At 40.2% G+C, this 116,276-nt stretch overlaps 2 protein-coding genes across 3 annotated transcripts; both read right to left on the bottom strand.

Annotated features, from left to right (window-relative positions):
- Positions 1–10,224: 10,224 nt before the first annotated feature.
- On the bottom strand, positions 10,225–63,078 carry PPP1R1C (protein phosphatase 1 regulatory inhibitor subunit 1C). The gene is given in 7 exon segments (XM_009555636.2): positions 10,225–11,158; positions 38,213–38,273; positions 40,186–40,223; positions 59,935–59,995; positions 62,301–62,429; positions 62,431–62,497; positions 62,499–63,078. Coding segments are annotated over 7 exon segments (492 nt in total). The 5' UTR covers positions 62,546–63,078; the 3' UTR covers positions 10,225–11,069.
- A 9,147-nt stretch (positions 63,079–72,225) lies between these two features.
- On the bottom strand, positions 72,226–115,673 carry ITPRID2 (ITPR interacting domain containing 2). 2 transcript variants are annotated; one of them, XM_054069959.1, is made up of 19 exons: positions 115,609–115,673; positions 115,188–115,418; positions 115,053–115,101; positions 109,347–109,396; positions 108,451–108,507; positions 105,734–105,770; positions 104,360–104,458; positions 103,752–103,960; positions 102,127–102,821; positions 98,310–98,382; positions 91,844–91,935; positions 86,688–87,911; positions 84,124–84,204; positions 83,580–83,707; positions 82,383–82,533; positions 81,200–81,265; positions 80,095–80,508; positions 73,864–73,982; positions 72,226–73,475 (listed from the first exon to the last, which is right to left on the bottom strand). In XM_054069959.1, exons 2-18 carry the CDS (start codon positions 115,390–115,392, stop codon positions 73,878–73,880), a joined length of 3,735 nt encoding a protein of 1,244 aa, XP_053925934.1. In that variant the 5' UTR covers positions 115,393–115,418; positions 115,609–115,673; the 3' UTR covers positions 72,226–73,475; positions 73,864–73,877. The 2 variants fall into 2 exon arrangements, with proteins under 2 accessions (XP_053925934.1, XP_053925933.1); XM_054069958.1 differs by having other exon boundaries at positions 115,188–115,665.
- Positions 115,674–116,276: the final 603 nt, after the last annotated feature.

Raw genomic sequence — 116,276 nt, 5'->3', positions numbered from 1 at the left:
AAATACTTTTTTCAGCCAAAGTTGGACCTCGCTTTATTTCATCACTGACATCAGATATTTCCAGTTAACCATGAGACATGTGAAAACACATTTATCATCTGCCCATGAATGCTGTAAAGTATCGCTGCTGCTGGTGTCCAATGGAAATGGAAAGTCAAAATTAGACATTGTTATAGATATTTGTTCACGCAACCAGGAAGCATGCAACATTGAAGTCTTATTTGTTAGCTTCCTTAAAAATATCTGGAAATAAAAATATTTAGACTGTAAAAGGAAGTTGTAGAGTTACGCTGACCAGCCTGCATGGATGAAGATTCTTTCCCCCTGCAGTGACTGCTGTATAAAGAGAATTGGTATTTAACAGATCACTGTTCCAACTATCTCTTTAAAATTAATTAAATAACATCCAGTATTTAAGATTAACACATTCTCAGTCCTATAGCATTTTAGAGGACACCAGTAGTGATGTCAGCCCTACCATGAAGCTGGTGCTTATTGTTTTGTAGGGTGGAAGAAACAGCTACAGGAATACATTAAAGTTGCTTAGATTCAGCAAAGTATTGTTGCCCATCAGACAGAACTGGAAGGTGGCATTGAGGCCTTATGTCATGCTTTATCTCAAACGCTAAGGTGACAACATGGATCTTGCAAAATTCTTCCTAACGTTTGTTTCATTAAAAGAAAACACCAGGCCATCTTTCTCTGAGAGGCAGCAGAAACAGAGCACGCAGACGATTACCTCTGCAAGAAGCCTCAGAATGAGCCCTCCAGCCCAAGCTGTGCCCAGAAGGAGACTCGATTTTCATCTCCACTTCCTTGGAGCCGCAAGTGACCTCTCCTGGCCTGCCTAAGCATCCCGTGCAGCTGCAGCCAACCTCATTTCCCTTTCTCTGCTGGAACATGCCAGGGTAGTTCCATGCTCCTCTTTGCATTATAGGCACTTGGATTGGGTCACTAAACTCTCAGTTCTCCTTGTTGAACCATGTGGTTATTACCTCACTGACCAAAAAGTCTTTACAATCGGTCCACTCTGAAGAGGACTCATGGGGATGGCAGCACTCCCCTCTGTGCAGAGGCTGACAGACGATTGAGATGTACATGCTGTTCATCTGCTGCTTCAGGGATCTAACCAGAGCTCAACGGCATCAGGCTCAACCTCAACGAGGGCATGCTTTCTCCCAATTGAAGAAGGAATTGGAAAACAGCCACCCTAGACTGAGGGACCCTTACATGTCCAGACCTGTTGACTATCTCTTTTCTGACAGCGGAGCAACCAAAATTAAGCAGGGAACAGTGCAAGCTCCGAGCCCTGGGATAAAGGCAGGTCAAAAGGTGGAATTCCTGTCATTGAATATGTAAGCCATACGCAAGCTATGCATAAGTAGTGTGCATAGCTTTAACTTAAGAAATGTTTGTGCATCTAGGATGTAAAAAGTGCATTTAAATTGTTCCATGTATCTGGTCCAGGGCTTGCACTTAGCATGGACAACATTCTGTACAGTGCGGTTAACGAATGAAATGTTAACAAATGAAACTGTATCATATATGTTATAATGCAATTGATATTTTTTGCTAAGAGTTAAGAATTTATATATTCTCTGCTAGTGTTTCAGCGGATCGTTAGTAGCCTGGACCACTCTGTGCACCTTTGCATCCTTTTTGGGAATGTTGACCTCTTTTTTTCCCTTTATATTAAAAAGTAAACCATCTTATGGTTTCTTATTGTCATTATGACAAGAAAAGAAACATAATGGTCATATCAGACTTTTTTTTAATTGTAAATTGCCACATTCTGTGGCAGTGGAATATCTTCTTGTTTAAGATCTGAGAACTTGGGACTTTGTTTCAGATATTTTGAGCATGTGCAGTTCCCATCAAATTTGAAAAGAACAAAAGATGACTGATATCTTTAAAAACTGGGCCAGTTAGGTATTTGTTACAGTGTTCTCCAACGTTGTAATTTATGATTCACTGAGACTGAAAGTTTGAAGCCATCAGAAATCAATGTTTTTATTGTATATTCAATTTCGGACTTTTACCATAGCTGAACTTGACTTTCCCCCCACCTGTGTCTCTGTCCCATCGTGATTTATATACTCTGCAAGAATTTTCTCCTGGAAATACCGGCAGAAATTATAAGAGATTCTGTAGGACACTCAGAACATCCTGTGGGGCTCTCAGCGTCCTCTTGTTATAGCCAGCACTAAGGTGTCCCACTGCAGAAACTATAAGGAGCTCCTGATCTCACAGGAGGCACTCTGCCTGCAGAACTTTTTCATTAATATTGAAATGTGATTTCTGTATAAATAATTCTATTTGCTCATTTGAATTAATTTTTAATCACTGTGGTAGACGTTACTGATATACAAGAAGAGTCTTTAGTTTTTCTTTAAGGCCAGTGGATTCTCTTTCATTTTTCCTTTATTCTTAGCAAGGTTTTACCTGGGTTTGACCCAAAGCTTAGTGTGTTCTTTGGAAGAATTTTCTTTAGTGTCAGAAGACTGATAGCAGTGAACACGTTAGTTAAGGCTTTGACCTTGGGTGAAATTCACGTTGGATGGCAAAATGGCTTCTTGAGAGAGCCTTTCCCTGAACAATAGTTTATCTCTGAAACCTGTAAGGCTGCGCTACCAAAGCACTGCATGGGGCCATAAGAAATGGTGTTTGTATATGCATCTCTCCCACAGCATTATGGGCATGTACCGCTGCATTGAGCACATTGAGGAGCTGTAGCTATAGATTAGCCCTCAAGAGTTTTATTTTGTATTTTTATCTTGAGATATCTGACATACATTATGTAATATTGTTATGGGTTATGATCTAGCCAGTATTTTTTTATTTAATTTTCAACGGGGCAATCTACAACTGTGGTTTTTCGTTCTGCTGTATTTGTCTGTATTTCCTATGATGATAGTCCCAAATAAATTTGACTTGAGGGCAAGGATTGTGAAGCTCCTGAGTGTTAGTTACAAATTTGCTTTACTGAAGCGTGTTTGCTTATTTGCATATGGTTGTCTTTGAAAAGTGACAGAGCATCCATGATTGTTTCCAACCCTTTCACCTCCTTGTGACTCCACACTTTTTCCATAAGTGTGTTGGTTTGCTATACAAATTCACTCACATCCTCACAGCGCTCTTGCAAAACAATTTCTTTAGGGAGTCTTGCCTTTGTAACCTTTACTGGTAAAATAGCCGTCACATGAAGAAACCGTAGCAGATATAACATTTTTTTAAGCCTAAAATCTTCTTACTGTGGGTTGGTATTGATGGAGTCACTGGGACTGTTCATGCTAGCCACAATTCTTCAGCAAGAGTACCATTTTCAGAGGCACCTCCACGGTGTGGTATAAATCTTATCAGCCAGGTTTAGTAGAGCAGAGAGTAAACAGGGCCCCTTCTTAGGCAAATTGGGAACAATTGGAAAGAATTCCATTGACTTAGGAGTGCACCAAATCCTAACAAGCTACATGATGGAAATAAATGGAGACAATTACTTTATATCACATTCTTCACAGTTCCTTTTTCCTAGATGCTATCCCATCTACATGCACAAAGGACCTTCTTCTGTTGTATGTATGCCAGAAGTCAAACGAGCTGCTACTGTGACCAGACAAGCTTCAAATTAACAAATAAATCAAGATCAGCCGTGGTAAGTATCTAAAATGTGACTTTTTAATAGACTATACAGTTATTACATGAGGAAGAGGAATATGCAAGTAAACTAACATTCCACCACAGCAGTTTAAAAAGATATAAATTTGCAGTAGCTTATTAGACAAAGATTTGTCTGAGAGGGAGTGTACCCACTTTTAAATAATTCTTTGAAAAATCACATCCTTGAAAACTAGCGAGGAAAAATGAGTGGATATGGCATTTAATACTATGAGGAAAAGAAAGCTTCCTCTGTCAAACATTCTATGCAAACGTTTAGGCCGCTTCCTTGGGATAGTTTTACTTTAATTATTTAATAGGTCTCCAGAGGCTCCTTTTCCATGTCCTATGACAAACATTCAGAAGTGGGGCAAAACTGTGAATGCCTGGGGAACAAAGAAGCAAAGCACAACCACAAATTTATAAATATGAAAAATCTCTTATCAAAAAATGGGCTTTTACCTGTTTTGGGCTACAGTTTGCTGTGAAATACTTCTCTCATGCTTAGGCATCTCCTTTTCTTACAGCCCTTTTGTGAGGAACTGTAGATAACTTTCCATTAGTTGAGCTTGGACAGATACTATCTTAATCAAATATGCTTTTGTGACAAATTACATAATATATGAACTTTAAAGCTGGTGACTTATTCAACCATTCTATAACATCCTGTATAGATCATTACTACAAAACTGAAGTATTATAAAATTATACATAAATAAGGTAATAAAAATCAAAATACATGTACAATTTGGGCCTTGAGCTAGAACATGGCTAAGCAGAATATTTTTTTCACTTTTGGTTCAACTGTTATAAAGCTACCTTATCATCACGTCGGGACTAATGCTGATGTACTTACAAGCAGCAGTCCTGAACCTGAAAGAAGGACTTTCATTAGAGTAAGACTTTGCAACTTGTATGATAACACCATACATAAACATCAAATAACATGAAAATATTTGCTATTTATTTGTATAAAGCCTAATATGGTTATCTTCACCCAAATTCAATGAGCCAAAGTCACCTAAGATGCAATTCCATGAAAGCCAGGAGAGCCAGTGTCATTATACCAGGAATTAATTTGGTAATTGGATAGTAATAGGTTGTCTCTTGCTTTCTCTATATTCAGCTGGTTTACTGATTGTTTTCTGCAGTAGAGGGTACTCTGAGAGTCTAATGACTCTATACAAATCACTACTTAACTTTAAGCCATCTTAAATTCTTTTATTGAAATTGTGCTTCCTTTTCACTCTCTCCTTTGTGAGAAAACTGTCTTTTTCTTTCCAGTCAGAAATGAACATTCACCTTTCTTGTTTGGCTGTACTACTGTACTCCAGTAGTTCACAACTGGAATAAATGGCAGCATATTTGTGCTTATCATTTTACTATGGTGCACAATGCATCTTTATTTTAACATTCCTGTCTGAGAAAGACTGCTATTCTGTCAGTCACAAAGTGGTTTGGGGTAGGGCAGAACTATGACTGCAGCCAGATTAGTTCTGGGGAACATACGTGTTCTCAGGTAAATAGTAGGTACAGGAACTTGGATACAGAGTTGATATTTCCAGTGAATTAGAGAATAAAAATGACATGAGCAATTTAAATATTATTTATAATTGACCTTCATGTCTGTTTTTAATATTCAGTTTGCTGAGTGTTTAAAAAAGCAATTAAAAGAGCCATATAATGTTAAAACCCTTGATAAATGTAATAAACAAATGACATATTCAAAAGAGAGAATCTATGTCCCATTAGGAGAGAAAAAGAAAGATGAGAGCAACATATGGCAGTATAATTAGCATGATTAGGGAAGCACATCAACAGAATTTATGCTGCAGGGAAAACGTAATAAGAAACCAACACACTTTCCTCACTGCCTTGAAAACTACAAATATCGCTTTCTGAAAAGGAGAAGGTGCAGAAAGGCTCTCTGGCATTTAAAGCTGTAACTTGTGTTCTTCTATCATTATTAAAGATGCACACAGCCATCTGCAAACCATTAATTTTTCGCAGAGTTCACATTGTCCCATTGCTTTGATTAATAAGGAGCAATATTACACCTCAGCTGCTTTTCAGAAAGATGCTATTTTGGAAACCTAATTAATACTCATTTCACAGTTAGCTTGAGGTGTTCGTTAGTGCCAGATACTGAGTTCTTATTTGTTTCTCATTATGTGGAGAGTATTGCTTCTCAATGCCAACGTTTTTGTTTTGCATTTTGGAATAACCTTTCGACAACCCCACTTCCCACAGCCTTTCTTTAGAAGAGCTAATAACACCTGTCATCATTATTTTAACATGCCTATTATGTCTGTTGAAGAGAATCTGGGCTATTTACATAGATAGGCTATCCTGATGCACAGCAAATATTCCTGCCATTTTCTGAACAGTTGGGCCAAAGGGAAAAGCAAAACTAAGAAACCTGGCAGTGCAATTCAAATCTCAACTTACCACTAAGGGTCAGTATATACTAAGCAAATGAATCACCACTAAATCGAAACGGTATGTTTTGTTTAGCAGTAGTACAAAATATTCTTTCTGCCCTAAAAAGCCCAGATTATTTCATAAAAAAAAAACAACAACCAAACCAAACAACAAAAAGACCCTATAGCAGTTATATGGACATGGAACTTATAGAAACTCCATCAGCCAACTTTGCTGTAACTGGAGATTAGTAGTGTTTTACCAAGTGACCTGAGATTTAGTAGAGGGTGCACAAATATCTTGCTTGAGATTTGCCTGAGGTGCTGCTATCTTCATTGGAGGATAAGGGAGAGAATCCACTTTGTTGCTAAGTAGGATGCTCTGCACGGAAAGGTCAAATGTAATTGCACATCAGGAACCAATAGAATGACTGAAACTCTTACTGCAGCTCACCCTTGCACTGAGCTACTAAGATAAAAAAAAAGAAAGAAAAAGAAAAAGAGAACAGCTGTGGCCCTGAGCACAAAACATGGATGCCATAGGAGAGGAAGAAAGGGAAGCCTTATGGACAGCATGTTTTAAATATGCCCCTAAATCGTACCTCCAGGGCTAGAAGACAGATGATGCCTTATGTGCTGCAGGAATAAGATCCCTCATCAAAAACACCGTGTCTCAGTCTGTGAGAGAAGGAAAATGAGGGGGACATCATGTACTGAGCTAAGGACAATTCATTGTATGGTGCCAGCTGCTAGGCTTGTCATAAAGCACCACACAGAGGGCAGGAACCCCACTTGGGTCCCTCCGCAGCCACCCACAGCATGGCAGCCCACCCAGATCAGCTCTGGAGAGAGCTCAGGCAGCCACCCCACAGACTGCCTCATGGAAAAAAAGAAATACATTTTTTGCAAGAGCTAAAACTGCCTCTGACTTGGCTCCTGGTATTGCAATCTGTTAGAGGAAGAAGCGCAGATGGACTTGAAATCTCTTCCTTACTGACTGGTCTGGACCCTGGACACTGTTGGAGTCACTGGCCCAAGCATGGGCAACAAGAACTCTGCCTGCAGCCCCACCTCGGAGTCAAAACAGTAGTGCTGGATGTGATAGTTTAGGTTCAATAACAGCAGTGGTGCAAGAACTAATGGTGATTTTTCAGTTTACATTAGTGGGGAGAAATAATGACATTATGAGAAGACAGTGGGGCAGTCTTTGAAGAATTCAACAGCATTTATAGCAATCTTTAAAAAAAAAGTGAGAAATTTATTAATTAAATCAATAGCAGGATAAGAGAAACTTTCTTGTACACTACACATCATGTTTCCCCAAAGGAAAGTATGCTGTTTGCCAAAACCCATGGCCATTCTTGCACAAAATTCATTTGACTTCAGTGAAAATTATGCTTTAGAAAGGACTTTTAAACCTTGGCACTATCTATTTAAGCATTATCTAGTTTTGCACCTGGAGAATAAGAAACATATACCATCCTGTAAATCATGCTGTGGAATTTTTCCGGATAACTTATTAGCACAATGTCTCAATAAATCTCTCTGAAGGGAAAGACCTGTCATAGAATAACAAGTGTAGCACAGGAAAAAGAAACAAGGCTGTAAAATGCAATAACAAAACGCCTTAGACCACTGTACATTGATGAGTTAAGGGATACTGGGAAAAGACTGAGATCAGTCCAAGGGAACCGCTTCCTTTCAATTCTACAAAGAATATTTCCTGCAATACCTTGAAAGGAAACACAAGAGCAACCATACCACAGCATGGAAAGACAGTGGATTTAGGAACATGGAGGAGAGAAGGGGGAAAAGGCACAAATCAGAGTTTCTCTTTAGGAAAGAACTATGCTCATTACTTGCCTGGATGGGTCTTCTCTGCTTTCTTTTTCCATTGGCCTGTTTATGGAAAATGAACTGCTACAACCCTTCTCTCAAAACTGTGGCCCCACCAGACTGGTAAGTACTCCCCCACAGGAGGATATATTGTGAGAGGAGGTAGCTCAGACAGGGAACACATCATCACAATTTTCCCTTAAGATATTTTCATATTGGCATTTTCTTTGAGACACTTGGTGTTCACTAACTTTTAATCTACTTTCTCAGTCCTCTAGTAGTTCATTTACACAAAAACATAAGATAAAATTAATGTGGTTTTTTTTTGTTGTTTTGTCACCATGTGTTGGCAAAATAAACATGTTGGGCAACGATAATCGACTGCTCACTCCCAACAAAGAGATCTATATTGTTTACATGAATCTATATGGAGCTCACCATGCTGTGCGACAACCAGGGCTTTGAATTACACACCAAAGAATATTTAGGGCTGCTGTTTTTAAATGTCGGGGGCTGCGCCAAAACCCAGAAAAGTCCTAGTTAAGTAAGCAGACTGCTTTTCCTGATCTGCTTTGCTGACTTACCCACATCCAGAAATTTCTGTCATGGGATTCGCTGACAATTCACTGCAGTGTTTCAGCTCTGCTTCGTGACAAGCACTTTTTTTTTTTCTGGGCTCTGTGATTATACTGATTCTTTCCTTATAGCTCCACTTACTGCATGTCTCACAAGAGGAAGATCAGACAAACAGGGTTCCCTTATCTTTTTAAGCTAAAAATATTTGATAGATAAAAAAGTATGTGTCCTGACTTTGTCCTTCAGATGAGGTCTTACCAGCAAATGATGTCAGGGTGGATCTAAAGCAAAATCTCTGCAACCCTGTCCCTTTGTCAGAAAGAAGTCTATTCCTCTACTCAGACATATTGCTTGCATAACCTTGAGTCAAGAAAAAGAGAAAGAAACAGGCTTTTAAAATGATAAAACACAGCTGGAGTTTTTAGAGATGTGGAGATGATAAGACCTGGATTTAGAGACACAGCTAAATACTGGCATAGCTATCTGAGGCTCTTATCAGACCTTGATGTTTCATCCAGATCATGGCTGTAAAACAGAATTGTTATCCTCTTGTTGCTGCAGTAACAATTCTGGAAACTCAGATCCACTTCAAACTAATTTTTTTTTTTTTAATTTATTTACAAAATGTAGTCAACCTCGATTCAGCAGTCATCCTGAAACAGAGTGTTCAGTGATTAATTCTCCAATATTTTGTGCTGCCTTTGAAATGTTGATATTCCAAAGCGCTTGATACCTTGTCTGGGTAAAAACTACTATGATTCATGCACCTTTTTTCGTTTCCCCCTAAGTCCTTAACAGTTCTTATCTGAAGCCCATAGGTATTAATAGCTAACAAAATTACATTAATATCAAAAGCACTTTATTAGCTAGTGACACAGATAGATGGTGCGAAGTTAAACACTGATGACTATTTTACAGCTGGTAGCGCTGTGGCAATGAGCAACTACACAAAAAGCCTCGTGCTGTGTGAAAGCAAAGCTGTGGCAAAGCTGGGACCAGAGCCCAGACCTTCTTGATACTGCTCCAGTCTTAACTTTGGTCCGTTCAAATGTTTTCTGAAGGGTCACTTCCTTCTTCTTGTTGTTTGTGGCATAAAAAGCCCTCAGTCTCATAAGTCCAGTAGCTGCTTCTGTACAACTGAAGGGTTTTCTTTTAGTCCATCTTGCACACCCATGCTGAGCTGGAGTCACAGATCCTGTTTGCAGTGTTTCTACAGAAAAAGGCAACAAAGAGGACAGATACAGAGATACAGATGGAGGGCAAAAGATGGCTCCCAGGTATAAAGAAACACTTGTTGACGGATCCTGTTAACAGCAGGTCTTCATGGACGAACTTGGATTGAAAGTGAAATCACCGTGCAAGGCATAGATAAAAGGTTCTGTGTTTTCGTTGCCTCTCCCCATTTTCTCAGCTCCCCGCCCCCCCCCAGCCCAACCTTTAAAAAAGACTAAAAAGAGTGGAAAGCTAAAATGAGGGTAAAACTTTGTATCAAAGGCAAACAGTTGATACAAAACCAGAGAATTAGTTTAAAAATTGGCGATTGATTAAAACAAGGAAACAAACTTTCAATTGTGACTTTGAAGAAACATGGTTTTCCTTCTCCGTTGTATTTCATTTTATGCCATAGAGTTTATGTGATCTAACAAATGAAAATGTTGGTATGAACTGTGCCAAACGTCAACCAAATACCCTAAGGCTTAGACAGATGTCAATTAACCACAGCTTGATATGCTGCCAAATCAGAGTAGTCTGTCCCTCTCTCTCAGCGAAGCCTGTACCCTCTAACAGCTGTAGATGAAGCAGGTGAATAACAGCATTTCCCAAGGTTCAGCTGATGCGTGGGACCCTGCTCATGGGTCTTGCACACTCCTTTGTTTCATGTAACACATACCGAAACTTTCTGTAATGCCTCCAGACAGCAATGATCTTGTGTAAAGAGAAATTGTTTTGGCTGATGTGGCAAGGCAGCCTCATGTCAACAGCAAGACAAGTATTCTAAGTGTTGCGTATGCAGGGAACATGGGGAAGCTTCTTTGCATCCCTCTTCTCTAGACTAGGAGTCATCCCTGCCTACTTATTTCTATCTACATTACTGCAAGTAACTCTAACAATGCTGGTAAAAGCTGCCCTTAACCAAGATGATAATTCTATACAAACATTTCTCTGCATGCTAGACAAACCCACTGTACAATATACAATCTTATCTAAGTGAGGGTATTATTTATTTTGTAGCTTTTAAATCAGTTATATTTACAACAGCTCTTAGAGTACAGCTCACACACAGTAGTTAAGCTCTGGCAGTACTGATGTCAGGTCACTAACACATTTGCAAATTACATTTCTAAGTCATAGAAAATGAAAGAAAATTTACTTTAAAATAACTGTTTCATCTTTGAGTATAAGGATCACAAAACACATTTGCAGGTGACTGTAAAACCTAGCCAAGGGCGCTCCTCAGGAAGTCCTGGCACCACCGGCACATGGAGCGCTGCAGTGCAGGGACACAAGCAGTGGCAAATGGTCTGACACACGCACGGCTGCACAGTTCAGTTACTCTCCACGAAAAGTCTCGAGGCTCCATGCTTCTTAATGGCCCCACTCCTCTTCCCTTTCACTAACTCCCTCTTCTTCCTCTGGAAATGCTGAATCACTCTGACTCTTCAGATGCTTAATCCCTGCAAATATAGAAACTGTGGTTAAAGTTGTCTTAGCTCATATTGGATGTGTTTTTCCTGAAGGAAGAAATAAACGAAAACTGAAAATAATGACAAGTTTTTTTAAATGCCCATATTGACTCCCCTTTCCTCAAATCTGCTATTTCAAACAATACTGTGCTTTATTTCCAACGGAAATATTCTCTTCCCTGAATATAGGCTCCTAGAAAATTTATCACTTTTTATTGAAAAAAAGATACAGAAAGATGCTTTGTAGAGCTAAATGGTATTTGCTTATCTTTTTTTTTCCTTTATAATCCTTGATGAGACTAGTATTCCCCATCTCAAGCAAAAGTTTTAAAGTCTTAGACAGTAGATGTGGAAATTAATTCTCCCAGAATTTCATTTTGAGCCTCTTTCTGAGTTTGATCATCTGAAAGTCATTACCCACACGGACCCAGTGCCCCATTGTCACAGCTTCCCAAGGACATCAGAGGTCTTGTCCGAAGTGCACCTCTATAGTCTACACATGACCTGCAGAGCTGTCCAGCTGCAAAGAGAATATCACAGTTGTCAGAGGGGGAACTGCTGAAGCCATGACATCATTTCTCACATGGAGAATGTATTTGTTGTTCCTCATTGATTTTCATGTAGCAGGTAACTATTAATGTTATTTAATGATTTTTTCATAATCCGCATCCTGCAGCCTGCCTTCACCTCTGGCAGTCATTTAATACCACATTGTCATTTGGAGGTAAAGACTCACAGGGTTTTCTGCAATGACTGATAAGTGCACAAGACCTGATGTCTTTCTTCGTAAGCATTAAGATGTTCTGACAGCACCAGGTTTTCAGAACTAACTGACCCTATGTGTGGCATTTTAAAATAAGCTGTTTAGCTTCACAATGAAATAGGTTAATGTGAATTGATGTACAGGTAAGGAAATTCCCGTCAGTAGCGTACAAGTGTGCATGACAGAAAAGGGTGGTGACTTTCCTGAAAAGATACATTTCATTCACAGTGGCAGAATTTTACAGTGCAAAAAAGGTCTAGGGTGATAAAAACACGTAGCTAAATGATAGCAATTGTACTGCTTGATTAAAACCATGGCGACACGTAACACTGCAGTAACCCACAGTGGCTGCCATGGGAGGTCAGAAGGCTTTGGAGCTCGGCATGCCCAGGAACGCTCTGGCTCATTCATTCACAGCTCCTGCTGGGCTAGAACAATTCAAGAGAAGAGATCTTTATACTGGTTCTTGAGTGTCGCTTCAGCAGGGCTACTCTAGCTGTGTGCCCTGCCCTTCATCAATGTGAAGCAAATGATAAGTATCGAGGTGGAGCTCTATCCTCAGAGACTTTTTTTTCCTAAGCAAGTTGGATCTATTCATACCCGTCATCTTTGTTGAGCAATATCTAAATTGTTTGCTGAAATGTTACAATCTGGAAGGAGACACTGAGTGAAAACTTATTTCTCAGGTCACCTCAACCATTTTTACAACTGTTACTATGGTAATATTAATTTATCAGAAAGGCTCTTTTCTTCTTTTTTTTTCAGTCTTCATGCACTGGTAACACAGTCCATGCCCTCAGCTTTCTCAAAGGGCAGTAAAGAGGTACCAGAGTGCTGCTGTTTGGCTTTTGTTTCTGTTCATAGTGGAACATGGTAATAAAGGTGAGCAAGTATAGACTAAGATTTTACTTATAGAAAACAAAACAAAACAAAAGTCAGGATATTAGTGGTGATGGAGATATGGAGTATCTTTTAGAAGATACGGTTTGTGCATACAGCAGATCCAAGTTAGAAAAATCAGGTTACTGGTTCCACATAAGCTTCTCAATCTTCATAAGCTGCAAATAAGGAGGACTGCAAACGCTGATTGATAGAATGTGTAACTGAATCTGGGGGCGCCCTCACCCTCCCGAAGCACTGGGCCTGCACCATCCTGGTGCTGTTTCATTTCACTCCTGTCCTGCCCCTCAGCCCGGGTTGCCCTGCCCTGCTCTCCCCTCGCATGTGGCTCCTGGTGGCTTAGCTGTCCTGCTGACCCCGACAGTCTCAGTCCTCTCTGCGTCTGACCTGACCGCTGCTCTGAAAACTCACTCTCTGTCTGGGGCTTTGCTCTTTGCCTGGGACGTCTGACAGCAGAACCCCTCGTCCAGCCTGAAGGCTGCCCCATATTGCCACTCTCTGGAAATGATTTCATAGCCACGATGTGTTCAAACTTACTCTTATTCTGCCTTAAACTGTCTGAACACTGCCTCTTGCCTTTTTCACTTCCACCACCACCCACCCCTCCTTTTATGCCTCTACAGTCAGCAGAAAAAGATTTGTTTTTCCTCAAAGGGCTTATATTTCACTGCAGGTAATTCAATCCGATTAATGCTGATGAAGAAACCTTTAATGCCAAGTCACATTCAGCAGCCATGATTCATACACTTTGAACTGGTAATTCTTTTCAAATGAAGTCACTGCCTCAAAGCGTATTTTTAGATTACTTATAAATTATGAGTGCAAATGGGACAACTTTCTGGCACTTTTGCAGTCACACAACATCTACACAGTTTAATCAGCAGCTGCCTTCTTCTCTCCATACGATTGAAGCATCAGATTAGGAGGCTAAGCAGTGTCACAGGATATGAAATAACCAAGTGCTCCTGAATTAAACATCTCCTGGAAAAAAAAATGATTTGAGTAATTAAGGCAGCTCCCAATCTCAAGTAATTAAGGCAGCTCCCCATCCTATTTAACACTTCTGCCTTCACACACATCACTGCCCAAGGAACAGTGTTGACATTTACCAAACTCAGGATTGAAATCTGTTTGGCAATTTGAATTCCCGAAAGTTTGAAGGGTTATTTAGTTTTATGATTTGGATCTGATCCTCTCACTATCAAAAACACATTTCCGGATTTTCAGAAAACAGTGAAAAGCAAAGCTGAGCCACAGACAAAGCAGACTGATTTTCAGAGTTTCAAAACTCAAGTCACTTTGAAATTATCAAGCAAACAAACCCGAACAAAGACAATAACAGCCAAATAAAAATGTCCACTTTATGCCATTCTTAAATGAAATATGTTCTGGTTCGCTCAGCAAAAATGAGAATATCAAAACAAATATCAAGTACTCTCACCATTAAACAAGAAAAAGAACTTTTCTTTTTTTATGGAACATCTTGTTTTGAATTTAACAGTCAAATATATTTTGATTTCTTTGAAACTCCCTCTTCATCTTTTTTTTTTTTTCCCCAACTGAAATGAATTTTGAATTAAAAAAAAACCACAAGAAAAGACCCATGATAACTCGTGAAAAACAGCATCGATCACAGGTCTCTGGCAAAGTTGGAAGCAGTGATAGAGAGCTGTGAAGGTGACAGATCCCAGAAGATTTGGCAGATCTTCAGCGAGAGTTCCTCCAAGCTCAGGAGTGGCCCATACTAATACAGGAGCACGAAGCAGTTGTATCAGAAGACCACCTTGGCTAAGCATGACTGAGCTCCAATAAGATGATGTGTACAGTGGATTAAAGTCAAGACAAGGTAAAAATTATGAATAAGAAAAAAAAAAAGAGGCCCACAATACACAGATAGTATAAGGCCATTCTCTATCATCTTTCCAGGGTAGTAGAAATAAGAGAAGTCCACAATTATTCACCACGCATTAGGCTGTGACTGCAATACTACATTTGCTCCCTGCCCCCATACAAGATGTTGACAAACTTGTTCAAATCCAGTGGAGGCCACCAAGGTGGTCAGAGGACTGAAGTGCCTGACCTGTGACAAGAGGTTGAGGGATCTGAGCTTCTTCAGCCGGGAGAAAGGTCAACTTTTAGGCACCTAACAGCAGCCTGCTTATGAGGAGGTTACCCAGAAGATGGAGATGTCTGGCCGTGAATTAGAAGAGAGTATAATCTGACTGGATACAAGCAAGAAATTATTTCACCAAGTATATTTAAGCACTGATGTGGTTTCCCAGAGAGTCTGTGAAGTCTCTCTCCTAGGAGGTTTTCAGTACCCGACTAGACATTAATCAATTTGGTTAAATTTGGTGTGGATTCTGCTTTGTGCATCAGGTTGGACTATGTGCTTTCCCAAAGTTCCTTGTAACCAAAGTGACTGTATGATTTTTATGGAAAGTATATTAACATGAACTGTGTGAATGAAGGCTACATTTTGACCCAGGCGGGAGCTTCAAATGCTTCCTTTTCTTATAACAGAGATGAAGGATCTAATTGCACCAGTTACGCTAATATCAAGAACAAGATTTCTTTTCAGTCCTTAAAACCATGGGGCGAGACTGAATCAGCATGTCAGTACTGATCTTGGGTAACGTATGAACTCATTATTAGGTTATGTGGCCCATTGTGATCTATATATGCATACGTGACCTATACATAAATATAAGTGAGCTGTACGTTTGTATTTGTTTCCAAAATATAAGGGATGAAAACAATGGGACTAAGGGGTTGTATTGGGGTTGGATCAGACCAAGTGCTACAGTATTTCCAAAATCAAGGAATATGGGACATCTCTTGCATGTGACAGATATATCTAAAGACAAAAACTCACTTAGAAATCACATCCAAGTCAGGGCCAGTGCACAGAAATGTCAAAGAAAATAATTTAATTTCCTGAGAAGGAGGCATGGGAGCAGCCTGTCCTGCAGAGCAAGGCTGGTGCATCCTGTGCCTGCTGCATCTTTCCACTGGGGCTTCAGGGACAGAACCTTTGTCTCAGTCACTGTCTCCTGGTTCAAGGAATCTGAGGACTGCTGACTGTCATTGTAGTTAAAAGAATATACTTGCTGCCTGCAGATGTACCAGATTTTAAAACCATAGACTGCAGTAGTAAAAACAATGCCTCTGCACTTCTGTTACAAAAGAGATTGCTTTCTTGCTCGGCTAGGCATCTGCACGACAGGAGTAACACAGCTCTTAGCACTTCAGGAGATGTTTTGCCGAACGTTTCCAGAAGCATTGGGTGCTCCACATGAGGAAATATGCTCCCTTCTGCCAGTCAGTGCCAGCAGGAGAGCAGCAAGGCTCCCTCTGCAACAGGCACTGAGGTACCACTCACCTGGGCACCCTGCCCAACACGGGCCACAGCTCCCTGCTCCAGGATGCTCCTCACTGTGGAAAGCAGAAAATGCTTCCTGCTATTGCCACCTCCAGCAGAAGCTGAGGACAGTCAGATCCCACAGGAGCAGGCTGCCTGGCAGAAACCTCCTTCCACAGGAGCTGAGCAGTTTTTGAATACTTCTCTCAGCGACTTTCATCAGTTCAACAGAACACAGCTTAACCAGCCTCCATGCTCTGTGTTTCCTGTTTCACTAAAGTTTACAGGAAGCAGGTTTAGTCACCTTTAAATGCTCATTGTCAGGTCCATGCCAACTACATTACCAAATTTATTTACAAGTGAGAAATGAGTTGTCTTCTCTCTGTCTCATTTGACAAAGGTATCAGAAACATAGCTGTCATTACTGGTCATGGAAAAACTCAAAGTAGGTTTACTCCCTGTATGCATACTAGATACTCACATCCAAAGTATTTTGACCTTCTTGATCAAAAATTCCACTGTTTGGACAGAAAAAAATAATGGCTTCTAAGACGTTTTTGTTTTAAAGAGCTGAAATACAGAAGGGTATATGTTCCATACAAAAGCAGGACAGTAAAACAATAAGGAAAATGCTATAGTTCCCCAAATACCTATTCTAGCTTTCTCTTGTTTTCTCTTTGTATAAGTGACCTGCTATCTACCTCCCTCATCTGTACAATCAGTTCCTGGAGCCAGTTTTACTTAACTGGTTGGTTTAGATAAGCTCTCCTTACAGACGAGTCAGAGTTCAGCACATAAGCTTCTGTTAGTAACCCCTTAGAAAACATTAACCCCATCCTTAACCTACTTGTCTCCCCAGCTACGCAACTCTTCTGCTCTTTCTATGATCCAGCTCACCAAAAATGATGCTCACTGACTTCCCTGCCCCTTCAGCCCCATTCTGCACCCTTTTCTTTGATCAACTTTCCCTTGGACTCAGCCTGAAATCTTCTAGAAAAAGTGCCTAGTGATCTCTAGCTTCATCTTTTCCAACTTACTGATGTCTTTGCCCTTGAAACTTTTGTCCTGGTTCTTCCTCCACTGTTTGCTTTTTCCCCTGCCACCCTCTGAAAGTCCTTTTCCCCTCAGTCCACAAGGATAGGAAAGGATACAAAACCCTGATGAGAAGAGTTTGTTCCTTCTGTCCAAACTAAAACTCTGGAATGCATTTTTAACAGAAGGTTGCAGAAGCCTAAGCCTTTAGCTCAAAGTGATCAGAATCCAGATCTTGATCTCTATCCTTTCCAAAATTATTTGTCCATTTCCCCCCAGACATTTAGGCTTACATATTTCGGATTTCCATTCTTCTCTAGATCACCATATCCGATTTTCATCTAAGTCTTGATATTTTTCTTGTTTAATGTGTCCAATACTATATTTACCAGTCATCCAGTGAAAACAATCATGGAAAAACCTTATCCAGGGATCTTCACTACTACTGCATCTTCTTCTTTAGGCTTTATAAATGTACCTGTGCTCCTGCAGCTGCAATTACCTGAATCATTTCCCTTGTTGCTTCCTATGCCACCAATGAACAACTCACTGCTCCTCTTTAGTTCTTTCCTCCTTTAGTTCCTTCCAAGAATTTTCAGACTAATGGCAGCTATTTATGCTTTCAAGGAAAACTGAGTTTCTTCACATATTACAAGACCTATCTGCTTTCATCTTACACCAGGGAATGGTACAGCACCATTAGCTAGGCTATGAAACGAGCATTTTCATTTCTTTTTTCTCCATTGTACTGAATGCCAGAGAGATCCAGTTGTCATCCACCCCCAGTTCCAAATCCTCCTCAAAACTCTTTGGCTTGGAATTTGAGAAACAGCCTGAGAACCCTTAAGTTGCCAACATGCTGAGACACAGCTGCATTTACCCCTAATGCTCTGTATCTACTCCCGAGTTGGTTGTTCCACCCTAGCTGGGTGTTCACTGGCGCAACAAGCAAATTCTGCTAGATGTTTGAACAAGGTTCAATGTGGCATAATTCTATTCCCTTGTGTGAATTCCTAGGTGCTATGTTAGCATCAATACAATATGACAAGAACTATACAGTGATCCATGGGGTATTATTGCGTGTGAACCAAAAGATAGACCATGACTGATATACGTATGCAAATGTTTTACATACCTTGCCTTGTGTTTCGACATTCCCACCTACTAGAATGGTCTCAGTCTGCCCTCTTGACAGTAATTATTACATCTGCTGATGCTTATGTCCATAAATCCTGTCAGATCATTTGCTTCCAAGCAGACCCATTACAAAAGCAGAGCCCAGGGTGGCTGAGGGTGGCAGCCTTGGCAGTCTTGCTTCTTTGGTTGTCCCAAAGCAGCCACTCTCTGGGTGTCCAAAGAATGTAAAAAAATAATCTGTAAAGTAACAACAATAAAACACATAGACCCTGACCTTGAGAGTTCCAATGAGTGTGAGTGAGCAAACAAAAAAATGTGAGGGAGAGAAGACAAACAAATGTAAATTGATGTGGAAAATTTTGCTTTATAGATGTGGGCAACTGTAAACAAGTTTGTTTGTTGCAGTGTCTACAGGTTTCCTAAAATTTAAGTTGTTCTTTGCTCAGAAAGACTAAAAAATCCTGCTCTGTGGAACTATCTCAAAGGACTCTGAATGGTACTCATGCCTGTAAGCTCTTGTTAACCAAGCTTTTATCGAAAAGTAAAACTAATTGCTTAAAAGTTGTATATGTATGTATAATTGTGCATATATGTATATGTATAATTGTGCCCTTACTCCTGTGGTCAACGAGTCTGAACATAACCAGGTCATTTGTTATTACACAATGCTATGTCTCACTCTTCCAGAAGTTAATGAGTCTTTCCTTCCTGTTTTCTAAGAAAGAAGGGTCAGCTTTTGTAATTGAACTTAATTCCCAGTTAATAAAGAAGAAATAACTTCAAACAGCTCCTGTTTATTTACAATGAATGTATGTAAAATACCTAGTGTAAAAATTAATGTTCTATGTTGCTTTAAAGTTTGAGAAATGGAATAAAAAAAGTGGCACAGAAAATTGGCACAGTGGGTACTCTCAAACTCCTGTTTAGACTATCCAAGGAAAAGCAAAGTTAGCCTGTCACTCTGTCTTTTACAGCTGATGGAATCTTCAAAGGCCAGCAGACATGGTGGGCCTTCAACATTTATAATAATAAGAATCTAAAGCACCAGTATGGCAGTTTAAACTGTCTTGACATCATAGCAAGCCATAAATCAGCAAAAATCCCTTCTGTGCTACACTATTTTACACTTAAGCTTAGCCTAATGGGGAAAAAAACATAATCTCATGTATCTGTTATGACTATGAGACCAAGATATTATTCAGTCATGCAATTTTATCTACTTTTTTTTTCTCCTATTTGCATCTCTTTCAGAAGTGCTGATGGCTAAATCAAAACAAATGATCTGAAGCATTGGCAAATATGATGGGTTTATGTAGGTCACATATCTGATCTGGAGCAGATCGGATAGTTAGCATACCTAACATGTCACCATGGCCTCGTAGATGTTTGTAAATGATCATTCGGAAACCAAGCAACATGGGCTGACAAATTTTCTAAGTGTCTGCTAGTTGTTACTAACTCTTCTCTTAGCTCCAGCTGTACAATTCTGAGTCCTCACGGTGAGCTTGTTAAATGACCTTCTTCCAGTCAAAAGACTCAGTGTTAAACTATCACAATGAAGACTATAAGAGAGCAGCAAAATTCATGTTGCAAATGTCTGGCTGCGTTCCATTTTGTTCTCTCACACAACACTTTCCACTTTATTTTTCCTTCCCAGAAGTGCCTTGAAGCAGCACTGGCTCCATAAGAACAGTGTGCAGGAGCTGCTTCAGCACAGAAAGTCTTTTGTCAGTGCTCCACAGGCTGGCCAGAACATGCACTGGAGACAGAGGTCAGCTTTGCAGTGGCTGAAGGGACTGCATCTCCTACTTAGAGTAGCCAAAAGAGTAAACAGGGAGGCTTTTGTTGCTACAGGCAACTTCTTGTAGTATGTAAACATCTCATTTTACTGGTTCCTTCCTTTCCTCCTTAGCCCTCAGACTGCAGAAGTCTTCTGGATTCAAGGAAAAAGCAGAAGTCTCTACAGTCAGCTAAGTAGATGTTTTAGGCTTTAACAATCTCAGCCTAATGCTAACTACCCTTTGGAAAGCCGGAAAATATTTCTTATCTGACTCTTTGGAGGATGTCTCTTGGTCAAATATCTCAACAACAACTTGAGCAGAAAACTATGCCGAGATGGTTTCCATATTGGTAACGAAATCAGACAGTGCTGCAAGGCTCTTCTCCTGCACAGCTCCACATGCTGGTCTGGCTGGGCAGATGGAGGCTGTAACCAGAAGAGCATTAAAGGTTTTCAGCTGACGTTCTTTTAATCCCAGTTTTTCATAGTTCAGAGGCAGGTTTAGAGCTGTTGATAATTGTGCTTGAATTCAACAAATGAGGGCAGATTTTAAAGTTGCTGTGCTCTGAACAGGTCCTGGGAAGCTCCTTAGATGGTCGGAACAGCCCCTCAGAAAACAGCTGTCTGGAAGCCAAGTTTTACTGGGCAATGTGTTTATTTGCTGTTATTACTAAACCCTCACTTTTAATGAGTACCATTCATAGCCAGGCAGCTGTCTGTCCAACTAGATCAATATCACAGGACTGACAGAATTGTTCCCCTGTGTCAAAGGACTACAGTAATTCCATCAAATATAAGACCACATTTTAAACCTAAATCAGCTGTTCTGTGACAAGAGAAGCCAGTAAAACTGCTACTGTCACAAAATATGGATTAGAACTCATTGGCATTAAAAGTTTACGAGCAGCATTTTCTAAGCATGGCTTTTATAAATTAAAATATCTTACATTTTCCCAGGCAACTTGTGTCGTTCTTATAATTCACCACATGCTGCTGCAGACTAGTTTATGTTTCCAGTTTGATACACTCTGTAGGCTGACTAACTTGAAAAGAACCATGAGGGAAAAATAGCAGGAAGTAGGTTTTACGGATAGTAAATCAGATCGGATAGGACTTGGGAAAGTCGATGCTCAAGACAGTATGAGACTATGCTCAATATTTTGACTGCAGCCTGTAAGTCTCTTTGGAGGTAGGAAAAAGGCAAATATTAGCTACACATTCTGCTATGTACAAAATAAAACAACGTTATCATCCTACGTGCCATAAATACAGGAAGGGAAAGGATAATCAGATACATCTTAATTTTCATAAGAGGTCTTAACTTTTGAATTCTAAAATGCATGCCATCATTGAACATAAATTATAGATCAAGTGTAGAATCAGGTTGAAGGGTGTGCTTTATGGTGGACATTCACTTATATAAAATAATGGTTCTTTCCTGGCCTTTAGATCAGTGAGCATTAAAAGGATCTTCCTCTTCCTGCTGGGAGCAAATGCTTTGTTCACAGGTACTATTCCTTTTTCTAAGGATAAAAAAAAGAGTTCTGCTTCTTATATGCTATTATATTAAATGGTGATTTGTAAGTGAGAAAGGGAATTGAGTCTCATACCAGTTTGGTTTCCTCTAATCTGTTCCTGCCAATAGTGGCAACCAAGAACATTTTCCCCTTTTTCAATTTTTCCTTCCCCATTTCTTAATGGGAAATCTCTGACCTGCTCTTCCAGCCACTTTTCTCACTGCAGCACAGTTATTTGAGACTTTATTGTTTCTAATAAAACTCAGAAATGCATTCTTATCAAAACCGCAGCTGAGGCTGCACAAACTGGTCTTCAAAGCAAATGCATAAGCATTTCTAAGAGATTTTACTTCAGCAACTAATTCTTGGGCAAAACACTGTATTAGAGAACTTGAAGGAGTCTGAGCTATTTGGATGTTAGGTGGGCTGAGGCTTGCATCCAATTGGAATGTGTGGTAGTCATGGTTGCCACCATATGGAAAAGTACACTGTGACAGAGAAGTAGCATGGCTTTTTTTTTTTTTTTTTTTTTTTTTTTTTGTAGCATATGTTTTAACTTCAAACTAAATTGCTTTCATTGAAATGGCAAATTCCACTAAGGTTTAAAAAAATCTATTGACTATCGGAGAACTGTATATGGTGGGAAGAGATGAAGCCATATGCCTCTGTCGAAAAATCTGCAGTGAAGGCAACGCGTGGCACTGGTGGTGCCTCAGATGGGCAGGGCAGCGTCAGCCAGCCCGGAGCAGGGCAAAACCACTGCACACGGCTGTCCTGGCAGCACACGTGACAGAAGCAAAGTGAAAAAGGAAATGCTTTTTAACTGTGATCTTCTGAGCAGGAAGAACAAAGCGTAGCATTTTTACCTATGCTTCACTTACAGTACTATGCTCCCAAATAAAAAGAAATATGTGATGTAAGTTTCAATAAGTAATCAGGGAAATGTAATGTTACTCAGCAAAATAACCTCTCAGTGTATGGCAGAACCAGGATAACAATAACAACCACATTTTCACTCTCCAGCCCAGCCCTTCTCAGAGAAGATTATTTTTTAGATTCCCTTTTTTTTTTTAAAAAAAAAAGGAACATTGAAAAAAATACATGTACATAAGTAAAAGATAATAGCTTCATTCCCTTTGGAATACAAATACTTGTCTCACCATATGTTTGTGTTTGGTTGTGTCTCTGGATGGCAAGGAAGGGTTTTTTTAATCCCAGGGATGTTTACAGATGTAAACTTTAATCATGTGAATAGGATTCTCATCCTGATCAGCTGTTTGTGCCGCTCAGGCAAGACTTTGCACTGCAATACAGCAATAATTCATACCCCTTTAAGCAGATAAGGTTTACTTGGAAAGTTTCTCTGCAAAAGTAACTAACCTGTGTGGGAAGAAAAATTTTTAAGTATAGAATCCTTATAACTATAAAAGGCAAGGTTAAAAAGTAGTATATAAGGAATGAGGGGACATAGGCACATCTGCAATGCTGAATACCATGGCAGACGTGAGGAAATATGAGACATATAAGACCTCATCCAGATTTAACGCTCCAGGTACCCAACAGCCATAACTGAGTTATCATACAAGGACCAGCAGCCAAACGTAGGTCCAGTCACAGGTTAGACGTAAACAGAGTCTGGGATCAGATTTCACCATGATTTTAGTTATGTCCCCTTTGGCTAGAGTTGGAAATGCTGATCCTTAGTTACACAGGGCCAGAGATATCACAGTCTCAGTAATTTTGGCCATGCAGCATAGCACAGCAAAAGGGTTTGCCTGGTGCAGAATTCTTTGTTAAACATTGATGAGGTTTCATTTTGGTTTTAAGCGCAAAAATATGAGATTCTCCTCCATGTTGTAATAATGATAAATCTTATAAAAAGACAATGTGATCAAAACTATCCTTGGTTTACCTCCCACTTCCTAGGTCTTTATTTCCATTGCCTTCTACTCACTGCTGTGACTATAAAGAAACTGTCCCTGTTGGGTGTCCAAGGCTCAGCATGGATTTGTAGCTGAGCACAGATGTCCACTTACCTTTAGATACCTAAATAATGAAGGCAGTTGCCAGTGGTTCCTTATACAATCAGCAGCAAGAGACAGATTTCCAGAATTCGGTTCTTCACTTGTCAGCCTGCAACAAGCCCAGGATAACTCCATGCCTGATTTAGTTTAAGCAGGATGGATTCAGGCCAGAGCATTTATAAAAATGACAGTAGCAGTCTTCAACAGCTGAATATTTGCACTTGCTTGGAGCCTTAAAATTGTAACTTGTTTGTGACTAGAAAAAAACCCTGAAATTTCACAATTTCCTTTATCAGTAAAAAAAGGAAAAATCTTCGCACCAAAACATTTGATATTTGCATTAGTTTTGCCTAGTTTGTTAAATGCAAAAATCTAGACATGCTACGGTAAAATTAATTTATTCAAAACACAATGGAAATTAAGTTTTTTGCATTCAAAATCTTACTGAAAATGCTTTATGAAACATTTTTGTCTCCACCACTTCACGAGCCATTTCTGAGAAGCTGAATTTCAGATTTCTTTAGGCATTTTTATCTGACTGCAGTGTTAACAGACAGTATTATCCAGCTGCTCTCTTTTTCCTGGACAATTGCACTGTGGCTCTACTTATTGTATTTTGGCTGACATAGGGATTTTTCTGAGGTCAGGAAATCTAAACAGAGGAGAAAAAACTTACTGCCTCATCCTGTGGGGAGAGAATCCTTGACAGAGGAAGGGAGGCTATAATACTCGGAGGCCTGAGTACATGATGGGGTGAATAAAATCCTGCATGTAACATCTGGGCAGCTTTTGCTGTTTCACAGCAGATTCTGTTTCCCCCCCATGCCTAGCATGTCACCCTAAGCATCGTCTTTTTTTATATTCTGGATCCATATTTTCTATTTTTGTTATTCTTTTTGTGGCTATTATTTCTTTCCGTGGTCTGGGGCAGATATAGAGTAAGATTTGTCCATGGCAGATTTAAATCTCTTGCTCAATACTCTGTGCAGCCTGAGTGTTTTAGGGTATGGATAGAAAGCTCTCCAGTGAGCTGTGCTTTTAAAAATGAAGACAGGAGCAAAATCTTTGCTGGTCAGCCAAAAATCCAAAGCAGCATTTTTCTGTTATACTTCCACGTACTGTGTGGCTTTCACTTGTAATTAATACAGTCTGTTTGGTTTCTGTCAGAAGTCTTTGAGCTTCTCTGTTAATTTGCTGATGAGTTCCCTACTGATTTATAATCTCCATTGTGATCCTTCTTCAGGTGACAAAGTAGATAGGCTTTTGGCATCAGCGTAACCTGACACCAACAATATTGGAAATGCCAGAACGAGTTCTTCTTTTAAGTATTTTATAAACTCCTTCAAAGTTACAGAAACATCATCATGATTAAATGAGTGATTGATGTCAGTGTTTATTTTAAATGATCACAGTTGCTTGACGAATGGTATATGAATAGCAGTTACCATTTTCTTTATATTACAGGTACAGCAGCTATAGTTCTTACATCGAGCAGGAATCTGTCAGGAAGAATGAGCCTTTTCAGTTTTCACCCCCTCAGGCGTGTGAGCTGCTGAGAACATCCCAAGCAGATGAGATCCATTTCAAAGGCTGAAGCTGAAGATGGCTTGAATCTCTCCTCTCTCCCTCCGCAGCACGCATTTTGTTCTAACCAAAGCAAAGTTTACAATATGAGTTATGAATTGAGGCAGCTTAACCACCTAGGAACACCGGAGTATTTCTGGAAGATCAGACCCAGTCCTTCTTCTGGTGTTACTGACAGCCCCTGGTGCTGAAGAGGTTTTTCTCGTGTTAAGATCTTACTTACTTGAGGCTTGCGATCTTAGTTTTGGATTCTGAGATATTTTCACTTAAGACACAGTATCACCCAAACAAACTGACATTTAAAGAGCTCACTTACAGAAGCAGGGAATGTACTACCGTAAAATAAGATGTCATCCATTAGACTGAAAGGTGAAATTCTTGTATGGGCAGGTGCAGGATGAAGTGTTTACTGTGCTTGCCATTACCATAATATGAAAGGTTTACATTTCACAAATGTTAAAGAAAAAAGCTGTTGAATCACAACGTTGCTGAGGCTGGAAAGTGCCTCCAGAGACTGCCCAGGCCAAAACCCTGCTCAACAAAATATCAGCTGAGACAGGTTGTCCAAGACTGTGTGCAGTGAGATTATTATCTCCAAGGATGGAGACATCACAAGTGTTCTAGGCAGGCTGCTCCACTGTTTGACCACCCTGACAACAAAATAAAAATAGCTTTTTCTTTTATATAATTTGAATTTTCCGTATTTCAATTTGTGCCCATTGACACTTGTCCTCTCATTACATAGAAGCCTCTCATTTTCCACAATGAAATTGAGTAAGCTCTAGTAATATTCCTGCTTGTGCTTTCCAGAAAAAAAACCCAGACGAATACTTGTTTTCTGGATCTGACAGTCAATCTGAATGACAGATTGCATAGCCCAGGTAACCATGCCTATCATTACTGTTTCATAAGACATAATGTATTTAATCATGAAAATGCTTCTCTAGTCTGGAAAGTAACTGCATAGAAGAGGCAGTGTGGATGACGGATGGATTTCTGTAATTTTCAATACTGTTTCCAGTGTTTGACATAGGTTTTTCCAAGTAATCTGTGCATCTAACTCCTAAATTTTTGCTGCCTCCTGAGAACCCAAGTCTTGTAGGCTGCAGCTAAAAACGACACTAAACAGCACCAAGAGGCAGTTCTGGGCACTGACCTGTGCTGGCTGCACTGACCAGCCTTTAGCCAGGACCTCAGTTTTGTCTGTCCCAAACACCTATTGCCTAGAAAATTCCCAGCCTTGTTCAGTGAGTGATATAGGCGAGAGATCATATCCACTGGGAATTCTGGATGAGCTCCATGGTTTGGGACCATAAAAAGATCTGCAGCATGGATGTGAGCTGTGTGGAGCCAACTGGCCTGGAAAGATACAAGCCCTCATGCAGGTGTAGCTGTGGAACCTTACATTCCCGAGCATTTTGCAGCTTGACTGTCTTACCTGGTACTCCTACCAAATGCACTCAGGATAAAAGAAGCTTTTCTACTTTCTTTTTCTCATGTAACAGGTTTTTAGGTTTTAAATGTGTTCAGAAGTGTTGGTGTCGACCTTGTGCCCAGCCACGGCTGTTCAGACTAACTGATACAACCCATAAGATCTCTCAACATTTCCACCCGAGAACTATAGTCTGAGACTACACAAATATTTTTCTGCGAATCTTGGCCCCGCGGAGCTGGGCTACCTCAGCAGCAAACCAGCAAGGAATCAGTATTGAATCAGCGGTGCCAGAAAGCCCACTAGCCAGGGCTTCTGCTGGGAAGTCCACCCAGATGCAGGACAATGCCTTTGACAACTAAGAGATGGCTGGCAAGTGTTAAGTCTCACCGCTGCAGCCGTCAGGAAGGGGACAAAGCTGCTACTTCGGTTAATCTTAACCAAGGGCTGAACTGTGCTCACTCACACTTGCTGGTCAGTTGGCAAGTGAGAAGGGGGACATCTGCCCCCCGGCATCCGGGAAAACAAAGTGATCCTTTCCCAGACAACACCAAATAAGAAACACCTGGTGGAAAACGGTTCTCCATAACTGCTTCAACAAGAGACACGTGACAGCATCACTTTGCAAAGACCAGTTTTCACAGAGTAAGGGTACAAATCCCTTGAATCAAGGGAGACAAAGAAAACATGGTGATTTGTGATGTTTTTGCAAAATAATACAGGTGGGTTTTCCCACCCCTAAAAGAAATATAGAACAATTTAGTATGAAATGCTTATGCAGAACCAGGGTGTTTCTCTGGAAATGAGTAAATGCAGGAAAGTCCTAACTTAGATATCAGAAGGGGTCTGGGACCTGAGATCAGGGGTCTACACTGATCTTTTGGGAAAGAGAAGATGAAAACAGTGAAAAGTTTATTTTGACAATGTTAGTAATATTTTGAATTTGAATTTTTTTTCATTTTAACTAAGTAAATTTATTGACAGCTGAAAACCTATGACATTCTTATGCTTTTTGTTTGCTGGCAAATTAAAACTCGGTATTAAGAAATCAGTTATTCAACATAAAATAGAGTCACTGCAAACTGTTTGAATTACAGTAAATACAACTGGTCCAACTTTGCAGCTGCCATGGGCAGCAAAACATCAGGGGCAAAATCTTTAGTGGCTCTTTATTGTGTGAGTGACTTGAGCTTGTGAGAAACCTACCTCTTCTGGTTTGCCTGAGGCACCAGAATACCCCAGAGCCAGCATCGAGTACAAACAGAATGTAATTACACAGTGGAAGCACACTATCTGGCACTCAGATTAACAGTCAGAGAATCAAAACAAATATTGCTCTCAATTTTTCTGGAAAGTACAAGCAAGAATACTACTATAGTTTACTCAATTTCATTGTGGAAAATATAGACAAAGTACAGAAAAGGTAGACTTTTCTACAAAGGCTTAAGCACATTCATATCAGAGTCATAAATGTAAAAATTAATTTTAACACTATTCTTACTTTTCATCTTGCTAAGAGTTTGAAGAAAAGACAGGTAATAATCTCTCCAGGGATTTGAGTAAAACCAGTAGCATGCAGGTTTAATGTAGTATTAACCTAGCAGATTTTAGCTGGGCATTATAAATTTCAGTCAGATTTTAACATAATTCCTCTCCTTCTCTTATAACCTTTCTTGCCTAGTTCCAAAAATTTTCAACCTGCTTCTTTAGAAAGAAGTATTTAGTAACCCACCAGAGCTGGTGGTAAAGAACTCCACCTATGTGTCACCAGGGGGAGCTTGCATGCCAAAAATCCCTTTGACTTTTTTAATAACTCAGCTTTCTTGGGGACTGCAAGGATATTGAAAGCTGAGTTTTTATAATTTCTCCTCATTCCAGAAAGAAAAGGAAACCTGCTGCCTCTCTTTGTCTTTCAAGGGGACAGCTAGCCTGTGGGTATGCCCTTACTCTGGGATACAGGTGACCACTTGCTCTGCTGCCCAGGTCGTTCAGACCATGTCTCCAGTTTTCACTGCCTACAACTCTTCTCCATTCAACGAGTCACATCTTTCTTGAGTGTAATAGCTTAAATTAAACACAGTCCTGGCTATGCTGAGTAGATGTTCATGGGTTTGCTGCTGCTTTCCAAGTACAGGTGCAGCCCTGGTTTGTCCTGTGTCCTTGTCACCTGGAAAGATCCATTGCAAGGAGTAACCATGAACTTGCACCATTTCCAGGATTTGCCAGACACGTGTTTACATATGCTTCTTGTTGCATATGCAACCTATGCAGTAAAGGTGCTCCTTAAGCTGAAAGAATCACAGCAAGCATTTTAGACTTTTTTTTCTGCTTCTGAGGGGTCATTAGATTCCTCAGTGCTTTTAAATGTATTCTTAAAATTAGTTATTCTGTAGATTGCTCAGAGCCTACTGATAATCTCCTCTGGCTATAGAAGACTTATGGAATAACTTTGCTTCACAGGTTGGGTGAGTGCTGAAAATACACTGTTTCAAGAAATATTATCAGCTACACCAAATGAGAGCTTTTTAAAGAACATCCTTCTGGCCCATGCAGCTCACAGGAAAATTAATCCCTTTTCAGATCCATATTTCCTGTGTTTTTCTGGTCACATTCACGCACATAATTCATGCCAGTGTTCAGTCCTAGCTGAGGGCCTGAAAGGATGTGGTTGAAATCTCTAGGCTGCTCATATTCTTGTCTCCATGCCAAAGCTCTGGTGGTCGGTTTTGGGAACTCTGTGTTCCTGCTAAACTGGGCAATGTTGCCTCCCATGGGGAGAAGGAAGGGAGAAATTATGGAGGAGAGGACAACCACATGGCTGTCTTTAGAAAATTTTTGCTTTTCAATAAATTCAGACTAATAGGCATTCACTTCAAAAGGAAAAAAAAAATCAAATTATAAAAAAAGCAGACAACATCCCCACCACAAGAAACCCACCACAGATGGTCCCTAAGAATCAGAAGCAAGGTTTCTTTTAGCCTAACTGCAAAAATAAGCACCGTGTTGTTCAGAGACGGGGCTATCACAAAGCTGACATACTACTTGGACATTTACTCAGGTCACAGTGAAACCCAATGGTAGAAAGTAAAATAACTACTGGCAAGCTCCTGCCCCTGGATGAGCAGCTTGATAGCAGGAGCCACTCTCAAACTGTCACATTTTTTAAACTTCCCAGGCCTGATCCCAAAAGAAGTGAGTGAAGGTGTGGGAGCTCTGCTGATGGGCTGCGAGCCTGCACCTACTTACATATGTTCATAAGGACCAGCACAACTGATGGAGTTTTAGCTGGAAGACTGTGGGATGCTGTTACTGCATCAGACACTGCTCATTATACGGTGGTGCAATTTATGTTATACAAATTCACTACCAGTCTTGGGCTTGCCTGTAGTTTGTCATACTGTCTTTGAACAGCTTTGCCTTCTGCAGGTGCAGATTTCTGTAAATGAAAACTGACGTTGTGGAGAAGAGACATTAACAGATATAAGGGAACTGTAGAAATATGCAGGGAAGTCTTTTCTTTTAAGGGCAAATTAAATGAGACATAACCCTGCACAGAATGGAGGCTTTTTAGAAAAATATTACTTAGAGATGTGCCTCTGCATTTATATTCTGTAGCGATCTCTATCTCCAGAAGACCTCAATATAAACCAAGCAAGTTTCCACTGTCTCCCCACATAGCAAACCCACCAGCAGTGCTGTAGGAGGAGCATGCTCTCCCCGACACTGCTGATTTGTGGCACCGAGCTGAGGAGGGGTGCAGATGTGACAAATAAACTTGGCCCTGCAGCACAAAAGATCCTGCAGCTCCTGTTCAGGACCCCAGGAGATGTCAAATAGCAATATGTAATCTAGGTCTTCATTCCATCATCCTGCTTGGGATCAAATTCAGGTTCTTAAATGTTTGAAATCAAACAAAGAGGTAAGTATTATTTATTACAGTAGGACTCAGTGGAGTCCTACTGACAACCATGTGGCTTGGTTGTTAACCTCCAGCATAGAACACACAGCTGAAGCCAGGAAATAAAATTGAATGCCCTGCCAAATAACTGGCTTCATAAGAACCTTATATCTTCTCCTACAAAAATATTATTTTTTCTTCAAAAGCTGTTTCAGTTCAGAGCAAAACACTGCCAAAATCTTTGGAATATCACTATAAATACATCTTGTAACATAAAGTAACCAGAACAACACATGTTGTCCTTCCTGGGCTTTCTACTTAATATTTTAAGATAAGCATGAAGTCTCCAACATTCTCTTTCTATAATATTTTATGTTCTCTCTTAAAAAGTTGACTTTTTAATGTCATTTGTTACTGCATAGAAGAAATTAATAATTGCTATGATGTTTACATGGCCCTATATTTAGTACAACAATGCTTAATAATTTTTTTCAAGTCATAAATGCTTTTTCATAGCCATTTGTAAGTTTACCCTTCTATCATAAAAATAAAGTCATACACTTAAAAAGAGGCCAATGTAACATTCACTGCATGAAGATTAGAAAGAGCTATCAGATATGCAAACTTCACTCTGAACCAAACAAAGTCAATGGAAATACTCCTCTAGACTTTGGTCCATGTTGGCCAGGCCCTTAAACCACATGTGGGTTTGATATAGGGACTCATATCAATGCTTGGCACAATCTTTTATTTTTTACATGCCAGGTAATAGTGGCAGATGACAAGTTATAACACAAACATCCCAGTTTTGCTGTAGAACAGCTCTCAAGCTTAGTGTACCGTGGTACATATTTACTGCAGCCAAGGCCAGAGCCATTTTGAAGCAGAAGCTGCCAGCTGTGTGAAACGAAACATATTCAAAGCTTCCAATAGTAAGAAATTAAATACAGACTATGTCACTATCTGCCAACATTTTGGGCAGTAGCAGAATGGTGGCAGCCAACTGAACTTGAGATGGCAGCAATCTTATGTATCCTATTCACCAACTCAGTGATTCACTAATTAATTATATTAATTTATATTTTTTTAAAATTGTATTTACTGTCATCATACTACTGGAGAAGTCTGAGGAAGGAGAGAGAAGGGTAAGGGAGAGTGAGAAAAAGAGACAAAGCGTTGGAAGGTAGCACTTGCAACAGATATAGCCAGGAAATTTGTTCAAGGCCACACTACACTAAGTGTTGTGGTTGCATTGAGGTGCAGTCTGACTAAGATGTTGGTAGGAATGATATATAAATGAAGAAAAGAACTAGTTTTGAAACCAAAGCTGCACCTTTCTTTAATAGCCTCCTTTGGCAAAAGAAAAAAAAGTAATGATACAAGACTGCAGCATGAATTTTCTTTTCCCAGTGTTTCAGGAGGTACAGGCAGTTGTGGTACTTCCACTCATGAAACCAAATGCATAGATGGCACTTTGTCATATAGCAACGGATGAACTAACAAGAGCAGTACACTAGAATAATGCAGCAGAGCTTTGCCTTCTGTTATCCAAGAAAAAAACATATCAAGATAGATCTTCTACCTGAAAGAAATGTATTGAAGAATGGGTGTCACCGGGCAAATGAAAAGATGCTGCTGCAGGAACACCACAGATCTGCTGAAGAATTAGAGGAGGACTTGGCCATGAAAAATGGAATTGCTTCAGCTACTGGATGGCACCTGCTTTTGTGAAGCAGCCCTAGCAGTCTGCCCAGTATTTCTTGCAGTTGAAAGCCATCTCTTTCTTCTGTTCTGGCCTTACGGCTCCAGTGCAGCACAATCATGTTAAAAAAAAACCAACTTCATTGCATAGATTGGGAAAATTGATACCCTGAACCAAAGTGACTTAAGCATATAAGAAAAGCCTGACTGAGCACCAGCCCCCAGCCGGTGAATTTTTTTGTTCTGAAAATTTTATAAGAGATGGCTAATATTCATTTCCTAAAAATTAAATTTAGGCCAGTATATGAGGCAGAAATCACACAGAAACAGTATTTCTCTTTCTAGTATAATATGACGTCTCCTGTTCTTAAACTGATGTGTTCAGCTAATACTAGAAGTTCTTCACAGAGTTTGTCTTCTAAGAGGGCAGCCTGTAAAATGATACAAGTTTCTGTAGTTACTGCTTAGGACTTAAAAACTTCATTCCTCTGACACTTGAAGTAAATTTAGCCTGAGCGTTTTGTTCTGTGATGATTCTCATGGGCTCCAAACTCAGTGCTTACCACACTAACAATAATCCTTTAAGTCTCCAGACTCTATCCATGTTCCTTGTTAACCTTCAGTCACAAAGTAATGAGATGCATCAGACATCATCAGGCTGGCCTAAGGGGTTACAAATTTGGATGAGGGCCACATACTGTACTAATTGCTTCTAATAAATTACATATTTCAGGAGGGACATCATGATCTTAATAATTTATTCTGCCTGTTGTTTCCTTTGAAGAAAAGAACAAGCAGGCACTAAACAAGCTGAGAATCTGAAATTCATGGCAGAAGCTAGGAAAAGCTCATTTAATATCAACCATCATTGTAACTGCTAGCATTATGCATGTATCAATTCCCTGTGTCTGAACACTTTGGGGACAAGCAGCGAGTCCTGGTTGTTTTGAGTCAAACCAAAATCATGTCTTTGAACATCCTTTAGATTTCTAACAACTCAGATTTAATCCCGTTTCAAATGTTGTATCTGGGTCTATCTCAAGAAAAAGTCTTTGTTTCAGTGCAAAGAAAAATACATTAAGAGGAGAATTTAAAGGATGTATTTCCCAAAAGACTGAGAGGGAAAACAGTAAAGGTACCTTTCACCTCTGTGGGGAAAGACTTTAATTATTGTTCGATGGCAGCTAATTGAAAAGGTGGTTAAGCAGACATAGAAAGAAGCAAGAACTTTCTTTAAAGCCCACTGAAATTAGTAGGATCTTGATGCTGATCTATATAGCCTTCTGCAGGGTGAACTAGGATGAGGGAAAGTTTCCTATTTCCCTGACCTCTAGCACACCCACACTAGTAGACTCACTGGTAACGAAAACCTCAAACCACTCGGGAATGTGCTCTTCCTTCATAGAGGGAGACTTTGATAGTATTTAAATGGCTGCTAGCATTAACAGCAATAGCTGCCAGATAATGTGGGGACTTAGGAGCTCTAGGGAGAAATGCAGGTTTGGGAGCAGCTCAGGCTCTCTTCTGTTCATCTTTGTAAAGCTCACTTCCTCTTACTTTAGTTTGTATTTCCTTTCAAGGGTGAGCTGAGATGTCAAACGCAATGTCACTATGTAGGTAAAAAGAAACCCGCCTTAATACAAAGTATGTGTTGGGATGGAAAGTTGCAATTGCAGATGTGGGACTCAAATGTGTTCTTTTGATTTTCAAGTGATAATGGGATGCCAAGGAAGTACCATTACCCGGGTTAAGTGCAATCTGCCTCTGCCTTGGCAGTCTGAGCTGCTTTCCCTTTGGTCTCTCTCTACCTGGGAGGGCTATTGTCTCATTTTAGATTTCTCTGGTGAGTGTGAGGGGAAAAGGGTGAGAATCCAACAAGAGTTCCAGTGGTTCCTCTAACAGACTGACCAGAATAATGAAGATACCTCTAAAGAGGCTATTTTTGGATGGATGGGCGGATGGATGTTTGCACTGTAACAGTTGTATGTCTACTTTGATACAGAGGGAAAGGACTGAAGGAATCTTACTGGTTTTGTCACACAGAACAGGAAGCAGATTAGTAAATAAGAGAAACAGGCCTTATGCAATGAAAATTGACTGGAAAAGATGTTCTTAGGTAAACCAGTGACTCTTCAAATGCAGAAAATTTCCTTTGCTTTTTTTTTTATGGTGGTTTTCATAGACGGGTTCAAGCCAACATCCATACATAAAGAAGAGCTTAAAATGAAAGAAAATAAAGGATATTCAAGATAAGCATTTCAGAGTTTTAGAAGCTACGAGGGGTGACAGAATGTAAAGTTCATACATGAAAGTCCGAGAATAACAAAAGAAAAAAAGTGACATAAAACAGGGGAGATGAGGTGATGAATCCTCAGTTAAGACTGCTGCTATACCCAGAAAAAAGTGTGACAATAGGTAAAGATACATATTTTTATTTATATAAATATGTATAATTTATATTCTCTCATAGGTGTTCAAGGCCAGGTTGGATGTGGCCTTGGTCAGCCTGGTGTAGTGGGATGTCCCTGCCCGTGGCAAGGGGGTTGGAACTAGATGATCTTTAAAGTCCCTTCCAAGCCTAATTATTCTATGAATAGAATTCTATTATAGAATAGAACCCTAATTATTCTATGAATAGAATTCTATTATAGAATCTGTGATTCTATAATATAGATAAAATATATAAATATGAATGTCTACAATGTATATATGAAAATATACAACTGAAATATGATGGGATACTGAAAATATGATGGGTTAATTTGATGCAGTCTTCAGATACTTTTGCCAATATTGCATGCTACCTAAGACTGTGGAATTATCAAAGACTAGTGTGGCAGGGTTAGAGAAAGAAATATTTTGAAAGCAAAACGACATCCATTAGGTTTGGTAATATAATACTAACAAGAACAATGCACTGAGCTGTTATCTGGTTCACTGTCTGATTAATTCTCGAGATTACTGCTTAAATCAATAGTTTTCACATTGATTTTTTCAGCACACTGTATTCCAGTAAAAAGAACAATGCTCTGAGATGAGTCAGCTACTTGCTGTGCCTGTAGGGACTCTGATGCATTTGCATTTAGGAAAGCAAAAGCAGGAGCCAAAGTACACACAAATATATAGCAATAAGTACATGCTTGTTGCACCATAACATGGCACTGTCTCTGCAGACACATGGGTTTGCTACAGCTTGCGGCAGCAACTATAGACCTGCCTCAAGCCAGAGCAAACTGTGGTAAGGATAGAACCAAAGTATTTGGGATGATCCTAGGCAGATAACAACACTATCTTTCAGTTTATGTGACTGCTATGGCAGAGGGGAAAAATATGCCCACATTTAGCTAAGAAACTGATCTCCATGTATTTGCTATGACGTGTAGAACCTTGGTAGTAGTACCTTTTCATTTATTTCCTATATTTTCATGTATTTGCATATTCCATGTAACATGCCTGGTACTGTAATTGATCACCACTATTGTCTGATGTAGCTTCTGCTCCTTCTCATCACTTTAACAATTTCCTATTTTGTTTGTATTCAGAACATGCAGGTTTATTTTCTCTTGTTTTATCTCTCTTTTGCTTAGACACGAATTGATGAAACCAGTAACATTTCTCTCACACAGTTTTGTAATTATTTCAAGGAACTTGCAAGAAGTGCAGCAAAAATATTTTCAGTTCAAAGAAGAAATAATAATCTCAAGAGTTACGTGGAGATTTGGAGTAAGGCTGATGTATGACTCTCCCCATAGTTTCTTGACCACCTCCCTGCTGCAGGCATAGCATAAAGCTTGTGCCATGGCCCCTTGTCTCTCCCACAGCTCGCCGCACGTGGCTGCTGTCTCCGATTCCAGGCTCTGCACCCATCTGTGAGCTTGGCTTATTTCTGGGAACTTTAAGTTCAGAGCAACTAAGAGCTACTAAAATACCAGAAAAACTAACAAATGAAAATGTTTGTCGCTCTTTTCCACTATGAGTTCTGTTTTATGGATATTTATCAACCCTGTCTTTAAATGTAAGGTACCAGATAACAGTCTATCCCACCTTCCATTAATAACAGCCCTGGCAGATACAGAGTAGCCAAAGAAAGTGTTAAGGAGAGAGTCAGCATGCAGAATCTCGTTCTGTACTGTATATCGTGGATATACTGAGGCAGAGATAGCCCTCAGGAAATAAACATATGCAAAAATCTGGGAATAGCACGCAGTTCTGAAACCTGTTTTTCTGAAAATATTGCTGAATATCACTATCTTCAACTGCTACAAAACTAAAAAATTGAAATCATTACAAACCCTCTGTTTCTCAGTAATGCTTTCATAGCATTGTGTATTTCACTACTAATCTCTTAATCTAAACAAAATAATATTCATGTTTTCATAACAATGAAGTGGAACAAATAATGAATGTTCTTATTCATGTCATTTTTAAATTAAAAGGATAGCCTTTATGGTAGTTACAGTATGGTAAATCTGCAGTAATCCAGTCTGCTTACAGGAAGGGTTATCAACTTCCAAGTGCCTAACCGTGTATCTGGGAATACTGCATAGTTTAGGGAGTTAAGGTGTCAAGGTGAGGCATTTTGTGCTTTGCTTTCTTCTGCTTACAATATTTTTCAGGTTAGTTTTGAGCTACCTTGAATCACATACCTTCCTACTGTTCCTGGGAATTAGATTGATGTAGAAGTAGACTATGCCAGGTCTCAGCAGGATATTAAGAGTAACACTGAGTAGGCTGCAGTCCTTGGGAGAAGATTTAAGGACGTGTTCCATAGAGCACTTCATTTGCACAGTGTTTAGTTCAGACTTGTACAGCAGAATAGTACAACAGTGAGATCAATAGGTGTTACTACCATGTAAAACTTCTTTCTTCCACAAATTATTATAATTCACTATCATATGATTATTTCTATTATGCAGCACACAAACTTTAGCCCAGTTTGACAGCTGGCAAATCTTGTACAGCACCTGAGTGATGTTTCAACTGTTGTGCCCTGGGGAGCGGTAGGGAACTGAAGGTACTGCATGAGATATGTAGAACTGGCTGATATAGTAAATTACCTAATGATAGCAGCAGTGTTTGACACAACGAATCAGATATCCTACCTTTTTGCCAGGTAATAAATTGTGTTAAGCAGAAGGAATGGAAATTGAGGATATTCATTACCTATCAGATGAGAACTTGGCAGGATAGCCTTGGGTCTGCAGTTAGAAAATGATGTGCACTGACAAGTGTCAGGCTGAACCTGGTGAATCACTACAGATCTTGCTTCACTGCAAGTCTCATCAAGTCAAACTGTTCGGAATAATTTGAGAAAAAAGATCTAAATACTGCTGTTCAGATCCCAGGTAATTTTCCTGCTGCTTTTATGTTCATTCCTGAAAAGCACCTAAGCCATTAAACATTTACCAAAATTTCTCATTTCCACTTTCTTCAAAAGAAATTCTTTGTGCTTCTATGGCAAGATACCCAGCTCCTAATTTTGGCTGTTCTCCTCTTCACAGCTGCCTGGAAAGGGAAGCAGTGTGTACAGGAGTGGTTTAAATAAGAAACAGCAAGATGTATGGGGCCAGTACTCATAAAACTTAGGTATCCCAGGAGTTCTCTTGAATGTTTGGGATGGAATTATCTCAAACTAACAAAAGCATCAAGGGGTTGCAGAAATAGAAGCTTTCTTTTAAAAAATAAATTTGCCACCGCTGCAAGATTCTGTGGTGAGGATAAATACAGTCAGTGTCAGGCAGACGGTCAATGCCAGGAAGTCACTTCAAAACATGAAAAAATTAATGGCTAAACGTGAACCTTTAGCAGTTGCACAGCTCACAGGCAGAGAGCCATTGCTCAGTCCCCACAGTTTCCTAGGCAGGAAAAGACACAAAGCCACAGCACAAGGGGAGAGAGACAGTACCTTCACAGTACCTTTGAGGGCAGGTGGGGTGAAGACACTCTGCTTCCTTTGCTTGGGAGAGGCGCTCTGGGACTGGGGAAGGACAAAACACAGAGAGAGGCAGTAAGAGATATTGGCACTGGGAGAGGTTTCTATCAGGACAGCTCTGGGTCTTGTTCCACAGCTGCTTTCAGAGGGTGCACACAGCAGTCTGAGAAGTTTCTAAGAAACCTCTAAACTTTCTAAAAAAATGTATAACTCTGATGTCAGTTCCCTGGGTTTCATGAGCACAGGGAAAACTGAGATTAGGTAGACAAAATATGTGTTTAATGGACAACCTTTATGGCTCCCAGGCAAAACAGACCCAATACTTCTGAAAATTACCCTTGACTCTAAACCAATAGTTAAGAATAATATTAAGATAGCCTGTGCTTTTAACAGTCTATGTAACTGATTCTCACTGGGCAAATATATGTTTACATATATTAGATATATTAGATATATTAGATATATTACATGTATTAGACAGTTGCAAGATTTACATTAACCAATACCCCAGTGAAATACAGAGTAATGAATTATTAGATGTATAGGTAAGGTAGTACTGAATTAATTAATATATAATTTTTTACATAAAGAAATGGAAGATCCCTTTCCCTGAGCTTTTTTCAATGTGTTCTATTGCTCCTAAAATAATAGTTTCAGCAACCGATCACTCAACCTTTAACTGGGACTGATTTAAGTGATATATTTAGACACAGCAAACTTTTTGTGGCTCAAAAAATCACGTCTATGAACAAACATAAATTATTCCAAAATGATGGTAGTAAAATTACACATAGAGAAAGAGCAACATGATTATACGGATGTATAGATAGCAAAAATCTAACTGGAATAGGGCTAAAGCAGAGCAACTTTTGCAAAAGGAAAACATTAAACTGGTATTCATACTATACCAACAGGAAATATGTTCATATACAAAAGGTAGTAAAACTCCATAAGGTCACATATATAGCCAGCTTTTGAAGACATAAGCATAATATCATGTTCCTAAGAAGGTTAAAAAAAGTTGTGAGTAGGCAAGCTTTATTTTTTCTCATCTAATCAATTTCTAATTTTATTTTGTCATAACTATGTTACTTTTTCCCAAATATTTGCTAAAAACGCTGTTTTCTCTGAGTGCTTTAACAGGTATACACTCTGTGAATTATAATCAGATCTATTTCTTCAAGGCATATTTGAGACTGGTCTTAGGAAAACTATTTTCACACAAGTATGGCCAGTCCTATTACCTTGCTTTATCTCAATGGATGAAATCATAACATTTATAAATAAAATATCATCTTCTTTTGAAAGACAAAGCTATTTATGTACACACGGTGAGATAGGTTGTCTATCCTCACCCCAGTAAATCTTTATGTCTGTAGTTGAGTCCAAATTTGAACCAATCGATACCTCCTACTGCTATTTAAAGAGCTGCGTGCTTCTCTGAGCAATGGCTGAAGGAGAAAGAGATGGGGGAATTGCAGGAGCTATGCAAGGGAAGGTTAGTAAATGAGATCGGAGAAGCCAACTTTTAACTTCTCTGCAGACAACATCAACAGACTGCCTGCTGTGGGCTTGGCAAATGACGGGAAGAGAGGAGTTTGCAATGCTTTTGTAGACCAGCAGTGATCTGCAGACCCAAAACAATGCTGGATGAGGTGACCTGGCAGGAGCATCATGGGCAGATTTGCTAGGGCATGGCAGCAAGGCAGAGGGGAAACTTGCCTTACCCAGTTTCCTGCTACAAGGAGAAGCCAGCAGGAGACACAACACAGCTTTACATAGCCCTGGTTTGAAAGTGATGGTCCTGTTAAAAGGCTGCGTTACGGATGATGGCTTGACAATGCAAATAAAATATTAACTAGGAAGAATTAGTGAGTTTCAAAGGACTTTCAACCACGTATCTATTTTAACAATAAATTGGGGGTGTTTTTTTTTTTTTTTTTTGAAGATCTCTTACCTCTGCCTGTGAGATATTTGTTCTTTTCTCATCTTTTCCTAGTGGAAGAAAAGATATGGAAAAAGTTAGTACAAAAGTATTTCTCAAAGCTAACCCTGTCAGTTCTGCCCCAAGCCCTGCATCAATATTATAAATACATTACCCTTCTGATTTACAGCTTTTCTTTCTCTTTTCTTGTCTCAGAAAACGCGAGGCCCTGATTAGCATTTAGGCATAAGGGCTACATCTAAAGCACTTAACTCCCATTCTTTGTCTGTAAATTAACAGCAAGTGATGAAACTCTTTAGTAGCATGTCCTTTGGCCAGGGTCCCAGCAGGGCTCTGAGCTCACTGGTGTCTGTCGGGATATGTGGCTGCTCTGCCCAGGCACTGCACTTTCTTGTATGCTGGGAAAAGGTTTGGTTGCCAAACACTGTGCAGCAAACTCACAAAGGGCTCTACTGGACTCAAATAACAATCAATAATAACCTAGCCTCAGTTAAATTATTAATATTCCAATACTGGTACTGCAGAGGACCTAGCAGTAATAGTAAAATTAGCAATCCAAAGCTTAACAAAATCTAATAGCTAATCTTAAAATTTCATTATATTACTGGTGTAGTGTCGGAAATGATGGTAAATTTTTTCCTGATGCTTTTTGGTTTTGTTGCCTTAATTTGCTTTGGACTACAGGCACAGCAGAAATGGTCACTACTAGAGATTTCCAATGAAAACAAGCACCACTGAGAACCTGTTTGAACAACTAAATAAAATTGTATGAAGCAGAGGAGGGTCAAAGATCTTATAAATTACGTTTCTACTGCTGTCTTGATGGTCAGAACGTGATGGTCTCTTGATGATGATTTCCCAAATATTTGACAAAGACTACATGGAACATTTGAAGTACAGTAGTCTGGAGCTCTGAAATAAAACACCATTAAGAACAGAGCTATCAATCTTTCGCTGTACCAACGCCCTTTCTAAAATTTTCCATTTGCAGATATCACTGCAATTTCCACCGAGGTGTGGCAGATCTGTAAATGTAGGTTTGAGGGAAGAATTAGATCTAGGCCATATCATTTCATCTAACTTATTCTCTAAACTTTGGCTGCTTGTTGTGTGCTGTGTGTGAGGGGAAGAGCCAGTCCAGGCAGACCGACTGCATTTTCTATTGTATTCTTTACCTTTGTATCTGTGCGTCTTACAAACATGAATTGACTTATTGGAGTTTTCAATTCATGTATTTTCCATTACCTTTATATGAAAGACATGCGAATGACTTACAGTCAAGGTTAAAAAGTGTGGTTGTAAGCTGTGCTGATTACTAAAGCATCGTCCCACAGATATAGAACTAGACAGGACAATCAGGAGGCCAGTTCCTGCCTTTGACATTTATATGAACTTTGGTAAGGTGACTAATGTCTTTCTCGACTTCCCTACCTGTAAATAACTGTAGCAGTTCCTATTTAAGTACAGCAGTGTCTATTCTTCTTTGTAAAACACTTTGTAGTACAAAGTTCAGCTGGCTAAATGGGTGATTATTTATGTGCTTGTAATCTTTCTTATTAGCTGTATACCACAGACTTCAACAATTCAATGCTAGCTTTTATTATTATTTTTTTTTTTAGCTCAGGATCTTGGATTTAGGTTGGAGGCTGAAATTTGAATAAATCAGGAACTTTCAACAGAGAACAATGACAAGGAAGCTATTTCCCATTCCTTCCTGAAACTCTAAATGTGCACAGATTCAAGATATGTATTGTAAACCCAAGCTTAGGCTTGCATAAGGAGCAAAAACTTCAGCCAGCATCTTTGTTGGATTTTAGCCCTTGTTCATAGAGTCACAGAACCACTAAGGTTGGAAAAGACCTCTAAGATCAATAAGTTCAACAAGTTCAACCGTCATCCCAATGTCACCATGCCTACTAAACCATGTCCTGAAGTGACACATCTATGTGTTTTTTGACTTGATGAAGACTCCACCACTTCTCTGGGCTGCCTGTTCCAACGCTTCGCCTCTTTTGCACTAAAGAAATTTTACCTAAGGATGTCCACAAATCTAACCCTTTCAGCTTGTACAATTACTGTTTTCAATTGGGTATCATTAAAGCTACCAGAATCAGAACATTTCCAGCCTTTCACCCAGCAGCTTGTATATGGCAGACAACTTTGGGAACAAGAACTGGTCCTATATGGAGTTTGAGAAACCATTCACATCCACAAGACAAATAGTGCCAATGAATAGCATCTGACAATGCGGAAATGTAAGAATGACTTCTAAAATCACACAAACCACAGTTTTCAAATCCAGTAAACACACATCAGAAATAAACCTAAAGGAGAAAAAGAGACAAACTTGAGGACATGAAGTGTTTCAACTGAGCTGTGAGATGAAGGGAACAGTAGAACTGGATGGAGATGCAGTTTGGTCAATGGTACCTTTTGTCACGCATTAATTTTTGAGGACAGAAAGGCCACTGCATACTTTTTTTTTACAGGCATTTTTATAGAAAAGACACAATGGAGAATATGAATTTTTAAGGGCAGGTGACAAGGAATGGGAGCAAGAGAAGCTGAGATCTCTGAGCACCATGGACTGAGGCAGACAGCAGAAAATAAACAAAACCTCTTTCTGTAGAGGAGGAACTAAAAACAGAAGAAAAGGAAGACACAGAAAGAAGATAGAATTGCTTGTATGTAGTGGAGGTAGTAAGGAGAGACAGGGACGGTGGGGCTGTAGTAGAAGCAAAAGGGGGAATTAAGTGGTGACAGAGAGCAGAGATGGAGTGCAGTGTTCTGGAGCTCAGTCAAAAGCTTCCTGCCTGGGGAAATACACAGAGCTATCTTGGTCTAACTGGAAGATTATATTAATAATTATATGAGCATTTTTCCTTGGACAAATAATGTTTTTCCCGTGTAACTTATAATGTTTTGAAAACAGTTTAATAGATAAATGAAATAGTCTTATAACAGTCTTACTAAGAGAGTGTCCTTGTGACAGACAATGTACGTAGGATCCAATGCTCTCACTACAACAGGTCAGTTCTAGCATTGGGAAATTCCATATAGAGAATCTCTGTAGCAACAGAATTTATGGTGAGAATGGAAGGTACAAGGTAAAAAAGAACATAATCAGCTAGATACTGCAAATCAGACATATCCACCTACTGAAGTCAAACAATCCACACATTTCCCACTCTTTAAACTGTCTCAAATCCTTTGACAAATATAAGTTGTATTTCTTTACTGAACTCTCTGAGCATTAATTCCTTGAGAGAGGTAAGGGAAAAAATCAGAAAAAAAAAATCACAAATATCAGACTGTGATAACACTTGATTCACAGGAGACAAATAAAATCCTTGATTTCTCAGCATCCTTTAGTTCCTATTGACCACTGTGTAGTCAGGATTCCACTCACAAAAAAAGTCATATTTATACAGAATGAGAAATTTGCTTATTATGGCAAATTATATCATGGCAATTATATCATGGAGAATATGAATTCAAGTGATCAGTTGTTTACCTCTTATATGAAACAAAACCCAAGATCTTGGTAGATAACTTCTCCCTACAGGTTTGCTTTCTTTTAGAGGCCGGGAGTGAAGTAGACTTATTAATGATGCTCTGTTTTCCTCTCTCACAGACAGTGAGAGAGTGTTCACAGAACGCAACACTATATTACACTCCAAACCTCAACAGATGGCTTTTTTCCAGTTTAACTTATTCTTTCCTGCTCTAATTAGCTGGTAGGAATCAAATTATTGAAGTAATTCCTTGACAGTTTTTGTGTTTTTCTTTTAAAGTGGTATAATAGAAATTTTATGAAGAGCTAAGAACAGGTTCGTACATACCCAGGTTGTCAGAAGTCAATGGTAAATGAAAATAAGATTGGAGTCTTTTTTAGGGTTTTTTTTTCACACCTGTGTTGAGGAAAAAGCAGTTGGGGACTTTCCTTGTGCTGGGTGAATACTGTCTGAGGCTAGTGTGGCTCTTACCTCGTGTAGACTGGAGAAGTACCTAGCAAAATAAACAGGATTTCAGGCTTTAGTCACTGTCCTCAGGAAGAGAAATGTTCGGTGTTCATCAATGAAAGGTTTCGCCTAAAGGATTAGTCCAGAGTCATACAAAGACTTTCTGAAATGAAGCCTTATTTCTTGAAGGAGAGACACTTCTGAAAGTCCATCTACCTGCACAGAACTGATTTCAGCATTAGAGCTCCAAGCTTTAGTCTTTATGCAGGGCAAAATCCCACAGACTCACAGAGAAACCAGTCCAGGTTTGGCCAGGCTGTATTGTTAAAATATGGAGGAAGAAACACCGAGGGATTTGTCTCCCACACGTTCTTGTTAGCATAACTCTTTTGAATGTTTATTAGCACAGCCTCCCAGACAAGCTGATGCAATAAGTCAACCTACCCCAAAGGTGTCGTTATATGAAGTCAGAAATGAGTGGAGTGGAAGGAGGCGGTTATAACCAGAATGGCAACTGCTTGATGTCGCTGACCGCTTTTCCTCTGAATCTCCGCCGTTGTGCAAATGCCATGACCATGCTGAGGGAAAACTTATGGTCATATTAGAGTAAGATCAAAATTAACTGCCTCTCCTGTCCCACTGGGTAATGTTAATGCACTTGGAGCAGCTATGCAGGGCAAGAGGTGACCGATTTTGAAAGACTTGGCCTCTGATATCACCCATGGGCTCAGCAGTGGAGTCATCTGGCAAAAGCTTATCTCATCCGGCTAAGTACCCTGCTTTCTTTCCTCTTGGCAAGAGTAAAAAAAAAAGTCTTTTCTGTAGGGTTTCAGCCAGGCACTGGAGGAACAGAACAGGTCAAAGAGGCCAACTTTTACACAAAAGAAGCTCAGTGAGAGGCCGTTATAATTGTTGGAGAAAGCTTCATGTAGGGAGTCTGGAATTGTCTTTGTGGAAAAAAGAACTGAAAAGTTTCAGATAAAAATCACGGGGTTCCTGATTTGGGCAGATTTTGTCACAGTGTTTAAATTTTCCCTTTAAAATAATAAAAAAATATACCCCTTAACTGCTCAGATAGTAGAAACAGCCCATGAGCCACATGGTTGTAACGGGTTTTAGTTAAAGAACGATTTAAACAAGAATGGTTTATGTCTGAAAGAAATGAACCTGAAGAGAAACTTTGAGGACACAGTGTCACAGTCAATCTGGAGCCTTCTTATAGTCCTGCCCCCCACCCCTGTATAAACAGTGCCACTGGAGAGAACAAAGTAGATGAACAGAAGCATGGATCCAGCCTTCCACATGCAAACTTCAGTGCAGGGGACCCCAAGATAGAGACAGAAATCAGATGATGCTACTGCTATGAAATAGTTCAATCCGTGTCATTTCATGTCACTAGTTTTGATGAAATGTCTCCATGGCCAAACAGTACTACGTCCATGAGCAATGCTTTCTTTCTCAAAAAATGTGAAAGAAATTAACTGACTGCTGATTTTTGATCAATATGATTAATGATGACATAGAGTTGGAGAAGGAAAATAATTTTTCTGGCTCTGGCTCCACTTAGCCATCTCCTGTGATGAAGAGGAAGGTGTCCTGCTGTGGGGTTGGAGAATGTTTGTATGCTTGGACAATGGGCAGCAGAGCTCTGCCCCCATCTTTTGCGTGCTAATTATGCAACAAGATAGATCATATGTTTCAAAACTCTACATTTAAGTGTACAACCCACAAAATTTTAGGAATCAAGAAAAGAAACAGATAATTTTCCAAATAATTCTTTATTCTCCTGCCACTTAGTAGCACAAAAACCTGAAATTTTCTGAAAATTTGGTTTCAGTCATTTCACATTTCAATTTCCTCATCAATAAAAGAAAGATATTTTAAAACCTACCAGCTTGCCTCACTGGTGTTTGACCATCACTGTTTGTATTTTTCATTGATATTTGTAAAAGCAGCTCATTGAAACCTGACTCAGAAATTGACTGGAATAATGCTATTTTGCTTTTTTTCTACTATCAAAACTACATTTGTTTTCCTCCAGAAGACAAAGTAGGATCAAAAAATATTTCATACTCTGCTTTTGCCAGAGTTCTAACTATGAATTGCCATATCGGCCAGCATCTCATGGCTTTTGCTAGACCACTGGAGTACAAATTGGAAAGAAATCCAAAAAGGCAAACATAGAAAATGCTTATGTAGTTAATTGTTCGACTTCTGCTTGCTGGTTTTTATTTGCCTGTATCTTTCAAAGAATACTTGACCACGGGTATAGATGTAATTACATTTAATTACAAAAAAATATTCTGGTAAGCCCTCCTGGCATATGTATATGTTTCTGAAATTCTTCACATTGCAAAAGCACCTCATTAAACTCCAGTATCCCAGCTGCTGCGGTAAACATAGCTGGAGGGTCTGCTCCCCCCATCAGTCAAGTGCTGACAAAGAGTGCATGCATTGCAGTTCTGCTAAATCTCACACATTAATCAGCATCTACATTACTGCCTCACCCTTTAGGGAACTCTAATCATTAAATTTGTATAGGAAATATTAATAAAAACATAGGAGAGGGAGGAATTTGCTATATACACAAGCATTTGCATGCTTATTCTATCTGATGTTTTCAGTTAAGGTATGTGGCATGGGAAAGGTCCAGAGCTACCATAACAGCAGATCTCTTGTCACTCTTGCTCCAGGGTGATCATACGGTAGCTTTTCCCAACTAGCTCCTGACTGCAACTGGTCTCTTGTAGTTCAGTAATATGTCACAGACCAGGCTAATCAGCCGTTTGGACATTTAAAATTTTCTTTCCAGGTAAGTTAGCTCATTTATATTTACATAGCTCTGTATTTCCCACCTGTAATACTCAAGTAGCCATTACCAGTACTGGGAATAGGGGCACCCTTTGTTAGACCAAATCCTTCCTACTGATGCTCAAAGTCAACCTCTAAATGAAGAGAATGATCATTCTTTTGCTCCCTACACACACAACAGCATCTAATCCAAACAGCATCTATATTTCTGAACGTCAGACAGACAGTATCCAAGGACCCACTTTCAACTGCACAGCTATGAGAATATGAAATAAAACCACCTTTCATAAATTAAACAGATCAACATTTCTTTAAAACATGTATTCTGAGTTCATAATCTGGTTTGGAAGGAACTGGAGACTTTACAAACCTCAAATGTGAATCTAAATGTATTTGTTTACATCACAGAAATCTCAGGAGGGAATTATAGTGCCTGATTCATCACTTTTCTTTTTATCCCGGTTTCATGCCAGATTCGTGGCAATCTGTCTAGTTTCACTGGCATTAAACTAGAACATAGCAGTGATCAATCAGGTCTGCAGCCTTACCACAGAGCAGTCATGAATTATTACAGCAAGCACAAAAAACTCCATCCCTCTCTTAAGCATTTTGTTAACAACTTTTCATTTTCCCTGTTAAATAGAAGTGTAAACCAAATTCTAAATAGGTCCCATAAATCAAATATAGCTTCTAAAAATAGACATTGGAAGGAAATTTAATTCCTTGGTTTTTCCCTTTATTAGTAAGGACTGAATTATCCTGTCTGCCTTCTTGGAGTTACAGTTCTGCCTGACTCTGTGGTCTTCCAGCTCTGTAAGGCTCTTTCCAATATTGTCCTGACTTTAAAAGACAGAATAGAAAACACACTTATCAGAAAAACCGTCAGGAAAGCAATCCTTCCATGCAGAAGCTTCTTTTCCTCATAGCACAAGAGCTCCTGTTCCATAGCCCTGCTTCCAGAGAGGGCCAGGTTAGCTAGAAGCTTACAGCAGATGTTCCTGACATGAGATCCCTCATCCATCACATGGGGAAAATTACAGACTGGCAGATCTTCCCAGAGAAAGTAATCAACCCAGGGAGAAACACCCTTGAAATAAACATTCTGTTTGGATAACTAATGTAAAGATTGACTTTAAACCACAATTTAAACAATGCTAGTCTTGAAGTTGCTTTCTTCTGCTGCTTTCTAAGCAGCTCAAACTCCTCTTTGCTGAAGGAAACGGGGACAGCTTTCAAAGAACCGTTGCTGACTAAATAAGAGGAACCAGGAAGAGGTTAAGTACAAGGGGTTTTTTTTGTCTTTTGATCTCTCAGATGAGACATTTTCTGGACCCAACATAAATCTCTTACGAGATTATCAGGAATGACTCCAAGATAAAGGTTTCACATAATTTGCAGCTGCCCAGCGTGAACTCATGGCATCAGAGCAGGGAGAAACCTCCAGCAAGACCACAGGGTGTCACTGTGTGCAGAACAGCCAAGTCAGGGTCTGCTTCTACATTGCTTCAGAGCTCCCTAAAATTAACTCATTCCAAAATAATACCGTTTAGTTAACAGTGAAGTACTGCTTTCTGTTTCCAGCACAACAAAGTTAAGCTTAATCCCAAATCTGTACTGCCTGTTAGACTCCAACTCTCTACAAAGAGAAGTTCCATCCATGCCCGGCTCAGAGAAGAGTTACAGGACACTGAGCAGAGCACCAAACAATACGAGTCCAGCCAAGAGCTCAGCACAAACTACTTTCTCATTTAAAGAACTGGTTCTGAGTTAGTACAACTGGGAAAGGACTGGCAAAGGACTTCAGTCATATATAAACTGGTTTCTTAAACAGAAGTCTTACTCATCGTCTAAACCAAGGAATGACAGTCTGCAAGAAATGAAAGATTGCATTTAATTCATTGAACAAAGTAAAAATAAGTGAGGCGAACTAAAGAAAACTGCAGTGATTGCTGATGTGAAATCTAAAATCCTTGGCTTGTTGGAAAGATTGATAATAAACTCAAGTCTCAAAATGTGCGAAAAAAGGCTTAAAGGACGTATGATGATGAACATATGAATCTCTTTTGTGCACATCTATATCGGATTATTCAAATATCTGTTTTAGATTGAAATATACATCCGAATAATTCCCTTATTCTTGAAGCAAGTAAATGTAAACTAGGATGACACTGATTTTCTGGCATGAGCTGTAAGGGGAACCCGACAGCCAGTGTTTCTGGGTGCCTCAGGCAGTGCTGGTGGGCCAAACGAAACTACAAGACCTTGGAAAAACAGACTTTCACAAAGATATGGAACAAGGCAAAGCACCAAGACTGGAAAAGAGACTTAAAGCACAATGTGGTGTCTCAAAGCTTGTCCAACTGTGTAGGAGAACTCACTTCATTGTAAGGTTACACTGACACAGGGTCTATTCTGACACAAAAGCAGACGTCAACAAAGATTACATCTTTGCTGCAAAGAGCAGGAGCAGTTTCCATACTCACAGTATAACCTCACCTGGCCCAAAATCTGACAGAGAAAGAAGAGATTCACATGAAGGAAATAGGAGGGCAGTGGAGATAAAGGTGATTTTTGAGAGGTTAGAAGAGGGCCAGAGCTGTTGAGTGACTGCCAGGAAATACTCAGAGAAACAGGTTCAAAGTGAAGAAACATGCCTCTGAAATGAATGTGCCAAAGAAAAAACTTACCCGTAGATGATTAAATATTTGCAAATAATGGCTACTGTTTTACCAAGTGTTACCAAAGCTTTTACACATAACCTTCCCGAATAGCTCACAATTACTTTGTCCATTGACTCAAGCAGTTATAACAATGTATTAGTTTGTGAAAACACTTACCATGTTTATTGTTTTCAAATACAGAAGAAAGCTAAGTATATTGAGACGACAGTTATCCAGAGTTGTATATTCATCAGTAATAGTGGATAGTATTAATAATGTGCTACTTTCCAGCTGCTTACTTGCTTTATTTTCAGCCTATGTACAAATGACATATTGAAGAAGTTGAAGATCTGAATACAACTGAGGTAAAGACCATGAATACAAATCCATAGTTACCAGAAATATAATACTAGCTGATCCCCTAATATACATTTAAACCATTTCCTACTAGCTTCATATGCAGGAATCAATCATGGTGGAAAACGGCTTAGAATTGACTCACTGATTGCAATCAAAGCTACAGCTGCAATAGCTATCACTGCAAGCAGTTTCTCTCTTGGTTGTGAGCTGTGGGATTATTCTAAGCTCTAAAATAAAGGCCAGGGGTAGCAGCCAGAACTAAAAAAATCAAATATTTCTTGGCATTCTGTAGCTTATAAAGCCATTTAAAAAGATATTGTAGCTTAACAGTTGTGTATTGTACCTTGTGGAAGGTGACATTTGCCAGGAAAGAAGAAAACAAATACAAAACAATAAAACTCTTCCTTAGCAAGAGATTATTATTGCTGCCTTTGCAGTTTCCTTCCTTTTGGAATAATATCTCAAGGATTTCAGTAAGAATGTCATAAAGCTCATCCTGGCAAACTGTTCACAGCTTGCTCGTGGTTCAAATGCACATGTGTAAAGCTCCTCATATTCATGTCTCTTCCAAAGCATGAATCAAGTGAGCTCCTAATAATAGTACTTCTTGGGGTTTACAACCCTTTTTACAAAAGGAAGATGCAAATATCAGTGTGTAACTTCTTTGTTCGGTTTTCTAAGATTTCAAAGCAACAGCAAAACAAGGTTCCACAACCTTGTTCTCACCATCAGCACATCTAGGTGGGATGGAAAAGACAAAGCAGTCATTGTTAATTCAGACCAAGTCAGCAGTAATTTCCAAGGGCATTCTTCGGAATTTCTGCTAAGCTCACTACCTACTAGAGGCAAAGAGGATCCTGGGTTTTGTTTTATCTGTACTTCCTCCATCTGTACTTCCACAATCAGGAACACCTCGCTGTGATTCCCATGGCATGAGCTGTTCCACACCCTTCTACGGGATATGCTGTTCACATTAAAGCCTAAGTCACACACTAGCACTAGCATTTTAGAAAGCTTCAAAGAACATTTCAAAACAATTTCAGCCCTGTTGTCTACTCACTGTGTTTCAAAAACAGATGGTAAAAACCTCATGTTGATCTGGATCAAAAAATTCTTCTGGATCACAACTCTTTAAAAGCAAAATTCTTTTCTCTACCCCCTTCTCTAATAACTTTTTAGTTCAAGGTTGCAGTTCCACTTCAAAGAGAAAAGGTTGTATAAGTACAATCAGTAATACAAACATGTTGCATTCAGAACAGCTGGCCTTGTAGGTTAAATTGCTCCCTGCGTAGAAGCAGGAGCTGTCTTCCAAATCCTAACATAACAAACAGAAGATGGAGCAAATGCTGCAGCTACACAGCAGCTGATCTGAGATGCTACTGTTTGCTGATGGTCAAAGAAAAAGCAGGAAAGGTTTATTTAGAAATTCTTTTCTTTCTGCCACTGCATGAGAACACCTGTGGTAGGGAACTTCAGAAAGACTTGAAGGGAATACTACCACCATAAGCCTTTCTTGTTTCTTAGTGGTGAGGGCTCAGTGCTGAAATGTTTAGGCTGTGGGATACCTAGATACCAGGGCAAGCAGTACTGCAATAATAGGATAAGTAGGCTGCAACAGAGCTCATTGCTTTATTGAGCTTTCCACCTGCCTTGCTCAAGCTCATGTTCTGCCCGGTGTGACTCTTCTCTGCTTGTGTCATCAGAATGAAGGATGTGGCCTCTGGTGAAAAACACTGCCTTTAAAATGCACATTCATCTGTTTGGCACTGCTAACTCCTTAAGTGTGGTTTGATTCCATGAGATTAATAACACCAAGACATTAATTCTCTGTGGTCCATCTGCATCCCAGGTATCCCAGGGAAAACATAAATAAAGAGAGACAATGTTAACCATGCTTCATTCTGCTAATATGATAGTCTCTCAGTTCCCCAGTGAAGCCATTTGAGAAAAACATTAGAAGTGATGATTTTAAACACAGATATGTGAATAGGGTTTTGAGGGGGAGAAAGGGAAAACAGAGCTCCTTCCAGTATCATATAATTTGTTCTAACATAGAACTGCTTTGATTACTCTAAAACGAATCTTGGCTGGTCCAGCTGATCTCATTTCCACCAGCTTGTGATGCAGACAGCTCAGATTCATGGGAAAGCATCACTAGCTCTACACCTTCCTGCACTCTCTCTGAATTTCTGCAGTCCAGCCTTGTGTAGTTGGCAAAAACTTTCATGACTGATAGCTTCATTTTGTTTAGTCTCTGCTAGCTTTTTTTCCAGATTCATTAAAAGCCCACTTTCGGGTATTTTGAAGTGAGGCTTTAACTTCAGTTACTCCACATAAAGAGTTAAATTATTTTGTCCCTGAAAGCTCAATAAATGGGTCTATCTTGATTGATTCTTTAAGTGCAACCCCTTCCCAATATTCTGAACGTAATGAGGTTACTGCTAAAAGCTGGATTCTCTCTCATCTGTCTGCATTATCTATTTATTCTGCACACGTCACCATGGTAAATGTGTTGCATTAAGTACTAAATAGTAGAGGTCAGACAAACCCTGCATTTGTGTATCCGTCCCGCCCCACTCCCACCTCACCCTTGCAAGGCTGAAACATTTCTTAATGGATTTTAGTTTATTACCAGATGAAAATAAACAAAAGAAGAATTGTCACACTAGTGAAATATAATTTAAACACAATCTCAAAACAAAATAATTTGATATTCTTATTCAAACCATTTTGTGTTATGATGTTTAAATGGACTTCAGTTCAAATTGCCTCTAAAATTTTTTACTATTTAAAAATCCCACTGAAAACACAAACAGAATATTTGCTTAAGGCTAACCTGGACCTCTTTTTGATCCAAATTTTATTTTTCTGAAAGGACATCAACATCCAAAATTGTATGCTCATGTAGCTGTATGAAATACAGCTTAAGTACTTTGGCTACAAGAAGTAGTTACTTACATCTAGGGTTTTTTTTAAATAGAAGAGTTCACCATCTATTGGAAAGTCTCACCAAATCCAACTGTAGGAAGTGTATGAGTATTTGGCACAGTGTAAATCTGTTAGAGTTCCTCTAGCAAAATATTAAGTCTTATAAATGCAATAAACTTAGAAGCTGTCCAACCATCTTCCTTACCAGAGTAGGTAGTTGTGCACAGTGCTATTCTCTACCCAAGGCACACCTCTTTGTCATGCTAATACACACAAAGGTGATAACAGAGGTAAACAGCCAGAAAGCTTATCAGTTCTGATGCTGAATAATCAAGCAGCTGGAGATCTGTAACATGAAGTCATATATATTAAAAATTATTTGCAAATAATCTCCTGGGGTGGAAGAAGGCTGTTTCTATGGTGCTTTTGTATATGGAACAAGTAAAATAGATGAAGAGTACAAGGTTCAACTCTAAAAATACCTCCTTCACTTTCAGATAGTTCCTCGGACGTTGACCCTTCCAACATAAAACCAACAGGATGCAGGGAGCAGGAGGAAAAAGTTATGTCATGGTACACATTACGGACTGCACTGATAAATAAAAAAGTACATCAATTCACCTGTTGGGGATCACCTGTTTGCAGATATTTCTCCTTGTTATAGCATTACTCACTGACTAAAGAGAGTCCAGTCTCTACTTGGGCACTATGCAATATATTACATTTCCTACTGTTTCAGACTACTTGTTTTACACAACAACTAAAATGCTCCCAGGAAATGTTTCTGTTTGGGAACTAGTACATTCATGACCCCAAAGAATAGTGAAAATGGATCTGCCTGCGTTGGTGATAACCTTCAGTTTAGGCACAGCAGTGTATGGTGCAAGCCAAACAACTCAAGCCTAGCTTGCTGTCTTTACCATGCTGCAAGGAGCATGACAGCACTTTTGGCATGTGATAGCAATGACATAAAATCCCCATCATCTCATGAAAATGAAGAGTTTTCATGAAAGTTGCTAAAGAAAGGTTTGGTTTTTTTCTATTCACAAGTTTGGAACTTGTGAGCCGTCACTTCTGGACTGCATTAAGAACAGCTCAAGCACATCTTCATGACTTTTTTTTTTTTTTCTAAGTCCCTGAACTCTTTTCATGGGTCAAATTACAGATGGTTTACTCACAGTGAATATATGTGAGGAACTTATGCTGTGGCTTTTCCCAGGGCCTTCTGTGAGCCTGAACTGCTGAATAAATTCAAAGTAAGTCGAACAAAAGTACATCCTTGCATGGTGTATATAGGTAAGAACAAGGGATGTTGTTTGCCACTGAATGTTTGCTGTCACATATCAGCCTGCGAACAGCAGTATACTTTCAAGCATAGACACTTACATCTCTGTTCTTGAATCCCTATCGCCCATCAGGTCTCATGCAATGTTGTTCTAAATAAGTCATTGTTTCAATGTGTCAGATAGAACTTTGCAGCACAGGCCCAAAGAACACAAAGGTCCTCACTGCTCTGATCAACAATGCCTGATCTCTGAGCACCCTGGTAATCTGCGCTGAGCTACACTGGTTGTGTACTTCGTTGCTTATTGCCATACATTCACAAACTCCTATACTGAAATAAGAACACAGTGCACATTTAAGTGTGGCATCCACATTTAGCATATAGAAAAGCCAACTAGTTTGGGAAAAAAAATGCTAAATCCAACAGTTAATGACAGTTTTTATTAATGCACTGGTTTCCTGAATGTTTTATTACCACATTTGAAGCCTAAATTTGCAATTGAAAACAGATGCTATTTGGCTTATTCACTTTCTATTTCCTGAACAAAAGTAAGCAGCGTGTCCTACCAGAATCACAAGCTTTTGAAAAACATATCAGTTTTCATGAACTATGAGGCCCAGAGTTCTCCACTGCTTTAAGTTTCAGTGAGACTTTTGCCAAAGAAAGTATAGCAGAACTGTGTGATGATGCGCAGAAGCAACTGCTTCCTACCTAGTAGGGCTATTCCAGTTTATTTTGTCTTGAGGGAGATAAAATATGTGACCATTAGGTGTTAAAAAAACCATTAATTCATCTAGAAGCATAATCTAACAAACATTAATACTGTGTCAAGCATATCACATTTATCCCCTCAAGGACATGGTGCTGGTATAGTTTGCATCGTTCGAAAAGCACATCTGTAAGTGATAAGGAGACCTATTGTGTCTGGGAGTATCCAGAACTAATTTAGCATGAAAAACCTAACCTACTTTGGGTTGTCATGGATGAGATTGCTGCAGGTGGAAGGACAGTTATTCCTCCCACCACACATCTGGCTGTGTTGTTCGCTACTACACTAAATATTGAGGCTGCTCCAGAGGCATCTCACCAGACCTCTGAGGAAGTGGCAGTAAGCTGAAAGACATGAATTCCTCTCTGGACAATGGAAAATTAGCTGGGAACAAAACAGAAAAACTGCTGATGCCCAAAGACAACCTGCAAACAAGTTCCTTGACTGGAAACAGGTATTGCTTGCTTGCCTTCAAGTTATGATTTTCAGCCTTCAGAAAACTCAGATGTACAGAGTTGTACTTGGTATATATGTTTTACATTTCTTTTGTGGTGATAGTATACTCTTTCTGCCTTGAAATGAGATTTGCAAAATACAAAAAGACAGCTCTGGAGAAGATTTATCAAAACACATTTCTATGTTTTTCTTGTTTCCAAACACAGAGTAACATTTACAATGCAAGCAAGGAAAGCAAAACAGGCAACTGAGCAGAAAGGATAGTTGGAAACAGAAAATACATAGCAAGAATATGTTTACACATATTCTGATAGTTCAAGAAGACCGAATACTTTGACACAAATTGAACAGCCTTTGCCAGCCAGATTGTTTGATGTTGTGTTGGCTCTGTGACAAAGCCGGGCCATACTGGAACGTTTGAATTGTTTGCTGATCGAAGTGAGCCTTAATGTCACTAAACCTGACTTGCGGTCTGATATGTTTTCCTCCCTCAACTTCTCTACATTATCACCAGTTTTTTCTTGAGCCATCACGGTACAACATTCTGCTAGCTTAAAGCATGGTCAAGCTTTTATTTCAGATGATAATAATTGATTTTCATATATATTCTGTAATGCTTGGTACAGAGACAGGAGGTTCTGATTATATTGTGGCAGTGCAGAAAGTGTTGTCTTCAGGCTATGACAGTTTTCAGCTTCTGGTAGCTCCAGTAAGACAAAGAGGAAGAAATTTAGGAGTTTTTTGATTAAGAGCTTCTGCAGCTTATTGGTTAAATGTGTCAATAAGACTAAGCATATGCTTATATTCCTTTTTTAAAGTACAGCCATGAAGCAACTGTGGCTATATCAGGATATTAACGGGTTACCCCAGTAACCCATACAGGCATCCTGCACAGGATGAGTGATGCACAGTTTTGTAGTTCTGTCCACTAATATTTGGGTTTGCTTTCACAGAAAGTAAAAGGAACTTGTAATTTCAAATAAAAGTAAGACTGATTGGGTATCATGAAATCAAATATCAGAGGCTTACAAAACAGAACTCCATTGATGGCAACTGAATCGCTATAGCATTAACTCCCTAAGTAGAATCTCCATTTTCTAGTGCTAGATTCTCTGCTCAGATGTGACATAACCCATCACAGAGCACTTTACAGACCGCTTAATGAGTTATGGGTTTATTCATTACTATGTTGCTTCACAAGCCCATGTGGTCCACTGCAATCACTATCACTATTACTGCCGCAATTCAAATTTTAATTCTTGACCTTGACTGCAATAATATATGATGCCAACCAGAGTGAGCAGGAGAAAACGCACCGGTCAATGATACTACAGGAGGGATATTAGGTCATGGAGTCATGTCTACCACCTGTCTTTAAATCACCTAGTGTAGTCTAGCCTTTAATGTCTCATTGGAATCAAAGAAGCCAGGCAGACTCTTACAGTTTTTGAGTAGATGACATAGGTTTAAAATTACTTAGCCTTAGTAGATATTCCGTCTTCACCTTTTAGCACAATAGACCTAAATCGGTGAAGAGAGATTCCTGTCAAAACTGTAGTAGACATCAGGCACAGATGAGAAGACAGAAGAAAACAACTATTTAAGGTCTTTGTACAGCACAACTCAAACTGAATTTATTACAAAGTTCTGAAATGTCCAAACATATTTTAATGCCTTCTGGTTTCCAGATGGGTCTGCATCCAGAACATCAGGACACCACAAAAATGCCACTGTTTTCCTGCTGCAATCAGAAGCAGCTGCCACAGAAGGCTATAGAAAAGTCTGATTCTCAGAAAATGTCTGTCTTTCCTTTTTTTTTTTTTTTCAAAATACAAGAAATTTGGATAGTTTGAGTAAACTTTGCAAGGTTGTCCAAACATTTAGAAACACACATTTCAAACCCTTGGAAGCATATACTTCACTAGCAATTTTTGTTCCTAACGAGGGAATTGGAGAACTCTAGCAGTTAAAATTCAAGAGACAGGATTCTGGTATAGCCCAGTTTTAATTTAATAGGTGGCTTTGACAGTATCGCTTACATTGTCTGCAGCTTAGTTTCCCTGCTGACCCAGGGAATCATGTTCCTAAAGAAATTTTGCTGGAGTTTTCAAGTTCACACCCTTACTATTATTATTTTATTCACTGTAAACATGTATAGTGGTGAATTTAACATTCTTTGAGACAAATTGTTATTCAGCAACCTATTGAATTCTATTCTAAATACAATAAGAGACCGGAATTTGGATTTTAATCAACAAGGTGTCAAGAGCACCAAGGACTAGCTGACTCCTCTGAAAGTTGGAAGTATACAATAATTTCAGAGACTGCACCAGACCTTGCAAGATCAAGCCCATAAAGAAATCTTTTTACTATTTATACTTCCATTGTAAAGCTATTGTCTGCCTTTCCAATTTGGTTTTGTAGTCCTTGTATTCAGTGGATTTACATAGCTATGTGTGTGCACCCCATTCAAAACACTTGCCCGTATCAAGCATACCATACAGAATTATGCACGCACATGCTTATGCATAAACCCTGTAGTGAAGTGCGGGAGAATGAAGGTGCTTTTAAAGTTTTTATTTTCATCTGACTTTATGGAAAGTTAAAAAACAAGATTAAAATTTAGCCAAGAATATCTTCATTTATATTCATTCCCAGTATCTAATGACAGGATAATATTTAAATTAATAAATATAAGTAAGTGAAGAAGATGAATATACAAGCTTTTGGGGTTATAGGGAAGCTGACTGATACTTCCAGCAATCCTGACTCATAATAAAAATGATTTACTTAAAGATTTATTACCAACATTTCAGGAAAGGAGATAACAGACATGCACCACTTTGTTTACACTAAAAGTTCCTGTAAATTAAAAATTCTTATTCTCTGTTTGCTTTTGAGTTGGTACTGTACCAAGTATCTGTTTATAAAAGGAAATATGACCGTACAAAGTGTACAAAGTGAGTTGCAAAAGAGATTACCAGTGAAGGTGCATTTGCCTTAAATTAAGTCCTAGCAACACAGACACAGCTGATCACCTTAAAGTAATGAAAGTCTAAGGCAGATCTTTCGTACATGATTACTGAGCTACTCTTCAAACTAGGATTGCTGTTAGCCACAGCAGACTCATGGGTCACTCTCGATACCGAAAGAATATAACCTTACATATATGTGATGCTCGAACCTCCCTAATCTGTGTACTGTTCTGCAATGATCTCAGCCCCAGGAGCAGGATTCTCTAAACATTTCTTTCTGCTCTTTCTGAGGAACTTCAGCTACTGGCAGTGCTAATCAGAAGTCGAGACCCTCAACACAGCACAGTGCAGTAAATAAAGATCCTTACAGAGTTAAGATGGTTTTGTTTTCCTGAGGTGTCAGTGTATGTAGTAATGACTTAAGCAACACATCAGTGAGAAAAGCTGAGTCCTTTTAAAAAGAGATTCAGGTGATGATGAGATAAGACAGGAAAAAAAATGTTTCTCATAGCACAATATAAAAGTTTTATATAAAGTAGGTAGCATGTTTCAAAGAGATTATGTCTTGAGGGCTTTTTCCTGCAATCCATTTTTACTGAGCTTTTTGCTTATAATACTCCTTGAACAGTCTATTAAAGAGTCTTCCTGAAGTCACATTTATGTGACAAAGTATGTTGCATCCTCAAATAGTCCCATCCCACAGAAAAACTTCTGAGAGAAGTCTTGAATGAAGATAGTATATCCACAGTTTAAAAGGAATAATGAAGACCTACACCATGGGTTTCATCAGAAAGATAGAAAACAACTTTGTTTTGTGGAAGCAATTTGCTTTGTTGAATTAGCCTTGGACCCACCCTGGTATCTCTAGAGACTGAACAACAAAGACTAAGACTTCATCGATCTCCCGAATATGCACCCAGGGAAAGAAAAAGGTTGTGGATAGAAGGGCTGGATCAGGGTCATATTCTTCTTGTGTATACAACAGAAGATTTACATGGAAGAAAAAATCGCAGTATTATTAACATTATCTAACTAACATTACCTCCTGGAAGATCTTATAGCAGCCTTCCAGTATTTAAAGGTGGCCTACGGGAAGGATGGGGAAGGGCTCTTTATCAGGGAGTGTGGTAGTAGGATGAAGGGTAACAGTTTTAAGCTGAAAGAGGATAGATTTAGATTAGATACGAGGAAGAAGTTTTTAATAGTGAGGGTAGTGAAGCACAGTCATAGATTGCCCAGAGAAGTTGTGGCTGCCCCATCCCTGGAGGTGTTCAAGGCCAGGTTGGATGAGGCTTTGAGCAATCTGATCCAGTGGAAGGTGCATTGGAACTTTGGGTTCTTTAAGGTCCCTTCCAACCTAAGCCGTTCTATGATTCGATGATCTTGAGTCACATGTATTCATGAGGTTTACTCCAAAATGTTCTAAGATCCATTATTGATATGTAGTGCTATGAAATTAACTCTGGATTTCTAAAACGAAGTAGTTAATAAAATCAGTTTGCAGACAATCCGGTGCATACAAGTACAATGGCTTAGAGGCTATGTTGGCACTTACCTGGGGCCACGTGCTCATTCATGATGACGAGTGATGCTGGAGTAGGCCTTCGTTTCCTGATCTGTAACACGCATAAACCAAGGAGAGTCACTAGGGCCCACCAACTTCCCCGCAAAGTAAAGCAAAAAAATCTCTGATGCACTCCTGAGTACAGACCAGGCAAAGTTAAAAAAGAAAATATTTAAAAAACAGCAGTAAGTCACTGTCTTATTGACTACTCGTCTGGTCTAACAATGATCAGGGTTGTGCTGCTGCTTGTGCATGAAAATCTAAGGCAAGAGCTTTTCAAAATACCTTTACAATTTGCAATCATCTTGAATAAGTTTTTGGATGTGTATTGCTGACATATGTCATCATATCCTAAAATATTGACATTTAGCTTTGCTCCAGGAAAACTATTGCATGAGTTTCCGAGCTTATGTGTTCAAATACCTAGTACTGTCATAGTTCTCACAAGTAGTTGTTAATACTAATATTTTGTAAGTGCACTTCAGAATTTATATTCCATATTCCATATTCCATTACAGTGGATTTATGATATTTCTAAACAGCGTCCAGAGGATTTACAACTATTATTTAACTGAAGAAAGACAATACTTAAGACTTTCAAAAGAATATTTTCAAAGAGCACTATACAACAGATCTTCACGTATCAGTATATAATTCTGAATTGTATGCAATCCTTATTCAGAGTTTATTTGGTAAAGGACTTTTGTTTCATAGCACTGGTTGAAATACATGACATGAAATTGGACTACACTCCTATAATGCACATATGTGCATTGAAAGCTTTGTGTTGCTTCACTAAAGCTTCCAGGCTATTGATAGTCTATTGAATTTAAGAGAGGCATCAAGAGTGTTTAAGCTAGAAACCATTCTGACGTAAAAATTCAATGTCAGTGCATTTGTTCTTTCTTAGTTGCTGAGCCAACGTCTGTATTTAGCTGGGTTCAAATTTTGCTTTCAGAGGTGTAAATGGAAAACTACATCATCAGAGTTAATGGGTTTATTCCAGATTAACATAACTGTAGCTGACAGAAGAATGTACTACTTTCATTTCAGCACACACCCACAATGAAACTGTATAGCGCTTGGAATTAAAGTCACAACATAAAAAAAAGGACTGAAAAAAGGACTGCCCATAAATACTGAGCAGAATTTGTGCCACAGCATTTCAGAAACTTTGGGAATTTCAGGAAATCCTAGTCCTGTGGTTATTACAGGTTTCAGAAAAAGACCAGAACATATCCTGCTTGAAACCATTGCCGGAGTTTTCCATAAGGTACGGACATCTCACAGCTCAGAAGTACTTAGGGACAAAATGAAGACTCGCAGCAATCCTCCGCTGCACCCTTCTAGGATTGCTTAATCCAGTGGTTACTTACGACTCATCATTTTCTGGCAAAGGTGGCTGCCTTTTAAGAGATATGACATCAGAATACTCAAGAAACCAGATACCTGTCCTAAAGGTGCAAATAATTTCATAGGTGTTGGCACATAACTGTCAAGGTTATAAAATTCCCCTGGTATCAACTAAAACTAGACTTACCAAAATAGAAGCAAATATTGAGAATGACTTGCACCGAGAGATATATACTGGGTCACCCAATTACGATTTATCCAGATTTTCTCATATGATTCCCTGTGTTCTTCTTTATGTGCACCTACATATAACTGTACACAATAATCGATATATTTTCCTCCTTAGACATCTGTATTGTTATATATATTATATGCATTTGTATGTTTTGAGAGTGAATCAAAACCTAAAATGGCACACACATAATTCCAAGATGGATATAAGTCAGGCATATTTATACACGTAGACATTTTTCAAATATGTAAAGCACTGTAACAATGCCATAAAGAAGACTGTATAAAATCGTAAGTAGTACAGGAGGTCACTGCAGTGGTAACTATTGTGCAAAACATAGCATATATTTTCTCATGTTAAAATTAAAGGTAAATAAGCTGCCTTCTGTGCAATATTTCCATCAGATATCTGTCATCAACTTCATGTTTTGCTTTATGTACAAATAGTATACTTCGGCTGATTTCTTCAGAACGTGTATTCATGCAAAGTGTATGTATTGGGCCACAAGTCCAGCTATAGAAAAGGTACAACAAATATATACTGAAAAAACCTATCCAAGGTAAAGAGCTTTATTCTGGCTAGAGGACACATCCTCCTCTGTCTTTGGGTAAATCCAGACATCGCTATAACCTCCAGAGCATTTAATCTATGGTTACAGTAATATAAGTTAGAAAAGCGTTTAGGCCACAAGTATTACCTGTTCCCTCCCCACGTCTTGACCCCATCGCTATCCTATTCCCTCAGAACATCCAAAGAAACTCATCTTCCTTACCTGCTCAGCTGCCTCGGGATCTATTTGACTCTGAAACAGTGGCACGGCAAACTGTATTTTTTTAGGGCTGTTGGGCTCCATCGTGGTGCTGAGGTGAGTCAGAGGAGAGAAGAGCAGCTTGAGACTCGGTCTGTGCCTCTGCCCGGGCACCCTCCCCACAGCCAGCCTGACTTCTCCTCAGTAACTGCTGTAACTCCCAACAGCACAGGAATCTGTGTGAGCTGAGCAACTCCCGTATTCCACATCCACGGAGATGCTGCTGGCTTGGCTATTTTCTTTTTTCTTCCCTCTCTTCTGCAGTCTTTCAGATCCTCTCAGCACAAAGCTGAAAGGAACAATAAGCCAATTGTGTACCAGTTCACTTCTACATATGCCAAGCATTCGCTCAGAAGCTAATTGAAAATGTGATACTAGCATTGCATGGCCCGGAGCCCTGGGATTTGAAAAAGAGGATCTCTCCACCGTACATTACTAACTGGCTGCTCAGAAGTGCAATGCAAGCTCCCTCTGAGTATTGCTGATGGTCTCTTAATTATTGATGAACACAAATCAGGAAGTTTTCAGATTTTCGGGGTGGATGCAATAATTCCATCTCTGTTACAGTGTGCCAGAACCGCTCTCCTCTTCCCACCTATCAAACAATTGCCTTTGCTCTTTCAAATCCTTTTCTAAACCTCATACAGGAAGATGTTTTATGATGGTGCCAAACAGATGCCTACACTTTCATGAAGGTTATCTGGTGTACCTTAGGCTGGATGTGCAGATTTAGACTGCAATCTCTTCCAGTGGGCTCCTTCTCGCATATTTCAGACACTGAGAACACCCATATTTAAGCCAGCTGTCGGGGCTCCCTCATGCTAGACACATCAAAAGGAATTTCACCATGTCTTGGTTAAGTGGAACATAGCATCTATAATGTGTCTACATTAACCCTAGTAAAAGTAAACACCAGTCAGACTAGTTACCTCATTTTTAGATGGCTAAAACTCAGAGCACCAAATCCTACTTTCAGATACAAAATATGTGCCTTCTTCCTAGAGCAGGAAAAGAATTTGGTCAATCATATCAATAGTACCCTTTGTTGAATATAATTGATTTTAATTTTTCATTTCACCTTAATTCAAAAGAAGTGTATGAAGTGATATACTTACCCTACCTCTCTGCTTAGAGCACCTGACCACTGCCAAGCAGCACAGCAGAAGTCCTGCAACAAAGATGTGCTTCGTACCAAAACAGGACCCTGGGACAGAAAATGCCCCGGAGCCACTTCAAATGGCTGTACTGAAAGCTCAGGTCTAAGCCCAAGAGCATTGGGTCAATCTCCTCTTACACTTTATCACCAATTGGGCAGAAAGAGAAAATGAGGTACAGCAGGAAAACCCAGACTGGCTCAGAGTCAGCTTTACCTGGGATGAGGCTACCTGCAGAGAGAAAGTGCATTTTGGTCTGTTTTTTTGAGGGCCTGTGACCTCTTTCAGCAGGGAAGGGAAACACAACCAGCCAGAATAAAAAGCAAACAGACAAAATTCATGGGGAAAAATAACGACTTGAGACTGCCTCTGACACACTGCTGTAAGGAAACAGAGAAGCAGCTCAATTCAGGGCTGAGGCTGCACATAAAACTCAGAGGAACCTGAAAATGCGTTTCTTGTTGAAGCTGCTGAAAGCACTAAAGATTTTCACAGTTCATCACAGGTTTATTCAGAGGCACTGAGTATTTTCCCACCTGTGCCACTGGAGGAGAAGGGGAAGGAGTGGGGATCTTGGTTAAGAATAATGCAAAGGCTGTATACAGCAGAATAAACCAGCAGGTCAAGGAAGAAACTTTTGTTTAGCTTTGATTTATACACGTGAAAACTGTTAACTCATTATAGGAATACCAAGGTATTTCTTAACAGAGGCCAACACACCGTTTTATGAAGAACCTGATAAGGCTCAGGAGGTGAGGATACACTAAAAGTTAAAGACCCACTGTGTGCCACAGTGTTTTCCAGCTGATTGCTAGTAGCTGGTGATTTTCCTGTTAGATTTATTGTGATAGTTTAAGTGGCATTAACTTAGAATTGTAAAACCACAGAAGACTTCTGCTTAGAGGGGACTTCTGGATATACCTGATCCCACTGGCTGCTTGGAGAAGGGCCTGAGATCAGGTTTCCCTGCGCCCTTCCAGGCTGAGTCCGTAATATTTTCAGCGTTAAGGTAACATACTCAATTTCATTTACCACAACAAATGAGAGAGATGCACAGAACAGTGATGTTCAGTGTTTTGTATGATCCTTTTTAAGCCTTTACTATTCCTACAAAGATGAATCATAATTTGCTTTATAGACTTTCACAGATAATTAGAGCCAGGGCATAATTGCAGCAGTTCTGCCGGTACAACTAAGAGTCTAAGGCACGAAAGTAAGAGAGGGATTGACTGCTTTCATTAAGGACAAATAGAGTTGTTTTCAGGATAGTCTAATTATCCAATTTCACAAGTTCTTCAAGAACAGACATGACATTAACTTCAATGACAGCTTCAGACATAGAGGATATACAACACATGGATATACTGAGGGGGAGAACATACATGGGGATCCGAAGTTGTGGCTTTTCTCTGACAAATTTTCATTCTTGAAAGAAAATAATTTTTGTTTTCTCAATCCCAGACAATGTGAGAAAAATGTTTTCCATCTGTTTTGCTATTATATATGTATTAATAAATAGTATATTTTAAATGTTATGCTTCTCTGAAAAAACATTTGTCATAAAATATTATAGTTGTTTATGAAACTTTATGTATTAAATTATGTTACAATTACAAGGTATGTTACTGTATTACAGGAGATATTATGCTCATTACAAAGGCTTAAAATTTCTTATGTTAATGATATAGTCCATTGAAAAAAACCCACGCAGATAGTGAAAAAATGTCAAAACATGAAATGCTCAAAGGATTATAGAGGTGTGTTTCAGCTCTAGGTTATTGGACACTGCTGTCTAAAGGAATCATGTCTCAAATTTGTTGTTTGTAACAGCATCTGAGAAAAATGCTCAACAGTCATATGAAGAAATAAACCAAGAAAAGCACTTCTTGGCAGGTTCAGAAGGGAGCCAGCCAAGAGGGACAGGACAAGACTCAAGGACAGATCCTTAATGGGGCTGCTATCCCTCAGACAGAGGCCCACCAATGATGCGATGTGGAGATACTTGCCCCTGCAGCTCTCCTCTCTGTGCTTATTTGGAGCAATCTTCATATGCACTATAACGATAGAAGTATTTTTAAAATAGTATAAGAGGCATATTTCAGAGAGCACTTCAGTATAGCATTACAGGATTACTACATCAGCTCACTCTTACACCTAATTTGCAGCACTAGATGTCTCCAGGCAAAGTGTGCTTGCATTTTCTATAGACTGCATCATAGTCTGCGGAAGAGCTGAAATGCATTTAAGTACTGCCAAACCCTTTTAGCTCATCTTCTGTTTTTAGTGCACTCCCCACAATGTTTCAAATTCCTTTGTGATTCAGCTAAAACTATCATGGAAATAAAAAATAACAATAACCGTTCAAGATCTTTCCTTCCTATGTCATTCACTAGGTTCTGGTATGAAGCACTGCCTTTTAATACATCCTACTGCAGTGACGAGCTATCGGAGTACACATGGCACAGTTTCTGCTAGTGATATTTTTCCTGTTGCATTAGGAGAGGCTTATACATATTTTTTTCCCCACCTAAAGACAGAGACTGATGGGAAGGAAATTAAAGAGTGTCTGTCCTGCACACTTCTTACACAATTTCTGTTGTGGTTATGATCTGCCTCAAATTCTTTGCTGTCATCAGGGACTACTGCAGCATCAGCCTGGAGAGGTGAGGAGATCTGGAGCTGCTTGTGAAGACAATCTACTTAAGGCTTTGCTTCTAATTTCACCAATGCAGATGCAGGGAAGCATCCAGTTACAGTTCTCTAATCCATTAGACTGCCTCCACAGAGCAAAAGACTTGGCTTGGAAGTGACAATCCTTCCAGCGTGTCTCTTAGGACATAACTTTGGTAGCCGTTGTAGCTGACGATATGTGAAAACTTTTGCAAAGATGTGTTGATCTGTGCTGTCCTTGGAGTCTTCAGCGGAGACCTCTCCTCATGGCAGCATCTCCTCAGCACACTGCTGAGCAGCCACAGCGTCACTGGGGGAAGAAGTGCTGCAGAGCACAGTGCTTCCCAGCTGCTGCTCATGATCTTTCTGCTACAGCCAAAGGGGTCTCTAGTGTGGCCCTTCCTTCTGCCCTTCTCTAACAAATAGACAAAAAGTTTTTTTACCGCCTTTGTCCATACAAAGGCATCAGTTCCACAGCTCCCGGTGTCAGTCAAGAACAGAAGGGAGGCAGAAAGCATGGAAGGTGGACACGGTCTTTGATGTGCACGCTATATGTGTTCATGAATAGGTTTTCCTCTTAGGGGTCTACAACTGGCATTGCTCATAGGTGCTAAAATGGCACGCAAGCCTTCCAAGAATAAACACTAACGTACTCAAAAGGACCCTGCAAGTTTCTGCCCAAAGTAGCTAAATACGAGTGTTGCAATCAGGACGGCTCCCACTCAACCACTGGAAACACAGTTTGCTATTTATATGCAGTAAACACAAAGAATTTAAAGTCTATAAGGGTAGGAGAATGTAGATCAGATCACATCTGTCTCATAAGCAGTAAGTGGTGCTGCAGGCAGGTCAAGGAGAACAGAAAGGCTTGCTGAGCAGCAACAGAGTTGGTGGGACAATCAGCAGTGACAGTGTCACCTAAACTTCTATCACCAGTACTCATGCACCAAACACCAGACTGGGACATGCTTAAGTAGTAACTACATATACGGATTCATAAAGCTTAGATCAGTAAAAAGTACAGGTATTTCTATTTCTATGATCTCTTTGTTGACATAATCATTCCTTAGTGGTATAATTTTAATTGTTATCAGTTTAAAGTTACCTTTATCTGAGGACTTGAGAACTGATAATATCTAGTCAAGTCTTCCTTAGCCACTTGCAGCTCTCCAGACTGTCAAGTATGTACAGATATTTACTGGCAGGTGCCACCCACTACTATCCATAGAATACACACATCCAAAACTTAGGAAATGGGCTGGATTAATGGGACATAACCTGATTAGACAGTCAAATGGTCCATGTCTAATATGGACTATAGTACAATAGTGCAGAAATCAAAATTCTAGTGTTGGCTTAGGGAGGCATTTCATCAGGAAGTCAAGCTAGAATTTGCTTCCTCATCAAGAACAGGGTAAACCTAATATATTTTTCAATAAAGAGAACAACTGTTGGCAGTTTACATAGGCTTTAGAATTAAATTATATTATCTTATTACCACATTAAATATTTAATGCAAAAATTGACTGACTCTATCATTACGTCAAACAACTGAAATATAAAATTGAGTTTCTACTGTATTTTTTTCCAAAACAAAAGTTAAAATACAGAACACAGAGAAGATGAACAACAAATGAACTTCTGCGGCTTCAGACTCTGAGTTACAAAACTCAGTGTATAAATACATGCCACTGGGCTAAAAATGGAAAGTCATCAACTGAGCTATAAAAGCTCAATGTGCCAAATTTAGAATATGTTTATCAAATTCTGATTATTTTAGTTTGAGACTCTTTAGATTTCCCTTCTTTCTTGTCTCTTCCTGCACCTCAGAGGACAAGCCAGGCCCCCGAGGTAGTGTTTGCAGCACTCACATAGGAACAACCCAGCGGGCTGGACTGTGCAGCTGGCACACCTGAGGGCAGTGTTGGGGGGTTGGTGACCTGGAGAAGGTGGTTGGGGCACATTAGTTTGCTGGTTGATGTACAAGTGTCAGGAGCATCAGAAATGGGGCTTCTCCTTAAGTAGGGTCAAATCCAGGAGCTGAGGGCTACCCCAGTTTGGGCTGTGTCCTTGGTGTAGCCCCATGGGATGCAGGCAGTAGCAGAGCAAGAAGGCATCACGTGAAAATATTCAGGGATTGGTTCAAACAGAAAACCTTCACCACGCAGGCTGTGCTTAAATAGCAGAATTCATTGCCACAGGATGCTGTGGACACCAAACTTTACACGAGCTAGAAAAGCGATTAGATATGTTCACAGAAAATAAATCCATCAAGGGTACCACTAGTGGATAGGAAATCCCAGAACCACTGCCTGCTGAGAATGGGAGAGTAGAGATGCTCTCCATGTGCCCCAAGGGCTATGCTCTTCCCGAAGTGCAGCATTTGCTGTTGAACAATGTAGGGGTGAAGATACTGCGCAGGTTGGACCATGGTTGCATCTGCTGTGGCTGTTTTTGTGTTACTAACTGTGACAAAACTTTAAGTGTACCATTAGCACTGCTGTGCTGTTTCACTCCTTCTATTAAAGAATAATCAATCCCTTTGCTAAGCTTTTTTTCCATCTCTTATGCCAGTGCAAACATATACCTAGATGTAAATTTTCCTGCACCTCCCGCCAATAATAACAATACCTAATTTATTAATTACATATTTAAAACCTGCATTGTTAAATCTTTAGTACAGGACATTGCCCTTTAAAATCACTTCCTCTGTCTTTATGGTACTTTTAAAGCAAAAGCTAAAGTTGAACACGCAAAAACTAAACAGAAGTATTTTTATAGATGTTTTCTTAAAAAATTGAGTCTCAGTCTCCCTGATACGTTGTGGCAAATAATCTATGGAAAACCAGATGACTTCAGAAAAATTTAAAAAATTAAAAACTCTACATTATTACACAAAGACTCACAAATTTAGAAATACCTATGAAAGCCATTATCGGGACCAAAGATTTCACGGGAAGCAGAACAGCTACTCAGTCACTCAAGTAATTCTTGTTTTTCACTGTGCTGCCTTCTCATTGCTACCATTTAATTATTTAACCATCGTCCACTTCCCCCATTTACTCTGTCACAAAAAGAGAAAGATGTTTTTGTGTATAACATTCACCATCACTCAGCAAGTATCTATGTAGAACTGCCTGATATACAAGCTATTTGGAATTATCGAGTGATTCTGGTTGGTTGGTTCTGTTTGTTTGTGTTTTTTTTAAACACCTTGTCTATTATTGTTACAAATTTAACAGTATTGTGCATTTTTATTCTATGGTATGAAGGATTAACATCACATCTAATATCACATATGAAATATCAAAGTAAATATGCATTTACCAAGTTAATGAGTTTTTTGGTTTTCCTATCAAATCAGGTATTGCTTTGATATTATGTTAATTCAGAAGAGAGTCTTGCTTTGGACTGAAGCCATCTAACCAGCTGGTATTCTATTATATGACATCATCCAAGTGTCAGAGTTCTGGGTTTGCAAAAAAACTCCAAAAGAGAAATTTTCCAGTATTTTAGGCATGATTTTGTTTTATATTTCTAGCCATTGCTTGATTTACTTCAGTTTCCAAATTGGGCTCTTCTTCCCTTCCCTAATCAGTATCTTCCCATAGCCAGTTCCATTGAAACAGATCTATCTGCGGTATAACTGAACTAAAATGTTTAACCTACTCTGTATTTCAAGTGTACAGCAGTACACTAAATCCAAAGGCGGTTCAAACGCTGCCCCTCCAGGATTCAGTAAAGCAAGACTAGTGAGCATCAGTGGTTGGACAGTATCATCAAGGCTTTAAATTCTTACCTTAAAAGAGATGGCAATCACAGCAAACCAGTCCTTAGAAAATGCACAGCTTGCAGAATCTTGGGCATCACTTGTCTCATAAAAGCAGTCTGCCAAGGGCTTGCACACCACACAGTTTTGGAGAAAGCAGAAGACACACGGCAACCTTCCCTGTATGAAGGTCAAGGTCAGCAAAAATGAGAGCTTCAAGGGCTTCTCCGCTCTTTCAGCAGGGGCAGGGCCACAGCCACTTTGAGTCCTCGCTCCAAAGCATCACAGTAACTTGCAGCAAGAGAAGCCTTTCCTCCTGTGTAGTCACCCCCAGCGGCATAGCCGGGTCCATGACCATCCTCAGCCCTTTCCTTTTCAGGTCTCACACGCACAGTGCCATGGGCGAGCGGCAGCAGCACCTCACCAGCATCACAGCACAAACGCAAGTGGTGCAGGGGGTGCTCCCGCCTTCGCAGCTACTGCCTCCAGCTGCCAAGCGCTGAGATGTCTCCCCATTTCAGCAGAGGTCATTTTTGTAGCTTATTGCTATAACAATGCTTTTACTCAGCTTAAAAAAACAATAAATCTCCAAGTACTAGGCCCCCAAACCTCTGCCTGCTATGGGCTGTGCCATAGGCACAGGTTGCTCCGCAGCAGGCTAAAGACAAGTCCGTAAGTATCTTGCTACTAAGAGGGATGTAGCTGTCCTGTACCTACAGTAAACAGGTAGCTCGTGGGGTCTCCAAAACACAGCCCTTGGCTTTACATTCCTGCAGCTAACTGGCAGCCAGAAAGACCACTATCACAGTGCAGGTCAGAAAAGCATCCAAAATATCTCTGGCATTACTGTGGGGTTTATTCACAGCAAATTTGACTGACCAATATTTATCAGCCACTAATAAAGCTGTTTTAATCTGCGCAAAGTTCAGATCAAATTGCAGACTAGCAGAAAAAAACCCACTAATCTCTAAGGAAAGTAGTAGTTTCAGTCATTAAATGAAAGAAAAACTGTCTACACTCAGAAAATCCGTACAGCTGAATTGACATTATTAAAGGGCAGGCCATCCAGGTTAGGCACGTGTCCAGTAATAATGACGGCTGTTCCATGGGCACATGCAGGATTGTCAATAGCTGGATACCAGTCCAGCTTAATTTATATGACAACAGTGCACTACAATTGTTTTTGTTTCTTAAATGGGAGTTTATAGACATTCCTATATCTACATAAATGCCACTCAGAAAAATATTAGCTGGAAACATCTTTAGGAATTGTAAAAATCTGTTATAAGGATTATGGAAAAATAGGTGCTTGTATATTCATTAATTTCAGTAATGTTTTTAGAATTGTCATTTTGAAATGTCTTTATTTTAAACTCTGCCAAAACCTCAAAAATCTGCCTTCCATCGGTTGGATGAAAGATTCAGTTTTTAATTTCAGAGGATATATTAAACGTTAGACTGTGCATTGTTGAGATCAAAGTTTCTTACAAGTTATGAGCTGAAGCGCCTCAGCCACTCTGGGATGTTACCTACAAGTGACTTTTCTCACCTGAGTGTCAAGGAATCGGCTGCTTCACCTGCAAAGGACACAGCTGGCAGCCACTGCTCAATGGCTGCTGCTCCTGAACTTTCTTCCATCGCTCTGAGCTACAGTTGCTGCCTTTCTCGGAATGCCACTTTGAACAGTAGATGGCACAGGAGCTGTTAATGGTCAAGTATGCTAATTAATCTGGCTAGAGGACAAGGGGAATCATCTGCTGCTGCAATTATCTGAGCAGGTTTTGGGTTTGCGCCTTTACAAACGAAGGCTGCAGACACTTGGGTCTGGCTGGTTACCCTCTGGTGGCATTTCGGAATGGAACTGCACAATTAGGCAATTGCAAAACAAAGTAGAAACCTACGGCAGCTTACCAACTTACCAACAGATTACCATGCGTAGGTGATGTCAAAATTTGTTTCGACTTTTAAACATGTAAGATGAGGTTTTCAATAAAGCTCTGGCTCTACTCACAGCAATGAACTCTGAGAAGAGGTCAAGACCAACCAAATTCTTGTAGCCACAACAGGAGCCAACAACTTTAAGAGTTTGCTTTTAAGTGCCAACACTTCTCTCAAATTTCTCTCTCACATTTCCTAAGCGTATAAGGTCCCCTGAACATCTGAAAGCTTTTGGAAACCCAAGTCCGGAACTTTCTACTTTCTCCATTCTGTATGATATTTGCTCAAATCTATGTTGCTTACTTTGCTAAAGAGTAAATAACGCAAATGAAAAACACCGACACAGATTATAGGCAAAATAAATATTTTATTGGTTTAATATACACTTCTGTTTTAAGAAATCAGCCCTTGTGTTTCCTCCTAACAAAATTTAAAATCTTATAAACTTTTTCATATAATATTGTTATATTTGCAACTATTTTTGATTAAAGACCACCTTGGCATAGTGTAAAGAGTTTTAGTAGATGGAAATGGCAAAGGAGTAAAGAGACTCCAAGCACAACAAAACGGGATATTAAATATCCACAAAAAGTCTATTTGACCATGTAAAACCTCCAATGACTTCCAATCTGCTCCACTGGAACAAACACATGTTCACCAGGCTAACTAAAAAAGGACTCAGTGAGGGGTGGGGAAGGAAAAGATATTTTTTCCATTTCTCCATAACACAAGCAAGGTCATTCATCCATTCCAAGTTGCACATCCTAATTGCTTTCAGAAGATCAGTATTTTTATTGCATTTTGGTTAATATGAAACAGAAGAGAACTTCTCTTGGTATGACCGAGAGCAGTCAACACAAAGACAAAAACCAATACTTTATAAAAGGCACTTTTCTATAGAGTGATGAGCAAACAGTAAGGAAGCAAATAAAATTAGTTACAAATGGTCTTCTACACAAAGACAAGGCTTTCAGTGTCAGAACTTTAAGTAGTTTTAAGCAACCTTATGTCATTCTACCACTCTGATAATAGTAACCTTCCCAAGAATTAACAGCAATTTTTACAACAGGATTGTTTTCTTCTTTTGAAGTGGAACTAAGTAACAGCAGTGGAAACCATTATTGGTTCTTTCAAGCTCTTAAAGTGGATCAGTTATTGCACAATAAATACCTCATAGAGGTCAGTGTTTTGGGGGCGGTTTTGGGTTTTTTGGGGTTTTTTTTTGTGTTTTTTTTTTAAAAAAAAGTTAGGCTGAATGCATTTGTGTTATTTATAAATTGGTTAAGTCTGGAAATCTTCAAGTTTCATGTTGCATCATAAGACAAAGAAATTAGCTACATAAAACTTACAACAGGGACATACAAATAAATACAGAACCTTTCAGAAAGCCACAGTTTTGTTGATGCTTTAAGGAAAGTAATGAACTAGTTAAAGTGTCTAAGTCTTTATAGATGAACTCAAGGAAAGGTACACATCATAGAACCAAGCGTCGAATACAGTAGCCTATCTCAGCAGCTTTAACATCTCCTGAAGCAAAAATAACTTGACACTTTCACCAGTGTATGCTGCCCAAAGCAGAATCGCACAGCATTTCGGACTACATCCAACCTTACAGAAAAGAAAAGCAAGACGAATACATAAATTAGATTTTTGGAAGTCTGCTTGTTATGATTAAGTAAGCATTTTGATAATATTCTTAGCTATGGCAGGCAAATAACAGAAATCTTCTCACATGATGCATTCACATGCAGTCATTACAGAGCACACAAACTAAAATTCAATTAACACTGCATGAAAGCAATAGAATAAGCCAAACTATAAACCAGCTGATTTTCTGAAGCTATCCAGGATTATCGTATCCTCTGTATTTATGAACTTCAATTTTGATCACTTATGTTTTAAGGGGAAAATATAAACAAAGCAAGGTTTATGTTAACAACAATATTTCAGATAACAAAATAATAAAGAGAGGTTGTGGCAGTTTGCCAAAGATTACCTGTAATACCAGCTTCACGGCTGTGTATCTTGTTTTGCAGATCTGCTTTGGGGTGATACAGCTGCTAACAGTCCACTTACTATCTCTCGTCTTATTTCACCAACAATAGATTCCTTGATCTGAAAGCAATCAGCCAAAGTTTTAAGGTCATTAAATTGCATAATCAATGGAGAAACTAAATGATATTGCAGTTATGTTTGACATTATCAACATATGAAAATGTACACCACCAAAAACATCAACTTTCAAAAACTGCAAATATAAAAACATAGGAGGGTTTCTCTTGGAAAAATAACTGTCAAGTAATTTTAAAGTTCTTGTATACCATATAAATACAAACCAAAATAGTTTCAATTTTCCAGATGGTAAATACGTTTTGCATTTCAGATAGCTGGGTTTACATAAAGAAAAAGTACATTTCAACTATGCAAAGTTCTGAAAATAACATTTCAAGATATACACACCAAAACTACCCCAAATGCATTGCTTTCTCACATTAGTCATCATCTCTTGAAAAGGAAGGCAGGACTGATCTGCCTCACAAATGGATTTCACAGTAGGAAAGGTCCAAGTCCATGAACATGATCTGCTGTTTTCATCGAAATCAAAAGATCAATCCTAATTTCAGTAGCAAAGAAACAGAAAACTTCAATAGTTGCTCATATCATCAGTCGGCTACTGGGATATGAGCTATGCCAGCAAAGACTATTTTTCACGGGATTGTGACGAAGTGTTTACCCATTAACCCATTTAAGTTTTACATAAAACAAACAAGACTTACACTACTAGCAGGCACCTGAGTGTGGCTCAGGCCAGAACAAAGGAAAAGCAGAGCACTGATGGCTACACTAAAGGAAACAATGAATAAAAGGAGGTAAAACAGTTCTACGAGATCATATTATACTGTAAAGCAGCAGGGCTTAATATGGGCTGCTTGCAAGTATGAGAAATCTTTTACACCAGCTCATTTATTGGATGGTCTTCAAGAAGGTCTAACAACTCAGAAGCAGTTCTGAGGACAAGGGAGGATGATGATAGTGAGAGAGCACAGGGTTTAAAAGCCAGAGCCCGGCTGCTGAAGTTACAGAAGTGCTCATCAGCCCAGTCAAGCAACACAGCTTTCCTTTTCTTATGAAAAGGGCAAATATTTCCTGGCATGAATAACTAATCTCAGACTAAAGAGAATACCATTCACGGTGTCACTTCAAAGTAGCTTTTAATCACATGGATGTGGCACTCTATTCCAGAAAAAAAGCACAAGTTTTTAATCCCAGGTTTGCCAGTAACAAATCCCTTCATGTTCTGATGGCCCACTGATACCACAGGAATATTTACACAAACCTAGCTTTTCCAACAGCCTTCCCATGTTTGTGTAGGTCTCTCATCAACTCAATGAGCATCTTGCAATTATTCTTATAGGTCTGCCCTTTTCCTGGTGTGTCAATAAGGTAAAGCAACAGTGTCAGAAGGGCTGCAGCAGCATTAGCAACAAGCTATTTTCCTCTCCTTCTCATTGGCATGCAATTCAATGCTAAATCATTAGTGGCAAAGTTCCTAGTTTCATTACTATTTTGCATCAAACAGAAATGCAGCGCTTCTAATATTATTGGGAAACGGGTCTCCAGTTGAGTTGTTTGCTTATTAACAAAAGAAAAGCCAGCGTGTGACACAACCTGGCTTCCTGAGGGCAGCAAGTCCTGAGGATGCGTATGCCGAGGCACACACAGACATACAAAGCTTTAGGACCGCTGTCAATGACGTAAGGGCTTTGAGATTTAGAAATGCTGGCACAGTGAAACAGTACCCTGGCTCTCTGGCAGGACACTGTCGTAAGAGACCCACGCTGCTCTCTGCTTTTCTTCTCCAGGATCACACACGGTAGGTCTGTGAATACGCTACAAAACAGCCATTCTGTGCCCTTCTCTTGCCGGATGGGCAAAAATAAACATCACTTTCCAAAGAAAACTGATAAAAACTTCCCAAATTAGCAAGTAAATGGTCAAGTATGACAGAGAGTCATGCAGTGAGGTGGAGACTGGAACGGAAGCAGGTCCTGTTCTATTCTCAGCTCTTCCAACAACTTCTGGCTTGACCTTGGTGGATCACTTGAGCCCTCTGCCTCTCACCTTCCCACACGGATGACAACAAGGCCACACTCCACTGTTCCTTTTCGCTGCCACTGCTTCCTCCCTCCTTTCCAGACTCATCAAGGTCATTCCTGCATGGCAGGCGTGCATCAATTCCTGCAGTGACTCAGTCCCACGCATATGTCATGACAATTGCCAGTGTTTGCCTTTTTCATTACAAATTATTTAGGGCAAGCTGCACCTTCCATTTACTCAGCAAAGGGCACAGCCTGCTGCCGAGGCTTCCTTCGTACAGGAGACAGAACTAGTCAATGAATGCTCTACCAGTATTTTTAGCAACTGAGTGAAAAATTTATCATTTGAAAGAGGAGAGAATTCACTCATTTATGGTACATTTACCGCATTGACAGAACACTAATATTCAATATTGTATTAATAACACAGTACCACATTCATAGACAGTTTTACTACAGTAAACCAGTGATGTTTCTTCTCCCTGTGAAAGAATTGCCATTACTGTAATATTATGCTGCTGCTAAATAACGGCCTGATCAAGAGTCTAGCGTGCCACAGCGGCAATTATGGAGATGGGTCTTCTTCACCAAATGATGGAAAATGGGAATGAGACTTTTCACAGTGCTCGTACTCTGGATATTAAGCATATTTTCTAAAGTTAAAAGAATTATTTTCTACTCTATTTTCTTCTTGCGCCAGTCTTCATGGCAGCAGCTGGTGAGTTTTTATGCTCAAGACAGTAAGAAAAGGAGCCCAACATCTGCACAAAAGAAGTACGAACAACCAACAGATACTTTTCATTGACACTGAGCTAACATGGATTTTAATTGAAAATGGAAAAGGGAATATTCTCTATCAATCCAACTTTGTGGCCCACAAAGACCCATTACAGCCTCTTAGAACAAATGTTGACAGGAAAATCATACATTTCTTTAAAATATAACTGCCTTAAATGTCACTTACAATGGAGAACTATTTGCAAAAACAAAATCTGATTCCACTTGAGCAGAAAGCTTTTAAAACTACCACATCTTTCAAACTGCAGCAGAGTAGAGGAGGCCCAGTGGCACTCCTTGTGACACTGCGACCATGAGTCAAGCATTAAGTGCTTCTATGTGATACTATGTGATACTACAGTGGAGGTCAGGCTGTATTTTCATCTAAACAAGAGGGCTACTGTTTGAGTTTTAACATTTCACATTGTTGAATGCTTTTCTGTGGGAGTCAGCACATTAACGGTAAAAGTTAACACCACAGGGTTTTTTTGATGCCAGCAAATAGTTACAGGTCAAAGCTCACATGCATTACAACCCACCCAGGCACATTCTGAAACACTGCCTGACTTTTTTTTCCCCCAACACGAGGTCACAATGCTAGAGAAAACAGGAGGAATAAGCAAAGATTTAACATTTGAGTGCATACATGAAGAATACATCCTACTAGATTTCTTTCTTACGACAATGAAACTGCAATTCCTTTGTTAACAACAGGGCTACTTAAGGAAAATATATTTCAATTTATGCTCTGTTTTAGCTCTTATGAAATACAAAAGATTTTCTTGACCCATACTTAATAGCATACCTTGGCTCTGCAAAAAACTACCAGGTGCTTTGAGCCAATGCATGTTAATTCTGACCTGCAAAACTTTTCATTCTGAGAACGTGGGCTGATTTGAAAGAGGCTGCCAATAAAGTTAAACTGAGGCACAATCTCTCTGTGTGCTCAAACATTTACAAAGTGAGTCAAGCTCCGTTATTTGCTGACTGCTCATCTTTGAATAGTAGCCTCTCAGTTCAGTGCAGATTCTTTCAGAATTACAATGCCCTCAGTACAACCCAAAGAACAATGTCTGTGCAGAGCACATATCTTTATTTGCTATTAATTAATGAAGTTAAAGAGGAACTTCCACACAGACTAACCTCAGAGAAAATATTGACCGAAATAACTTGGAACTTTGACTCCAGCTCCCTTTATTGTTTCTGCTGCTTTTACAGTATATTTGAATTACAGCTCTTGCCTTCCTCTCTCAGTTTCTCCTTTAGCAATCCTCTACCATGACACCAATCCTCCAACACGCAGGTTTTTACAGAAGGGCTGGGCATGATACAAATGCAATATCCTAGCTTTACTTCAGAATTGGCAGCAAAGTGCAAGTTGTGATAAATACCTCATGTGCAAGCTTTCTCCAAGTATAAGACAAGGAAGACCTTTCAAAGGGACGAAAGGGGAAAAATGGACCATAAAAAGAGAATTTGGGATGTTTAGGAGTATTTTGTGACATCTCCAAAACAAGGCTTTTCCCAAGTCTCCTTCCAACTTTACTCCAGCTACTTACTTTAGAGAAGATGACAGCAGGAAGGTGGCAGGGGAGGGAGACATTTAAAAATTGAATGCTTGCCACTTGATCTCATTAATTCCTTTGCTTTCAAAGTAGAGGTATAAAGCTGTAGCATCACAAGCTCCACTGTAAGGACAAGTGATGACCCAAAGGTGTTGGATTCCTAATGCTGAGCACAGTAACGATGGGGTTGCTGGTCTGACTGTACTTACCACAAGCTGTCCCCTTCCTCACACAGAATAATGCCACTTTCTACAACTCATCCCACTGAGTAATGGGGCTACCTCATGGGCTAAAGCATTGTAAGGCTACTTATTGAAAGCAGATCTCCATTTCACTTCACTGCCAAATTGCATCCTTTTTCAACACCAGCAGTTGGTTCAGTGTTAATGCTTATGACCGTGCATTATTCTTTGCACTTTCAGCTCTGGTTAATTATAGTTACCCAAAGCTAAACCAAGTAAACATCCACATATGCTTCATCATTTTCTCTCAAAAGACTCTTTAGTAGTGCTCTACTGCTTCACAAAACTCACTGTGCAAGTGTAAAATGTTAGTGTACAGCAAAGCTCCAAGCGAGTCAGTCAAGAAAATACCTCTCCTTTGCAGAGATAGATACAGCAGTATCTTGTGGTTAGACAATGAGTAAAAGACACCTTACAGTCCAGTACGCTCTGCCTCTTTTTCCACTGAAAGAAGAGGGGTTGAAGGTGTGGCAGAAGATCTCTCTGCAATTACAGCTCATGCTTTATCATGAGATGAGCATCATCAGCTTTAAAAGCAAAGTTAAGGCATAACTGGTTCCAGTTACTCACAGTCTCAAAGCAAGCAGACCTGGATGGTACTGCAGTGTTATAGCCCAGCCTGTTGTACAACCCTGAGCATGACGCCTCTCCTGGCCTTTTGAGGGGCTTATGGCAGAGCCATATCAAAGATTCAAGGGATAACCTAAAGGCTAAGGGACAGGGATCCTCAGCTAAGTTCTCCTGTGAAGGAGCAGGAATAAAACCCACAGGTTCTCAATACGCCTCTGCTGTGTACTCAGAGCAGAGAGCTCATTCCACTCTCTCATGGGCACTGCTTTTGAGAACAAGAAGTTTCTTTTGTTTCCTTTTCTTGTTTATAGTACTTGTCATAAGGGTTTCTGTCATGCCACTAACAAAATATGCAGTTTTGGTCCCATTTTTTTTAACGCAGCTCACAGGAAAAGTAACCAAGCAGCCTTCACTTTCACTCACTGCCAATAAAACTTGTCCAACAGCATTAGTCCAACATCAGTCTTAAAGTCTGCAGTAACTTCTCATCTGACTTCAGCTTGCTTCACTTAACACTCCTACAATCCTTAGAGGCTTTGAGTAGACAGACTGGGAAAGCATTTTAACATTTATTACAGAGGTGCTTCAGAAACAGTATTTCCTCCAATTAACTCACAACTTGGCATTTTAGCAAGCAAACATGAAATTTCACTTGGTAATCTGAAACACTGCTGTTTAATCAGGCAGCAGATATGGCAAATTCTTTCTCACCCAGATTTATAGTAGCAGCTACCTATTAATTTATGTGCTAACCACTTTCACTGAAAAAAATGTCTACTGCTTTGCACAAGAATACAACTGTGGCTTAAACACCTAGTGACAACCTCCAAGTCTTTAGAAATAAGGCAATAACAGTATGGAGCCTTGGCTTGAGAGGGAAAAGAAACCCCAAGTGGCCAACAGATATAGACACCCTGTCTTTAGGTTTCAGTAAACACTGTTCAAACATTTTAGATCTCAGCCCCTCCCTTCTCACCTCCCGTATGACTTGCTGCAGCTCCTCCTGCTCCACAGTTTTGTGGATTTCATCAACTGACGGCAGTAGAGACACTTTTTCAAGTTTGTGCTCCACCTCTGTTTTGGAGTCCCCGAACTCCTCAGAGCTTTCCACCTGCTGTCCACCACCTGCTCTCACTGGGGGAGCTGGCGTTAAGGCAACAGAGGCTCGATATAACTTCTTGCCTTGACCCTTAGATTTTCCTGTTAGTTCAGAGGTTCCAACACCAGCTTTTCTACCTGCATGACCAGAGCATACTGAAGAGGAATCAGAGTTTCCATGGGAGAATACAGACTCTGTACCCTCTGGTGGGACAGTTTCCAGTCCAAGATCTCCCAGTCCTAAACCCAGTTCGGACTTCAGAAATGACTGCTCTCGAATAAGTTCAGAGACCTAAAGATTCAGAAAAGAAACATTCCTGAATAAGCATATAAAAGTCACATACAGACACAACTATGCTTTCTTGTTATTTATTCAATCACTTACTCATTCCCTCCACAGCTACAAAATAAATATATGCTTTGCCGTTATGACAGCAACAAAGAGGATTGTAAAAAGGAATGGGCTTTTTTGAAAGCCAACATAAACATGAATTGTGGCAGTTCCCCAAGCCACTGACTTTTGCAATACGAAAGCATCCTGCCAGAGACATTGACAGAGGCACATATAAAGGCTTGATTTTGGTTTTCTTTGCTAAAACAATTTAGGTTGTTTTTATTTTCTGCAGTCTTTGAACCACTTGTTTTCAGTGGTTCAGGAGCTTACACAGGACTCCCAGCATAAAACACAGGAAAAATAACATAATTTTCCCTACAAAATTCAGCATAGAGTCATTATATCAACTAAATGCAAACAATGCCCCACTTCTACATATTCTTCCTAAAACCAAACAAAGCTTCACAGCATGTTACATCTATGATTAACTTAGCTTAAAGGACAATGCAGTTGTTCTCAACAGAACCACTCAAGTGAGTGAAGTATTTCCAAGATGATGTGTCAAGTGAATGTCCTGTAACCTTTTTTAAGAAGTTCCTTCCTGTTTCTTTTTCTTAGTAAAACATACAGCACACAACAATTTACTTACTGGTTCAATGACATTCAAAGGAGAAGGGCATGATAGATTGTCAGCACTTCTGCTTCCATACATACCCTGAAAAATTAAGTCAAGTTCATGCATTGAGTATTTTTTCAGCACTGTCAGAAGCTAATATATAAACATGCTACGTCTTGACAGCTTTCTGTAAAAGCAGAAACTTGGAAACAAGAAGCAAAGCTGGTTGAAGAAAGTTTATTTCAGTCATTTTTAAAGCTGGTCCTCTTCTATAAAAAGATTTACAAATAAAAAGATATTTATATGGCTCAAAGAATGCAGTTTGGCTTGGGATCACAGTAATACCATATTTTCCTGTTCATGGGTTTCAATTTTTTTCCCCGTGACAAAATACTGAAGAGGAAGATGTGGCCTGTGCCTATGATGCTTCTAAAGAAGAGCACTGGCTAGGAAAGAGGAATGAAACACAGGAAGAACATATGATACTTTTCAGCTGTGCTTCTTTCGTTCCACTGATGATAGAGATGCAGCAAAAAAGAGGAACAGCCTCCTGCTCAGTGAAAAAGAAGAGAAAGTATATTGCCACATCCATAAACATAAGCGTCTTTTTAATCTCCCCTCTTGCACTTCTGAGGAGTGCCTATGGGAGAAGATCTCCCACTATTTGGTGTGGAGCCACATCTGAAGGAATTGCAAAAGGCAATGGAGGAAAAAACTGAAGATAACAGGACTTTCCTGGTTGTTTGTTCCATTGCTTAGTAGAGCTGGAGGAGAAGACACCCCAATTCGTGGAAGAGAGACACTGTGCTTTTCTCATCTCTCTGCCTCTGCTTCACAAGCCAAAAAAACAGTGTACGGAAACTCCAGAAAGACCATCCTCATTGCTGAGCATTTCAGAAATAAGCACTGCCTACCAAACCTGTGAGATTTCAGGGTCATGAAGAAGAAAAAGAAGAAAGCACTGACAGATGTGCTCTGAAATCTCAGACCTAAAACCCCAGAAGCTATGTGTTGGTACACAGCAACACCAAGAAAGCTTCTCTATTCACACACTTTTTTCCCAAAACGAAACACTGACTGAAAAAGTAAAATATGATCACTGATAACACACACAGCACCATTAAATTCCCCAGATATCATTCCACTGAAAATCTTCTAACTGTTATGACCTATTAGCATTACACCAAGAAAACGTATAATGTTGCAAAATACTCACTACATGCGTCTGTGGCCTGTAAGGTGAAGACATATGCAGACTTCTCAGCTGGTCTTCCAAAGCAAGCAGACGTTCTTCTAACTGCATCTCTAACTCCTGTAGCTCCATACGGACAGACTTTCTCAAACTTTGTAGCTGATCGGCTTCGTATCTATACCATGTCCATCACAAAAAGAACAAGGGCATTCACTGCACTCAGCTGCATACCACAAAGGGGGACTGAGCAGGTCAGTCCCGTGAGTAAAGGACTCCATGCAAAGGAATTCTTAGTGGAATACAGAAAATTCCTCTTTCATGGAAAAATCAGCTGAACTCCTAGATGGAAAAATGTCTTTCTCCATTTATAAAAAATATTGATCATTTAATGGATAAAAACTAATCAGCATGGTGTATCACAGAACATTCTCCAAAAAATTTAGCTTTAAGTGCTTAAATACAAGTAGGAAAAAAAAAAAAAAATCAGCATTTACACATTTATTTAATCAAATAGAATTTAAAACCAGTAACAACAACAACAGAAAAAAATATAAATCACAGAGCACCTCAGTAATCACATGTTACTTCTCCTGAGTGGTTCTAGATTCCTAAGCAGTTGCAGCTACATTTTTGGTGAAGATGCCACTGTCTAAGAAGGCCACTTCATTTCAAATGTGTTTACTTTTAAAGTAATTAGTCAAGAGCTGATTCAACTAAAGTAATTACATAAGCAGTTTTGACAACTGTTCCAGATCAGCTGCTGCTGCATCTGATCATGAGCATCAACACACAGAGCCAGAACATGAATGCCATTTGTAGCTTACTGAGTAGCCACTGTAAGCTGGGGGAGAGAAACCAAAGCAGAAAGTTATTAAGATTCTCTCCCCCCACGCCCCCCAATATCCTATCTTCTACCTGATACGACAAAAGCTCTTAAAATCCACGGCTGTAAAATCATTTTGGAGAAAGGATGAAGAAAAATATCATCAATTAACAAGAAATAGAGATTTGAAGAAACAAAGAGGTAAAAAAACCTCCAGAATGAAGAAGTGTAAAGAGGAGAGTAAATAAGTTTTTGGCAAACACTCAGCTACAACCCTGTTCAAATTGATTTTTTTTTTTCTCTCCAATTTCAGGGGCAGTAACACATTTCCTTTTAGTAATTCCACAGTATTTGTTCTCTTTTTTTTTTTCTTAAAAAAAAAAGATTTTTTTTTTTACCTTTCCTCTTCTGTCATGTGCTGATAAACTGTCGTCTGTTGACGTAACATAGTCAATTCCAAATCCATCATTTGGGTTCTGAATAAGTTCAGATTTCGCCTTACCACTTGTAGCTCCTGGAAAGTATTCTTAAAAAAAAAAAAATATATATATATATACACATATATACACATATATATATATATATACACGAGATAATGCATTACATGAAAAAAATAAAATAAATAAACAAAATTAAAATAAGTCTGGATCCTATAACCACATTTGCTCAGATATGCCCTTTGAGACAAGCAGATCCTCAGCAACTTCAGTATACTTAGAGGCTGCATGTGGTAAACTTGTAATAATTCAAGAATCCATTTTCAGATTTATCATACAAGCAAAGTACTGTATTCCTTCTTTAATTGTATTTACACGGTGGAATAATCTGTTATCTCATGAGAGCAAAGATGGGGAACTGTCCACAGCTGGCACAAACTCTGACATAATTAGGATGTTTCTTTGTATTCTGACCAAGAACCACTGTGTGAACAGAGTCACTTACTTCATACAGAGGTAGAATGGATGATCTCTGAGTAGTGTAACTAGTGGCAGCTGAAAGATCCTGACCCCTCATCACCGGGTTCTAGGGAAGAAACAAACAAATTGAATCAGGAATGTCACGAATTCCCTTACTGAACTCATCTTCTAAAACGCACAAGAGCAGCTGTTGCTAAAACACCACCTTGCTGGCACTGCAATTTCTGCTATCTATGTAAATATCGTAAGAGGAAAAGAAAATCTTAGAAAATGGCAATGCCAGCTCTTAACCAAAGCATGTGCACCAAAGCTCTGTAATGCAAGTGTGCTGCAGGTGAAAAAACAAGTGAATGCTGTCTGACACAGTAAGTAGGAATTGAATTTTTAGCCACCAGGGATTTTATGCCTTAAAACTCACTAGTCTCAGTTGTCCTAGCTAATATTAAAAGGAACAACTCGGAAATCAGAACTAAACAAATTAGCGTCCCATTTTTAAATAATGATCAAAGTCACATTTGTTGTAAGGGTTTGTTCTGTTCTTAATTTGGGATTTTTTTTTTCTGTTGATTTCAGTTTTTAATCACACTACACTGTCCACATCCAAAGACCCCTGCATGCTAATGGAAATGAGCACTGAAGAATTTCTATTTGCATGTTGCATCAACACACAGAGAAACCAGATAAAACTCAGGGGCTGTTACATGTAGAGACATGGCACAACAAAGAACAGTGGAAACAGCAAAAACATTCACCTCATCAAACATGAACAAGACAGCTTGTCCAATATAATTTTGAAAGAATTCAAATGACTATTGACACACCATAAAAAATTTGAAGCATGTCCATTCATCCAGAGGAGTTTTGCTCAAACATGACCGTATCAAGGGTATAATTATTATTATTCCTCTCCCAGTTTTCTCTGTTCCCTGTTCTATCAGGAATTTATCTACTCCTCTTCATTCCTTCCTAAAAACAGAATCATATATTTGAAACACCTCAACTTCCTCTTTAACAGCTGAGAATGCTGTGTGCAAAACTTGATCTTGGCTGTAGGAAAAAGTAGCGTCAGGGAACTGTGTACTGAAACCTATGTGTTTTCATACAAACCACTGTAATAAGAAGGACAAAGCCCCCAAAATGGAACTAGTCTAAAAAAAATAACACTGGAAGTAGAACAAGTGAGTTAGGAGATATGATTATCCCCTCCGATACCAATTTTAGGGTTTTTTTTAATTGAACCAGCAGTGTAAATATGAGTTGCATATGTAATACAGAGAAGACTTCTTCAGCAGGTTTAGTAAGCACGATATAGGTGATAAATGTGCTGTAGCAGACTGTAACCTTCCCTATATCCAGGCTACAACTGGTTCCCAAGGGGAAATTTTACAAAGGTTAAATATGGCAGACGCTTACTCCCAGACATATTGTCCACTACCTTGAGCAGTGGCTGACCTGAAACATAGTTGGTCACAGCTTTCCACTGCAGAGCTGTGTCCCAGTACCAAAGCTCGCTCTCAGAAGCAAGGCTGGCTTAAATATATCCAGAGTCAGGCAGCGCTAGCCTCTAACTTCTAACAAGTGGCAGAATAAAACAAAACAACGGCAGTCTAAAGAGCCCACCACAGCCTACTACCTGCAACGTGGTGCAGGAAGGCACGTTTGTTCTTGGGTAAAACCCACAGAAATTGCTGAAGCTCTATAACTGAATAGCATTCAAGTATTCGCATAGAAACAAGCAGAGTCTGCTCTGCCCACACAGCCTCCTGAAGCAGTTTGCAGGCTCTTAAGTTGGATCGCCACCTAAGAAAATAGTACAGGGATGGCAAAGGAGCTGATGATCAGGAGGGGAAGAGCGAGAAGAGTGCCAGAAACTAGATTAAAAAAAAAAAAAAAAAAAAGCGCCTGCATTTTAAAGCATTTCTTTTCTAAGTGATGAGACGGACAGCATTTCACATATTGTGACAAAACTGTTTCTTAATAAAAGATGGATGACTTCAGGAACACGTTGACTAGATCCAGAGCTGAACATGCAAAAGGTTGGCATGAAACAGCACAGAAATGTATACAGAACAGGTATCATCGCTGATAATGTGCAGCGAAGCCATAAGACTTGCAATGAAAAAAAAAAAATTTCTACCAGTTGGATGGGAAGTACGTTAAAGACAACAGAGAGGTTAAAAGAATGTCAATAAGTATTTTCAAGCCTAATGCTAATGGCCATCACCTTAAGATAATAGTTGATAAAGAGTACACTGTTCCTCCTTCCCACTCAAGAATATACATAAAAGTATAAAAGTAAAAAAAAAAAAAAAAAAAAACCACCAAAAAAAACAAATCAAACCAAAAATCAAAAATCTAGATCAACTGCAACAAGAAAAAATTAATGCAAGGATAGTGGAGCACAGACACACAATCACTTGCCACTTTAAACAGAAGCTCCTAAAATAGCAGGAAATCAAACTTGCACAAAATGTCACTTTTTCCTGATCTGCTCCACTATACAAAGGAATGCTCAGATTAACGTTTTTGTTTCATAAGGATGAAATAACAATCCACCTTGTCCAGTGGAAAAATTTGGCTTCCTCTTACCTGTGAGAGGTTCTGCAGAGAGTTTCTGATGTCATGTAGGACTCTGCGCAGCTGCATCTCCATGGTGGAGGGCAGGTTTATGGGATGAGGTCGATGAGGAAATCCAGCATGCCTTGGAGAGAAGGGACAGCTGAAGGGAGAAAGCAAGGCACTGCAGGAAGACCCAGAGATGCTTGGGACGCTGTGTGTGCTCAGTGTCCTCATGTGCTCACAGAGCGGTCTATCCTGCCACTCAGCAGGGAGGGAATGGAGGGAGCATGTTGACTGAGACATGTGTGCTTGGGTGTGCAGTGGGCAGCTGTGTATCCTGGTGGGACTGGGTTCCCCAGACAGCCTGTTGGGCCCAGTCTGGGGCACTTCTTTTTTGAAGGATGAAGGCGCAATAAACAGTGTGGATTTGCACATCAGCTGGCTGGCAGCTGCCTCGCCCTCACTTTTGTCACCCTCAGATGTTTCTTTCTTGTCTTTCTCCACATGTGTGTATTTGTAGGTGAAAGAAGGAGGACTGCACAGAGTCTCTTTTCCTGGAGTTAACTGAACATTCACAGAGGACACCACTTTCACTGGATTCAGCAGTGCAGTTGGAAGAGACTGAGAACGTCTAAGAGGATAGCCTGATTCAGCAAACCAGAGTCTCTGCTTCCTCAGGACATCTTTTGTCTTGAGCAGAGTGCGTCCAGCCCTGGAATCAGATGTGCTGACAATCCTCATCTCAGCTCTTTGCAAGGCAACATGAACCTTGTCCATGGATGATGGGGAGGAGCCACCACCTTCCAGAGACTCCATTGACTTGAGGATATGATGCGTGTGGTATTGAGGAAATTCCAACACGCTGCCTTCCTCCAGCTGCTCCAATCCTTTTTGCTCACTGGAAATGTCTTCCTCGTTAGAGCTGACCTCTCCTTGAACCGTCTCTGATACATGAGATAACTTGCTTTCTCCTCCTTGATATTGCTCAGTTTCACAGTCAGTAATTTTTCTATCTTCATTCCTCCTGTTCTCAGAAGGTGCCCCTACTTTTCGTCTCTCTACTTGAGAGACAATATCCTCTTCATCATCGTCATCATCTTCCTCCTCATCATCATCTTCTTCCTCCTCAAACTTATTGAAGTAGGGCAGTTCCTTGGCTATTGGTGTCTTCTGTTCCTCACTATGCGACGTTACAGTTGTCTCACTGTCACAGCTGTCAGCACTGCTTCCCATGCCTTGCAAAGACTCCTGAACCTAGGTAAGATACAAGCCAGCAGCAAAGGGGTGAGTATTTGATCACCTGAGGAACCTGAGCATATATAAGTCTATGGGACCTGATGAGATGCATCCCAGAGTCCTGAGGGAATTGGCAGATGTGGCTGTCAAGCCACTCTCCATAATATTTGAAAAGTCATGGCAATCAGGAGAAGCCCCTGGTGAATAAAAGAAGGGTAACATTGTCCCCATTTTTAAAAAGGGTAGAAAAGCTGACCCTGGGAACTACCGATCTGTCAGCCTTACCTCTGTGCCTGGAAAGATCATGGAACAGATCCTCCTACAAACTATGCTGAAGCACACGGAGGACAAGGAGGCGATTAGTGGCAGCCAGCATGGCTTCATCAGGGGCAAGTCCTGTATGACCAACCTAGCAGTTTTCTATGATGGGATAACCACAGCAGTGAACATGGGAAAGCCAACAGATGTGATCTATCTGGACTTCCATAAAGCCTTTGACACAGTCCCCCACAACATCCTTCTCTCTAAATTGGAGAGATATGGATTTGATGGCTGGACTGTTCTGTGGACAAGAAATTGGTTGGATGGTCATATTCAGAGTGTAGTGGTGAACGGCTTGATGTCCAGATGGAGAACCATGACAAGTGGTGTCCCTCAGGGCTCTGTACAGGGATTGGTGCTGTTTAATACTTTCATCAATGATACAGACAGCAAGATTGAGTGCACCTTCAGCAAGTTTGCAGATGACACCAAGCTGAGGGGTGCAACTGCCACAACGGAAGGATGGGATGTCATCCACAGGGACCTCGACAAGCTGGAGAATTGGGCCTATGTGAATCTCATGAGGGATTCTATAACCCAAACCACTGTACGATTTTATGACATAAAGGAGACTCAACTACTGCCTTCTCAGGAGTGGAGCTAAGAGAGCAAGTCCACACTCACTGGGCATTGTGGTGGGGAGCAGGAAGAATAACATAGTTAGCATATCAGACAGGTTAGAAACATACTGAAGTATGGCACCAAAATGGGACTTTTTAAAAACAAAACAAACAAAAAAAAAACCAACCAACCAACCAAAAAAAAAAAAAAAAAAGGCAAACTATTCATACATTTTTTTAATTTGACAATAAACTATTTATTGCCAAAGCAGCAGCAGAGTACAAGAGTAAAAAAGCTAGTATTCTAGGTAGTAATGTCAAAGGGATACCAGGGTGGAGGTACATGGCATCTCCCATATATGAAGGCTCACAGTCAGTGGCGAAACAAAGGGTGATATTATGCAATGCATACAGAGAAGCGAGAAGAACTGCAAACCATAGTGAAACCAGCATCACAGGACAACTCTTAAGAATGTAAAATCCAGTCTGCCTTTACACTCAGCCTGTTTGAGTCACACAACTGTCTGAGACTGAAACTCTCACATCAGGGGGCTAATTTCTACTGAAGGCTGCATCCAGTACTATTACCCCATCATTTCCTCCTTTCTTACAATTCTTCTTCCCCGTTTCATCCTAAATCGTAGTTTAAAGTAGAGCACATGTATGAGGGAGCTACTAATACAATAGGTTACAAATGGCAGGAAAAGCCTCTATGAGAAAGGAAAAAGGGAGATCCATAGGGATCCAAAGGGAGATTGCAAAGCATATTACTTAGCCTGGCCTGATTGACTGGTGTACTTACAAGCAGACAAGACATTTACATACGGATAAGTGGTATGAAGTACAGTCTTGGAAGTCTACCCTAGCTGATGCATGAACTAGAAATGTAGAGAAGCTTTTTCCATATCTGATTTCTGTAGCTATGACTGCTGTTAGGGTACTAAGTATTAGATCTTCATAAAGATTAGTTATGCTCTATGTCAGGCAATAGTTCCTACTCCTACCACCTAGATCAAAATTTCAGCCACAAAGGTTATCTTTGTAAGAAGTGCGTACTTAAAATTGCACTCACTGGCACAGCCACAAATTAGTATGGAAGTGCAGTTCAGATACTGTTAAAGTCAAATGTATTAACAGAACAGAAGATGGTAATGCCTAGGTGGAATCAAGCATGCTACATATGTGTACATCTGTGTCTCTAATCGTCCATCACATTGCTCACTTACAAGTCAGGCATGAAAACTTCAAGAACTTGGATGGAGAATTCTTGCAGCTTCTTTGGCTACATGAAACTCCCCTGCACGATATCCCAACTCAATGCCAAAAATCTCCCTTAGAAATCTTTATCCTGGGTGTCAAGAATGAGATATAATACAGTTCCAATTTTTGAGTTTTCTCCTCAGTTTCAGAGGAATGCTATGACTGCTAGAGTCAATTATTTATTTAACAGTAGATGGCACTAACTTACCATACTTTTAAGAAAATATATAAACCCCTCTGTAGTCCCTTCATCTTTTCACCGGTTCTCTTCACTAGCTGCCAACTTCTCTTTTCCTCTACTCTCATCATTCACCCATATTTTCTGAGTTCAGCTCAGTACTTAGTCTGAATAAAGCAGTGAAGGTTGCAGAAGAGAGCCTAGCAACTCCATGGCACAAACCTTGTGCAGTCTCAATCCATCTTTTCAAAACAGCATAACAAAAAGCAGAAAAACCTTATCCCTTTACTGCCAACACAAACTCCACCAGTCTTCCAGTGGAGGGGTGCTTGGTTGCAACATGCTTTTAATGGACTCTCAGTCAGATTGCAAACAATATAAAGATGAGGAGCGAACAACTCTAATCTGAGTCACCTTCTAACATGCCTTTCAACTTCAGTGCAGTCCCCGTTTAGTAGACAGCAGAACCAGTATCTTGGACTATTATGCTCATTACAGAGACTCAGGCTCATGGTTTCCTTTATTAGTTCTCTTTCTCTTTGAAAGTGTAAGCTGATGTTTAAGGGAGACACAAAGACTAGCACTGTCTTGGCTTTCATTTTGGTACTTGGTTGAAAAACTACTAAATTGGAACACCAGTACCAAAATGCAAAAGCAATGTTGTTGGACGGGGCTAGAGTATCAGGAATCTCATCCTAGCAAGTGCCAGATTTTAAAATGTTTGGTGTGCCACAAGGAAAAAAAAAAAACCAATACATTAGCATAAAAAAAAAAAATCAGCAGCTGCAAGACACAGAAATGAAATTACTGGTGATACCCAGAATCTCATCTTTGTATTCCTCAGGACTGTGGTTTAAGTCCCAGACAGCTAACCAATGGCTCTGAGGACAGGATCCAGTTCAAGAGTTTTCTCTGGCTGATTGACAGGTCAAACAAATCGTGGTTATTACTGTGCAAATGTTTTAGGAGACGAAAGAGAACACGCTGAGCAAGTATGTATTGAGTAGACACCTACACACTATGCCGGAGCAAAAGCCTTCCCTAAGACATGTAGTCTCTGGTCAGTTATCATCATCTGGGGCAGAGATCAAAGCAGCTGGACCAAGAAAGAGTGTGGGAACTTGATATCAACCAAACATTAGTATACCTTCACAGTAAAGTTAGTATGAATTTTTTTTCGGTTTCTGTCAGCTGCTAACTAACAAAATAAAAGAAAAATATGAAAAAAAAGAGTTGAAAGGCAAAAGTGATACAAGAAATGAAATTATCAGGAAAAAAGCTATAATCTTTCATAACCTTAATCTCTACCCACTGCCGTCATGAGAGGAATGAATTACAATTGTGAATCTTCAGTTAGGAAGAAATACATCAGAAACAGCAAATAGAACATACTGAATTTAGAGCTTATTCCAGGCTAAAGCATACCCAGATTATCCTGCCAGAAAGGCTTTCAAGTTTTAACATAGTTCTGCAAGCAACTCAGCAGGTCCAGCTCTGAAAAAGAGCAGCTTTATCAGATCTAGACTGATGGTCACAATAGCAGTCATACACGAACGTCCCTCCTGCCCTTCACAAGTCCCTACTGTCTCACAATAATTAGTAATATTTCAACCACAGTATGGGAACCTTACCTGAAGCTGATTAAACGGTGAACAGTCTGTGTAGGAGTCCTCAGCAAAGCCACTGCTGTCAGAGTGCTGACTTGCAGTCCGTAACAACTGATCTGTTTAAAACAAGCAAAACCCAACCGTAATTACTTTACAAATCACAGCCTTTCAAGCCCAATCACACTCAATACATGCTTTCCTCCTACATCAAAGCAACATTAAGTGGATAACACAATCCCTTTCCAAGTTCCACTTTGAACAATACAGAGAAACAGCTTGTTTGTTTCAAAAAGAAGCCTTTTCTCATGCAAACCCCTACTTGTGAAACTTGAAGCAGCAGTGGAAGAGGAACTATCTATCACATTTTTCTTTCCTGTACCATGGAAAAAACCCACTCAACAGATGTTGCCACTGCTGGCGTTTTTCTTCCACAAAACTGAATCTCTGGTTAATTCACATACAGGCAGTGGAACAGTCATTTTCGTATTGATGGGTACAGATCTGCCATCCCTCCTCATCATGGAGATAAAAGCAGATTACTCATCTCCTGCCGGCTTATACCACCCCATACACCCACAGGAACAGTGTCACATGAGCAGAGAGGATGGTGTGCATGACTTGGGAGAACTGCTAGAGACAATTCTCCATTGGTTTAGCAGACAAACAGAAAGCACCTCTGACACATCAATGGGCAACCTGTCAAAGCACATTCCCAGTGAAAGATATGATCCTCCTGCTTGTTCCTTTCTACTTACATTAGTAAAGTGTTAAAACAGCCTAAAATCCTCAGTGTTACCCAAAAGTGGTTTCCTCTGGTACAAACAGTATAGCCACAAAGCTGCTTTTCAAGGAGATCTCAGTAGTTCTGCAGCAGAGTATTGCATGTCTACTGTTCCCTACTAGACACAGGAGGCACTCACGAGGTACCTTACAGCATCATAAACATTTTGCTTAGCTAGATGGCAGCCTGCAGAACAACCATATTTACCTTTACTTCTCAGCAGAAGTGTAAAAAGCTTGAGACAGGATGAGTCTCTAACCTCCAGACTCCTGCTTCTTCCTCCTCACCCTGGGGCAAAAGCTCACTGCTGTCTCCACAGAGGCTCAACACAGAATTCTGCCTCGCATTCCTTTAACCACTTAACTGTCATCATATAATTAATCCCAGTTCACAGCTCAGTGCATTGGAATGCATTATGAAAACTGTTTTGAAACTTCTGGATATTCAGAACTAAGTTTTTTCTGTATTAATTTTGATGAACATTTCACTGACACAGAATTAAAAGCTTGCACAGGCTGAGAAACTTGTGAACACCAGGAGAAGCAAACTCCCCATTAAACTTCCGCATCAACAATTTCACATAGCTTTTAAGGAGTGCCTTTTAAATTGTGCTGCTGTACTGTTATCATGGTAGCCACAATATCCTGCGATGATAAACAACTTTTCCACCTCAAGACAGACATCCCCACCCAGCTCCCAGTAAAGACAATGGAAATCACTTCCCTGAGAACTGGACTAGTTCTTATTAACTGCTACTGCTTCACCTACCTTGGCCTCCACTCTGTCTTTTTTCCTATTTGATGAGTTCTAATTTAAAATGAAAAAGCACTACTGGTAAAAGTCTTAGCCACAAGGGAGATTCCAACTAGTTCAGATAAAGCAATTCACCAGTGAATGTGCTGGCATCTGGTTTCACATGCATGAAGTTTATTATTGGTCAAGAAAAACACTGACCTGCCCTCCTATTTCCTTCTCAGTCGATATTTCCTCTTCAGCTATTAAAAAACCCAACATATATATATTGTCCCTCAAAATATATGCTCCTCATAAATTCTTGGCTTCCTTGGAGGCACACTATTGAAGTAAAAATCAGTGTTTCATATAATTTTCTATATTTTTGTATTTTACGCACATCCTTTGACAGCCCTACATGACAGATATTGCCTGTCAACTGGTCAGTCTACTGCAGAGGCATTCATACCCGCTTCATCATCCTTATCCACAGCAAGAGCAGATTCAAACCACCTTGTCTCCACTTAAGGAGACATCCCCTTAACACAGCCATCCCTTGCTTTCTGTGTTGCAGAGCTGCTAGGATTTTTTTTAATGTTTTTGAGCAAATCAGAGAAGACATTTTTTGTAAGGATGAGTAGCTGTCTTCTACCTTACTTTAGTCTCTTGGAAAGTTCTCAGAGTTCTCCATTAGACCACTATCAAGTAAATTCAGTAAAAACTTTTAAAGAACAGGAATCTCTACTACTTCAGTAGTGAAATGACAATGCTTGGCTCTGTAAAGACTACAAATACTAGCCTTGGGATACACTGATACATAATGGTATCTACCTTCCTTGTCAACTACTGATCTAGATATATGACCTGCTTTATGGCAGCAGGATGTCTCTCAGATTCACGCAGACATGGGGAAAGCATGAAAACATTTAAAAAACAAAGCTGATATTATATCCAGATCTTGATTAGAACGTCTCCTGGCAACAGAGAGCCTTAAGAGAAGGAGGATGTGATGAGCTCGCCTTCTCCTCACCTTGAATGAGGAAAATTCAGCACCAAAGGCTGGGTTGTAGGGGCTAACCTGGAACCATCCCTTTCTCTGTGTACCCCAATCTAAGACAAGTGCATCTTCTGCAAAAAGGTCACTGCACGATGCTGACCCTGCAGCCCAAAGCTATTATCAACACTATGTAGAGGAAATCTTCTGAACTAGTGGGAGAAGGTCAGAGGCAGTATAATGAGGAATGTGGGAAAAGGAACCAGCCAAGAAGAACAAAACCAGAAGGAACAATCAAATTCATGTCCCAGTTAAACAGAGCACAAACAAAAATGCCCTTTGGATTATTGTTTTAAGCTGTATAAAAAAAAAAAATATTTTTAGGCACTGAATACATGCCACAGAAATGTGGGTATTCAGAAATACACCAAAAAAGAACAGATAATGAAGAAACAAGCCTGCAGTTTACAAAACAGGAGAGCACAGTTTTAGCAGAGGATCACTATCAAATAATGGAATAATTAATCTATTGTAAAATAATATTCAGCAACCAATGGAATGTCAGTCTCAACAATCCAAACAGTCCCATCAGGTACCCATCTTAAACTTTCTGCGTCACTTGGCTGTTCACACAGAAGAGGAGGAGAAATACGTGGAAATTGCTCTTAAAGCCTTAGTAAGATCTATGTTTCTTGTTACCTGCAGAATTGGCAAAGCTCTAATACACTTTGCATTTCACAAGATTATTAATAAACTGACATTCCTAACTTAGCTATAAAGTATTCCATTAAAGGATTAAATACCTATTGACTCTTTTTCCCTCATATTGCTCATACCCTGTACCACAGCACTGCCAAAACCAGTCCAGTAGGAAGCACTGCTGCAGAACCTCGTGAGTCCCTGGGGATTTCCTAGCTTCTGGACAGATAAGCACAGACTCCCATAAATACTAAATCTGTTCTAAATGTTTTCTTCTCACTCCCCCATCCCTGATCTCCTGTGGAGCTGCACCCACAGAGAGCTATAAATACGATAATAGACTAAGGACAGGAAGTGCTAATGATGTGCTTTTCTTCACTTCCAAGAAGTAAATTTTCAAAGTTAATAACTGTTTTTGACTATCAAAGTCAGATGTCTTAAAAGAAACAGATCTGTGGCTATTCAAAATTACAAAGAGACACTGATGCCAGCAACCAGACACTTAAAAATTACAATGCCTCAAGAATACTATGTTCTCTACACATTGTACCTATATTTATCTTGTTTGTTGGGCATGTTGGGAATGCAAGGTGCTTCTGTATAAATATGTCAAGAAGAATTGTTTTCCAACTAACAAACCTTCCTTCTAGATAACTTTGCAATACATCTTTTTTTATAGTGGACATTTAGCAGCACTGTATGTTTACAGTGCAAAGCAACTGAAGCTTTTCATTCTTCTCTGCTGTGCTTCTAAAAAAAAACCCAAACCTTTTGAGGTTTGCAACAACACAGAACAGAACACCAGTTTTGGGCATGATGGATAGACCAGTTCAGCTCCGTGTCATTTAGAAGGTATAACCTAAGAAGTACATTAAGCTAGTCAATACGATACATTAACACTTTTTAGAGGATACAAAGCATTAACAAAGACATTACTATGGCAAAGCTATCATATGCAAGCCACTTTGAAAGCTTACCACTTATAAACAAAGCTAGTCTGAAATGAGAAACATGCTCTAACAGGGAGTGTAAGCAGCAGTAGACTCAGTATTGTTCATGCATACCTCAAGTCTCCACGTTATTTCAGTAGGAAAGGGATTTTTTTTTAAATTCAAATATTTCACATCTTACTAAAGACCCTCTTAAAATGCTTTACAAACTGTTGCAAATGTCAGAGAAAGCATCCACAGTCCTCTGTGTAGATATAAAGTGACACTGCAAGGTTTATAGCAGTCTGTACCGAACAGCACTAACCCTGCTAACTGACACAGAAGCACACCTGTGTTAAAAAAAAAAAAAAAATGTATTCCTTCAGATTCCTTCGGGGGAAGCATTCATTTGGAACAAATTTTTTGTTTATGGGTGCTTATGTGCAGTAGAACCAGCACCACTGAGAGATGGGTCAGTATGTGGATCATCAACTGAAATGACATTGTAAGAGAAGACTGGTACTTGAATTTCATGCAGATTTCACCTCAAGAGACTCCTAGTGAGAGCAGCATTTCATGTTCAGACACAATGGCCAGCATTTTTAATAAGTGACCATTTGGATGCCTTCAAACTTGGAGAGTACTTGCTCTCTGAGAAAAAAGGCCTCTACGTTGCCTCACGTTGGACAACTTGCAAAAAACTTTACTGCTGTTTTTTAAAATGTTTTGGATAAGTTCTCTACCAAATACTGTTCCTTTTGGATTTTTTACTGAAACCCATCTAGAACAAAGTCCTAAGCCTTCCACATCTTCCAGGTGAAATAAAATGTTGGTCTCAGGCTAACTTTTAGGAAATGTGTAGGCTTAGCATCAGTGTTGGCATCCTTGTTAGAGAAGTCACAGAAAACTCCAGGCAATACTTCCATGATAACAAAGTGTCATCGTTAATCTATGCCAAGTGTATTCAGAAATAAACGAGACAGTCCTACCTAGGAAACATGAACCAGCATGCCCGGCTTCTGGCATACTGAAGACCCATTGCTAGAACTGCTGCTACCTTTCAGCAGGTACACACACGATTTCTTTTTTTTCCTTGCACAGAGGAATAAGAGGGTAAGATTGCTACTGGGAGTAAAAACAAAATGCAAAATTAGTATTTCAGAAGATGAAGAAATGTATTTTTCTCCTCCCCGATTGCACCTCCTGGTGCCTTAAGTTGCCCGTCTCTGAAAATCTCTTTCCAAAACTGCCAAACCCAGGCAAACAAGGTTTGCCCTGTAAAGAACGCATCTCCTTACACGTAATCAAGTAAAACACAATCATGAACTTTAAAACACAGTCAAAGGAGAAATGCTGGAACAGTTAAGAGATGCAGTTTCTGGTGGTCTTTTTTGGTGGCCTACATTTGTAACGGAGAGACTAGCAAGTGCGACACTGTGTTGTGCAAAACACTGCTTAACTAATAGCACAAGCTATCCCTAACAATCAGGCATTAACCTTCAGCACTTAGTCCAAAGCACTCTCAACCATGTTAATGCAGTTCAGCTGACAGTTCATAAGGCTGTCAGCTCATTTGTGAAAAGGCAAATAAGATGACCTGTTTCTTAAAACAGCTTTTTCTGCCTCTCTTTAGTATCTAGAGATGCCAGTAATGTTTCACCAAGAAACTGCATTGCAGCTAAGCGTCTCACTAAACACAACTAGCTCCATTTCTTCTTTAATTACACATAACTGCTAGAGAATGAGCTTCACTTGCCAACACTGGGCGGAGTAACAATCACAAAATGAACTTAAATATCAGCTTTGTCCTTCTCCCAAGCCATAAAATACATAAATAAGAATTTGAGATGAAAGCACAAACTAAGTGAGTCATGAGAGCCAGTGCACAGTTTGCCATATGAAGAACTACAATGAGTGGGTGCAGAGACACTGCACAGCCAGCTTGCAGATGGAGCAGTAGCACATAGGAAAAGCTGGATGTATCATGCAATTTAGGTTTAAAACAACATAATTTTAGTTTAAATGGGTATATTAAATACATGGGATATTAAATATAAGGATATGCCGGGGAAAAAAAAAAAAATCCCATACTATCTGAATTAACATTTCAGTTCCTCTGAGCTACCATCAACTGTACAAAAGTGAAAACAGCTAGTGAAGTTATAGGGCTGATGTCTTGCCTGTAATCTGGTTGCCAGCTTACAGTAATGTTCTCTGATTTAGCTGAAAAATAAACCCAGAATTTTATTTCTAAAGAGAAAAGAAACTTTAGAAGTTTTAAATATCTGAATCGGCATTTCAGAGAGGAAGGACACTCGGCAGACTGCTGTTTCCTGAAAGTTGAAGTCTACTCACCTTTCCTTGATTTGGTCACTGCCAGCTGGTGAGAAGCTGAAACGTGTGGTAGATCCCCCTCTGTACTCTGGATCTATGAGGAAGAGGAGATTTATATTTTGTCAGGGTAACTGGAATACGTTCCTGTGCTTAAGAATGCCCAAGCTGCACATCTGGAGGGTGAGGAATGTATTGTTTTATTTTCCTCCATTCCAACAGCTGACAATGACTGAGGGAGTAAACCATATCTTGTTGAACAAAAGTATTATTTCATCAGGTACTCAGCAATGACCCTGTAGGACAACTGTGATCCTTAGAACAGCACCTCTCACTTACAGCACTGGGGTCTCCACCAGCTACATTCATCGCGCAGAAAGACCAGGAAATCATATCCTGTGACAGTACTGAGAGCTCTCAGTTCCTCTTTGATGGAAGATTGAAATAACTGTGTGAAAACACCTCTGACCACCTTCATACTGTTTTTTCCATTTCACACTCTTGGCTCCTCATCTGACTATTAAAAGCGAGCCAAATACATTTAGAAAAAGTATATAAAGAGGTCAGGACATAAGGATTCTGCTGCCCTATCAAGTATTTTTCACAAGCCACTAATCTTCCAGAAGGACCCAGACCCTACCAAAACCTACTCCAGACTTCACCACATCACTACTCATAGAAATACTTTTGTGTCTTCCACTACAAAAAGGGAAGATAAAAGTATTCAGAGTCACATAGGTTTCATATGGGAAACTTAAAACTACATGAAGATTAATCCTATTACTTAATCACTTTGTGAAACACAGCCTTATTAAGAGAGCAGTTCTCAGACAACCATTCAAACAGTGAAAAGAACATGCCTAAAATCTCAACAATGAAGCTTTCTTTAGTTCAAAAGCTAGCATATGTTTTCTCTTTTGTGTGCTACAGAAAACATCCTAATGGTTCACATACAAGTCTACACGCACAAAAACCCCAAACCAACTAACCCCCAAGCCCTTCCTTCCGACAGGCTGCCTGTCTAATTTCAAAATTAACATGCAATGAAATTTTAATCTCTATTTTTCAATCAAGTTAAAAATGCAAAACAAGAATACTGATGGTTTTAAGCCCAAATTAGCATTTGACTAAAAAATAATCTATATTTTGATTGATATTGTGTGCATATCAGCCACAAGGGTACATTTTCTTCATTACAACCATTTTCAGAAGTACTTGGCCTGAATTTTTCTCCACTCCTAAGTGAACACCGTTACTCTTGCACAATAAATCAAGAGGCTTTTGCTGCCTTAGGAGATGAAGGCTGTACCAAAGGGGGAAATGCTAATTTTATCCAAATGCAAGGGAGCATAGAAGGGACTCGCCATTTAAATTCAGAGAAAGTACCTTTTAAAACAATTATTAAAAAATAAGGAACAGTAAGTAATTTTACAGGCCTTTTGATCAGACTGCACACCCCCCCCCCCCCGGAAAGGTCTCTTGATTCTCTCAAACCTCCCAATTTACAATGGCTAAGTTTTCAACCTCCCTATAGCTAAGGCTCTTCTCATTCAAATACTCTCCACTTCCAGTCCTTGACTGGGAGAGGCTGCATCCTGCCCATGTCCTCAGCACAGCGCAGCGCAGCTCTATGGGCATGCAGACGCACTCCCCTCTCCTTCCCCATCCCTTCAGCCAGTACTGATGCTGATAAACGACCTTCAGGACTCTAACTGGCCACCTCAGGAGTGGGTGTTTGAGGGAAATCCTGCCCTGACTCACTCCTGCACTAGCTATCTTCACAGCCACAGACTTCCGAAGGGCGCTCAAACCTCCAAGGCATTCGTAAGCACAGAACACTTCCTTGATACATCTGTCATCTTTCTTACGTGTATGAATGCACTCCAAGCCAAGCTGTGAAAATAGGGGGAGGAGTTATTTTCGCTGTTTCTAATACAGTCTATTGTTCATTATGCCCTGCTTAGAGACTCACAAAAATAAAATCATGCTGCCAGGTATTGTTCTAAAGTTTTTTCAACAAAACCAAATCCCTCCCTCCCAGGGATCAGAAGGAGGATGGTATGTGTGTGCTATATTGTATAAACAAAAATTCACCACAATCCCATCCCACACTACATGTTGTCTTGCCAAAACACCTGTGTTTATGCACTGATATAATTGCAAAGTGTGTCAACCATAACTTTGCAAATGCATCGCATTTGGCTTGTGCAAAATTTGACAAGTCTTCATCATGTCATAACCCTTCACAGTCCAACTTACCGCGAAAGAAAATTCCAATCTTTTGTTTGGGTTGCTTTGTCTTTTTGTTTGTTTGTTTGTTTTGTTTTTGTTGGTTTGGGGTTTTTTTATTAGTTGTTTCAGCTTTGCACAGAATTACCAAAACAACCTGGATTTCTCCTTTGGGATACATGAAACTAGCCCAACTACTATGAATGTAGCAAAATGCATTGCCACTCCAACTGCGCCAACACAAACATCTGTGCAGCTACACAACAACCTGGATCAAGAAAATTATCTCACTGAAAACTATGCCAGGAAAAATAAATAAATCTAAATATATTTGGTTTCTTTTCCCCCCCTCTCAACTGGATCAGTCCTCTCTTCTGCTTCTGTACATAGCCACACAACATGTGAGTGATAACACACAGGCACAAACAAGGGGCAGGAACCACAAGAAGCTGGGTTTCCTTTTTCTACTTAATGAGTGACTTCAGCTACAACATTAGTTGACCTATAAGATCCTGTAATGACAACGTAACACTAGACACAGTATCTACTAGATCATCACTTCATCATTCACTATAAAACTACTGATCTGCTTTCTTCGCTTGCTTCACCAATGAAATCACAATCCTTTATTTTATGTATCTATTCCACATAGACAAAAAAGTTAACTGCTGAACTGTTAATAAGAGCACCTTTGAAAGGTGTCCACAAAAACATCTACTAGTTTAATTTAAGACAGATCTTACAATTGTCTATACAAAAAATTGCACTCCTGAATTTGCAGGCTGCACATTTACTAGCCTAATATACAAAGAACTCCCAGTGCATTGCAGTGGGGTTGGAACTATATGATCTTTAAGGTCCCTTTCAACCCAAACCATTCTATGATTCTATGAACTTTTAGGAACCTGGGAATTAAAATCCCCCTGGGATAATTATGAATCAAAAAATGGATACATGCAGTTATGAAGACACTAAAAGTCAGCTAGTACAGAATTTGTAACTAAGGCATTGCCAAGGAGACATCAAACAGCAACTTTCAGTGTGCTTATTTCCAGAGAATGAACAAATCAACATAGTGTAGATTGTCATCAAAACCAGAAGTTGCACAAGACGAGCACCTCACCCTACATAACAGCCCCTTGCTCTTCCATGTAACAACATTCTTGTTCCATCCACAAATTCATCCTTAATCAATATCAACTGATAAACTGGATTTATTTTTAGGCAGCAAAATAATTCCAGTTAGCAATTAAGCCAAGTAGAAATTTAAAACAAAAGGCTTTTATATATACAAAGTCTAACCTAGACCACAGGAAATGTTCCAAGCAATTTTGCCAGTGACTGCTACTACCTGAACTCAATGAAAAAAAAAAAAGATTGAGAACTTCCCTGTTGATTCCCAGGAACAACAGCCGCAGCAGCACCAAGCGATTTCAGAAAGATCAATTAGAGCTGCCTACCAAAAGAGCAGGACAACTGTCCGGTTACTCCGAGAATTTGAAGTATCCCTGGAGAAAACACTATCAACTACACAGGAGAGAACATTCCTTTGCTAGCAGTCAGCAAGTTATATAAACCGTACGCAAAAACAAAGTCATCTATCTCCACCTACCTCTTCCATCTCAAAGGAGTCTTTCTGCTGTAGCATTAGGTTCATTAAGGATGGGTTTGCGAGGGGAGTGCAGGGGTCTCTGACTGGTGATGCCACAGGCAGTTTTTGCGTTGGGGTGCTGCTGTTGGATGTACTGGAACTGCTGCTGAGGCTTGGCGAGTCCAAAAGACCAGATTCTTCACAGGTTCTATCCCAGGCACTTGCAAACCTGCTGTCTTGCACATCTGCTGGAGGCACAGTACCCTCTTGCTTATCATCAGTCCCAGCAGGACGGTTTGCAGGTTTATGAGTGTTCGCAGTATTTGTCTGACTACTGGCCATCTCCTCCTTTACAGTAGCCAAAAAAGAGGGAGAGTCTTTCTTTTTAGGGTATTTTGTCAATTTCAATTCATTTTTAACATCATTTTCCTCACTCCCTAGTTCAGCTGGACTTTTCCCTTTTTCAACAGGTGAAGGAGCTGAGCAGCTGCTGCCATCGGCTTGCTGTGTGCCACACAGATTGAGCTTTGACAAGGTCTTCATTAACCGACTGGCTGTATTGCTGCGATTTAAAGGGGGAGGGCTGGATGCCTCTTTGCTGGAAGACACTGAACTCATACTACCAATTTTCTGCAAAGGAGTCCCCGACACTTGAGAATACAAAGAAGAGAAAGCATTGGCCACAGTAGTAAGCACTTCAATCTGTCGAAAACGACCTGCACAAGAACGAAACGTAAGGCAGTTTATGAGGACGTTTACTGGCATCACATCCCAGAGCTGTTGATCCATCTCTCCATAATGGCTTGAGTTCTCAGAGACCGCTCTTTCTTTAAAACTAAAGAAGGAATTTTCATCACAACCTCTGCCCAACTCTCACCCCAAATCTCCTCCTACTTATATCACAGTCTCAAAGGCTGACTGAACACTGCCTAGTCCTGAACTGTAAAAGTGGTACCACACAGTATGGAAAAATGGAAAAAATCTTTGCAAGAATGTTTGCTAATTGCATGAGAAGAACAGCAAGGAAAGCTTTCTCAAAATAAAAAAGGGACACGGGTAGGCAAGTGCAAGTTAATTTACAAAGTGCGAGAAAGATAAGGGTTACTCACATTGCACAATCCATCTGCGAGCACAAGAGCATTTCAGTTATGCCTTCATTTCAGAAACTCTCGTTACCGACCTAACAAAGCGCCTGTCCAAGTCAATAGAAACACTGGCCCAGATTCCAATAACTAAATAAGTAGGTCGCTGCTGTCAGCTTTCAAAAATCCCACCCAGATATTGAACAACACACAAAAAAGATGGATATTTCTATTTGTTTCAGTACTCTAAACCTACAACAGAAGACAAGCTTAGGAGCAAAAGACAGGAATGATACAAACCACAAGGCACCATAACTTACAGGATGCCTTTCATTGCCCTGCCCCTCTATAAACTCCTTCCCCTAACCCCAAATTATTTAACAGCAATGGTCAACTCCTGCCATATTTAAGACAAAGCAAGAGTTCTACTACGAATTCTGAATAGAATTTGGCCCTTGGGCTGCTAAGTGCATTTACCAGAATATTAGATATACATCTTCTTTTGAGGTTGTTTACATAATCCAAAAACTTTAAAAATAAACTTTGCTTCAAAAACATACGTACTTGTTAAAGCAAAATTTGGGTTTTCCACTTCCATGCGCTGTATTTGGGCGTTCAAAAATACTTTGATATCTATCCCTCTGGCAAATGAGGATGAATTAAAAAATCTTGCTGGAATTTTTGAAGCAATATCTGGTTCATCTCTTCCAAACCCAAGGTTATAGAGCACTTCTTCAGGATCTTCCTCATAAAGCTCCAGCAGTTCAGAAACACTAAACATATGAAAAGATGTTTAATACCTTCTTGTCTGCTTTTAAGCTTTGGTTCCCATCACCAGACACATTGGCTAAGACATCTCAGAATCCTATCCTGTAATTTGTAAAGTCAGCCCTTATTTTGCAGGGCTGCAACTTGAAAATCTGATTAAGATTTCAGACATTTCTAATGCTGAAACCCATTTGTTAATATTTACTGCAAACCACAACTGAAAACAAATAGCAATTTTTCGAGCAACTAAATAAAAATTCCCTTCTCAGCTCTTAAATGCAACAATGCACATAAATTAAGCCAATTCCATTTAACCGAGGAACAGAAGTGGCGAGTTTTGCCAGCAAAACACAGCCAAATTCCACTGAACTGTGCCATGACCTTCAGAGTATAGTATACTTTACCTTGAAACAGTTGCACTGCTTTTTCCAGACCCGGTGGAGTTCATACTTCTCCCCTTCTGGTGGAACTGCAGCCTCTTCTCCTTTGCCAGAACACCATTGCTGTCAACACAAGCAGAGAAGGCTCCTGTGATAAACCCCTTTCATTCAGGGACTCAATTCTCTGTCTCAGAGGAGCGCTAAGCCTCCAGCGCTGCTGAATTTCTCTTTCCCTCTTGAGTGTTATCTGGTTTGTATTAGCCATGTCATTTATTGAAATATAATAACAAAAGTGAACCCTGGGACGCCTCAGTAAAAACGTACGTAGACAGTAAGAGTTTGAAGGCAAATGCAAGCTGAGAAAACAAATCCTTGATCCCCACTTGGGGCCCCACCCTCCCTCATCCCACCCTCCTCTAGCACGGAAACCCAGCCTCGGGTGAGCCACCCTACCCTGCCTTTCCTGTGCCACTGCCTCCTCTAGCAGGACCACCTCTCCATGCCCCAGTAACAAGTTCTCCCTTCCCCCCTCAGCTGCCACTCACCAAGCAGCAAAAGGCTGCAAGCTGCCCAGGCAGTGGCCAGGGAAGCTGAAGAGGCTTTAGGCTGTAGGAATTGGAGCAAGACGAGCTCCAACTGAGACTGCTGGCCAGCTTCTTTCCCAGTCCCAAACCATTTTATTCCCTGCATCTGGAGAACTTGCTTCAGCATTAGGTGGTATCCTGGAGCTCAAACGTACTATTACTGCCAGTGTCTCTGGGGGGACAAACCTTCCCAGGCTGAATTTTATCATATAAATTCTAACACACACACAGCAGGATAGCCACCAAGAAACCAAAGAAGACATAGGATTCACTTAAAAGTACATTTATGGACCTGGCTCAGGAGTAGCGAGGATGCTACCCACATGGGCTGTGCCAGTATTAGCTGAAGTCTCAATAGGGTTTTAGTTTCAGCACATTTTACTTGGAAGTCCTCCCTGTAAAGCAGGACCCTCTGCTCCCTCAAAGTCTTTTTTTCCCCCCATTCTCAGATGGGGGAAAGCAAATTCTGAAAGGCAAAACTAATTTTCCCTTGAAATTTCTGAAATGATAAGGAATCAGTGAGACAAAGAAGGTAAATCATACCAAGTTACTTAAATTTGCCATTTCTGTGCTTTTCTCCTGCTGCCTCAAAGTCTACATCAGGTCTGCTGGAAGAGTAAAAATCTGCATATTTTTTCTGTATCTCCTAACAACTCTTCTTGTGTTGTCTGGATCTTCTTCCCTCTCATGTGAGCAGACGCGACCAGAAGAGCTTTAGCTCTGTGGTAACCTCCATGACTTACACTGCTCCTCTCCCTCCCATCCTCCAGTATACATATTTCTCTGAAGTAAACAAACAAAAAAAGATGTTTACCATGATTCCATTTGTGTATCACTCCGTAGATGATTAGCTGCAGAGAAACAAGAAGTAGTTATGCATAGACCTCTTCAGAATTACACCTCCTGCAACCAGTATGAAGAAGCAGGCAGCAAGCATGTTTACCAATACTCCTGCATAAGCTAGATTTTTCTCTTCCCATATAAATGTGATTGTCAAGGATTTCTAGCATATGGCTGACATAAAGATGACCTGGTTTATTCAGGCTTTGTTTAAAATAAAATCTCATATGGGCACATTTACATACTGTCATTAATCATATTAACTTAATATTTAACATGCAGTAAGCTAGTAATTGTTATATAAACCACTTATTGCTTTGCAATTGGAAGACTCGATTACCAGCTGCAGGGCTGTTCCTGAGCGGGAAGGGGAGGAGGATGAGCAGGCATGTGAGCATTGCTCTGATAGAGAAAGTAAAGAACATAAGAAAGGCAGCTGGCCCCACAGGCAGGTACTGAGACTATATTTGTTAGTCCTTTCATGAGTACAGACCGCTTCCAAAGCGTGGCAGGGCCCCAGCTGCCTAAGCTTTGCAATCTACAGACAACAGCTAGGTGAAGCCTGTAGTGCCAATGGGACTGCTGGTGGCATTTAGAGTCAAGAGAGCTCCACAGGGAGGTCAGCCACCAGGTACCAAGCACCTAGTCACCAACCTCCAATGGAGAATTCAGTGCTTTCTGCAGCCAAATCAGCCCAGCTCCAGACACGAACACCCCAGCATTCTTCTTTGAGAAAAATCAACACTCTCTCAAGCCACGGAGTTAAGCCCCAGCCTTAAATTCTGGGTTCCACAAAGAGGTGACTCAACATTAACAAACTTGCCTTGAGAGACAGTCAAGGACCATGCATGCACACATTACAGCAACCCTCTGAATCAACTATGAAAAGAGCAAAGTGATGTCAAATGTGCTGCCAGGAAAACCCTGCACATCAGCTCACTGTACCAGTGGGGTACCACTGAGAGCAAAACATGGAAGCTTCACCACCTCTCTGTTCTTTTCAGAGGCATCACGAAGAAGTTTAAATGTATACAAAATACAGGCACCATATCTCTTCTTTTTTTTTTAATATTCTTGCCTAAAGCTATCTCTATAGATTAGTTGGTGACTAGTTTGAACAGCTAAACCATGGGTTTTAACAGCTCAGTAGGGGGCTGAGATTAAAGGAACCAGCCTGATGCCGTGCATACCATTCAAACAGGGCTTTGGCTTGCATCTGGATTCAGGCAGTCATGGATGCACAAGGACAGGCCATTCATACCAGACTCAAAGGCGCTGTCTATCCAGCAGAGCACACAGTGCTGCTCCAAGCAGCTCTGTTGTTCCATTGTTCTCGGATGGGAAGCAAAGCCCTGCAGAAAACCCCGTATCCTTACCCAGGAAAAGGAACCAGTGATTCTAGTACTGAGAACTTCATCATCTAAAAAGCAGGGAAAAGACCTTCTATCTAAATTGTGCCAAAGGCTCATATAAACCAGAAATCTTTGGGAATGGTAAGAGGAAAAATATGAAAAGAACAACATCTGTTGACTCTTGTATTCTTGGTCATATGCTCAGACCTTGGATTATTGTTACAAAGAAACATTTCCTACCAAATCTTTGTACTGCAAGCAATCTAACAAGTGGAAAAGATTGTAAGAGAGAAAATGTAATCCTATTTAATCTTTTGCAGTAAGGAACTCATTTACTGCTTCTCCACCATCATCAGATCAGCTATTTTCCTTAAAAGTCTTGAATCTTTAAAAATTAAACATTGTTCCTTCTTTGAGGCCCTGTCCCACTACTTTGACACCACTGGCAAGACTGCCATAGGAAAAAAAGGTATCTCTAGTCTACAAGTTCTGACATTTTGCAAAAGCTGTAGTTAAAAGGAAAGGCAAACCCACATTTTTTTGTACACTGGAAACAGATATTTTCTATTATCTCCTATTCTGCAGGTAACCCCAGGATCCAGTTTGTGAGACCGTTTTTTGCTATTTTATTTCAGGATGCTGCTCTTAGAACAAGATCCACAGTGCTTTTGTTTGTTTGTTTATGGAAAACTCTAACCTATGATGAACAGAGAGGCTAAAAGTCTTTTCTAACAAAGAAGTCCACCTCGAACAGCCGTATCTCCTTCTCCTTAAAAAAAGGAAAGGGAAAGAAATGGCAAGCAGCTAGTGACAGCAAAGTGTGTATTGTGGCTGGTCCAAAATACTTATTCAGCTTTGGTGCTTTTAATTTTCAAAAGCACTTATCCCTTAATGGGTTTGCCTCTTGGCTGACAGAATTTCATTCCTCTTTTCAGAAGCCCACACATGCCACTCCCAAGGGATTCAGTGGGGCCGCCAAGAGTAACCCATGGACAAGAAGAGCAAGTAGGAGAAACCACTTTCTCACAGCCTCAGTGAGTGCTCCAGTCTGTGCTGCCACTGGGGGTATTAAAATGAGAAAGCAGAAGCTAATTCAGGGCTGCCACTGATCTTCAAGTTAGACCAGAATATTTAACACCAGCAATAGTCAAATAAACTCAAAAAAGCAAGTTTTCCTGCATTTTTCTATATGCTTCATACTGGTTCTCTAGCCAGCATTATCAACTGCCTTTGACCAGGAGATAAATGCTGTCTTTCAAAATAAAACTCAGATGATTGAACATAATTTTCTTTTTTTTTTTTTTTTCTGGAAAAAGAGTCATAATCCTGTCACACTCACCTTCGGCTCCCAGGGATAAGTCATCTTCGAAACTTCCTCCATTTCTCACCAGCATGCCTGAGAATGTACAGTTAGCAGTTCAACAACTAGAATGCTGCAGTGTTTTCTTTCCAACAGTTTAACTAAAGATATTAGCAAGCTACTTCGGCTGATACAATGGGTTATAAACAGATTATATTTACAATCCCTGTATTACTCATGCACTAAAAAAGCAGAAACAAGAAGTTGCATTTGAGATCATAGAAAAATTATTTCAAAAAGGAACAACTACAACACTACTTTAGTTTTCTGCTCAGAAACATCCCCAAGTCAACCCACAAGTAAATTGCTAGTGGGAACCTGGAGCTACTACCCAACACATCCGTGCCTCCAACTGCTACGTTATCTTTCCTCCAGACATCTTACCGAGGGAATCCAGAGCCTGAGTCCAGTTTAGGCATTACCCTCTCTCTCCATGTACCAGATTAGGAGTTGAAGCAAAGACTTCAGGCACAGCAAGTAATCCTTCTGCACCCTGTCACCACCTGCACATTCTTGCTGTACTTTGAACTTCAGTATTCGGACCTGCTCAGATAGTAAAATTTTCAGGTGTGGCAAACAGAGCTATTAGAGGTAGGAACTACCTAATGCTCGCCATCTCGAAGAGGAAACTACAACCTCCTCATTCTGCACATTTTGGGTTGGGTTTTTTTAGGGGTTACTAAAGTCTCAAGAAAGCCTTACTCAGGATCTTTTTCCCCTTCTCCAGTTTCTTGGGCACTACTGCTTCACAGTGATCAGCAACACTGATTAGGCTGTGGTTTGTGCTGCTGCTAAAGAGCTGAGATCTCATTGGAGCATCCATGAAAACACACTTCCCAGCAGAAGAGATTTCAGTAGGTAAAACCTTTCCTTACCCTTCAACAGAGGATTGCTTTGCTCATCCAGGGAGGCTCCCAGAGGCGTTCTGAAACCACAGAAGAAATGAAGACTGCTTCAAAAACTTGCTGCTTCATGTCCTTCCTTATAGTGTTTAACAATCTTGTGATAGCAATTGTCCCTCCCTCCACCCCCAGAAAGCACAAACATCTGAGGACTAGCAATAACTTCCTAAACAATCCCCAGCCCTTTGAACAAATACGTCCTGTAGGGAAAAACAACACAACAGGTTAATAATAACTGCAATGCTCAGACATTAGTCAGTGGCAAAGCTTTGGGGTCAGCATCTCTCTCTCTCTCTCAAGGAAAACTATGAGTTTCTCTGCAAAACATCCAAAAAAATGATCATGGGATTTTGAACAGACTAATTAAATCTCATTTAAGTGACAAAACTGGCTGCCATTTTTCTTAGTATTTAAAATTTCCTGTATAGAGGGGTGAAAAGCTGCATTTGGTTGTCAGTAACAAGTAAAAAAAAAACCTTAACAGCTATCTTAGTTGTCACTTGCCTATCCTTTATAGACTTCATGTGGACCCTTATTTGGATGAGCCCCGCTACTGCCACTCCCTGAAGGGCAGAGGATTTGCTGAATCTCACAGTGCCCAAAAGAAGCAGCAGCAACTGCACAAAAGACAGGTCCAGTCCCACTCTGCTTTCATGCTACAGTTGGTGACACTAGCTGGTTATTTTCACATCTTGTCCCTGTGACAAGTTTAACCACTATTAACTAGTGCGGCACTAACTCAAAGCTCAAAACAAATTCAGAAATATAACACTCATAAAGAAGGGTAAAGCAGATGATTTATGTGTCTGTATGTATGTTTCATTTGGGTTTTTTTAATTAAACAAACACATAAACATGCCCCAAGACCTGAAAGTAAACAGTGCTCGTATACATTATTTGTTCTGGTGCCATGGCCAAATCAAGCAAGGAAAGTCTGCACCTGCTTTCTAACAGGCCCTATACCCTATATAACTTATATAACCCTATATAACGCCGTCTCTATAAAGAGTTCACACTTTCCACGCATGGCATGCTGAAAGGGAGCAAGCTCACTTTGACGCGTCTTTTGCAAAGCAAAGCAAAGCAAAGCCTTGCTGCAGTGAGATGCCAAGGCAAACAGCCTGAGCATCCAGGTGCACGAGGCTGTTTCGGGTGACAGGACAGACTCTGCCGAGGCTCAAATCCCCTGCATTTCTGTAGTCTGTCCTGTCAGGGTTTGAAGAAAAAAAAAAAAAAAAAAAAAAAAAAAAACCAACCACATAGGTCATATTGTCTAAACCTGTCACGCTACAACAAGCCTTACATTCAGAGGTAATAACTATGCTGGTTGTTTACTCTCTGTCTTTGATTGGTGCGCTACCATCCTTGTCCCTCTCCTTTCCTGGTAGCTACTTCCACGTTGTTACCTTATTGATGCAGAAACTTGCTGCAGTGACTTGTACAGCCAAGGTCAATGCTGCACACACTGGCTGACTTGGGAATGATCAAAGCAACTACCGAAGCTGGCATTTCTTTCAGAAATTAGGTCCATCACCTCTACAGCATGTTAGCAGTTACCAGAAAAGCAACCCTGTCAAAGCAGCCCTGTCAACCATCCACCTGCTGCCCTACTTGCACTGCTGCACACATCCACAGCTGCCTTATACCCTCTGCCTCCATAAAACTTGTATTTAAGAACTAGAAACACTACCAGTTTAAACAAGGGACAAGTATCCACAACAAAATCCTCTTGGACAACAGCATGGACAGCTCTGCCTTTCTGTTCCAGGCTGGTTTTCACCAGCATAGCCCACAAGCCAGCTTGACCAGCTCTGTCTCAGGGGAGCTCCACACGCCTAGGAAGGTTATGGCTGAGGCCATTTCCACTTGCTGGGACCTTAGGGCAAGGTCTCCTCACCAGAGGCGCATCACAGCAGGTCCCCAGCACAGTCCAACAGCCTTCACATGATAGCCGGGGAGAAGTGGTGCAGGGAAGAAGGTAGCCGGAGCAAATAGCAAGTAAGTGGGCTTGTGCTTAGATCAAGGGATCCTATGGTTTTCCATTTGTGTTCACACTTTTTTTTATTGTATTTTAATGTACATGGCAATAAGTTATCTCAATACTGGTCTATGAAAGGACTGAATGAACCCTCTGTGCCCACACTGCCATGTGATATGGGTATTGAACAGGTAAGAGGACCACGTGCATCCTCAAGGCTTCTCATTCCAGAGGCTGGTTTGCTCAGCCACTAGTTGTGGTAGGGTGGTCTTCATGAATGGGACAAAGGTTTTGCACTGTACTGTAAAAGCATTTAAACCTCGGCTTTTAAAGCCTTAACTGGGCAGGAGCCATGTTTATTTTAAACTTAAAGTAAAAAAAAAAAATCTCTTCTCTCTGAGGCATTTCAAGAACTCACTTCCTGCATATCTACAGGACATGGCTCCTAAATACCTCCCGCATCCCCTGTATTACTAGCGGAGTTTAAATATACTGAACCAAAATAATACGTGTCACCATAGAGTTCACAAAAAATTTCTTCTTTTCTATCAGTATAATACAAATGCTTGTGTTTCTCGTCTTAGTCTCACAAGACTTAAAACTGATACCACTGTAAACTTTCTTGTTACTTCAAGAAGCCTTCTCAAAGTACCAACGAGAGAGCAAAGGACACCTTCGTCAAAGACATAAGATACCAAAACATGAATAAACCAGAAACTTTGGGTAACACCTGGGTAACATTTCTTAAGCTGTTTGTTATTTTTTTTTAAAAAAAAAAAAAAAAAAAGACAAAACATGTGTCTACGATGTTAAATAGCATACGGTATTAAGAACCCTTCTCTCCCCTCCAAAGCAGATGGGAAACAGAGATGCCAAGTAGTAAGAGCCCCAAACCACTAACATGAACATCAAGGGACAGCCAGTAATTCTTTTCACCCATATTATAACACTGTCAATGCTTTTGGAAACAAACAAAGGAATATATCTTAGAAGCAGATCTATTTATGCAGTGGGCTGATATTAAGTTCTTTGTGCTGCTGCCAACTCAAACCAGAAAATAAGATTTTAAAAGTGCCAGTTTTCTTCTGATGTACATCTTACACGAGCTTATAGAAACTCAGATAAAATGGGAAGGATTGCTTTTAGAAAATAATGTAACAGAGAAAATACTTTATTTTAGTAACCGAATGTTCACTTGTAGTAATGGTTTAATTGTGCAATAGAGCCAACTTGTAAGAATGAGGTTGTGCGACGTTCAAATACAAAAGCTCGGTCTGCCTATGTTGCTCATGCTTTGTAGCAAGCAAAGCTTCATAGCAAAAACAGTGTTATTTAAACAAATAGGAAATTTCAGGGACTATAACAATCGTAAATTTCACAACTGTTGGCTTTAAGTATTCTTTTTTTGAACAATACACTACAGTATCTGTAGAGCTATTCTGTCATCTGTTACACTGTCCTCATTTCCTACATAGTTATCAAGAGACTATCCATCAGGGGCTCCTATATGCACAGCACAGAACTTTATACACTTAATAACAGTGCAAGTTGAATATATATTTTACTGCACATACCAGCTACTGCTCGCATGCTTATTAGAGACAAAACTCTGAAACCACTCTGCATTTTTAAAAGAAAAGGGACTGTGCACTACTCCACGCAGCTGGGACATGAACTGTATATGTATGCACTCTGCACGTTACAGGGTCAGAGGCTGACTCCAGGGCTGAATAGCTTGGTTGAAGTAACATTTAAAAAAATGCAATTCTTATTTTTCCGAGAACACAAGATTCTCCTGAAAAGATTTACAGCAGTAAGTAGCTACACTTGAAAAGACTTCTGTGGAAGGGCCACAACAGGTTTCGCAAACATGCATTAACTAAATTTGCATCTCCATATTAACAAAAGGGTAAACCCGTGCTTCATTTCCTTATGTGTAAAACATGGAAACAGCATGTAAAGCAAGATTCCCATATTTTGGGAATCAACTGCCAGAGATGCAAACACATTCCAAAGAAGTGTTTGGTGTCAGTTTTAACAAGAGATAGTGACCGGGGCACAAGAATAAAACTGCAAGCTTTGTGTTACCAATGAAGATTTACGACCAGATGTTCATGCTGACAGTCTGCAGTTTTCTGCTACTTCTTAACTTCTGTATGGAAATGGTAAGGATCACAGGGCCAGGGAAGGGCCAGGGAAGGTTCTAGACAGAAATCCTGCAGATACGAAGAGAAGCAGTACTGCAGGATTAGGAAGACTTTCTACCTCAGGGGCCTTTTCCCTTGCCACTCCATCATTTTTTTGTCCTCCTTGCTCAAAAAATACTTCTAATAGAGCACTGAATTAATAACACTTATTTCTAAGGATATAAGTTGCTAGACCAACAGGACACCAGATTTCAGGAAAAGTCAGGAAAATCTTCTCCCATTCTGGTATTCTGATGGCCCGTCAGGTCTGAACATTGTTTTTGTAGGGATTACAGTATGATTTCAAGCCTCTGGCTTCCAACACCCTGTCCAAGGCACAGCCTGTAGATATCCAAAAAAAAACTACACTGATACCCAGTAACTATAAAGCAACCCACGCTTCAGTTATGGGAGTAATCTCAGCCACTTACTAGATCAAAAGATCATAAAGGCAAAACTAACCTCAGAGGTAAATTTTCATCTAAATGCAACTGCTCTCAAAAGGAGAAGGAAACCAGAAATATCAAGTAGGGGAGGTCTTGAAATGTCACTGTTAACTACTGGAAAGCTGTTAGCTTCCCCCCAACAACTCTGCCTCCAAGGGTTGCTAGGACTGCATGGAGAAAAAGACAGGACCAAAGCAGCTGCTACTGGATGTGGCATTTATAAGTCTATGTGAATGAAGAGGAAGACAAAGTAATGCCATCAGCTGATTCCAAACACTGAGGAAGTATTTTGCAATAGTCACAGAAACAAGGAATATATATACCATGTCACAAATTCAGGATGTCAGTCCATATGGCAGACTGGAAGAAACCAAGTTAGAGTGATGGCACGATTCAGACTAAGACCCCTAATTAGCACAGAGGCCATGGCCATGTAAGCGCTGTTTCTTTAAAACTGCGGCAAAAAAACAAGCACGGCAACAGGAGGCTTCAAGCTGCAGCTCCTCGGCGAGAAACGGAGCAGCTTTGAAAATAATGTTGCCTTCCTTAGCTTAAACAGAGCTGCTCTGCAGCGGCTGCAAGTCTTCAGCCTCATTACACGAGACACTAAGGAGAGGGAAGGCGCCAAAATCCAGCTCTCCTCTAGCCATACCTACGCATCCCACCGCTCCCCGTGTAGCCCCAGCTGAGGGCACAACCCAAGCAGCCCCGGGGGGGCGGGGAAGCCCGCGGCAGCGCCGATGGCAAACACCGCTCCGGAGCGCAGAGATGCCCCCGCCAACCCGCAGGAGAGAACGCCACGATTTCCTCCCCTCCGCTACGGGGCAGCTGTGGGGTGGCGGGGGGACATGGGGCAGGGGGTGGGGAGGGACCCAAAGCAGAAACCGGAGGGTGGGGAACACGACTGGGGGGACACGGACACGACGAGGGGCAGAGAGGCTATGGGAGGGGGGGATGGGACACGACGAGGGGCAGAGACCCGGTGGGGGGGACGGACAGCACACGACGGGAGGCAGAGACCGGGGCGACACACGGCTCCGCACCCGCAGCCTCCGGCGGGAGCACCTACCTGCAGTCCTTCAGCCATATCGCAATCTTCTCGTCGGGAACGTTGTGACCTTAGGGAGAGAAGCCGACAGTGAGCAGCTCCGGCAGTGAGCAGCAGCCCGGCAGGGGCGCTCCCTGCGGCCTCCCGGGCACCGACCTGCTCCTGCGGGCAGCGGCAGCTCCACGCCGGCGGGGTCCCCCTCCTCCTCCTCCTCCTCCTCTTCCTCTTCCTCCTCCTCTCCGCGGGCCAGCGCCGCCGCGCAGTCCTCGGTTTCCGACGCCTGCCAGGAGTCCCTGCTCTTGGCCCAGGCCCTCCTCCTCTGGGTCGCCGCCTGCCGCTCCTCCACCGGGGGCTGCTCCATCGCGGCTTCACGCCGGGACCGCCGGCCTGTGGGGCGGCCAACGGGGCCGGGCTGGTCACCTCCCACCGCCCCGGGGGTCGCGCCGGCCGCGGAGGGACGCGCTCCCCGCTGGGGGCACCGTGCCCGCTCCTCGGCGCCCGCGGCGGGAGGGCAGAGGGCAGGGTGCGGGGAGGCAGGGGTGTCAGCCCCCGCCCGCGGGTACCCGCTCGCACTCACATATCTCGCGGCGCGGGGACTGCGCGCAGCGGCGGCGTCTCTGACTTCCTCATTCCGCCGCGCGGAGAAAACCCCGCGGCCACGTGACCTCGCCGGGGCCGGGGCCGCCCGCGGGGCTCGGGGGGAGGCGGGGAGAGGGGGCGCTTCCAGAGCCGAACCGAGCGGGAAGCAGAGGTGTGAGCGTGGGGATCGTTCTGTGCAGGAAGAGGGGTTGCACTTGATGGCCCTCGTGTGTCTCTTCCAACTCGGGACTTTCTGCGATTCTGATTGCATATACAATCATAGAATCACCAGGTTGGAAAAGACCTCCTGGGTCATCTAGTCCAACCATTCATAACTGCCACTAAACCATGTCCCCGAGCACCTCATCCACCTGTCTTTTAAACACCTCCAGGGATGGTGACTCCACCACCTCCCTGGGCAGCCTCTGCCACTGCCCCATGACCCTTTCTGTGAAAATTTTTTTCCTGATATCCAGCCTGAACCTCCCCTGGCAGAGCTTGAGGCCATTCCCCCTTGTCCTGTCCCCTGTCACTTGGGAGAAGAGGCCAGCTCCCTCCTCTCTACAACCTCCTTTCAGGTAGTTGTAGAGAGTAATAAGGTCTCCCCTCAGCCTCCTCTTCTCCAGGCTAAACAACCCCAGCTCTCTCAGCCGCTCCTGATAAGGC

This window comes from Cuculus canorus, chromosome 6 (genome assembly GCF_017976375.1).
Source record: "Cuculus canorus isolate bCucCan1 chromosome 6, bCucCan1.pri, whole genome shotgun sequence".
In the NCBI taxonomy this organism is placed as follows: Eukaryota; Metazoa; Chordata; class Aves; order Cuculiformes; family Cuculidae; genus Cuculus; species Cuculus canorus.
Note: the sequence above shows the minus strand (reverse complement) of the source record. Positions and strands in the feature narration are given on the sequence as shown.

Bases quoted from the DNA above. Each gene is read 5' to 3' on its own strand.
- ITPRID2 (XM_054069959.1), bottom strand. From the start codon at position 115,392: ATGGAGCAGCCCCCGGTGGAGGAGCGGCAGGCGGCGACCCAGAGGAGG. The intron at 109,397-115,052 runs GTAGGTGCTCCC...CTGTGGTTTCAG, and splicing joins ATATGGCTGAAGGACTGCAG to AACGCCTCTGGGAGCCTCCC. The intron at 82,534-83,579 runs GTAAAAAAAAAA...GACATGGTATAG, and splicing joins CACATGACAGAAGAGGAAAG to ATACGAAGCCGATCAGCTAC.